Source organism: Herpailurus yagouaroundi, unplaced genomic scaffold (genome assembly GCF_014898765.1).
Source record: "Herpailurus yagouaroundi ecotype Mexico unplaced genomic scaffold, PumYag 195, whole genome shotgun sequence".
NCBI lineage: Eukaryota > Metazoa > Chordata > Mammalia > Carnivora > Felidae > Herpailurus > Herpailurus yagouaroundi.
Window position 1 is genome coordinate 19,074,391 of NW_024412426.1, and position 144,179 is coordinate 19,218,569.

Here is a 144,179-nt window from a genome sequence, read left to right on the forward strand (position 1 = left end):
TAATGAAGGTGCCACAATACACAAGAGAACGATTCTAAGAAAATACATTTGTATTCCTATATTCTAGAAATCCTTGGGACACCTGGGTGGCTCAGTCAGTTGAGCATCCAGCTTCGGCTCAGGTCATGATCTCACGGTTCGTGAGTTCGAGCCCCACATCGGGCATGCTGCTGTCAGCACGGAGCCTGCTTGGGATCTTCTGTCCCCTCTGTCTGCCCCTCCTCCACTTGCACTCTCTCACAAATAAACATTAAAAAAAGAAAGAAATTCTTATATTCTAAGAAAATGCCATGTAGGACAAGTCAATGCCTGGCTTCAAACTTCAAAGGACAGGCTGACTCTTGTTAGTGTTAATGCAGCTGGTGACTTTAACTTGAAGCCAATGCTCATTTAACATTCTGAAAATCCTACAGCCCTTAAGAATTGTGTGAAATCTACTTTGCCTGTGCTTTGGAAATGGAATAATAAAGACTGGATGCCCACACATCTGCTTACAGCATGGTTTACTGAATATTTTAAGCCCACTGTTGAGAACTACTGTTCAGTGAAACAGATTTCTTTCAAAATATTACTGCTCATTTGAAGACGCCATTGAGCTTTAATGAAGATTAATGTTTTCATGACTTCTAATACAATATCCACCCTGTAGCTCATGGATCAAAGAATAATTTCAACTTTCAAATTTTCTTACTTAAGAAATACATTTCACAAAGCTAGAGCTTCCATGGATAGTGATTCCTCTGATGAATCTGGGCAAAGTCAGTTGAAAATCTTCTGGAAAAGATTCACCATTCTAGAGGCCATTAAGAATATTTGTGATTTGGGACGCCTGGGTGGCTCAGTCAGTTGAGTGTCCGACTTCAGCTCAGGTCATGATCTCACAGTTTGTGGGTTTGAGCCCTGCATCAGGCTCTGTGCTGACTGCTTTCTCAGAGCCTGGAGAAGCAGAGCCTGCTTCGTATTCTGTGTCTCCTTCTCTCTCTGTCCCTCCCCCATTCACGCTTTGTCTCACTCTGTTTCTCAAAAATAAAAAAATGTAAAAAAAAAATTAAAAAAAGAATATTTGTGATTCAGGGGCATCTGTGTGGCTCGGTCAGTTAAGCATTTGACTCTTGATTTTGGCTCAGGTCATGATCTCATGGTTCATGGATTCAAGCCCCACATCAGGCTTTGCACTGGCAGTGTGGAGCCTGCTTGGGATTCTCTCTCTCTCTGCTCCTCCCCTGCTCACATGCTCTGTCTCTCTCTCTCTCTGTCTCTCTCTATCTCTCGCTCAAAATGAATAAATTTAAAAGAAAAAAAAGAACATTTGTGATTCATGGGAAGAGGTCAAAATATCAATGTCAATGGAAGTTTGGAAGTAGCTGATTATAATCCTCATGGATGACTTTGAAGGATTCAAGACTTCAGTGGAGGAAATAACTGCAGATGTGGTGAAAATGGCAAGAGAACTAGAATGAGAAGTGGAGTCTGAAGATGGGACTAAATTGCTGGAATCTCATGATAAAACTTGAACTGATGAGAATTTGCTTCTTACAGATGAACAAAGAAAGTGGTTTCTTGAGTTGGAATCTACTCCTGGTGAAGATGCCGTGAAGATTGTTGAAATGACAACAAAGGATTTAGAATGACATAAACTTAGTTGATAAAACGACAGGACCGAATGACCCAATTTTAAAAGAAATTTTATGCTATCAAACTGCATCACATGCTACAGAGAAATTTTTCATGAAAGGAAGAGTCAATCAATGCAGCAACCTTTATTGTTGTCTTATTTGAAGAAATCACCACTGCTGCCCCAGCCTTCAGCAGCCACCACCCTGATCAGTTAGCAGCCATCAGCATGAGGTGAGACCCACCACCAGTAAAAAGATTATGACTCTCTGAAAGCTCAGATGATGGTTAGCATTTTTAAGCAATAAAGTATTTTTAGGCTAAGATTTATTTATTTACTTAATATTAACTTTTTTTTTTTTTTTTGAGAGAATGAGAGAGAGTGTGTGTGAGCGGGGGAGTGGGGCAGAGGGGCGGCAGGAGAGAGAGAGAGAATCATAAGCATTTCCACACTCAGCATGAAGCTCAATCCCACAACTTTGGGATCAGGACTTGATCCAAAATCAAGAGTCAGATGCTCAACTGACTGAGTCACCCAGGCACCCCAATATTAACATTTTAAAAATTTTTCAGTGTTTATTTATTTACTTCTTGAGAGAGAGAGAGAGAGAGCACAAGCAGGGGAGGGACGGAGAGAGGGAGGGAGACACAGGATCTGAAGCAGGCTCCAGGCTGTAAGCTGTCAGTGTAGACCCTGATAGGGGACTTAAACTCCCAAACCATGAGATCATGACCTGAGCCAATGTCAGACATTTAACTGACTGAGCCACCCAGGCACCCCATCATTTTAAAAGGTTTCATTCATGTCATCAATATGGGAGACAATTGAGGACACTGTTAACACACTTAAAATCCAGAGACGGTCATGACAGGCAGGAAATCCCCCAACCCCGTTCCTGAGGTGGGATGAAGGATTGGTCCCAGGCCTCCAACCTTGGCCAGGCTCTGCCATTAAGCTGAGACAGCCTAGAGATAAGACAGCTTTGGTCTCATCCCCATCGGGAGGCACGCTTGCCTGCTCACAAGCAAGAAAGTGTTAAATTGTACTGGAGATTGCTTCTTGTAAGGTACTATTTTTTTTTAGTTAAGGTATTTACATTTTAAGAAAAAGACATAATGCCATTGCGCAATGCTAATGCATTGGGAAACCAAAAAAATTCATTCGACTCACTTTATTATGATATTTGCTTTATTGTGGTGATCTAGAACTGAACCTGCAATATCTCTGAGGTATGACTGTATAAAATGCTTGCCTGGGTACACAGCAACAATCATACCACAATATTAGCCGTTTAAGAAAGAGTACGAAACTTCTCTGAGAAAACAGCAAATGGCGGCTGACGGAGCTTCTGTGGGAGGGCCCTAGAATGGAAGGCCAGGCAGCTTTGTCAGAGGCCAGGAGCTCCAGGAAGTAAGGTCAAAGACAAGGAGTGGATCCCTGTCGGATGTCCACTCTTGCCACTGTTATTCAACATAGTATTGGAAGTCTTAGCCTCAGCCATCAGACAACATAAAGAAATAAAAGGCATCCAAATTGTCCAGGAGGAGGTCAAACTTTCACTCTTCACAGATGACATGATACCCTATATGGAAAACCCAAAAGATTCCACCAAAAACTGCTAGAACTGATCCATGAATTCAGCAAAGTCACAGGATATAAAGTCAATGCACAGAAATGAGTTGCATTCCTATACACCAATAATGAAGCAACAGAAAGAGAAATCAAGGAATCAATCCCATTTACAATTGTACCAAAACCTATAAAATACCTAGGAATAAGTCAAGGCAAAGAGGTGAAAAATCTATACACTGAAAACTCTAGAAAGCTTATGAAAGAAATTGAAGAAGACAAAAGGAAAAACATTCCATGGTCATAGATAGGAAGAACAAATATTGTTAAAATGTCAATACTACCCAAAGTAATATACATATTCAACGCAATACCTCTCAAAATAACACCAGCATTCTTCTCAGAGCTAGAACAAACAATCCTGAAATTTGTATGGAACCACAAAAGAACCTGAATAGCCAAAGCAATCCTAAAAAAGAAAACCCAAACTGGAGGCATCACAATTCTGGACTTCAGAATGTATTACAAAGCTGTAATCATCAAGACAGGATGATACTGGCACAAAAACAGACACTCATGGAATGAGTGGAATGGAATAGAATAGAGAATACAGAAATGGACCCACAAACATATGGCCGATTCATCTTTGATGAAGCAGGAAAGAATATCCAATGGAATAAAGACAGTCTCTTTAGCAAATGGTGTTGGGAAAACTGGACAGCAACATGCAGAAAAATGAAACTGGACCACTTTCTTACACCATACACACACAAAAAAAAACCAAAATGGATGAAAGACCTAAATGTAAGACAGGAAGCCATCAAAATCCTCGAGGAGAAAGCAGGCAAAAACCTCTTTGACCTTGGCTGCAGCAACTTCTTATTCAACACGTGTCCAGAGGCAAGGGAAACAAAAGCAAAAATGAACTACTGGGACCTCATCAAAATAAAAAGCTTCTGCACAGTGAGGGAAACAATCAGCAAAACTAAAAGGCAACCAACAGAATGGGAGAAGATATTTGCAAATGACATATCAGGTAAAGGGTTAGTATCCAAAAATCTATAAAGAACTTATCAAACTCAACACCCAAAAACAGATAATTGAGTGAAGAAATGTGCAAAAGACATGAATAGACACTTCTCCAAAGAAGACATCCAGATGGCCAAATGACACATGAAAAAATGCTCCACATCACTCATCATCAGGGAAATACAAATCAAAACCACAATGAGATACCACCTCACGTCTGTCAGAATGGCTAACATTAACAGCTCAGGCAACAACAGATGTTGGCAAGGATGCAGAGAAAGAGGACCTCTTTTGCACTACTGGTGGGAATGCAAACTGGTGCAGCCACTCTGGAAAACAGTATGGAGGTTCCTCAAAGAGATAAAAATAGAACTACCCTATGACCCAGCAATTGCACTACTAGGTATTTATCCAAGGGATACAGGTATGCTGTTTTGAAGGGACACATGCACCCCAAAGTTTATAGCAGCACTATCAACAATAGCCAAAGTATGGAAAGAGCCCAAATATCCATCGATGGATGAATGGATAAAGAAGATGTGGTATATATACAATGGAGTATTACTCAGCAATCAAAAATAATTAAATCTTGCCATTTGCAGCTACATGGATGGAACTAGAGGGTATTATGCTAAGCGAAGTTAGTCAGAGACTAAAACAAATATCACATGACTTCACTCATATGAGGACTTTCAGATACAAAACAGATGAACATAAGGGAAGGGAAGCATAATATAAAAACAAGGATGGGGACAAAACATAAGAGACTCTTAAATATGGAGAACAAACAGAGGGTTAATGGAGGGGTTGTGTGGGGGGGGGCTAAATGGGTAAGGGGCATTAAGGAATCTACTCCTGAAATCATTGTTGCACCATGTGCTAACTTGGATGCAAATTATAAAAAATAAATAAATTATAGAAAGGAAAAAAAGAAAGAAAGAAAAGTAGATCCCTGTCACCACGCTGGACTGCCTAGTCAAGTACAAGAAAATCAAGTCCCTGGAGTAGGTCTATCTCTTCTCCTTGCCCATCACGGAATCTGAGATCATTTTTTTCCCCTCATCATTGATGAAATTTTGAAGACTGTGCCTGTACAAAAGCAGACTCATCCTGGCCAGTGGACCAGGTTCCAGGCATTTGTTGCCATCAGAGATTACAATGGACAGGTCAGTCTGGGTGTTTAGTGCTCCAAGGAGTAGCCACTGCCATCCAGTGGGGCCATGATCCTGACCAAACTATCCATCATCTCTGTGCTCTGAAGCTACTAGAGGGGAAGCAATATCAGCCAGCCCCACACTGTCCCTCACAAGATGACTGGCTGCTATTCTCTCTGCACAGGTGCACCATATCGTTGCCCCAGAGACATCATCCCAGCCCCTGTGCCCAAGAAGCTACTGATGACTCTACACCTTGGCCAGGGGCTGCACTGCCACCTGTTGCAACTGTTGATGCCATTTCCAAGACCTTCAGCTGTCTCACCCCTCACCTTTGGAAAGAGACTGTGTTCAGCAAGTTTCCCTATCAGGAATTTACTGACATCTTAGAGACCCACACCAGGCTCTAACTGTGGCTACCACAGAGTTTTATATGAGAAAAATAAAGTGAATCAAAACCTGTATGAAGGAAAGAGAGAGAGAGAGAGAGAAAGGGGGAGTGTGGAGAGTAAGGAAGGAAAAATAAGGGACTGGTATCTTTGGAATTACAAATAAATATGAGCAGACCCAGCAAACATTCTTCACGGAATTATATGCCTGTGATTTTGAATTAGTGATTCATCTATAGCAATAGACAGGAAGTTAGTGGATGGTCTAACAGGAAGAGTTTTGGTGATTTAAACAAATTTTGGAAAAGCACTCACACTAATGTCTTTGTCATTATCTGGAGTTTCAAATTTAAAATACTATAAGGTTTTTTGTTTTTAATGTTTATTTATTTTTGAGAGAGGAAAGACAGAGCACAAGTAGGGGAGGGGCAGAGAGAAAGGGAGACACAGAATCTGAAGCAGGCTTCAAGCTGTCAGCACAGAGCCCACTCGGGGCTCAAACTCACGAATAGTGACATCACGACCTGACCTGAAGTCAGACACTTAACCGGCTGAGCTACCCTGGCGCCCTGTGTCTTGGGTTGTTTTTTTTTTTTTTTTGTTTGTTTTTTTTTTTTTTAAAGTAAACTCTATGCCCAGCATAGGGCTAGAACTCATGATCCCAAGATCAAGAGTCACATGCTCCACTGACTGAGCCAGCCAGGTAGCCCCTCTGCCTGAAACATTTTGCTCTCTCTCTCTTTGCCTACCTCATTTCTACTCCTCTTGTAGCTTTCAGCTTCAATGTCATTTTATTGAGGAAGCCTCTGTTCATCTTAGACTCAATTTTTCACTGTTAAACATGCCATGTACTTTGGCCTTCACACTTGTGGTTGCTTAATTATTTATAAGTATTCTATCTTCCCTCCCTGCTAAACTATAAGCTCTGAAGGAATAGATTCTGTCATGTTCACTGCTGTATTACCACAGCACAGTGACTGGGACATAACCAGTTATCAGGTATTTATTGTGATTGTGATAAAGTGGGTGCAAATTAATTTCATTCTGTGACTTTTATATCATTAGTAGAGAACATCTGGGGCTTGATTAGATGTTGCAGAAACAAGGTTATAAGTCTCTGCAGAAAAGAACCACAAATGAACACTTCAATTGTTCTCATTGAAATATTTTTGCAAAAATTAAAAAAAAAAGTATCCTTTTTCCATGTAATTTAGCAAAGAGGGCTTTGATTGCCCCAAATGAAATGCTTGATTAGGAAGATTCTTGTTAGCAAAAGAAATTCAAGAAAAAAATTAAAAGTAGTTTGCATTCATAAAAATCTTTAGCCACGAGAGACTTATATAGAGACTTTCCCCTCGAGAAACGTGCACAATATCAGTTTTTAATGCAGGCAGCAAACATTCTTGGCAGAATGAGTAAAAAAAAAAAAAACAAATCAAAATCTTGAGAGGAGTGCTTATTATTTGGGTATAATCAATGAACTGAGTAACAGAAAGGAACATTGAATTTAGCACACCTTCACTTAAGTTTAAGTGAAATGGGTACAGATGTACTCTTAAGTTTTGAAACTCTAATGACTAGAGTCATAAAAATAAGGGCAAAAAAAAAAAAAACCCAAAACAAAAACCCCAAACATGAATAACTTCAATTAAACTGAGTAAAGGACAACTATATGACAAATGGGAAAAGGGATTATTTCTTTCTTTTTTTTAATGTTTATTTATTTATTTGGAAAGAGAGAGAGAGAGCGTGTGTGTGAGCAGGGGAGGGATAGAGAGAGAGGGAGAAAGAGAATCCCAAGCAGGCTCCATGCTGTCAGCACAGAGCCCGATTTGGGGCTTGAACCCCCAAACCGTGAGATCATGACCTGAGCCAAAATCCAGAGTCACACACTTAACTGACTAACCCAGGCACCCTGAAAATAGATTATTTCTGCAATCCCTTGATTTCTGTAACTTTCCTTTATATGTTAAGCCATCTCAGAAAAAGGAATTTTCTGGAGGAACTTTGGATCACAGTTTTGATGGTAAGGAAGGAAGTTGAGGGAAGCTAGATAGCCAGAATCACAGTTAAAGTCAGTCCTGAAATGGCCTGGTTAGGGTATCCACTGCCATTGCCAGTGAATACTGAATACCACTCCAGAGATAGCTGCCACTGGGCCACCAGACTCTGGATATTACACATGCGAGTGGGGTGAATGCTGCTTATTCTTCATAACTCAGTCCAGATTCAAAGTCCCAAGTAACACCATCCAGTCTACCAGGCTTAGGTCACTTTCCCTCATCCTAGGATTACTGTAAGGGTGGAGCAGGTGGGGATGTGGAAGGGCAGAAGGCAAGTATCTGGAGAAGAGGTCCTGCCACCCACCAACATTCCCAAGTGGAAAAGTCCCAAATAGTGTAAGGAGGGGAGTGTAAGAACTGGGCAGCCATAAAATTATAAATAACTCATTATGTATGTCCATCTTTCAGAAATACAAGGAGATGTAGGGGAATCTTGCCCTCCCCAACTATGATTGCATCATTTCTACAAATGTAGGCAGAAGGTTACTAAATTACCCATCACTCGATTTAAACATACCCATATATACGTACACACACACACACACACACACACACACACACACACAAGTTGGTCCACTGGTTTTTCTTCTATTTTACCATTCCTATTGAGAAAGTGAAACTTTTTGTTGTTGTTGTTGTTCCAGGTTAAAGGAAATAATCACTTGTTTCATTAAACTGCAACTATAATGTAGCCCTTTACCTCAGAGGATAAGTCTGACAATAATGTGTTTGATGAAGAAATTACAATTGAGAAAAGGCAAATTTGGCTATGTAGAGAGCCATGAAGTTTCATTTAAAGGATCCTTCTTTTTTCTTTTTTCCCCAAATAATATCCCTGCCCAACGTGGGGTTCAAACTCAGGACCCCAAGATCAAGAGTCGTATGCTCTACCAACTGAGCCAGCCAGGTGCTCTAAAGATCTAAAAGATGCTCCCTTATTGCCTCCTGCTTATAGAGGCAGGATTGGGGTATTGTTCTCCTCTTTCCATTGGTTACTGAATGCTCCTTTTATTTTATCTGATATTTGTAAGTCAAGAGCATTGGGAAAATCTGCCCACCTCTGAACTCAGTTTCACATTTAGTCTCGTACAGTCATCTGTTTATATGACAATTAGTCATACGGGATACTTATAAACATCATGTCTGTGTTGTTGTTGTTTCAGAAACTAATTCCTTGGATGGCAGGAGCTCTGTCTGTTTAGTTAATTGTGTTTAACACCAAACATTCATCATTACATGTAAGGTTTTTAATGCTACTGTTAAACATAATAATGATAAAATACTTTCCCTGACTTTGGCAAATAAAATCTCTCTTCATATAAGACAGGGTTGGCAAACAACAATCTGGGGGCCAAATCCAGCCCACCATCTCTTTTTGTCTGTTTTTGTACATAAAGTTTTATTGGAAGATAGTCATGCTCATTTACATTTTTTCTGTGGCCGCTTTCCTTCTACAACAGCAGAGTTGAGAAATTGTGACAGAGACTGTATGGCCTGCAAAGCCTAACATACTTATTATCTGGCCACTTACCAAAAAAGCTTGTTGACCTTTGATCTATATCACTGGTTCTTACCTCAGACAATAGGATAGGATCACCTATAAAATTCAAAAAAATTGAAGATCTCTGGCCCCAAACTAATACCTCCAATCAGAATCTCTAGGGTCAGAGCTAAAGATATAATACAGTTTTTAAACGTTCACCACAAAACTGAAAATCACCAGCCTAACGCAACACATACTACCTATGATAATTTTAGTAACTCTCGCTCATTGAGTGGTAGATGTCAGGCATTGTATTAGAGGCTTTATATGTATTTCCTCTTTCTAATATCCATAAAAGCCATGTTAGATACATTTTACAATCCTTAATGTATATATGGGGAGGGAAATTGAAGCTTTCTAAGCCTAACTTGTATAAACTCACACAGCCAGTAAGTGGTACAGCAAGGGTTTGTACTAGTCTTCCTACCTGTCTGAGATTGACAACAGAAGACAAATATCCAGGTGGAGAAAAACTAACTATTATCCCCTGAGATTTGCTTTTCCTCTGGGGGAACTGTAGGTATTTCGCATTACCAATACTACATTGGCCTGCATGAGAATGACTGGCCTACAGATGACAAGAGAACTCTCCTATTGATAGAAAGTGGCACAGCTGAGAAAACACTAGAACATTCAAATAAGATTTTATTCAAACCTAGAGGATAACAAAAGGGGAACAAACTCATGGAGTACCATGTAGCTGAATATTCATCTTCAATGAAGAGTCTACCATTGGGACATCTAGGAAGATGATCTGTCTGATTCATGATCTGTCCCAAGTGGGAGAGCACTTTCTTACTTATTTTTTTTTTAATGCTTATTTGTTTTTTGAGAGAAAGATCGAGCACAAGCGGGGGAGGGGCAGAGAGAGACACAGAATCTGAAGCAGGTTCCAGGCTCTGAGCTATTAGCACAGAGCTGAACGTGGGGCTCAAACTCATGAAGTCAGACGTTTAACTGACTGAGCCACCCAGGTGCCCCACTTATTTTATTTTTAAGTAATCTCTATATTCAACCTGGGGCTTGAACTCACAACCCCGAGATCAACAGTCCCATGCTCCACTGACTGAGCCAGTCAGTCTCCCCAAGCTCATCTTTAATCCCTAAGCTCTTAGGACATCATGAAGAACTCTAAACATTCCCCCAAGGAAAGTAAAGCATGGAGTAAAAGAAAGTGTCCTCTCCATCTTGTTTAAAACATATCTCTCAGGGGCGACTGGGTGGCTCAGTTGGTTCAGTATCCAACTCCTGATTTCAGCTCGAGTCATGATCTCACTGTTTGTGGGTTTGAGCCCCTCGTTGGGTTCCACACTGACAGCTTGGAGCCTGCTTGGGACCCTCTCTCTCTCTCTGCCCTTCCCTGTTCACTCTTTCTCTCTCTCTCTTTCTCTCTCTCTCTCTTTCAAAATAAATAAATAAACTAAAAAAAAAAAAAACCATACCTTTCAAATTCTGGTTTCTAGAATGATTTACACACGAATGTCCAACTTTTACTTAACTAGTTGGTCATGATATGACAAACCTAATATTGCCCAAGATATAGTGAACATTGAACATACATTTGTGCTAGAGGATATCATATGATTAAAAAGTGCATTTGACCTCAATATATCTATAGTTGCTTGTTTAGACAGAGTTCTAAATGAGGATCGAATCATTAGCTATATAAATCCTTTCATATTAATCTTGAGTCTATTCAAGTTCTAGTATCTGTTTTCTGAAAAGTTCTATTGTGATGTGACTCAGATAATTTTGGTAATCAGTTTTTTTTTTTAATTTCAGTACCCTATTTGTTATTGCTAATTTATACCCAAAAAGCACTGATATTTTATGATGCAAAGATTAATTAGAAAAGCTAGGTTTGGGGCACCTGGGTGACTCAGTTGGTTGAACGTCTTACTCTTGATTTTGGCTCAGGTCATGGTCTCATGGTTCGTGAGATCAAGCCCTGAATCAGGCTTTGCCTTAAAAGTGTGGGTCCTGCTTGGGATTCTCTCTCTCTGTCTCTCTCTCTCTCTCTGCCCCTCCCCCACTTGCATCTCTCTGTCTCTCTCAAAATAAATAAACATAAAAATAAAAGCTTCAGGTTTAACTGAATAAATTTAAAATTGTACCTACACAAGAGTACCTTTTATTAATAAGTATGATATTCTTCTTTTTATTTTTATTTTTTTGAGAGAGACAGAGAGGTTGAGAGAGCAGGGTGAGGGCAAAGGGAGAGAGAATCTTAAGCAGGATCCACCCAGCACAGAGTCCGATGCAGGGCTCGATCTCACAGCCATAAGATCACAATCTGAGCTGAAATCAAGAGTGGGTTGCTCAACCAACTGAGCCACCCAGGTGCCCCAATAAATATGATATTCTTAAAGTGAGCATTTATTAGTGTTATGGGCTGAATTGTGTCCCTTACCCTCAAATTAATATGATACATTCTAAACCTTAGAACGTGACTATATTTGGGGATAGAGCCTATAAAAAGAGGTAATTAAAGAAAAATGAGAGCATTGAGGTAGGCCTTAATCAAATATGCCTGGTATCCTTATAAGAAAAGATTGTGATACACATAGACACAGAATGAACACAATGTGAAGACAGTGAGATAAGACGGCCCTTTGCAAGCCAAGGAGAGAATCCTTGGAGGAGATCAAAACTGCCAACACCTTGATCTTGGACTTCTAGCCTTCAGAATTATGAGAATATTTCTGTTGTTTAAGCCACCCAGTCTGTGGTATTTGTTACAGTAGCCTTAGGAAACTAGTATGATAATGAAATCCACCAAAATTTCAGTAATTTTTTCCAAGTGGAGCTGCTTTCTCTTGACACCGTTTAAAGCAGTGCCTAGAATGGGCCTCTTGGCTGAAAGATGTCTGATGTCTCTTTCATACAGGTGTTCTGTTTACTGTAACCTTGGACTAAGTCTCAAAAGGTCAGCTGAAGTTCAGAGATGCTCAGTGTTGGGCTGGAGGCCTTCATGAAAGGCAGGCAGGCCAGTTTGTTATTAAAAGATCTTTCATAGCTGCTAACTCTGGAAACAAATGGGTGAGCCCTGGTGCACTTCAGGGCCAACTGTTCCATCCCAGAGAATCCTGAGGGGGCTGGACAAATTGAAAGCACAGCTCCTGGCTAGCTTTGCCAACAATAGTGCTGAACAAACTTAGAGAAACTCATCACAAGAGAAGCCAGTAACTAAAGAGATGAGAGTTTGGAAAAAAGGAAGAAATTTATTTTGGATGTGGGCAGCCTGGAGACGTGGCAGGCTCAAATCTTGACAACCAACTTCTCCTCTAGCAAGATGGACATCTAGAGTTTGATAGAGAGAGGTTTGGGGTGGGGGGGGGGGTAACGCGCAAGAGAGCAGGCAGAGAGCATGTGGTCATGGGTGGAGATCGGTATGTGTTCAGCCCAGGATCATGGGCAGGGAAGGGATATGAGGGGCTATGTAGGGTGTGGTCTTCTGGGCATTCCACTGCTATCAGGGCTTTTCTGGTCAGGTGATTGGGATGTTCTGGGTCATTGCAAAATGCCTTCATTAATGCCTCAAGAAATGAGCATACTGGGTTTTAGAGCATGAGTTAAACTTCTTTATATCTGGTTTTAACTGTTTTGGTCTAACTATAGTTGAGCAAGAGGGCTTGCTAACAGGTTCAGAAGCAATTTCAGGAGGGACTCAGAAACATTGATTTATTTGGCTTTTGGGATCAAGTCTACAGGAAACTAGCTCCAGAAACCCCAGAAATGACTTGGGCTACATCTGCCATGATTACTTTGGATTGTTACCCTGAATCTAAGGCAATCCTTCAGGTCTAGTTTGCAGACGCTGACTTGGTTCAGTTTGGGACTGGACTCTAAAGGTGAAGGGTAGGTCAGACACGATTGGTTTCCTAATATTCCCTTAGTGTAATCGCTTGGACTATCTTCCTCTGTTTCTATTTATTTTCATTATAATCTTAATGAACAGTGGTAATAGGAGTGTCAACTGGGGGAGGGAGTAGGTTATGGAGAATCCACGTATGAGGGAGGGTTAGGGTGTGGAGGATGAAGAGGACTCAGTCGGACTCCCACTCTTTACCTAAAGCTGTTCAGAAAATCCAGGTGACTCAGCTCTAGTGCTTTCTATTTTGTGCATGGGTTTGTGTTTGAGGATGTCATTCCCTCTCCCTACATAAATGATTTACACTGGAGAGGTCTCAGGTCCTAGCTGTACTTTAACCAGGGTTTTTAGTTAATCTAAACTCTATCCATACACCCTACTGTTTCCCATTCCTTGTCCTCCTCATCCCTGTCCCACCTTGAGCTGAAAGCTGATTACACTTCTATGGCTCTGGGTACACATCTAATATCATACATAATATTTCTACCTGTCAAAAGGTAGTTTCTGTGACATTAGAACAAAAGTTCCTACTACTTCTTCCTTTTAACCTGCATATAACTTTATACTTTCTATGCAATAATGATCTGGTTTATTTTATACTCTAGCTGTTTACGTGCATATCATATTGTATTCCTCTTACTAGACTGTTCAATTTCCTTAAGGCAGGGACACATGACTTATTCGAATATCTTTGTATTTTCCCCTCATTCCTGCCCTTCTCACTCTCTAACCTCCTCATCAGTAATAGGATATTTGTCTGTAAATAAGGAGTTGGGTACGTATATGATGTATTCAACCTTTTCTAGTCTCTGTTTCATATAAGTTGGTTGGAATCTAAAAACCTTTTCTAGTTTTAATATAAACAAACAATGCCTTACGTTGGCAATTACACATCCCAGAGTATTATTTACCCATGTGCTAGCTTACTCACTCTGCATAACTTAAAACGTGGTTTAGTAAAAAAAAAAAAAAAAAAGACAAAATCAAAAGAAGAACAATGTAGTACAGGCATATCAGAAAATACAGTGAGGGGCGCCTGGGTGGCTCAGTCAGTTAAGCCTCCACTCAGGTCATGATCTCACAGTTCATGAGTTCGAGCCCCACATAGGGCTCTCTGCCGACAGTTCAGAGCCTGGAGCCTGCTTCAGATTCTGTGTCTCCCTCTATCTCTGCCCCTCTCCCACTTATTCTCTGTCTCTCTCTGTCTCTCAAAAAATGAATAAACTTTAAAAAAAAAAAAAAGAAAATACATTGAAAAAATTCCCAAGGCATTATTTTAACTGATTTTTGTGTGCTCCAAAAAATAGCATTAATTTTTGAGTTCATGCTAAGAGCAAGAATGTATTTGATGACTTGTCATCCTCATTTGACTGATGAAAAAACTAAAGGCTCTAATGACATATACATAAAATGGATTTTTAAAAAACATCTGAGTACTTACTATGTGCAATGAACTATTCTAAGTCCTTTACATGAAATGACTCATTTAATTTTCATAATATACCACTGGTGGAGGCCAGGGCAGAGTCTAAATTTCTAGGCATTCTATATCAGATTTAAATAATAAAATACAAAATAAAACTAAATTGTTTCAGTTGTATTAAAGTGACACAGTAGTGATTTCTAAGCACAAATGACTGTAAAACATATAAGCTGTTTGTCTTTAGTAATACATTCTTAAAGTGGTATCTTAGCTCATGGAACTGCTCAGACACTATTTCACTGGATTAATACCTCTCAACACCCCAAAAAATGTTACTACTCCATAACAATTGGCAAAAATTTTGAACAGCAAAATCAGAAAAAGAGCTTAGTGCAATAGCTAAAATTCTTACGGTGTATTAATTTGGGAATAAAATCCAGAATGTCTTTTTGTTGTTGTTGTTGTTGTTGTTGTTTTGCCAAATAACCATATAACCTTTCTTCTAAATAGATGCAGTCTCAGGGAACAAATTATTCTCTGTAATTTATACATCTACCCTAAGTGGGGAGTTCAAAGCATATAAATGTTTCTCACAGATTAGCTTTTATTGTAAACACTGAAGTAATTTTCAAAGCTTCTTTTCTCCTTTTTCTGCCAAATGTTTCTGTTTAATTATATTATTAAAATGAATTCTGGGAAGCCCCTTGGCTTTAAACTTACGCATCAACTGAAATATTGATGAAATAAAAAGAAATTTAACTTTAAAATCATATTTTATAAGAGAACCGTGAAAGGGATTTGCCGAGTGAGGCACAACTGTTAATAGTTTAAAGAAATTATATTATCTAGGCTGCTTGTAATGGAAGTTGGGTTATTTGCTTCACCTAAACAGGGAAGTTGGCATGTTTGCCTAGCAACAGCCGCTAAAACCTTCTGTTGTGGAAGGTTCCCTAGGAGTGAGAAGAAGGGAGGAGGAGGAAAAACAGGAGGAACAGATTAATCTGTTTTTCCTAGCAGGGGACTGAGGTCTGGCTCTTTGAGGAGGGAAAGGCTATCTAAGAGATAGCCTTTAGATTAGCATTCACTAACCTAATCCCTCCGTGATACCTAGAAGTTAGTTATTTGTAGGATTGGGGTTACTACTGAGGAGGCTGAAGGGAAGGTTACAGATTTAGCGCACTTCAAAGGCAGTCAATTTCATTCAATAGAAAGACATCAATAGGTCTCCTAAAAAGGAGCTGAAATCTCAGTACAGGAGGGTGTCAGCAACTGAAAAGACCTCCGCTCAGAGTTTAGGAAGGTGTGTGATAATGTGTTTTACAAATATTATGAAACACTGCGATTGACTTTATCGAGTTAAAGGCAGTAGCTTCTCTAAATATAGTACTGTTGTTGGTATTGGTGATGCCTGCAGTGAAGAAAGGACAGGAAAGCAAAATCTCTGCTCTCTTGGTCAAGACCTGAAACAAAAAAAGGCATAATGCAGAGGAGTTATTAACTGGGTGTGTGTATGAGGACCATCTCCACTGTGGACGATTTATCTTGAAATTGGGACTGTTATGATACCAAAAGAATTCCATTTCTCTCTTTTAAAAGCACGGGTTTGGTTAAGCGCAACTGGCTTGAAGGGGTCTCCCACTACCTCCAAATCAAAATGCCTTCTTTTCCATAAGGGAGAAGAAACTTTCAATTATCACAAGGTTATCTTTTAGATCCAGGGAACTTTTCCATGGGCCGAAATCTTTCCGTTCTGCCCCAGACACCTATCCTCGGTTCACATAGGCCTGGAAACACATTTTGGAGCAGTGAGCGTCCAGGCCTTTCGGCCGTTTTCGCCGCGTTGGGAAGGGGGACTCTCTGGGACTCGGTGAGAGCGGTGACCAGGGCAAAGCTAGTGCGATCGGGAACCCGGATAAAACAGGACAAGAACAAATTCTCTGGGTGGGGGAGGGGGATATGAAAAGGAACCAGAGTGGAGGACTAGAACGGAGAAAGCCTAGGGGTAGAGGGAGTGCAGAGTTCGATGGAAACGTCAGAAATTTCCCAATCCCCCCGCGCCGTCTGGCCTCTCGCCTCTGGGCGCAAAGACGCTGGTGGGGGAGGGCAGGCGGACTGCTGGACCAGTTTGGCGGCTCCCGGCGTGGGTGCGCCCCGCGGGGAGGCGGAGAGCGTCGCGGGCCTCCCTCCTGGGCGTTGGCGGCCGGTGACTCAGAGCTTTCCTCCCGCGTCCGCCCCGCCCCTCCCCTCCGCGCGCCCCGCCCCTCCCCTCCGCGCGCCCCGCCCCACGAAGGAGGAGCCTCGCCATCGTCCCCGCCCCAGTCTCCGGGGCGGGCCGGAGCCCGAGGAAGAGGAAGGGGACGAGGACAACGAGCGACGGGGAGGAGGCGGAGGAGGAGGAGGAGGAAGAGGAGGCCGACCAACAAGATGGCCCCTGCTGCAGGAGCAGCCTCAGCAGCAGCAGGTGGGAGGCCGGAGGCGGCGCTGGCGGTGGCAGCGGCGGCCGTGGCCCGGCGGCCTGGGACAGAGTCAGAGTCGACGGTGGCGGCGGCGGCGGCGTTGGCTGCCGCGGCGGTGGCGACGGCCGCGGGGACTCGGAGCTGAGAGGAGCTGCTGCTCGGACCAGCGCGGTGAGCGAGCGGTAGGCGGCGGCGGCGGCGTGGGGTGCGCGGCGGCCGCCGCCCGGCCCCCGTCGGGAACAATAGGCGGCCGCGGCGGGGAAGGGGCCGTCCTCGCCCGCCCTCCACCCCTCGGCGGTAGCGGCCACCCCTCCAACCCCCGGCCCTCGGCTTCAGCCCCGCCGCCGGCGGAGGGGCTTGTCAGCGGCCCGCGTCCTTAGGCCTTAGGCCTCCGAGCGCCGCCGGGAGGGCCTGCCTGGGTGGGTAGGCCGTGGGGAGGTGCGGACGCCGCCCCGGACGAGGGGAGGGCGCGGGAGACTTCGGCTGGAGGGAGGGGGCCCGAAGGCCGCCCAGCTCGGCGGTTACTCCGAGGGCCTCGGCGGGTGATGAGTGCGCGCAGGAAATGTTTTTTGGACCCCGGGTCGGTGGGGGGTGGGGAGATGAAGGAGTCTGTAAACTGGTACCGCCTCCGCCTCCTGGCACCCGGGGGCTGCTCCCCTCCCTAACCCCTGAAGCGTTCCCCTTGCTCGGCCAAGTGGGTTTTAACGGTGTCCATTTCCCTGAAAGCTCCAGGAGATCGAGCCAGATGGTCTTTCTTCCTGCTGGCGATCGGGAAATTGTGTATGCGGGTGTCTTTTTAAAAAAATTTAAGTGCAACAACAAAAAACAAACAAGGTAAAATGTGATTATCGATAAGGGATGGGGAGGGATGGAGGACTAAGGGATGTTCTTAAAACATCTCTTGGCATCAGTTCTCTCTAAACATCAATTATGCCCACGTCCCGGGTGAGAGTGAAACAAGGGCTCTTTTGAAGCAGTAATAATATAACTCTTGACATCCCAGAATAGTCCATGAAACTGGAAACAAAGCCACTTACTGGCAACGCGAAGACAAATTGTAATGTTTGAATAGAACTTTTCTTCGAACGAACCGTTTTGAATTATTAATGTGCCGCATAAGAAACAACATTAACATAGAATGGACCTAACGAAACATTTCTTCAGGAGGGAAGTGGTTCGTCTTCAGGCTAGAACTTCTTGTGTGCTGTCTCAGGCTCCAATTTTGCATTTCAGTAGTTTGTTCTAAGACTAACCTTTCCTGTAAGTTTGATTTCTGAAGCAGATTTTAATAAGGTTTCAAAACTTTTTTGGTAACTTTCAAAAACTAGAAACAACTGTTCTCTTTTGAATGTTGAGGTTTATGGAGAGGCAGCTCTTCATCGTATTTGCCCTGGGGTAGTGGCGCCTGTGATTTCAACTGTTAACTGCGACTACTAAATTTAATTTTTTGAGGCTTCCACCACGTCCATTTCCAAGTGGGGGCGGGGAGAATGATTCAAGTTATTTCTATTTCAGTTTCTACCTAGGTATGCAGAAATTTATATTAAAATAGTTTGGATGCATCCAGGAAGATTGCTTTCCACTATTTAACATAACATTCAGTTGTGTGGTCCAATCTAGTTTGTGTTCTTAAAAGGAAGATGGGCCTGTGCAGAGAAGATGCCAGTTAGTATCTTTCATCCATCTTTAGGGTAAATTCCTAATTAGAATTTGTGTCCTAATTCAAAGCATTTTTAGGTTATGTGAAATTTAATGTACGGTGCTAGTCCTTAATTCTTTGATGAGAATTGGCAGTAAATAGACAAATAAACACAAGATTGAACTGTCTTATTGTTTAGGATTGAAGTATAGTGGGTAAATGTGAATAACTTTTATGCCTAGCATAAATAATGTGGATATTTTGATTTTTAAGTGATGAGGAAAGAACAGCTTTCACATGCCTCCAGCTAATGTGAATGTTCTGGGAATAAGTTTTAGAAAGGACACTTTTTAAGTGCTTAAATTCATAATTTTTTCTTTTTTTATGCTGAATTTTGTTAGGTCAGTACAAAATGCAACTAAAGACAAGTTTGTAAATTGTAAGTGGTTAGTGTGCTTTGTTATGAAAAAAAATCTCATCATGTGACAGGGACTGATTTTCCTCATACTTAATATCCTTTGCCTGACAACATTTTTTAGTGTTAAGGGTTTGTGTTTGAAATTGGATGTTGATCCAACAATTTATTGAGTTTGGGTTGAGTCTGGGTCCCTATTTTTGTTTAATATTGAAAAATCTTTTAGAGAGTTCTGGTTTTAATAAGTGCCAAAACTCTTTTAAGATGTGATCCCTGCATTGTGATATTTTATTGGTGTTTATTCTGATAATTTAAGTTTCTCAAGTAGTATTTAAGAATTTCCTTGTATTTTCTTCATAATATTAGAAGTTAGTATATTTGATTCATTTGAAGATATTTGAAAAGGATTTTTGTAGCTAAAAGTTAAATTTTTAAGGCATCTTTGTTAAATGAGTAAAAACATTCTCATTTAATCCTATTTAGGCTGTAATATTTTGTGGTATTGTTCTCACTTTACATACGAAGATTCTGAGGCTAGGAGAAGCTATGTAACTAGCAAAAAAGGCCACATAATTAATAGGTAAAAGAGCTTACTCAAACCCAGGTCTTGTGGCACAAATTAGATGCTTTACTACTGCCACCATGTGTCTCAAGGTTTAACTTTGAAGCCTCTCCTATGTCGACAGATTCCTTGTTTTGGCCACAAGCTATGCTTTGTAATTCTGTACTTGTCTTTAGCCCTAATAGCTTTTCTATTAACATTATTTGTACCCTGCCAAATATTCGCTTACAAGTTTGAGAAAGTATGTATTCATGTGAATTACAAATGAAAGACTTATTTTTACTTTTAGCAGATTTGAACGTTGTTGATATAGAAACTCCTACCATTTATATAGGACAGATTTATAGTATCACTCTAATGGCTTCATGGCTTTAATTTGCTATGTAAACAGTTACGAAATTGTGCCTTTGAAATACTGCTTGGAAATTTAAAAGTGACTTTAGAAACGTTCAGGGATGTTAAAGTTGGGTCAGCTAACATTTGAAATTCTTCATTTATGCTTTTTTAAAGCCATAGCCCATTTAGAATTCTGCAGAACTTTTGTTTCTACATCTTGGGGTTTGAATTGGAATTTTATGAGGGTCTAATCAGCCTACTCTCCGATAGATCTTGTAAGTTGTTGACACCCAGCAAAGTGAAGAATGCGCTGGTAAATGATCCTTGTTTGGTGGATGCCTCAGAGCAAGATGTTCTTTGGCAGGGTATACTGACCTGGTTTAGCTTTGGCCCTGACGCGCAGGAGTTCAGGTATTCTTTGGGATTAGATTCAAATGGATTTAAATTCTCACATTGGCCTGCGTCAAAAACAGTCACAGATTTCAGTATCAGCCCGTTCTCTAGGACCCTCTTAAAGATCTCCTTCTCTTTTGTTTAATCCTGAAATCTATGCTAGATTTGGACCAGCCTTGGAGGTTGTTCGGGCATGAGATTAATTTGTCTGGCATTATACAAAGGAATATTTCTTATTCCATAGTTTCTTAAGGTAGATTCTACACATTTTCAAGTGTACAGTTTACTAATCCTAAATAATGATGTCCTACATCCCCGAAACAGTTAACTTTATAGCACATTTATTTATATCCATTACTGGTCAGACTTGTGCCTGTTCACTTCTTATGTAATATTCTTGTTTACTCTATGTAATATTAGACACTTGTTATTAATTCACAGTGTTTTCCTAATTGGTTGAGTTTTGGGAGAAAAATTCTAGTAAAAATTTGAGTTCACCTTTCATGCACAGTTGAGCTGACTGAAATAGTGACCTGTTGTTGTAGAGGAATAAATATTTTAAGGTTCATTTATATTTTTCCTTGAGATTATTTACAAATGAATGTCATATGTCAACAATATTTTGATGTTTGTCAAGCATTTTAACACCAATGTCAGTACTCATCTCACTGATTATTATCATGCATATATGGTAGTATTTAACTTAATATTATCGTGCATATATGGTAATGCATTTTATTTAAAAATCTCCAAGATCTAAATAGCATTTGAACATGGTAGCAGTGTTTTTGAAGAAAAGTTCTAAAGGGGTCATTATTATATATATATATAAATTTTTGTGGTGCTTATTTATTTATTTTTGAGAGAGAGAGAGAGAGAGAGTGTGGGGGAAGAGCAGAGAGGCAGAGGGAAAGGGGGAGAATCCCAAGCAGGTTTCACGCAGTCAGTGCAGAGTCCGATGCAGGGCTGGAAACCATTCAGATCGTGACCTGAGCCAAAACAGACTTGGACGTTTAATCAACTGAGCCTCCCAGGTGTCCCTTAACATAAAATCAAAAAAAAAATTTTTTTTTTAATGTTTATTTTTGAGAGACAGAGAAAGTGCAAGCAGAGGAGGGGCAGAGACAGAAGGAGACACGGAATCCGAAGCAGGCTCCAGGCTCTGCACTGTCAGCATAGAGCCCAATGCAGGGCTCAAACTTAGGAACCACGAAATCATGACCTGAGCTGAAGTCAGAAGCTTAACCAACTGAGCCACCCAGGCGCCCTGCATAAAAATTTTTTAAAATAAAGTTCAGGTCATTTAACATAAAACTAATGATTTTATTTATTTATTTATTTATTTTAAGTTTATTTATTTTTGACACAGAGAGAGAGAGTGCGAGCGTGAACTAGGGAGGGGCAGAGAGAGAGGGAGACAGAATCCAAAGCAGGCTCCAGGCTCCGAGCTGTCAGCACAGAGCCCAATGCAGGGCTCGAACCCACGAACCGTGAGATCATGACCTGAGCCGAAGCCAGACACTCAACCGACTGAGCCACCCAGGTGCCCCAACTAATGATTTTAAAGTGATCAGTTTAGTAGCAGCATATTCATGATGTTGTGCAGCCACCACTGTCTAATTCTAAAACCCTTTTATCACCCCCAAAGGAAACTGTACCCATTAGGCAGTTTCTTCCCATTTTCTCCTCCCCCTGGTCCCTAGCAACCACCATTCTACTTTCTGTCTCTGTGGATTTAACATAAAACGATAGAGTCAAGATTAAGGGATAGTAATTGTATAATTGAACATGCAGAAAAAACTTGGGATAGGATTGTTAGGGATCAGAAACCATCTCATTCTTTGCATGCTTCTCTTGAGTACAGTAGGCAGACTGCCAGAGACTCTTTATGTAAGAAAAGTTGAAAGTCACAGCGATTTGCAGTTTTAGTTTTTGATCATTCCAAAAGAGTTCTACTCAAATTCTCAGACTCATTTATATTTCCTTATTGGGTTATGAGAATTAACTAAATTATAATGTTCTATACAAATGTGAACAACTAATACTTATTTTGCTCTTTGCAATTTACCTTCTGTTTTCTCCCTCTCTGGTTTTTTTTTTTTTTTTAATTTTTCTTAATGTGTAGAAGAAACTTGGAATGTGTAGGACTTACCTGATATGATACCAGAAAATGATTGTTAGGTTGAAATTCTTTGATCTTTATGAATCTGTTTTATAATTTTATTCAGCTGATCTTTGAGGACATTTAGAGTTAAAATTTGCCTGACACTATGCTATTAATCCCATGTTGAATAAATCTTAAAAACCTAGGTTTTGGCTCTATATCTGACTCCTTCCAAAAATGTAGACACTGTTATAGAAGCAATTGATTTGTAGCTTGTTTTGATTGGCTTAGTTCATTGATTGAGAGAGAAAACTGTTGGACTTTTTTCATTCTGGAATAAAGTATAATAAAGTTGGACTTCTGTAAATTTATTTTTCTAAGTAATCTCTATACCCAACATGGGGCTCAAATTCACAACCTCAACATCAAGAATCACATGTTCCACCAACTGACTCAGCCAGGCACTCCTGATGTCTGTGAATTTAGAATTGCTCAATTTGAAGTTTCAATTTTGAGCTTTGGAAGTACTCTTTTATCCTTACCTTAAGTTCAAAATGGTACTCCCTTCCCTCCCCCCAATTAAATTGAAATCTTAAAACTTACAGTGTGAAGCACAGAACAGATTTCATATTAATAAGATTTTTTTAAGTTTGTTGGTTGGTTGGTTGGTTGGTTTTGAGAGAGAGAGAATCCAAGCAGGCTCCATGCTGTCAGGGCAGAGCCTGATGTGGGGCTTGATCTCGTGGAACTGTAAGATCATGACCTGAGCCAAAATCAAGAATTGGACGCTTAACCAACTGAGCCACCCATGTGCCTCATTAAAGATTTGTAGTAAGTTACAGGAAATCTATGTGGAGAAGAAAAATTTAAATTTTGATATTAATCCTCCCCTTTTTTTAAACATGATTTTAAATATTCTTATTCTCTTAATTGTTTCCAAATGTCAGAGTTCTTGATCAGACTTCAAAAACTTCAAAAGAAGTCCTTGGCAACCTCCAAAGTTACCTTACTAATCTCCTCTTTTTAGGGGAAAATTTATTTAGTTGTAAGAACAACTTAAAAAGTGATGAGAAAGAATTACTTAAGAATATTTACAACTCAATGCAGTAATATTCCTTCTTTTCTTTAATAGAGACTTTTTTCAGAAAAGTAAACTAAATATTTGTGTTTTTATATACACCTCATTAATTTTTGATAGTGACATTTACTGGAAAACTAGTATAGTAAATCGAGATTCAATCATTAAAATAACAACTTTAAGGGAGATGATGTTTAGAGATCTATGCTTAAAAATATGGTTTAGTGGGGAGCGCCTGGGTGGCTCATTCAGTTGAGCATCTGACTCTTGATTTACGCTCAAGTCATGATCTCATGGTTTGTGGGATTGAGCCCCACATCAGGCTCCATGCTGATGGTGCAGAGCCTGCTTGGGATTCTTCCCTCTTTCTCTGCCCCTTCCCTGCTTTCTTGCACACTCTTTCTCTCTCTCAAAATAAATGAACTTAAAAATATATATATGGTTTAGGGGCACCTGGATGGCTTAGTTGGTTAAGCATCCAACTCTTGGTTTTGGCTCAGGTCATGATCTCACAGTTCATGAGTTGGAGCCCAGCCTTGGGCTCTGTACTGACAGCATGGAGGCTGCTTGGGATTCTGTCTCTCTCCCTCTCTGCCCCTCCCCTGCTCACACTGTTTTTGTTTCTTTCAAAATAAATAAAGTTAAAATATATATATGGTTTAGTGTGCGATTTGTGAATGGAGGATTATTGTATTGTTGACTTTATTATAGAACAATATTTCATCTATCCATGTCCCAGTTTAGAATAAGAAGTATACAAAAAGTTTTAACTGTCACAAGATTAATGAGCCAGATCATCTGCACTAAGGCACTGGCTTAGGAGCTCTCTTGGTTTTTCAATAATTCTAATAAATTTGATTGTTTTCTGATCCCACAGCAGATTAAAAGGTGCAAATTTGCTGTGGGAATAGAGGCACTATAGGTAAAATGGAGAGCAAGGGGACAGGTGACAGGGGAAAAAACCACATTAGCTTGGGGCCTTGTAACATAGACTCTGAGTATGTCATTAGTTTTTGTGTTGTGCTCATAACCTATTCCTGATGATAAAGTCATTGTGGGAAAATTCAATTGTGTTTTAATTTTGGGAGTCATAAAAATGTACAGAGTACATTTGGACACAGGCTTTGGAGTCAGATATATCTAGGTTCTCATCTTCTTTTTTTTTTTTTTTTCAACGTTTATTTATTTTTGGGACAGAGAGACACAGAGCATGAACGGGGGAGGGGCAGAGAGAGAGGGAGACACAGAATCGGAAACAGGCTCCAGGCTCTGAGCCATCAGCCCAGAGCCCGACGCGGGGCTCGAACTCACGGACTGCGAGATCGTGACCTGGCTGAAGTCGGACGCCCAACCGACTGCGCCACCCAGTCGCCCCAGGTTCTCATCTTCTATCACTTAAGCTTTATGATTCTTTATCCCTAAAAATAGAAATGGTAATTCCTTCCATTAAAGATTTGTTTTGAAGTTTAAATGAGATAACATACATAGTATAGTACCTGATATCTAGTATTGATTCAATAAATGTTATTCTCCTCCTTAAATTCTGTTCAACAAAAATCATTTTAGAAAAATTTTCATCTAAAATATTTGAAAAAGTTTTGTTTTTCAAGGTACATATAAACTTTGTATAAGTTAGGATTAAATATATGTGTACTTTTTTTTTTTTTAAGATTTTACTTTTAAACAATCTCTACACCTGATGTGGGGCTCGAACATACAACCTGGAGATCAAGTCACATGCTCTACTGACTGAGCTAGCCAGGCACCCTGTATGTGTACTTTTGAAGGTAGTGGTCAGGAATGAGATACCATTCTCATTTTCTTCCCACATCAGTCTTTCATTAGTATGGATCTGTGCCTTTCAGTACCAACCACTAGCTACAAATGGCTACTTAAATTTAAAATTTTTTCCTAGACTTAATTTTTTTTACAGCAATTTTAGGTTTACAGAAAATTGTCCTGAAGATACAGAGTTTCCACATACGTCTTCCTTCTACAGTTACTTCTGTTAACATCTTGCATTATTGTGGGGCATTTGTTATAGTTGATGAGCCAGTTTTGGTAAATGGTTATTAACTAAATTCCATAGTTTATATGAGGGTTCACTTTTAGTGCTGTGTAGTTCTGTGGGTGAGAATGTCTTCTTTCACTTAGCAATGTAACATTTAAAGTTCTAGCTTGTTTCTTTTTACTGTTAAATAATATTCCATTTTATGGATAAATCTAAGTTTTAGTTAATTAAAATAAAGGAAATTTAAAATTTAGTTCCTCAGTTGCACTAGCCACATTTCAGTGGCTCAGTAGCCACATGTGCCCAGTGGTAATTACCATATTGGAAAACAAAGATCTAGAACATTTTCATCATCTCAGGAAGTTTCTTATTGAAGAGTGCTGATATAAACTATCCTCCCGGGGTGCCTTGGGTGGCTCAGTCAGTTAAGCATCCAACTCTTGATTTCATTTCGGCTCAGGTCATGATCTCGTGGTTCATGAGACTGAGCCCCACGTCAGGCTCTGCGCTAACAGCACGGAGCCTACTTGGGACTCTCACTCTGCCCCTTCCCTGCTGGTGCATGCTCGCTCTCAAAATAAATAAATAAACTTAAACAAAACAAAGCAAAACACCAATACTTCCAGCATCCAGTTCTCCATTTATATTCACTCTCACAGAAAGCTTACTTTACATGATCTCAGTTTGTCCTCAAGCCTACATTTCCAGTGCTTGTTGCTTGTGTTGCTGGCAGCCCTAAACTATACATAATAAACTTGATTCCCAGAAAAAACCAGCCTTTACAAATAAATATTGTCCATTAATGGTTTCCTAGGTTTCTTATCAGGGTATCATCTTTTGCTCCATTTTTCATTGTTCCTAAAATTTTATTTTTCTCTAAACCTTTTAAATATTTATCAAAGGTATACAGATCTCAGAGCTAAGAAATGGCAGCACTGAGATGAGAATCTAGACCTTCTTATTCTAGTTCTCTCATGGGCTCCCCACCAATTGGGGTTGCCTTTACAATCACTTTTGAGGAGGTAATTGGAGACCATTTGATTCTATGCTATAGAATTTTTAACAGTATATTTATAGGTCGAAACTATAAATTTAATAGTGATATACTCATTCTTAAACAATTAGAATCTTAAATGAAGACATCCCGTTAGCCGATTTCTTTCTATAATTCAGTTATGATGGAAAAATTTTTTGCTTTCATGTGTGAGTCATTTTTTAGGTAACCAAAATTAATTTCCAGGACTAATATGAATTGGCTGGTAAGGGTGAATAGAATTGAATTGAACATTATTGACATCCAGAATTCTCTGCTGGTACCTGGATATTACACTTGGATTCTATTCAAACTACACTTTAATTTGTAAAATCCAATCGGTTACCACATGAACTTTAACTTGTATCTTTTTTACCTCATCATGTTAAAGTTTTCAGAACTTGAAAAATGGAGAGCCTTGTGTTAGTCTCTTTTGCTTGCCTTTTTTTTTTTTTTTTTTAATGATAAGTTGTACCTCTAATTTTGCTGATACTGTAGCCATTTTGTGTTAGGTCTTGATTTGACCTTCCTTGTACACTGACTATGCTTGCTCAAAAGTCAGTTTTGTGGAGACATTATGTTAAAGAGTAGTAGTCTTTCATATTTTAGTACTGTACTTAAAAAAACTTAGATTTTTTACCTTCCTTTTGAAATGCTTTCCCTATAATTACTGCTTTTAAAACCCATGTTTTATGTGTCAAATTTTGTATTAGTTACCCCATTGAAAGCAGTTTTTGAACTGTTTTTGATTAAATACTCTTTGCTGGAGTCTGGCTTTTCTTTAAAATTTCTAGAAATTTTTTAAAAAGGGTGAGGTTTTTCATATATTTAGAAAAATTGAGTTACAGTTTCTGTGGATTGACTCATTATCTAAGTCAGTTTTTTTCAGAAATGTCAATTTATTATGTAGGTATGCAGTTGATGAAAACCTGTTCATAAGAGCATAGAAGCCCCTTCTAGTTTTTCCTTCTACTGCTATTAGAAAAAGATGGTTTTGTGAAATACGAAAGTCCTTATAATAATAGATAGATCTCTAAATGCTTTTAAGAACAACTTAGAGAAGCGCCTGGGTGGCTCAGTTGATTAAGCATCCCACTTTGGCTCAGGTCGTGATCTCACGGTTAGTGGGTTTGAGCCCCACGTCAGGCTCTGTACTGACAACTCAGAGCCGATAGTCTGCTTAGGATTCTGTCTCCCTCTGTCTCTGCCCCTTCCCCTCTCTGGCTGTGTCTCTTTCTGTCTCTCAAAAATAAATAAACATTTAAAAAGTTTTAAAGAAAAGAACAGCTTAGAATATCACAAAACCCACAATAAAGCATCATTGAATATTGAAGTAGTAGCACCTAATCTCCTAATGATTGACATGCATCAGTTAATTCATTGTACTCAGTGTCAAGATAAAACTCAACAGCTTTTTAGACGCATAATGACAAAATGGTGAGGGGATTGGAGGGGAAAGAATTAAGGAGTAAAATCCTGTCAATAGATTCTCCATATTTGGGAAATGTTTCACATTGTTGATTTTTTAAAATTCTTTTTTTTAAGATGTTTTAATTTTTCTTTTCAGTTTATTTATTTTGAGAGAAAAAGAGCACAAGCAGGGGAGGGGCAGGGAGAGAGGGAGAAAGAGAATCCCAAGCAGGCTCTGCATTGTCAGTGCAGAGTCTGACACGGGGCTCGAACTCACAAACTGTGAAATCAAGACCTGAGCTGAAGAGTCGGATACGTAACTGACTGAGCCACCCAGGTGACCCTAAATGAAGACTTTAAAAACAAAAAAAAAATTTTTTTTAATGTTTGTTTATTTTTGAGAGCGCGAGCAGGAGAGGCAGAGAGGGAGACACAGAATCCGAAGGAGTCTCCAGACTCTGAGCTTTTAGCACAGAGCCCGATGCAGGGCTCGAACGCACAGGCCGCAAGATCACGACCTGAGCCAAAGTCGGCTGCCCAACTGACTGAGCCACCCAGGCACCCCTACCCTAAAAGACTTTTTAAGAGCAGTTTTATATTCACAGCAAAATTGAGAAGGTACTGAGATTTCCCATATACTCCTTGTTCCCACATGCACAGCATCCACCACCAGAGTGGTAAATTTATTACCAAAAAAAAAAAAAAAGATTAAAATTCATAGTTTACATAGGGTTCATTCTTGGTGTGGTACATTCTGTGGGTTTGGACAAATGTGTAATCACATGTATTCACAATTGTAGTATCATACAGAGTATTTTTGTTGCCCAGAAAAATCCTGTGTTCTGCCTATTCATCCGTGTTCACCCCAGCTCCTTGCAGCCAGTGATCTTTTTGTCTCAGTAGTTTTGCCTTTTCCAGAATGTCCTGTAGTTGGAATTCTACAGTAGGGAGCCTTTTCAGATGGCTTCTTTTAGTATTACCTATGTTTTTTCATACCCTAATAGGCTCATTTCTTACTTAAAAAAATTTTTTTTAATGCTTATTTATTTTTGACAGAGAGAGAGAGAGACAGAACATGAGCAGGGGAGGGGCAGAGAGAGAGGGAGACACAGACTCCGAAGCAGGCTCCAGGCTCTGAACTGTCTGCACAGAGCCTGACGCGGGACTTGAACTCACAGACCGTGAGATCATGACCCGAGCCGAAGTCAGACGTTCAACCGACTGAGCCACCCAGGCGCCGCTAGGCTCATTTCTTCTTAACGCTGAATGATATTCCATCATCTGGATATACCACAGTGTATTTTTACATCTATTTACTGAAGAGTATCTTGGTTGGTTGTTTCCAGGTTTCGGCAGTTATGAATTAAGCTGCTCTAAATGTCCGTTTGCAGGTTTTTGTGTAGACTTAAGTGTTCAGCGCCTCTGGGTATATGGCGAGGAGAGTGACTGCTCGGTTGTATGGTAAGAGTATGTTTAGTTTATAAGAAATACCAGGGGTGCCTGGGTGGCGCAGTCGGTTAAGCGTCCGACTTCAGCCAGGTCACGATCTCGCGGTCCGTGAGTTCGAGCCCCATGTCGGGCTCTGGGCTGATGGCTCAGAGCCTGGAGCCTGTTTCCGATTCTGTGTCTCCCTCTCTCTCTGCCCCTCCCCCGTTCATGCTCTGTCTCTCTCTGTCCCAAAAATAAATAAACGTTGAAAAAAAAAAAATTTAAAGAAATACCAAACCGTCTTCCAAAGTTGCTTTCCCATTTCGCATTCCTACCAACAATGAATGAGAGGTCCTGTTGCTCCGATTTTTGCCTCCATTTGGTGTTGTCTGTGTTCCAGGTTTTGACCATTCTAATGGGGTGCGTAATGGTATCGCATTGTTTTAATTTGCATTTCCCTGATGACTTATGATGTGGAGTCTCTTCCTATGTTTATTTGGAATATAATATTGCATAGTTGGAATCATACAACATGTAGTCTTTTCAGATTAGCTTCTTTGTCCTTATCTCTTTTTTTTTTAAGGTTTTATTTATTTAAGTAATCTCCACATCCAGTGTAGGGCCAACCCCAAGATCAAGGGTCACATGCTCTTCTGACTGAGCCAGCCAGGAGTCCCTATCCTTATCTTTTTATCTGCCACTTTGCTTTTCGTTTTGCCTAGCTTATGGATATTTTTAAGGATATCTTTAATTTTGGAGGCATACTTTCTTCTAAATATTAAGTACCAGTATTAAAAAAAATTAACTCATTTTGTGGTGATACATCCTGCTGTGCTAAGTCCCCTTGTCATTTTACATTATCTTTTATGTGAATCGTCCCAGTACTATCTTTAGAGATATGAAATTTGTCACAGTCAGGCAGAATAGTGATTTTTTTCAGTCACATTCAACAATTATTGAGCAAATATTACATGCCCTGCAGCAATATGGACTTTCTCTTACAGAAAGAGCATAGGATATATTGGAAACATCAGAGCATCTAATACAGGCTTGGCTAAAAAAGATTCTTGAAAGAGCTTCCTGAACTGAGTGGGACTTACAGGATGAGTAGAGGTTTAACAGTCTAGATTTAGGAGACTACTTGAGCCCAACAAGACCTAGAGTGAAAAGAATATATTGTGTGCAGGGAAAACGTTAATACTTCTGTTGGTAGAGAGTAAAATATGAGGCAGATGGTGATGAAAAATAAGATTAGAATGGTAAGTGGGGGCCAGATCCTGAAGATCTTTATGGCATGTTCAAGTTGGTCCTCATTAGGTACCATCAAAGAAATTGTTGTTGATGTTACTTGTTTTTCAAATCGAGGTATAATATACATGCAGTAAAAAGTAAAAATCTTAGAGCTATATCTTAATGACTTTTTCAATATATACACTTGTGGTATAACAGATTACTACCTAGATGAAGATATATAGTGTTTCTAGCACCTAAGAATTCTTTTTGCTCTTTCCCAGACCATACTTTTCCCCACTGCCTCTCATCTTCCCCAACAGTTATGCTGACTTCTAACATCATAAACTACTTTGCCTCTTCTTAAATGAAGTCATATATCATGTATTCTTTTTCCTTCCTCTATAAATTAAAGCCTTCAGTAGGTGCTATTTGGTATCTGGCTTTGTTCATTATGATACTGTGAAATTCATCTATATTATATGTAACAGATCAGTCTTTTTATTATTGCTGTATAGTATTCCATTTTGTAAATTAATCACAGTTTATCCATTCTACTGCTGTTGGACATTTGGGTTGTTTCCAGTTTGTTTTCAGCTTTCTATGAATAAAGCCTCTAAGAACATTCTTGTACATGTCTTTTTTTTAAAAAATTATTTATTGTTTTAAGTTTCTTTATTCTGAGAGAGAGACAGAGAGAGTGAGTTGGGGAGGGGCAGAGAAAGAGAATCCCAAGCAGGCTCTGCACTGTCAGCACAGAGCCCGACGCGACGCGGGCTCTAACTTATGAACCGTGAGAACATGACCTGAGCCGAAACCAAGAGTGGGACTCTTAACTGACTGAACCACCTAGGCACCACTTTGTATGTGTCTTTTGATGGACACAGTCATCTCTCTTGTGTAAATACCTAGGAGTGGAATTTTGGGGGTCATTGGTAGACTTTTGTTTGGCCTAAGTAGGTACTGTCAGTTTTCCAAAGTGAAATGTGCCAACTTACACTGCCTGAGAATTTCACATGCTCATATCATCTTTGGTATTGTTAGTTTTGAAAAATTTTAGCCCTTCTGGTAGATATGGAGTGGTATCTCATGGTCATTTTAATTTAAATTCTCCTCCTGTGTAAACGATGTTCTATAACTTCAGTTGGCATATTGTATACCCATTGGCCATTTGGATATTGTTGGAAAGGTTTGTTCATGTCTGTTGTCTGTTTTGTTTGTTTGTTTGTTTGTTTGGAATTGAAGCTTCTTATTATGGGATATACATACCACTATTAGTGTTGGGTGTTCTCCGTTTTTTAATTGAGTTGTTTTGTCATGGAGGAAAACAGGTGAGTGACTAGCAGCTGTGTGGAGGGTAGAGGGAGGCAAGAACAAAGCTGGAGACTGAGGCCAGTTAAAGGGTAACTGTGTGGGGGCACCTGGATGGTTCAGTCGATGAAGCATCCGACTATTGATTTTGGCTCAGGTCATGATCTCAACAGTTCGTGAGTTCAGGACCTGGGTTGGACTCTGCGCTGAACAGTGCTGAGCCTGCTTAGGATTCTCTCTCTCCCACTCTCTCTACCCCTCCCCTGCTTGTGTGTGTTTTCTCTCTCTCAAAATAAATAAATTAAAAAAAAAAAAGTTACTGTGTGATCCAAGTGAGAGAGACTATATGCTCTATGAGAGCAGGGTCATTGTTTCTTTTAGGGCTGTATCTTCAGATCCAAGGACAGCGACTGGTATATAGTTGTAGGCGCTCAATAAGTATTTTTTGAGTGGATGAATATGGGTCCTCAGGGAAGTAGAGATGGAAAGGAAAATATAGATGTAAAAGATAAAATTTTTTAATAGGAGTAGAAAAAGATGGAATCTAGGATGATTACCAGATTATCAGATTTGTACATTTGTACATTGTCAGATTGAATAGTGGTGTCACCAAAGAAGCAAAGACTGCAGAAGGAATTGCCAGTTTAAAAATAGGGATGTTTAGTTACCATGTGACCTTGAGCTTATTACCTAACATCTGTGCTTCAGTTTCCTTAACTCTAAAATTAAGCTTTGTAATGATACTAATAGGGTCATTGTGAGGGCTAAGTGAGATAATGCATGCAGAACACTTAGAACAGTGCCTGGCACATAGATGTACTCAAAAAAGGTTAGAGATAGAAACAAACAAAAATCCCTATCCTTGTGGAGCCTACGTTTTAGTAATGGTGGGTATACACTATAACAGAGCAAGTAAAACATAGCATTATTGGATGCTGAGAAATATTATGGAGAAAAATTAATCAGGAATGAGATGGGAAGGAAGTGCATGTGTGTGGTGGTAGTGGGATTGGGGTTGAGAGATCAGTTTTATTTTTTATATATTATTTTTTTATATTTATTTTGTTTCTTTTAATTTTTTTGACGTTTATTTATTTTTGGAAGAGAGAGACAATGTGAACGGGGGAGGGGCAGAGAAAGCAGGAGACACAAACTCTGAAGCAGGCTCTAGGCTCTAAGATGTCAGCACAGAGCCCCACATGGGGCTCGAACTCACGGACCATGAGATCATGACCTGAGCTGAAGCCAGATACTTAACCGACTGAGCCACCCAGGCGCCCCTATTTATTATTATTTTGTTAAATGTTTGTTTATTTTTGAGAGAGAGAGAGAATGAGCAGGAAGGGACAGAGAGAGAGGGAGACACAGAATCCAAAGCAGGCTCTAGGCTCTGAGCTGTCAGCACAGAGTCCAACACGGGGCTTGAACGCATAAACTGTGAGATCATGACCTGAGCCAAAGCCAGACTCTTAACCAACTGAGCCACCTGGGCACACTGAGATTAGTTTTAAATGAGGTGATCAAGTAAGGCTCTTCATAAGAGAATTCACTTATGAATGCTTGCAGGGAAATGAGGAAAAGGTTCAGGACTGGGGGAACAGTGGGGCAAACTGATGATAATTCTTTAAGACAAGAAAGCAGAGCTCCCTGTTTTTACCAGAGAGTGTAACATTAGCAGATTAAGATCTGTTTAGATGTGCAACCCCCAGCAGTTAAACTTGCCTCAACCTTTTATCCCTTCCTCCCTGCAACACACAAACATACTACACAAACCTGAGCATGAATTTAATCCCCCAAAGGTCATCATTATGTATTTTGAAGGAAGTGTTTTGTGTTTAATTCTGCAGTAGTAACAACAAATCAGTATATTCTCTAACAGTAGTTACTATTTGGGAGTCAGCAAAATATCTTCATTTACAAGTTATATACCTTTTATTTTATAAATCAGATACATTGTAGCTGTAAGCTTCTGTGTTTGGCTTCCATGTAGTAATTTGTCCTTTTTTTTTAAAGTCCTGAAATGTAATTTTTTGCCTGGGATAACAGTCTAGAAATAATTCTCAGTTGGAAAATGAATCCATACCTCTTATTTTGTTTTGGATTATTTTTCAAGCATGTGCAATTGCAAATCACTGTGATTTTGTGGAGATAGCTTGAATTCTATCAGACACATTTCATAAAAATAAACAAAGTAATGAAAATGTCCTTAAGTCTTGGCTAGTAGGTGACGGGGACAATACATTTTATTAACACTATTATTAAGTATGTTAGATTATGTCTCTAATGCAAAAATTCCCTAAGTCCGATGATATATTCAAGGATCACCCACCTATACGCATCACAGGTGTGTTGCAGTTTACCTCTTCTGTGTACATCTCCCTGTTTTCTCTTTGTCGCCCAGTTCTAGAATCAGTCACACTCCTATGATCACCACCAAGGACACCTAAGGCACAGGCTCCCTGGGGAAAAGTAGAAGCAAGTAAAAGGAAAGAAGTGGGGGCTATTATTGTGATGGATATGTTGCTTTGTTTTCTTGAGTAAAGAGGGACTCTGTTCTCAAGTTTTGTTACTGACACCACTACTGTTTTTGTTACAGTTCACCACCAGAAATCTGCTGGTGTTCAAAATCCAAATGTCATCACTGCTTCAAAACTGACCTTATGAAGGGTATTTTTCTAACTGTGGTCAGTTTAACTGGAAGTGTTGTGTAATAGTTTAAAAAGTACGAATGTAGAATAAAAACCTAACAAATATAATGTTGAATTATTATAATATATAATATAATATTTTATTTTATTTTTTTTTTTAAATTTTTTTTTTCAACGTTTATTTTTTGGGACAGAGAGAGACAGAGCATGAATGGGGGAGGGGCAGAGAGAGAGGGAGACACAGAATCAGAAACAGGCTCCAGGCTCTGAGCCATCAGCCCAGAGCCTGACGCGGGGCTCGAACTCACGGACCGTGAGATCGTGACCTGGCTGAAGTCGGACGCTTAACCGACTGCGCCACCCAGGCGCCCCTATAATATAATATTTTATAATAATTATTATAATTATCTTCGGAAGCTGAAACACAAAAGAATATATATATGTATACACACATACATACTGATGGTTCCACTGTATAGAGTTTTTAATCTGTGGTATTAGAAGTTAGGATAGTAGTGACCTTTGAGGAGGAATAAAAGAATAATGATTGGGAGGGATGGTGTGGGGGGCCTTCTGAGGTGTGGTAATGTTGTATATCTTGGGTATACAGTTGACCCTTGGAGCAGTTTGGGGGTTAGTGATGCCAGCCCCCATGCAGTGAAAAATCTGCTTATAATCTTTGACTCCTCAACTTAACATCTAATAGCCTACTGTTGACTAGAAGTCTTACCAGTAGTATAAAGTTGATAAACGTGTGTTGTATGTTGTGTATATTATATACTGTATTAAAACTAGAGGGAAAAAATGTTGAGAAAATCATAAGGAAGGTGAAATACATTTACTTCCTTACGTACTATATTATTGAAAAAAAAAAATGCACCTATAGGCAGGCCAGGCCAGGCCAGAGGCAGTACCAGGGGCAGGCCTGGTCCTGGCATGGTGATATTCTGCACCCTGGTGACCTTGGCTCAGCAGGGGCAGCTCCTGGGCAGCTGGCTGGCTGTGGCGGAAGCCTGGAGGCACAATACAGAGGTCTCATCTGCCTGGCAGTGTAGCATTGACCTGTGCCACTGGCAGCTGTAGCCACATGTAAGTATAGCTGGCCTCCCAGAGACTCTGGGGCCTGGGCCCTGTTGGGGGGTGTTTGGTGGGGAGCCAGTGCCTGGAGGATTGGAGGTTGAGGCCACTGGATGTGTTCCTCTTTCAGCTCGGCCTCCTCTCTGCCAAGCCCCCCTGTGCCTGACTCACCCACCCCACATATACAACCCTTCACCCAGAGGGTGACCCGAAGCCCTGCCCCATCCCAGGGTGCCCTGGGACTGCTGACTGCCTCCACAGGTCTGGTCTCCCTGGATTCTCAGGGCAACAGGCACAATCTCTGTACCGGTCACCTTTGATTTGGTCTGTGGAGAGACTAGGATGGGCAGTTGTAAGTAAACGCCTTGTGCCTTTGCTGTCAACTCTTTTTAAAAAAAAAAAAATCTGCATGTAAATGGGCCCATGCAGTTCAAACCAGTATTGTTCAAGGGTCAGCTGTACAGGTATGCTTACTTTGTGATAATTCATTGAACCGAGCATTCTTGATCTCTATGTATGCCTTTCTGTAAGCTACACTTTAACACATTTTAAGTATCTTAAAATACATAGAAAATAAGATTCGTTTTCTGTTTTAGTCCTGTGATTATTCTCAGTGAAAAGTTCTAATAAAATGTTCCTTGTGATTCTCTTCAAAAGGAATGTATTAGTTGCAATAACCTAATTAAAAAATAAGCTAGTAGGCTTAAATAGTTCCAGGGGTCCTGTACTAAAGTTACTTAATTTGAAACTGATCATGCTCAGGTTAAACGTAAAACAGATCTTTGTTTTTGGCTAATAAAATAATTATTAATTCAATAAAAATTACAGGTGCTGAAAGTTGGAAGATACTGTATTACAGTAGAAAAAGTACAGGCTTTACAAAGAATTGGACAAACGTGGGTTCATATTATGACTAGACCACTAAATTAGCTGAGTAACTTTGTTTTCTTTCCTTCCTTCCTTCGTCAGTAGTGGTGATAGCTATCTCAGGAGGTTGTTGGGGGATTAAATGAGATGATCTCTAAGGGCTTGGCACTCATATCCCAAGTGGGATTTGGGGGTGAAGAGGGAATAGTTTTGGAGAGTGTATAAAGATAGTTGTAGGTAGGAAAAAAGAAGTATAACCTGCTGAAGATCACTAAGGTGATGATGTTAAGGAAAGTTAAGTCTTTAGATTATAACCAGTAAATACTAACAACATCTAGCTTGGGAGTATACGAATCTATCAATGTTAAGAGTTAATAATGCTTCTGTGGCACATCAGCATGAAGGACTGGTAGCATGGGTGACAAGTATTAAGTTGGAATATAATAAGTTTTAGACAGATTTACATTGAGTTTAAGTGGTTGGTACATATTTTTTCTAGAGGACGTGTCATCCATGCTGTGCTTTGAAAATGTTATCATTTTGGTATACTTGACTGCTTCTCCCCTTAGTATTAATTTATGCTGTAGGATTAAGAAACTAAATTTAGGCATGTTGTGTTTATGAAGGTACTTCAGTATATTAGTAATTTTTAGGGCCTTTATGAGGATAGATTCACACTTTTAAAAGGTTGTAATTCAATTGAGAACTTTTCGTGTTTCAGGGTCACTATTACATTCAGTATTATGTATTCTTAAAAGGCTATGATGAAATTTATACATGTTATGTTATGCTTTAATTATATAACAATTAGATATCTAAGTTGAGTGGCTGAAAACAACCTTTTATTTGGTTACACTTTTGAGTCAGCATTTGGGGCAGGATTTAGCCGTGTGGTTCTGCTGCTGGTCTCCATTTAAGTCACTCATGCAGCTTGAGTCATCTAGCAGCTCACATTGGGGCTGATTGTTCCAGGGGACTGAGCTTGGACAGTTTTTCTCTGTTTTGTTCTCTGTCTAGGCCCTGATTGTCTCAAGGGTGTAATAATATTTTATAAGGTTATTACAATTAAAAGATAATATACTTTAAGTTTTTAGAATATATTTTTTACGGTTTATTGTATTTTTGAGAGTATGAGCAAGGGAGGGCCAGAGAGATAGAGGATCTGAAGTGGGCTTGGTGCTGACAGCAGTGAGCCTGATGTGGGCCTTGAACTCATGAACTGTGAGATCATGACCTGAGCCAAAGACATTTGAGTCACTCATGAGCCACCCATGAGCCCCAAGTTTTTGGAATATTTTAACCCATAGTAAATTCTGTTACTATTTTAGAGCTTAGCATTCTTTCAAGTCTCCATTTGTTTATATTTAACCTATGATTATCTCCTTCAAAGATAGGAATGCCAGCATAGCTTGCTAATAAGTGGTATCCTAGAGGCCTTCTGAAAGATAAAGTTGAGGGTTTTTCTCTCTGTTTGCCAGCTTTGATATATTAAGACTCATTTGCCCATGTTAAAAGTTGCCTGCTTAAAATAATGAAATAAAAACCTGGATTTTATATTTGAGTTTATAAACCTTCAGGTACCTTCTTAAAATCTCCTTCTTCCAAAATGGAAATTGTGTGTGTGTTCACTGGAAAGCAAACTATTGGTTATTTTAATTGCATTTACTCCTGATAATCTAATTATTGTTAAACTGGGGTATAAGATACTTGGATTTTTAAGCTTTTAAAAAATTTTTAAAAAATATTTAGGCTTTTAATGTCTGGCTTACAAGTTTGTTTTGTAACTTTAGGGGAGTAATTGTCTAAAATTGGAGTCACTTGTTACCAATGTTAAATTTTGGCCACAGAGAGTTTGTCATTATGTTGCTGATGTTAAATACCATTTTTGTCCCCAGTGTCTTAAGGTGCAAAGTAAGGTTATTGATTTGAGATTTTTTCAAGTTTTTAATTTTTTTCTTGTTTATTAGTTTTTTGTCTTATTTATTTTTTTTTTAATTTTAATTCCGGTGTAATTAACGTACAGTGTCACATTAGTTTCAGGTGTACAATGTAGTGATTCAACAATTTTATACATTAGTCAGTACTCATCATGGTAAGTGTACTATTAATCCCCTTCACCTATTTCACCCGTCCCCCTACCCACCTCCCTCTTTTTTTTTTTTTTTTTTTAATGTTTATTTTAGAGAGAGAGAGGGAGACAGAGGATCTGAAGTGGGCTCTGCTGACAGCAGAAGAGCCCGATGAAGGGCTCGAACCCACAAATTATGAGATCAAGACCAGAGTGCTAAAGTCTGGCTCAGCTGCCTGAGCCACCCAGGCGCCCCTCTTTTTAAATGTAAACATCTAAAGCTGCACACTTCTCTCTAAGCCTTGCTTTAGTTGCATCTTATAAGTTTTTGTATTGTATATCTTCATTGTCATTCATCTCAAAATAGTTTCTGGTTGCCCTTTTCACTTCTTCTTTGACTTATTGGTTATTTAGGTTATTGTGGTTTAATTTCCCCATGTTTGTGAATTCCCCAAATTTCTTTCTGTTATTAGTTTGTAATTTCATTCCATTGTGGTCAGAGAACATAACTTTAGCGATTTCAGTCCTCTTAAATGTATTGAGACTTGTTTTATGGTCTAGCATATCTGCCTTGGAGATTGTTCTGTGTGTACCTGAAAAGAATTCTGTTGTTAGGTATTCTCTGGATGTCTTTAAGGTCTAGTTGGTTCATAATGTTATTCAACTCCTATAAATCCTTGTTGACCTGTGCATGCTAGTCTAGATGGTAAGGCCCTAGGTTTCTTCCCTAGCAGCAAGCTTTCCATTAGCTCAGTTGACTTTTTGTTGGAGAAAACAGAAATACTCCAGCTTGATACATTTGCTAATGTGTGTTGGCTTTTTTCTGTATTAAAACCATAGAGAAAATAATGAGAGGGGAAAAAAACCAAGATACTCTCTGATTTTAAGGAACTTAGAGTCTAGTTATGGCTTAGTTAATTGCTCTATTGAGGGTATTGTTAACAGGGATAACTATAGTTAAGAAATCTAGTAATCTAGATAAGAGATGTTGGTAACCTAAACTTAGATACTGGGAATGGATGGGAAGGTTTAAGGAAACATTAAAATGAAATGATAGGACTTGGTGACTGATTAGTTAAGGGGGAGGGGTTTGAGGAAAAGGGAAAAGTCAGTTGATGATGCCCCATGCTTCTGTCAATGGGTAAGTGACTCATCATTTGACATAGGGAACAAAGGTTTTTGGTAAGGTTGAGATGATTTGAGATGCTAGTTAGACATGGATGGCTAGTAACCAATTGATTATATGGCTCTGGTTGGCATTGAGAAAAGAGGTCTGGGGAGCCTGGGTGGCATAGTCAGTTAAACGTCCCACTTTGGCTCAGGTCAAGATCTCACAGTTCGTGGGTGCAAGCCCCACATCAGGCTCTGTGCTGGCAGCTCAGAGCCTGGAGCCTGCTTTAGATTCTGTGTGTGTCTCTCTCTCTGTTCCTCCCCTGCTCTCACTCTGTCTCTCCCTCAAAAATAAATAAACATTTAAAAAATTTAAAAAAAAATAAAAAGAAGAGAGGTCTGAACTTGAGATACTGATTTGGAAATCATCAGCATGTAGTCGGTATTTGAAAGCTGAAAAATAGATGGAATTACTCGGGGAAATTTTGTAGAGGAAAGAATTGAGGTAGGAATTCTGGATAATCATATATTCCAGAGATGGACAGAGAAGGAGAAACCCTCGACAAAGACACGCAAGGAGTGGCTTGCTGTTAGTGGATTATCTGGACAGTATGTCATAATGGAAACCAAAAGGGGACAGCATTTGTAGGAATAACTGGCCAACATTATTAAATGCTATATATAAAGAAATTAATGACTGAGACAGAACCATTGAATTTTTTTTTTTAATTTTTTTTTCAACGTTTATTTATTTTTGGGACAGAGAGAGACAGAGCATGAACGGGGGAGGGGCAGAGAGAGAGGGAGACACAGAGTCAGAAACAGGCTCCAGGCTCTGAGCCATCAGCCCAGAGCCCGACGCGGGACTCGAACTCACGGACCGCGAGATCGTGACCTGGCTGAAGTTGGACGCTTAACCGACTGCGCCACCCAGGCGCCCCAGAACCATTGAATTTTAAAAGAAGGTTTTGACATGTTTGTTAAGAGATGTTTCAACATAGTGGTTGGGATAGAGTGGGTAGTTTTAAAACTGAAAGGTGAGGGAGTAGAGAAAGAGCCTAAGAAGAGGACAAGGACAGGGATTGAATGACTTTTATTTATTTATTTTTTAAGTAACTCTATGCGCATTGAGGGACTCAAACTCACAACCCTGAGATTGAGAGTTGCACACTCCACTGAGCCAGCCAGGTGCCCCAACTTTTTTTTTTTTTTTAATTAAAGATTGGAGACATAAATGTTTTTTAAGCTCCTCTGAACAAGGATTTAACCATGCCTGTAGGGAAGGAAAGAACTAGTAAAGAGGGATAAATTGAAGAAATGGATTATTAGTGCTGCCCCGATAAACTATCTCAATTTCATTGAACTCCTCAGGAGTCTATAGGTTAGTAATTGATAGTCTGAAATATGAGTTTATGGGGCACAGGTTAGATTTATTTTTCCTCGTGAGCATTTACCCCTACATTCATGGTTACTGAATACTTGCCAATCAGATTTGTCATTGCGTCTCAAAATCACTTCTGGAGACCAAAGGAACAAACTTCCTGTTCTGAAAATGAGCCATTATTGCAGCAGGAGGAGAGATTTCAAAACGTGACCTGAAAAACTATTTAAAGTCTAGTTAAAATATTTGGCCTAGGCACCAAAAATTATTCATGGATCTTTTTTGTTGGGGCTGAGTTATCTTTAGGATTTAGAAAAGAGGCTTAATTAAGAAGACATCAATTTTCACAAAGAAAACAACCAATATCAGAAATTTGCATTTAATCTGAAAGCAATTAACAAAATAACAGATCAACTAAAATGCCAAGTGTATTCCAGAATATTCCTGATTTTGGTTATTATTAGTTCTTGTGTTGTTGATGTTTGAACACCACTAAATGGTGATAATATACTTAGTTAACCATATAGTATATGTAATATTCAGCGGAGGATTAATGCAGAAGCTGAAAAAGTGAAGTAACCTTGGCTGTTTTGCTATAATGCGAAGTTTTCTAAGTATTCCACAGATGCTTTAAAGATGACGCACTTTTTTCTTTTTTTTTTATGTTTGTTTATTTTTGAGAGAGAGCACGAGTAGGGGAGGGGCAGAGAGAGGGAGACACAGAATCTGAAGCAGGCTCCACGCTCTGAGCTGTCAGCACAGAGCCCATCGCGGGGCTCTAACCCACAAATCGTGAGATCATGACCTGAGCTGAAGTCGGACACTTAACCCACTGAGCCACCCAGGCGCCCTAGCCCCTCTCCTCCCCCTTTTCTTTTTAAGATGATGCTTTTCTGCCACCTCTTTAATAACTGGTGATGTCCTCTTCAGTGTAGCACATTTACACACAACGCGTAACTTAACGTAGAATAAAAACCTGGAGCTTTAAAACTGTGCACACAAAGTTAGAGGTTGTCATTCACTTTCTAGAGTACCACTTCAATTTCAGATTAGCAGCTTCTCCATGAATGAATGGTTTTATCTGTTTTTACTATTTCTTCTTCTAAATTTGGCATTATGCTGCAGGTAGAAATGTTTCTTTTTGTCCTTCTAAACATTGGATGGCTAAATAAGCCATCTAAATGATCCCTTTGCTGCTTTCTCAACCCTTTTTATCAAGCCCTATCTTTTAGGCTTTCCTCCCTCTAAAAAAAAATTTTTTTTTTTCAACGTTTACTTATTTTTGGGACAGAGAGAGACAGAGCATGAACGGGGGAGGGGCAGAGAGAGAGGGAGACACAGAATCGGAAACAGGCTCCAGGCTCTGAGCCATCAGCCCAGAGCCTGACGCGGGGCTCGAACTCACGGACCGCGAGATCGTGACCTGGCTGAAGTCAGACGCTTAACCGACTGCACCACCCAGGCGCCCCAGGCTTTCCTCCCTCTAAATCAGAAGCTATTCTCTCTATACCTGTCTGAAGTATTTGTCCGTTTGTACTGACATTAGCATTTACATTATTTTATTTACATCTACAATGTTGTGTTCACATATTTTGGGAAGATATTTTTACAATCAAAATTGAGTCTTGGGGTGCCTGGATGGCTCAGTTGGTTAAGCGTCCGACTTCGGCTCAGGTCATGATCTCACGGTCCTTGAGTTTGGGTCCCGTGTTGGGCTCTGTGCTCACAGCTCAGAGCTTGGAGCCTGCTTCAGATTCTGTGTCTCCCTTTCTCTCTCTCCCTCCCCTGCTCCGTACTCTGTGTCTCTCAAAAAGCAAATAAACATTGGGGCGCCTGGGTGGCGCAGTCGGTTAAGCGGCCGACTTCAGCCAGGTCACGATCTCGTGGTCCGTGAGTTCGAGCCCCGCGTCAGGCTCTGGGCTGATGGCTCAGAGCCTGGAGCCTGTTTCCGATTCTGTGTCTCCCTCTCTCTCTGCCCCTCCCCCGTTCATGCTCTGTCTCTCTCTGTCCCAAAAATAAATTAAAAAAAAAAAAAATTGAAGACTAAGACTCTTTATTAAAAAAGACTTTAATGATTTTTAATAGCTTTATTGACATATAATTTACATACTTATAAAATTCACATATTTTAAGTGCACAATTCATTGATTTTTCGTAAATTTGCAGAATTGTGCAGTCATCACAATTCAATTTTAGGACATTTCCATCACCCTTAAAAGTTCCCTGCCTTGGCCTTGGGGCATCTGGGTGGCTCAGTTGGTTAAGTGTGGGACTCTTCATTTCAGCTCAGGTCATGATCTCACAGTTCATGAGTTCGAGCCCCACATTGGGCTCTCTTAGTGGAGCCCCCTTCTTCGGATCCTCTGTCTGTCTCTCTTTCTCTCAAATGAATGTTAAAAAACAAAAGTTCTCCTTCCCTAAGGACTGTTGGTCATCTGTAAGATGGCACAAGTTACGGTATTTAACAGTACCAGCTTGGGAATTAGGCTGGCCAGGCTTAAATCATAGTCCTGCCACTTGCTAGCTTTGTGTCTTTGGGTACTTCTCTGTACTTTGGTTTCTTTACTTTATCACTAAAATGAAGGTAATACATGCATTACAGCATTGCTGTGAATAATTAATTAGATACTGTATATAGCGCACTGAAAGTGCTGGCACCTACTTGGTACTTAACAGATATTGGTTACTGGTGGTAGTTCATATTGTGTTTTAGATTTATGGTGCACACTTAAATGAGAAAAGCATCTGAAAACACCTAGCATAATACCTGACACATGGTTTATTTTCAGAAAACCAAACTCTTTTTCTGTACCATATCATAATCTTGTCTGTAGTACTTATGAGCACTATTCCTTGTTTAAAAATGTGAATATTCTTGAGGAAGTTATGATATTTTAAAATTTGGGCCTTCTTCAAGGTGAACTGATTGCTATTTATCATGTTGTTATGTAAAACCAATTAGTAACAGTAAAAATTACGACTTGCCATTTACGGAGGGGACTAGGCCTTGTTTTAACTGATAGGAAGGTTAACCATTGCTTTCATCATTGAGTAACAGTCACTTGTTTGGATTTTTGTTAGAAATAAAGAGAGTTCATCGTCCATGCTTTTCAGATTAGAAAGGTTTCAGTAGAACTACTCCTGTTGAGCTAGGTTTGGGCTGACTGACCTCTAATACACAATGAGTTGTCTGGAGGCCTTGAGCACATGTGCTTTGATGAATAGAATTATTTAGGACTTTTTTTTTTTTTTTCTGACAGAACCTTGCTCTGAAGAAGCTTAAAGAATCTGGATATTGATGTTTAGTATTTTAGTCATTTTCTTTTTCTTTCTTTCTTTCGAGAGACCCAGCGCGAGTGGGTTGGGGGGGGGCACAGAGAGGGGAGACACAGAATCCAAATCAGGCTCTAGGCTGTGAGCTGACAGCAGAGAGCCCGATGAGGGGCTCAAACTTGTGAACCACGAGATCATGACCTGAGCCGAAGTTGGACACTTAACCGACTGAGACACCCAGGTGCCCCTATTTCTTTTTGTTTTTTAACGTTTATTATTTATTTTTGAGAGAGAAACAATGTGAGCACGGGAAGGGTAAAGAGAGAAGACACAGAGCCCAATGCAGGGCTTGAACTCATGAACTGTGAGATCATGACTTGAGCTAAAGTTGGATGCTTAATCAACCGAGCCACCCAGGCACCCCTGTCAGTTTATTTCATAGGTTTACTCCATACTGAGAGAAGGTTTACTACATTCACTAAGCCATGTGTCCTGTATAATTTAGATATGTTTTGTGGTTGAAGATGTTGTAAACATCTGTTTATGGGAAAACTTGGGGAATGTTTAGAAAGATGACTTTGGAGAAAGATGTTTAAGGAATGAGGAAGTGGAAATTGTTCTTAGATCTAATAACTACAGTTAATAACATTTTGACGTTCAAAAAAAAAATCTTTGTTTTATGATTTTATAGTTCCTAAAATAGAATCATCAAAAATTGAGTTACTATTCATAATCATCAAATTTCCCAAGCAAAATCAAGCTTTTAAAATACTGTTTTCCCTCAGTCTTTCATACCTATCTTTCTGATCAAAAGAAAGTTGGTTTTTGTTTTTTTTTTTAAGTTTATTTATTTTAAGAGAGAGAGAGAGAGAGCACGTGCGTGCTGAAGGGACGGAGAGAGAGAGAACCACAATTAGGCTCTGCACCATCAGCATGGAGCCCAGTGTGGGGCTCAACCTCATGAACCATGAGATGACCTAGGCTGAAATCAAGAGTCAAACACTTAACCAACTGAGCTACCCAGGCGACCCTAGAATGCTTTTATTTTTAGTGAAGAACTGGGTGCTGATTCTATGTGTTTATTCTATCAAGTTTGTTATAGTTGTCTCTAAGAACTATTTTACTGGAAAACGCAAGAGTTTAGCAACTATATACCTGATTTTACTATGTTGAGATGGAATGATACATAAAATTAATAAAATGTGCTAGTTCTTTGAAACAGGTAAATTATAGAGAAGTTATAAAAAGAGTTTTTAATGCATTTTGAAAAAAACAAGTTTTGAGAATTTGGATGTTCAAATGTATAAAGCAGTCCGTTTAATAAAGAGAAATGTTTTAGTCTTACAATAATTTATCTTAGAAGTAGCCTAAATTGTGTTCTAAATGTACTCTAGCTTCTCTTGTTTTCATTGTTTCAAAATTATTTGCACTTATAAAATTCATGATTATATACATTTTATAAGCTGCCCAACTGTATAACTTGCTGTTAATTTTGTTTGACATCTTTCCAGACCTTTTTCTTCCATCTGTTCATATCCATTAATACCCTGGGATCATGACCTCATCCCAGTTTGTTTAGATTATCTGTTATATGTACTTCTGTCTCTGTCTTTTACCTTTACCTTGATAGCATTTACCATGCCTTGGAATCATGTATTTAGTTTGTGTCTCTGTTGTTTATATGGGTAATGAAAGAAACGATGTAAGCTCTGTGCAGACTTGCAAAGACTTGCTTGTTCACTATTTTTTATCCCTAGTGCTGGGCACATAGTAAAAACCAATAAAAGATTTTTATGCAAGTAACTGAATGTTTAATTTTTACTGGGAATGGAGAAAGGTTTTTAGGGTATAATTTCTAAGAAACACTGGTTTAGTACAGAAAGAGAGAAGAGTTGCAAATGACAGCATTTAAAATACTTGTTAGCCAGTTAATAATACATATTTGTATATTGACCTATATGGATAAAGAATCTGAAAAGAAAATAAACCAGGGGTTTGTCTGTGCAGGTGGATGGAAGTGAGGACTAGAGGGATGAGAAATAGGGGTGAGAAGGAGACATTTCGGTGTAATCATTTAAAAAAATGTTTGGTGCACGTGAACATCACTTTTAAAGAACTTACAAGAGTTTGTTGAGATTGTGGTGCAAATACAGAGGAAATATATGTTCACATAAATTACTATTTTTGTTTTTTATATTATGTTTTCACTAGTTACTCTATTTCAGTATGTCTGAATCAGTGATTTCTTTTTCTCTTTTCTCTTCTTTTCTTTTCTTTTCTTTTCTTTTCTTTTCTTTTCTTTTCTTTTCTTTATAGACAGAGAGACAGACACATCTTGAGCAGGGGGTGGGGTGGGGCGGAGAGAACCCCAAGCAGGCTCTGCCCTGTCAGCTGTGAGATCATGACAGGAGAACTGAAATGAAATCAAGAGTCGCTTAACCGACTGAGTCACCCAGGTACCCCATCTGAGTCAGTGATTCTTATTTTCCCCTTCCCTTCCTCCTCAAATAAAACCTTTGAGAACTGATAAAAATTTGAGAATTGATAAAAGCCCTGGATCCTATTCCTGAAGGAATGAGCATGTGTATATAAACAATTTTACATATTTCCAAGGTTAATGGATGCCTTGATACTAAGCCAAATATTGTTAACTGTAGTTTTAGTGTACAAGGATATTTTATTTTATTTTATTTCATGTTTTCAATTTATTTCTCTCCCTTTTTTAAAATGTATGCATGTATGTTTGTTTATTTTTTGAGAAAGTAAGAGTGTGCAAGCAGGGGAGAGACAGAGAGAGGGGGAGAGAGAGAACCCCAAGCAGGCTCCATGCGCAGCACAGTGCCCAACACAGGGCTTGATCCCATGACCCTGGGATCATCAGAATTAATAAGAGTCAGAGGCTTAACCCAACCGAGCCACCCAGGTGCCCCCACCCTTTTCTTTTTTTTTTTAAATCCCAAGTTAGTTAACATATAGCATAATAATGGTTTCAGGGGTAGAATTTAGTGATTCATCACTTACACATAACACCCATTGCTCATCCCAACTAGTGTCCTCCTTAATGCACCTTGCCCATTTAGCCCATCCCCCCATCCAGCACCCCTCCAGAAACCCTCAGTTTGTTCTCTGTATTTAAGAGTCTCTTATGGTTTGCTTCCCTCTCTGTTTTTATCTTATTTTTCTTTCCCTTCCCCTGTGTTCATCTGTTTGGTTTCTTAAATTATACATATGAATGAAATAATGATATTTGTCTTTCTCTGACTTATTTCACTTAACATAATGCATTCTAGTTCCATACACATTATTGCAAATGGCAGGATTTTATTCTTTTTAATCACTGAGTAATATTCCGTTGTGTATATACATACCACATCTTCTTTATCCATTTGTCAGTTGATGAACTTTTGGGTTCTTTCCATAATTTGGCTATTGTCAATAGGGCTGCTATAAATATTGGGATGCATGTGCCCCTTCGAATCAGCGTTTTTGTATCCTTTGGATAAATACCTAGTAGTGCAATTGCTAGGTCATAGGGTAGTTCTATTTTTAATTTTTGAGGAACCTCCAGAGTGGCTGTGCCACTTTGCATTCCCACCAGCAGTGCAAAAGTTCCCCTTTCTCTGCATCCTCGCCAACATCTGTTGTTGCCTGAGTTGTTAATGTTAGCCATTTTGACAGGTGTGAGGTGGTATCTCATTGTGGTTTTGATTTGTATTTCCCTGATGATGAGTGATGTTGAGCATCTTTTCATGTGTCTGTTAGCCATCAGGTCTTCTTTGGAAAAGTGTCTGTCCGCGCCTTTTGCCCATTTCTTCACTGGATTACTTGTTCTTTGGGTGTTGAGTTTGTTAAGTTCTTCATAGAGTTTGGATACTAACCCCTTATCTGATATATCATTTGCAAATATCTTCTCCCATTCCGTTGGTTGCCTTTTGGTGTTGCTGTTTCCTTCACTGTGCAGAAGTTTTTTTATCTTTTTTAAAAAATTTATTTATTTTGAGACCAAGAAAAAGCGCAATTAGAGGAGGGGCAGAGAGAGAGTCTTAAGCAGGCTCCTCACTGTCACTGCAGAGCTTCATGTGGGGCTTGAACTCATGAACTATGAGATCCATCACCTAAGCAGAAGGGCAGTGCTTATTAACCAATTATTATTATTATAGTGCTTATTATTAATCCAGGTGCCCCACAGAAGCTTTTTATCTTGATAAGGTCCCAATAGTTCATTTTTGCTTTTTTCCTTACCTCTGGAGACATGTTAGTATGCAAGGATATTTTAAAAATCAGGGGGTGGTGATAGGTTTATTTTCAAGGCAGTCTGATAGGGGTGCTGGGGACATTAAAACTAGAAACTTGGTTTCTAATCCTGGCTCTGCTGTTACCAAGCTGCATGACGTAACTCTTTTACTTGTCTTGTTTTTGGTCTTCTTCATGTTGAATTGGTACAGTGGCAAGTGCATAGGCTTCAGTGTCCAGTACTGATCCGAGGTGGTTGTGTCTTGATTTTGCTACCTATGTGACCTTGCACAGAGTTCTCTGAATGTTAATTTTATTTCTCTGCAAAAAGAAGGAAAGTGATTCCAAGTTCTTTGGGTTTTAGCGATTGAATGGAAGGAGATGTTTGAAAATGTTTAATAATACTTGCTACTGATTGGGACATAAGAATGTTACCTCATCTTGAAAAATTAGGCAAGAACCAGATGATCTCTAAAGTGTCTTTTACCAATAGAATTTTGTGATTGTATTTTAAACAATTATTGTGGGGCGCCTGGGTGTCTCAGTTGGTTGAGGGTCCGACTTTGACTCGGGGTCATGATTTCACAGTTCGTGGGTTTGAGCCCTGCATCAAGCTCTCTGCAGTCAGCACCAGAGCCTGCTTTGGATCCTCTGTCCCCTTCTCTCTCTGCCCCTTCCCCACTGTTTTTCTCTCTCAAAATTAAATAAACATTTTTTTAAAAATCTTGTTACAACAGGGGGCGCCTGGGTGGCGCAGTCGGTTGAGCGTCCGACTTCAGCCAGGTCACGATCTTGCGGTCCGTGAGTTCGAGCCCCGCGTCAGGCTCTGGGCTGATGGCTCAGAGCCTGGAGCCTGTTTCCGATTCTGTGTCTCCCTCTCTCTCTGCCCCTCCCCCGTTCATGCTCTGTCTCTCTCTGTCCCAAAAATAAATAAATGTTGAAAAAAAAAAATTAAAAAAAAAAAAAATCTTGTTACAACAGAATAATTTGGAAAACTTGTGGCAGCACAGTTCTGAGACCATGTAGGAGAGCAGTGAGTTTTCAAGTCTGTAAAACTGATGTTGACCATATTTTCTACCTGTTTTCCATATTGCACAGTGTCAGATGTCGTAAATCTCAAAAAGTTGCTTGCAATTTTAAGACTCATTAAAGAATAATATAGATTAGAATTTCGTAATTTGAGAGTTTTTAAGTCACTTATAATTTTATGAACAGATTTTCACACATCTTGTCAACTCTTGAAATTATAGGCAAAAACTTTACATAGTCTAAATTATAGTGGGGAGCTATTAGCTTTCATAGTGAACAAGACAGATTAGATCTCAGCTCTTGTGGAGTCTATATTCTAAGATAGATATTGAGTAAGCAAATAAAAATATAAGAAGAAAAATGTAACATAGATAATGTAAATGTTTTGTAGAGAATTTAAGTACAGCGATGGACTATAGAATGATTTAGAGTTTTAAGTGGCCAGGGAGGATGTGACATCTTTGGTGGCATCTAAGTGATGAAGAGTGCGATCCAACTCAAAGATTAGATAGAGAGAATACCTAGTACTAACATACTAAGGTGAGGATAAGTGTTAGAAAATGAAGTTGGAGAAATAATTACAGGTCATATCATTTAGGGTTTTGTAAACAAGAATAATAAATCCAGATTTTATTCTAAATATAATAGAAAGCTTTTTCAGGATTTTGGCTGGAGAATGATGTGAAAACTCAAAATAGAGACCTGATGATCCCAGCATTTAGGAGTTTAAGAGATCAAAAACAGCCAGCGAGTTAGAAAGGATGAGGGGAATGTGGTTCATTGATGGTTTCAAGAAGCAGGGAGTTAGTAGTTGTCTGTTTCATACCTCATTGAGAAGACAAATGAGATTAGAACAAGGACCTGACCATAGATTTGGCAGTAAGTTTAGCAGAATTACTGTGAAGTTAGTATTAGGGAATGCAGCTTTGTAGCATTGGTTTTTGAATGAAATCGCAAGTAGTTTCTTCCTACATTATATTTAACCTTTTATTTGTAATGGTGATCTGGTTAAGAGTTTGGGTTTTGTGCCAGAACATCTGGGTTAATATCTTAGCTCTATTTCTTTTTATCTTACTCAGCCTCTCTAAAGTTCCACTTCTCATATCTGTAAAATGGGATAACAGTAATCACCTACCTTTTATGTGTTCTGTGTAAGGCGTTTAGCATAGTATGTGGCAAATAGCTGTATTCATAGTAAAAGTTATGACATGGTATAAAAACATTTATTATACATTTATTTGAGAGAGAGAGAGAGAGAGAGAGAGAGAGAGAGAGAGAAAGAGAATCTTAAGCAATTTCCACACTCAGCACAGAGCCCTACCTGGAGTTTAATTTCATGACCCCCGGATCATGACCTCAGCTGAAATCAAGAGTCAGATGCTCAACTAACTGAGCCACCCAGATGCCCCAACATCTTACTATATTTTGTGCCCTTTGGGGGTTTGTGTAGTTTATAGCGTTTGAGAGAATTAAGTGCTTTGTTTTACCTATACTTTAAGATGAACAAGTTTTAAGTTGTCTAGAAAGCCATACTAGTAAAAAGGAAGGAACCATTAAACTCTCTTTGCAGAGATTAACAGGATCAGATTCTTTGCAGACATTGATATATGTTGCCATGCTAATCTATAGAAAAGTTTATGTGAGTGATGCTTTATCTACTTAATCAGGTTTAGCAAGCAATTTATGACTAATATTCAGTTCCTTTTCTGAACATTATGTCTTCTCTAAAAATTTACCCCGTTTTTTTGAGCATTCTGCAACCCAATGCACAAATCTAGCATTTGAGTCTACAAGTGAATAATTAGTGTATTTTCTTTTTTAACATTCCAGAGGAGTTTCAGTTTATTAAGTAGTAATAACTTATTATAATCATACTTGTAGTTACTCATAATGTATTTGATTAAATCTATTGTATTAGAAGTTTTTATCTTTAAACATTATAGAAATCAAAATGTGAGTAATTTCTTTATTTGCTCATTCTTGTTATTGCAAGGGTCATTTCAACACACATGCAGATAACTTGGGGTGCCTGGGTGGCTCAGTCTGTTGAGCATCTGACTCTTGGTTTCTGCTCAGGTCATGATCTTATGGTTTGTAAAATCCAGCCCCATGGTGCCTACTTGGGATTCCGTCTCTCCTCTCTCTGTCTGCCTCTCACCTGCTTGCATGCATGCACACAGCATGCTCTCTCAAAATAAATAAAATTTAAAAAAAATGAACTATTTCTTTGCCCATTCTTGTTATTGCAAGGGCTATTTTAACACACATGCAGATAACTCTAATTTTAGATCCTGAACATGAAATTAACTTGGTAAAATACATGTATCTTATAGCACCTTTGCAAAAACACAAACAAAGCTAAGATTACTCAGAAGGCAGATATTATGACTGTGCTGTTTTACTGTTTCCCTAGCAATTCAGTCTGGCACATAGTAGTGCTTAGTAAATATTTGTTGAATGAATGGATAAATTTTTAACATACCTAATGAAAACTGTTCTGTCATCAATAATGGACTTGCATTTAAGGTTGAGTTGTTTCAATAAAGCAAGAAGTAAATGTAATGCTCAAAGAATAAGGTATATAGATAATTTACTTTCCTAGTTAATTACAGCTTAATTATTTCATCTTTGTAAGCAGTTTCTCTTGAGCATAATCAAATCTTTAACAACTTGTGATACTGTTACTTTCTTCTGTACATCAATTCTCATTTTTAGAAACTACAGTTAGATAAATAGTACATATTATTTAAGATGTGCTGTAAGTTTTAGGTTGAATTTTATATATAAAAAAACTTTCTGTTAGACAGGTGATAAGTCAATTTGGCTTTTATCTTCTGCCAAAAAAGAGGGTAGGAAATGAAATTTGAACTATAATTGTTGTACCATTAATAAATCTGAGAGTTTAAAAAAATCTTTTGAAGTAAATAATTATAACTATGCAGTTGTTCTAACACAGCACACTATAGCAACAGGTGTAGGCCATAGCAGGGGCTTAAAGGTAACTAACTACTGGTAAATAAAATTCTTAACGGTGTCTAAAACCCTTAAAAAGACTTTTAAAAATTTCACAGACTCTTTGTTATCTGATACCCAATTTGATGATAAAATATTTTCAGGTAGTTTTAATTTTAAGCCAATTTTAAAAACTCTGTCTTGAGGTATAACATACACAGACGCTTGATAAATGCTCACAGCTGAACACATTCATGTAATTGGTATGCAGCTCAAGAAACAATATTATTAGCCAGTTTAAAAAGACTAATTCTTAAATATAAAACAACCGTAGACTTAGATAAATTTGCGAGATTTAGATCCTGGATCTAACCTTGTTACTAACTTCATTTGTTACCTTGGGCAAGTTATTTTATTTTTCTGGGGTCCACTCCACATCTCTACAGCAAGGAGATGAGACTAGCAGTTTTATTATGACTTTATTCTATGAAAGTGCAAAACAGTGGACCATAGTGATATAAATGTGGTATAAAAGAGTGTAGGTAATAGAGTGTGAATGCAGTTTAATTGAAAAGGAAAACACACTAATTTTTTTCTTTTTTTTTCTGTTTGTTTTCCAGGTTATATTTCACACTATGTGCTGACTGTATCTAAGGAAGATATTTAAAAAAAAAAAAAAACTTTTTTCAAAGATTTTGATTCCAGTGGAATCTTTGCTTTAGATTATTTGTGTGTGTGTGTGTGTGTGTGTGTGTGCGCGTGTGTGTGTGTGTGTTAGTGAATTGTAACTCCAGTAACAATGCCTGTACAAGCTCCACAGTGGACGGATTTCCTCTCCTGCCCAATTTGCACTCAGACTTTCGATGAAACAATTCGAAAGCCCATCAGTTTGGGTTGTGGCCATACTGTCTGCAAGATGTGCCTGAATAAACTCCACCGCAAGGCTTGCCCATTTGACCAGACCACTATCAATACAGACATTGAGCTCCTCCCCGTGAACTCAGCATTGCTGCAGCTAGTGGGTGCTCAGGTAAGATGGGTGACTTATTCTTTTTAATCTCTGAGTGTATGTGTTTTCCCCTTAAGAGAAACTTGTTGAATTCAAATTGGGCAACATTGCCTTCTATCTAAATAGATAAAGTTCTGTTCAGTACCATGCAGACCCTTTATTTTAGTGTGTTGGGAGATTTATTGTTGTAGTGCAGTGTTCCTCCGTCATAACAGTCATTTAATCTGGTGATCAGCCTTTCTCAACAATCTTAGCTATTGAGATCACTAGAGAAACCTAAGAGGCAAATCACAAGGACTATTTTTTGAGAGAGAGAGAGAGAGAGGGAGGATGTGTGGGGCAGAGGGGAAGGAGGGAGGGAGGGAGAGAGAACGAACAAATGAATGAATGAATGAATGAATCCCAGGCAGGCTCTAGGCTCAGTGCGGAGCTCAACATGGGGCTTGATCACACAGCTGTGAGATCATGACCTGAGCTGAAATAGAGTTGGACGCTCAGCCAACTGAGCCACCCAGATTCCCCTTCTTTTTTTGTGTTTTTTTTTTTTTTAAGGACCTCTTAATATTGGGGAAAATATTACTCATAAAAACCATTGCATTTTACTAAATAGGAGAAGTGAAGCTGCTTCAGATAATTTTACTTAGTAGACACTACTCAAATGAAAGATGAAGAAAGTGACAAAAACTGTAGAGTGCATAGCCTTTGGGAATCATTTTTCTAGAGTAGGAGGAAATATATCCCCAGCTACCTAAATAAAGGTGAAAGTAAGTCTGGCAGTTCTGATGGTAATATTCTGAAAATTTTCTCTCAGTATTCTCAAAGTAGAGATCAGTAGTATCCTCAGAAGATTTCACAAAGTCAAGGGAGGTGAGTTTTTGGAAGCTAGATAGTTACTTAAGTAATCCCTTGCTAAATTTGCATAGTTTGAGTCTGAAATGCCATATATTTATCATAAATCATTTTTCCGAATAGATATACTAGAACTTTGGATCTGGCCCCATTAATATTTTCTAGATCAGTCTTGATGTAAACTGCTAAAATGTAGGAAAGGTTGATATTACATATGTTGGAGATAAAGAGAATAGAGTAGTTTATTCAAAAAGAAAACTTCTTTTATTGATAAACCTCTTTTGTGATGTCACCAACAACACTATAAAATATTTGTCAAAAGGGAAAGTGCAGTTGATCCTTTTTCTTCTTGTACTTAATTTTTCATTTCATAATCATTTATCTTTTTATTTTGAAAATCCTGCTATCACATTTTGGAAACATTTTTAAAAAATAGACTTAATAGGGATAATAATTTTAGAAATACACTATTTTTTTTTAAATAGCAAATAACCAAGGGGGCACCTGGGTGGCTCAGTCGGTTAAACAACTGACTTCAGCTCAGGTCATGATCTCATGGTTCATGGGTTTGAGCCCCGCGTCGGAATCTGTGCTGACAGCTTAGAGCCTGGAGCCTGCTTCAGGTTCTGTGTCTCCCTCTGTCTCTGCCCCTCCTCTGCTCATTCTCTGTCTCTCTTTGTCTCTCAAAAATAAATAAATGTTAAATAGCAAATAACCAAGGCTTGCTTTTTTTTATGAAGTTGTCTAAAGATGAACTCCTTTCTGAAAAATGAGTAAGACTATGTCATACCTTAACTGAAACAACTAATGTTTATGAAATTTGAGGATAGGGCATTTTAATATATAGTAGCCACTATTTTAGCCCTAAAGAGTTCCATTAAAAAACTGTTAAGACTTAATACGTGAATTAAGCAAAGTTGCAGTATATAAAAGCAACATGCAAAAATTAGTTGCATTTTTATACGCTAACAATGAACAATACAAAAGGAAACTAAGAAAACAATTCCATTACGGCAGCATCAAAATAATAAAATACTTGGGAATAAAAGGTGAAAGGCTTATGCACTGAAAACTACAAAACGTTGAAAGAAATTAAAGAAGACATAAACAAACGGAAAGACATTGCATGTTCCTGGATTGGCAGACCCAAAGAAATCTACAAATTCAGTGTAAGCTCTGTCAAAGTCCCAGTGTGTGGTGGTGTTTTTTTTTTTTTTTTCCAAAAGAAACAAACAACAACAACAACAACAAAAAACCCTAAAATTTATGTGGTATCAGAAAGGACCACGAAGTAGTCAAAAAAATCTTGAAAAAGAACAAAGTTGGAGGAATCACACTCCAGATTTTGAAACTGCAAAGCTATAGTGATGAAGACAGTGTGATACTGGTATAAAGACAAACATTTAGATCAGTAAAATAGAGTCCAGAAATAAACTCACACATACGAAACGATTTTTGACAACATTGCAAAGACCATTCAGTGAAGAAAGGACAGTTTTTCCAACAAATGGTGCTGGGAAAACTTGGATATCCAAATGTGTACAAGAATCCATTTGGACCCCTACTTCACGCCATCTACAAAAATTAACCCAAAATGAACCAATGTAAAAGTTAAAACTACAGAACTCTTAAAAGAAAATATAGGCATAAGTCTTTGTGACCTTAGAATAGGCAGTGAGGTTTTTTTAGATAGGACACGAAAAGTACAAGAAATAAAGGATAAATTGAACTGAAGACTTAAAGCTTTGTCCTTCAAAGGACATCATCAGAGTGAAAGAACGACTCACAGAATGAGAGAAAATAATTGTAACTCATAGATCTAAAAGTTGTGTCTCAGATGTAATAAAGACTCCTACAACTCAATAATAAAAAGGACATAACTTTAAAATGGGCAGAGATCTGGACGCCTCACCAGAGAAGATACACGGATGGCAAATGAGCTGATGAAAAGTTGCTCGACGTCATTTGCCACTAAGGAATTACAAATTAAAACCACGAGATGCTGCTATACACCAGTTAGAATAGCTTCAAGGTCCAAAACACTGACAGCACCAAATGCTGGTGAGGATGTGGAGCAACAGAAACTCTTATTGCTGGTGAGAATGCAAAGTGGTGTAGTCACTTTGGAAGTTACTGCACGACTCTATGATTCTGTTTACATGAAACGTCCAAAATAGGCAAATCCACAAGAGACGGAAAGCCAATTAGTATTTTCTTATGGTTGGTGGGGAGTTGGGAGGAAATATGGGAGGGGTGACAGTTAAGAGTATGGTGTTCTTTGGAGGGGTGATGAAAATGTTCTAAAATTGTAATGGTTACACACCTGTGAATATACTAAAAACCATTGAATTATATATCTTAAATGGGTCGCCTACATGGTATACAAATTATGTTTCAGTAAAGCGATTATAAAACCAAAATAATGCATTAAATTTAGTGTGTTAGTATAGAAAAGGTCTTTTGAAAGGCTTCAGTAAATTTAGTGGGAGTTTTGATGTTACCACTTTAGAGTAGCAGTGCATAAAATATACTTAATAAGACATTTGTTTAATTAATTAGTGTGCACTCATACAGACCTTTTTTTTTACCTCAAGGTCCCTGAGCAGCAGCCCATTACTCTGTGTAGTGGGGTTGAAGATACAAAGCATTATGAGGAAGCCAAGAAATGTGTAGAAGAATTAGCATTGTACCTGAAACCACTCAGCAGTGCTAGAGGTGAATCAGATGCAACTATCCATGCCAAATAAATGTTTATGAAAGATGCTTTTCTTACCATAAAAATGGTGGGGTGTAAGTGAATGTTAATGAAATTCACTTATTTATTGTAAGTCAAACCCACTAGTAGTAAATAATATCATTACAAACCATTCCAAGAGATGAATTTAAAGTTTATGTGATGTTGGAAACATTTGAATGAGTTGCAAAAGTAAGTGTGAATATACTAGTGGCTTCAGGAGGGCTCCCTGCCATTTGACAACTCTGGATTATCTGCCTTCTTTTCAGTTTTATATGATGTGCCATAGAGAATGTAATAAACTTGGAAGTTGCTGTTACCGCCTTGCCATTATGGCTTATTGTTTCAATAGGAACATAAAATTAACTGTTATGAAATAATATGCCAGAATTGTTATGACCTCAAGATTTGGGTCTTAAATTAATTATTAATTTTGTCCCTCCATGGTTGTGATGAATAATAATATATTTAATGTTACAATGAATATTATTTTTACGTGATATAACAACTTTTGTATATTTTTAAAATGAAAATGAGGCTTTTATTTATATCATTTTATCTCTTGTTTATTTTAAATATCCTAGTAGAAACCAGAGCTGTTCACATATCCATGAAGTCAGTCAGCCCATCAGAGGAAATTTTTTTGGACTCTTAAAAGCTGCATTGTAAACCTAGAAATAACTTTTTACTCTCTTTTAAAGGAGTGGGTCTGAATAGCACTACTCAGAGTGTTCTGAGTCGCCCAATGCAGAGGAAGCTGGTGACTCTGGTCCACTGCCAACTTGTGGAAGAGGAAGGCAGGATTCGTGCTATGAGAGCAGCTCGATCTTTAGGTGAACGAACAGTTACAGAGCTCATTCTTCAACACCAAAATCCTCAGCAACTGTCCTCCAATCTCTGGGCAGCAGTCAGAGCTAGGGGCTGCCAGTTCCTTGGACCAGGTATGTGATTAAAGTTTGATATTTATTATGCCAGTAATTCTAAAAGTATGGTGTCAGAACTGTAAGTGCCATGTAGAAAGACTAGTTCTTTGCAATATCTGTTGTTACAAAATAATATCCCACTTGACGATCATGGCTTGGGCAATTCCATGTCAGTTTGTTAGAGCACTTAAAACCTTTAATGGCAAAAGTTTTCATTTTGATAGAAATATTTCTTGAATGTATTAATTTTTTATCTGTTTTCTTACGTAAAATATGTAGAGTGTAGTATAAAATTGCCCCAAAATAGTTAGAAAGTATAACTGTGAATACTTTTTGTGTTTTTGTGTTGTGTTGCCCATTAATTAAGTAGCACCTGCAGAAGTTTTTGAGTATTGCCCTTCTAATAAATAGATGTGTCTTATCTTTGCATATGATAAATTCTGGTTTTGCCCAACTTTTCCTAGCAATGCAGGAGGAAGCTCTAAAGCTGGTTCTCTTGGCCTTGGAAGATGGTTCTGCTTTGTCAAGAAAAGTATTGGTTCTTTTTGTGGTGCAAAGGTTGGAGCCACGGTTTCCTCAAGCCTCTAAAACTAGCATTGGGCATGTTGTCCAGCTCCTTTATAGAGCCTCCTGCTTCAAGGTATGAACCAGGGAACCAGCGTTACATTTGGGCTTGAAAGGAAACCTTGTCTTTTTCCCCAACTTAAATAGTAAATCTTTGAGTTTAATAAAGTTGCCCCCTCAGAAAATTTCAACATTTCAAGAATGTAGATGGTATCCTATTAAAGTTAAATCTTGTTACATTGAATTTTGTATATTAGATAGTGAACAACATAAACCGAGGCTTATATAGATGTTTATATTTGAAGAGACCATTAAACTGTGTCATTTCCCCGCCGAGACTATAAGCAGAATTGGTCTGAGCAGAGAGTCATTGAAGCAGGAAGAAATTTTATTGGGCTCTTTGCTCCTGCTATAATTCCATATACACAGTGGGGTTAAAACAGTACTGGAGCTCCATTTGCCACTTTCTTTTCAGTGTAGATAGTAATGCTGGACTTCTTTTGTATCCCAGATTGAATCAGCACTGCTTCCAACATTGGTGCTCACTATGTATCATTTATTTTTCATCCTGTTTTCCTGACTTCTTAACGTCAAGGCTTCTTCTAACTTTTTTAATGTTTATTTTTGAGAGAGAGGGAGAGGGAGCCTGTGTGCACAGCTGGGGGAGGGGCAGAGAAAGGGAAACAGGATCCGAAGCGGGCTCCCAGCGCTGACAGCAGAGAGCCAGCCCGACATGGGGCTTGAACTCACAAACCATGAGATCATGACCTGAGCTGAAGTCGGATGCTTCACCGACTGAGCCACTCAGGTGCCCCATCTAAGGCTTCTTACTTCTGACACAACACATAATTAGTACTTCATGAACCAGGCATGCCTCTGAAATTGTTTTAATTCATACAGCCTATAAGGAAATCCATTCCTTGGTCACCATGTCCCCTCATCTGACACTCAAACTAAAGAATCCTATGTCCTACTATAGTCTTGTCTATGTTCTCATTTTCTGAGAATGATGAAATGGTTCACAGAATCAACAGCAAAGCATACCAATTTAATTAAAAAAAAATTTTAAGCTCTAACTAAATGCCAATATTCTTAAGTTTCTTTCTAGAGACAGATTAAATATATATACTGAAAATGTGCTGTGGACTCCAGGTTTGTACCCAACCCTGTTCTTGCCGTAAGCACCTCTGGAACTGTGAGAAACTCTAGCCAAAATAACTCCCAACTGGTTCAGATTGTCCCCGAATAACAACATTTGTTGTAATGATTGTAATAACATGATTTTACAGTGTCGTCTGGAATACAGTTTAGAATGTCTGTCTGCTTCCAAAGTTCTTTGTTCTCTACTAACAGCACCAGACAGATACAGTATTGAAGCTTGAAAAAGAAAATGAAAGAAAAGGAAATGTAGCCTTCTCCTGTGAAGTAGTAAGCGATCCAAAAACCCTAGAATACCTACAGTGAACCTCTTTCAATCCTAATTAGAAGTATTAATATAATTAAAAAGAGATTGGAAGTTGCAAAAAATCCAGTTTTTCACTTGAGTCATGATTATGTTTCTTTTTTTTTTTTTTTTTAAACATTTATTTATTTTTGAGACAGAGAGAGACAGAGCATGAACGGGGGGAGGGCCAGAGAGAGAGGGAGACACAGAATCTGAAGCAGGCTCCAGGCTCTGAGCTGTCAGCACAGAGCCCGACGTATGTTTCTTTATTCTATTGTCTGCCTGTTTTCTTCTCTTGCCGGTAATAATGTACTATTAGTACATATTAACTAAATTAACTAAACATATTAACTATTAGTTATTAACATTTAATATAATATTAGTTATTAACAGTTAACATAATATTAACAATTAAACATTAACTAAATTAACTCATTTAATTCTCTAAGCTTTTCCCTCCTCCTCGCAGCTATATGTGTCCATATAGCTGTGTTCTAGTTATGTCCTTTTAGCATCTCTTTTATTTCCATTTGAAAAACCTTTTCAAACTGGAATAATTCTGGTCCTTCTGAGTACAGTTATAGTTCCAGGAGTTACTTTAGACATTGCATCTCTTGGAAATCTTTGATTGTTTTTAGTTAAAAGAGAGTTTTGAGAGCCAAGTCCAGGGAACCCTATTATATCATATAGAAAACATTCTACATTTTAATAATATTTAGCTTATATTGAGAGTATGTTTTTGTACATACTCATACACATGTGGTCTTTTGACTTGCCTTTAACAGGTCAAACAAGTCTTTAACAAGATTTTTCTTTTAATCAGTTGGTCTTTGTACGGACTTAGCTAACAAAATTTAAGTTAGACTTTCTTGGAATAAGAATGGAATACATTTTAAAATACAATGTCAGTGTGACCTAGAAATCTTGACTAACATATTCTGTAGTTTTTCTTTGATGGAAAAAAAATGAAAATTTTCTACTAGAGGAAATTGAGACCTTACGAGAATAAAGCAATGATTTTTAAAAAAGAAAAAAATACTCATGCAGTTATTGTGAAAAAAGCAATGTATGTTTCTTCTTCATAACTGTGGATTATTACTGTTGGGCTTGCTTGGCGTTGAGCTAGGTGGTACTCCTAACAGAGCACCATTCAGATGCTGGCGTGATTCTAAAAATGAATAATCTGTGCTTAGCTTAATTTTCCATGGAGTTTTGCAGTCCAGGCCACCATCAGAAAGTGCAAAATAATAATGATAATATCTTTTAGTGATTAAAATGATTAACACTTATTGAGCCCTTAGCATGTGCTAGTCAGTGTGTTAACTTATTAACCATCATATTGACATATTAACTCATTGAATTCTCTAAGCTTGTTGAGGTAGTTACTGCTGTTATTTTTGTTATATCGTTACATTTTGAGTCAAGTGGGGTTTAGGCCAAAGGCTCATCTCGTCCAGGATCACCTGTATCCTAATATACTGTAGAATATATTTTACCTTAACACACATACGTGCGTACACACACACATACACACACACACAGACATATGTATATATAAAAAAGTAGGCTCCACACCCAACATGGGGCTTGAACTCATGACTCAGACCAAGAGTCACATGCTCTCACTGACTGAGCCAGCCAGGCGCCCCACATATTTTCTTCTTTTCAGGAATGCATATGAAGGGATGTCTGCGTGTTTCAGTTGGTTGAGTGTCCTACTCCTGATTTTGGCTCAGGTCACGATCCCAGGGTCGTGAGATCGAGCCCCATGTCGGGCGCCATGCTGAGCCTGGGGCCTGCTTGGGATTCTCTCTCTCCTTCTCTCTTTGCCCCTCCCCCACTTGTGCTCATTCTCTCTCTCTCTCTCTCCTAAACAAATAAACGTTTAGGGGGAAAATGCATATACACATTCCTACAATTTAAATAAACTGTATTATGTGTTAAGGTCTATCCAGTCTTGGGACTTTGCCCCAGCACATAGTCATTCTTTCTGTAAGTCCTATTCAGAAGAGTTTGACATCTATAAAGGGGGAAATGTTTTACACGCAAAACAGTGTGTTCATTTTATCTTGCTATTGTTGCTAAAAGAAATTTGTTATATTAAAAATTGTTCTCTGTATGTGTTCATGTAAAATACAAACTCATTTTGTTTCTTACTTGACTCATGAGATTATGTGTGTCTTACTAGGTCACCAAACGTGATGAAGACTCTTCTTTGATGCAGCTGAAGGAAGAATTTAGAACCTATGAAGCTCTGCGGCGAGAACACGACTCTCAGATAGTGCAGATTGCCATGGAAGCAGGCTTACGGATTGCACCAGACCAATGGTCCTCATTGCTTTATGGAGACCAGTCTCACAAGTCTCATATGCAGTCAATCATTGACAAGGTAGACCCTTTTATGTTCCTTACTTGGACACATCTTGGAGTTTTGATAATTGATGATTTAGTAATTTATTTATTTAACAAATGTATGTTAGAGTGAATACCATATGTCAGGCTCTTCTTACAAGTTATGTTATCTGTAGCTGAGTATCATAACTAGTCACATCATTACCAGTTTGTTCATATAAATTAAATTGATGTACAAGTGACATCATTCATATAAGATTTCACTATAGGGAGCCTGGGTGGCCCAGTCGGTTAAGCGTTCGACTTCAGCTCAGGTCATGATCTCACAGTTCGTGAGTTTGAGCCCCGCATCAGGCTCTGTGCTGACAGCTCCGAGCCTGGACCCTGCCTTCAATTCTGCGTCTCCCTCTCTCTCTGCCGCTCTCCTGCTCATGCTGTATCTCTCTCCCCTTCAAAAATAAATAAAAACATTAAGAAAAAAATAAAAAGATTTCATTGTAGTGTTCTAACGCTTTGTCCTACACTCTTTTGTATTCTTCTTGAGTGTCTTCCATCTCTATTGTTGTTGCCTCTCTTTCTTCTTTCTTCTCTGAGTTTTAATCATTGTTAAATCATTAAGCCCATTTTCTAAAGGCCTTTATTGTCTTCCTATAACAGCCATTTAATGGTCTGGAAGATGTATAAGTTGAGATTTCTTAAGATTCTCAGTCACAATAATTTCACATAAGTTACTGAATCATTCTAGGTTTGATCAGATTTTCAATAAATGTATTTCTACTTTTTCTGTTCTTTGTTATGATATAAAGATCACTAAGAGTACTAGAGTAGCTCCATTATTGCTGACTCTAAGAACTGTATTTAATTTTGTTAAAGCTAGGGTAATACCGTAATTGTTTTTGTTGTAATTCAACATGAAATATATGAAAGTGCAAAAAAAAAAAAAGGTCTTAAAGCAGCATGTAAATATATTACGTTCAGTAATAGCATTAATTTTTACTATTTTACCTTAAATACTTGTTTTCATTAGAACCCACCTCACAATTTGCAGAAATTAAGATCAATATGTAAGAGTAGTCTAAATATAATACTATTTAACACTTACTGAGAGCCTACTAATGCCTCGTGGGATAATCATTTAATCCTTTTAATAGACCTGTATTATTAAAGGTCTTAAAGGTATTATTAAAGGAGACAGAGAGAGGTTAAATACATTTCTCCAGGGTAATATAGGTAATCAGTGATGGGGCTGGATTTGAACTCGGGTATAGTGATTCTAGAATCTATGTTCTTAGCCACAAAATCTCTTTCCGGACTATTCTGCCACTTTTTTTTTTTTTTTTGGCTGTTCCCAAAGATAGGATTCTTTGAATGAGTAGTGTATTGATGTCAAAGGACAGTTGCAAAATGTGTTTTATAACTGCCTGTTACATAATTTCCAATGTAATATATTTTTGTCCTATAAATCTTTTCTAGATACTTTTGCCCAAATTCTACCTCCAACTCCTAGGTCTGAAATTATGCAGCTGACTGATGAAAATGTTTTGAAACTTTAGTAATGGTCTCTTATAGGAGTAGCTGTCTACCTCTGAAGAGAAACTTGGCTTGCTTTTATAAAGATTCTCTAAGGAGGTTGACCTTTTTGTGTGAACTAGACCATATAATTTATCCTATAACAGTATCCTCACATCATGAGCAGTAGTTCGAATAATATCCAGAGACCTTCTTACAACAAACTGGTAAACAAACTTTGCACTGTATGTGGCATCTTTTCATGCAGAGCAGTAGAACTTTCTGTGGTAATGAAAATGTTTTATAAATGCAGTGTCTAATTGGTGATCGATCACTAACCACCCACAGCTGTTTAGCACCCAGAATGTGAGCGTGCAACTGAAGAACTACATTTTTATTTTATTTTATTAATTTAAACTTAAATAGCCACTTATTGCTAATAACTACTGTGTTGGACAGTGAAGATAATTTATTAAAAGTGATATGAAAAACAATAATCATAGTAAATTAGTGGACAAAGAAACATGAACTATCAGTTCACAAAGAGGAAATACATTTAATTGATAGGATAGAACTCAACTCCAGTAATAATTAAATACACCATTAAAATAGTGACATAACAAATATTGCCTATTATATTAGTCAAAGAGACATATATTGCCATACATTGCTGATGGTTTGTAAAATGTATTACAGATCTTTTGGGAAACAATTTGTCAGTAAATAAAAACAAAATATTCATGTCTTTTGATCAAATTTAATCTTGCCAGGAACTTATTTTAAGGAAATAATCCAAACTTTCAAAAATGTTATGAGCTCAAAGGCATTAAATTGCTACATTATTTATAAAGGAGAACATATGCAGATTGTTAAAGAAGTTGTCTATCTTTCTGCTCAGAACTCCGTTACATGGCGATTAAAATTAGTTATTTCAGGACTGATACTCTCTACAGCTGCTTTATAACATTCAATTTCTTTAAAAGTCAGTGAAATATTTTTATTAAGTCCTGGTGGTGGATACATGGGTGTCGTCATTATATTAGACACTTTGAAATATTTCATAATGAAAAGGGTAGCAATATAAAAATGCTTTTGTTATAATATTAATGGTAGCCAAAACCATAAGTTCATAAATGGCTGATTATATAAGTGTATAAAAAGCATGCTAAGATGAAAAAATTGAATAAAGGCGTGTGAGCATTCAAATGATAGTTCTGTTATTTTTCATGTTTTTTAAAATGTATGCTTTTTTTAAAAATTACCTTTTAAAGAGTGATCTTTTGTGGGGAAACAATTCTGATCTATATTAACAAACTACATAGAGAGCTAAATGTTTCCAAGTAAGACCCTTTAGTCACTATAACCTAATCAATTTCCCCTCTTAAAGTTCATATGTGTGTCCATCTTAGGAGAGTTAATGTGAGAAGTATGTCATAAAGCTTTAGAAAAATACACAATCTGATCACTTCCAAGAATCCCAAACCATTCTAAGATTTTTTTTTAAGCTGGAGTGGACTTTTGAAATTATTTAGTCTGTATAGCAATTGGACTTCAGATTGAGTCTGTAAAGGTTATATCCAGTGTCATGATCTTTGGTCAGTAGTAGAACTTGAACTCAAGCTAGTTTGATGGAATTCAGTTTCATTGTTCTTGGTATTGTATAGCTTTATCTCGAGACTCCAGGTTTCAGTTATTTGGAAGCACTCCAAGAGCCAAACTAATAGTGCTCTAAGAACGTAAGGTGGTAAGAGTCTACTTCCAAATTGAGGAATTGAGAAAGGTCTCACATTTGAGGAATGTGCATCAGAGGGAAGAGAGTTTACAGTATGTCAAGCTGTGAATGCAGGGAAGTGCAGGCTTTGTTGAGGCAGCAGGTAATCCAGTCTCTAGCCAAAGCATGGAATGTGTGGGAGGGTAAAATTAAAGGTAATAAATTGCAAAAATGATTGCAATATTTTAAGTAATTTTTATTTTAAAAGGATTATCTGGTTTTTGGAAAGTTAATATTTTTCTTTTTTAAGTTGCAGACCCCAGCGTCTTTTGCACAAAGTGTTCAGGAACTAACAATTGCTCTCCAGCGAACTGGAGATCCAGCAAACTTGAACCGACTAAGACCCCATTTGGAGCTACTGGCAAACATTGACCCTAGTCCAGGTAAATAAACCCAAGGAAAATAAGTGGACTGTCCTATGTGTGTCTCAGTGCTGCTCAGTGATTCTTTTAATTATCTTTTGTTGCATTCCTCAAGAATTTCCCAGAGTGGTTACTCCAGACCTTTTACACCATATTTAAATTTCTGACCACGATCTTGTCCATCTCTCTCTTTATTGCTTCAACTAACACTTAATACTTTTTGCCGTACTGCTCACTTGACCAGGAAAGTAATTCACTCTGGGATCCTTTTTGTTTTCTCTTTTTTGCATCACAAAATTATGCTGTATTTACCATTCTCATCTGCTTTGACAAAACTCAAGTTCTCTCATTTTGTCTCACTATGTATGTGTGAGCTTGAGTTCACCCATACGTCCATACATACACACATACATATAGAAATGCAATTCTATATATATTTCATATTTTTCATATGTCCTTAGTTGCATTTTCTTGGTCCCAGATTTTTCCTTCTCTGTGATAATGGTGTCTCATTCATCAAGTATCCTCTCTTGCATATTTTTACTTTATCAGCCCTTTTCCTACTCCTTCCCCTTGACCTGAAAATCACTCAACCTTCATTTTTCACATCTAAGGTATTTTAAAATCCTTATGTCCTATTGCTGTCCCTGTGTTTTATTCATGCTGCTTGGCTAAAACTCTTACCATTCACTAGCAATTTATCCCATTTCTTATTCCAAAGGCTTCTTCTCAGTCCTCAAATTACTTGGTTTCTCTTTAGCGTTTGATGATGTTGTTAACTAATTTCTTAATATAGAACTTTCCTGGAGCGCCTGGGTGGCTCAGTCGGTTAAGCATCCAACTCTTGATTTCAGCTCAGGTCATGATCTCTCGGTTCATGAGATCGAGCCCCATGTCAGGCTCTGCTCTGGACAGCATGGAGCCTGCTTGGGATTCTCTCTCTCCCTGTATACATGCTTTCTCTCCCTCAAAACACAACAAAAAAACTCCTGATCCCTTATTATAAAGATATGCTTACTTTGACCACTCTTTCCTTTCCTGCCCACTGAGGAGTAGGCCAGTTGTATTCTTAGAATTTTGTTTTCTCTGCATTCTATTGGTGATGGTCATTTGTTACTCTCTGCAGAGAACAGATTCCCAAATATCTCTAACGCTGTTATCTCTTCATCACTCCAGACTTACTTTACAAATGCTTTCTGAGATTCTCCATCATCTCCTCTTTGTTCTTCAACACAAATTCTTCTTCACTTGATACCAGCTCTTCCTGTGTTTTCTCTGTTAAATGACCTCACTGTCTGAGGTATTTACACTTAAAACCTGAGTCTTTTGTCCTAGTTCATATCTTTGCCTTTCACTTGCTCTACATACCATTTCAGACAATAGGATCTATCTTTTTTCACAACCTCCCTCTATCCCATGCCTGTTAATACTGCCTGGGTGAGGGCTGCATTATTTTCCCCAAGACCAAATGACTTCCATTTTCCTCTGTTCTTTTAATTCTTCCAATCCAGTCCACTTACTGCTGCAAAATAAATCACATCTCTGATCTTATTTCTTTGCTCATAAACTTTCAGTGGCACCCCATTGCTTTATTGAATAAGGTTTGGAACTCTTGACAGTGGCCTTCAGGGCCCTCCGGTTTTTATCAACGTACCTTAATAGGATTTACTACCAAAATTGCTTAATCAAACCAGGTCAGATATATTCCTAGAACTCAGTCATTTTTCTTTTTTCACTACTTTTCTTATTCTGAGCAATCAAAAGAGCACTTTCTCATGTTCACTGCCCCACCCACCACCAGCCTGTCTATCTGCATTCCTGACAGTGTTTTCTGCTCTTCTTGTGTGACAGTGGATAAATTGTGCCTCTAAGCTAAGGCCCCTCTCTCATCTCATGTTCTAATACCGTTTTGACAAGTATGTCACTCCAGTATCCTCTTTTTTATATCACCAAGTTTCCTTCTCTGCTAGAGTATTTCTGTCAACAAACACAGCCCCCCCCCCCCCCCCCCTTTTTGTTTTTTTTTTTTTTTTTGCCTGCTGTTGGACTCACTCCAATCAGGCATTTATCTCCACTATTCAACCAAAACTGCTTTGTCAAGGTCACAAGTGACTTCCATGTACTTAGTTGAAACATCACTTCTTGGTTCTCATTTTATTTGACCTGTTAGCATCTAATGTTGTTGTTCACTGTATGATCCTCTTTAACACTTTCTTCACTCGGCTTCTAAGCCACCACGGTTTCCTTCTCATTTTACTGGACCCTCCTGAGCCTCCTTTCTGAGCTGATTTCTCATCTTCATAGCCTCTAATTTTTGGATTGCTCCCATAGTTTAATCCATGTATCTCTTTTCTGTTTATACCCATTCCCTAGATAATCTCGAGTCTCATAGCTTTAAATAGTATTTATACAACTCACAAATTTACTATATTTCATCAGTTCTGAAGCCCACATTTTTTTCAGATCTTAGCATTTCTGAAATTGGGATGCATCTGTATAAATAATGACATGATAATCTAATTAACAATATATTTTTCTGTTTTGGTGACACATAAAATAATGGTGTATGTAGCACTTGATTTTGAATCTGTGAAACAGGAGCACCCAGGTGGCTCAGTAGGTTAAGCTTCCAACTCTTAATTTGGGCTCAGGTTGTGATCTCACGATTCGGGAGATTGGGTGCCACCACATCGGGTTCTGCGTTGACAGAGCAGAGCCTGCTTAGGATTTTCTCTTTCCCTCTGCCTCTCTCTCCCTCTTTCTCTCAAAATAAATAAATGAACAACGACAACAAAAAACGTATCTGAGAAACATGTATTATATCCAGTCCAAACCTCCTTCCTGAATTCTTTTGTATATCCACCTTCTCGCTCAATATCCAGAAGGTCTACTTGAATGTCTAGTATGAATTTCAGACTTAACCTGTTCAAAAGTGAGCTCTAAGCACTGCTCCTACCCCACTCCCAGTCCTTTTAGTGGCAGCTCCAACCTTCCATTTCATTTTCTCCGTGCAAACACCTTAGAGATCTCCATAACTTTTTTTTCTCTCATATGTACATGTGATCCAACAGCACATTCTGTAGGCCCTCCCTTCAAAATCCATCTGCTTATCACCTTCACTATTACCACTCATCTCTCTTCAGAGATTATGGAATAGCTTCCTGTTGTCTGTCTGTTTTTAGCATAGAAGCCAGAGTGATTCTCTTAACCCTCTGCTCAAAAGTTCTCTGATGGTTTCCATCATTCACTAAAAGTGAAACTCTTGCCCGTGACCTACCAGGCCCCACATGATCTGGGGTTCTTTACTTCTTTCTAACCTTGTCTCCTATTCTTTTCCACCTGATTCATTCCTTTCCAGTTTCACCTCTACAGAACATGCCAGGCATCCTACCACATCAAAGCCTTCTCACTTATTCTTACCTTTCCCTAGAACATTTTTCTCCTGATATATACACAAGACATACTCATGCCCTTCTTTCAGGTCTTTAATCAAATGTGACCTTCTTAAGGAGACCTTCTCAGGCCACCCAGTCTAAAGTTTTACACATACCCGTCCCACTCCCCCTCTTTGCTCCATTTATCCAAGTCATCGTTATGTAAATAGTTTGTATTTTGGTTATCTTATTGTCTGTCTCCTCTCTTTCAATATAATGGATTTTTGTTTTGATCACTACTGCTTCCCCAGAAACTAGAACAATACCTATGACTTATTAGTAGGTATTCTGAAAAATACCTTTTGTATGACTTTTCTCTTCACCTTCTCTACATCTTCATTTTGTTTCCAAGTGAAACTCCACGTGTCCTTCAAAGCCTCATTCACTTGCCATCACCTAGAAGTCTTTCAGAATGTCTCCAACAGGAAGTTATCTATTTGTCTTCTCCCTTCTTTTTATATTTTCTCTTAGAGAACATATTTGTGGTTAACTTTTCCTTTATAAAATCACAGTGCTGGCACTGGACAGATACTTACTAAATGAAGAAGATATGTGGTAGAGTTGCTTTATATAGTAACTCTTCTATTAAACTTCGTAAACATTCTGTTTACCAATACTTGATTTATGCAGAATTTCAAAATGGACATTACAGATTGGTTAGTCCACTATTAAGTTTTGTTGGGACCACACAGTATGGATCTGCATAATATTCTGAATTTTTTAGATTCTGATACCTACAAACTTGGTAATTTTACATGAAAATCTCAAATTTCAGTTTTGCTTAGGGAACAGTGTGTATCTGGCAGTGCTAGCTTTGCATCATCACATCATAGCAATCCACTAAAGTTGACAGTTAACCACAACCATAGATGTGGGACATACTCCAGTTCAGCACAGCCCCTGTCACTCTTCTGTTGTCATTTCCAACACTAAGGGTCTAATGGCAGTCGCCATTTATTGTCTGGTGTACTTAATTTCTTTATGTTAGCTTCCCTGTCCCTGTAGTTATTTTAGTTTACAGTCCATTCCTTAAAATGATGTTTAGGCAAATAAGTTATTACCTGAAAAGCTACATGAAGCCTAACTTGATTTCACTGAAGTTCAGATACTAACTCTTTTAATTAGTTCCATAGTGGGAACGTCAAATAGCATGCATCACTGAAAGATTTTTTTAATTTGTTATGTAGATGCTCCTCCTCCCACTTGGGAACAGCTAGAAAATGGGCTGGTGGCTGTGCGTACGGTGGTCCATGGTCTGGTAGACTATATCCAAAACCATAGCAAAAAGGGAACAGACCAACAGCAGGTAAGGGGAATGTTTGAAACTTAGAAGTAAGGCACTGTGGATGTTGTGACAGATACAAAGCCGACAAGATGACATGAATATTTTGAGACTATGACTGTAGAACTGTAAATTAGTATGGTGAGCAGCCAATTTAATGGATTAGTCTAGTAATCTTATGTGGCAACATTGAAATTAAATAATCCTATTGATCTAATGTTGTATTGGAGTCATGTTTCACATTGAATATATAGCAGCATTTGATTGTGTGTAAAGGTATGTATTTAAGTAAATGATTCTCTTTGGTTCCTATTCTATTTCAGTTAGACAATATATATCACTTTTTCATGCTGTATCTGTCCAGTACTGTTCACACATTTGTAAATACTTTTTCCATAGCAGTATTTTAACATTTTTTATACATATAATGTCTGTTGTGCCAGTGGGCCAAATTTTCTTCAAATACTTTTTTTTTTTTTCAACGTTTATTTATTTTTGGGACAGAGAGAGACAGAGCATGAACGGGGGAGGGGCAGAGAGAGAGGGAGACACAGAATCAGAAACAGGCTCCAGGCTCCGAGCCATCAGCCCAGAGTCTGACGCGGGGCTCGAACTCACGGACCGCGAGATCGTGACCTGGCTGAAGTCGGACGCTTAACCGACTGCGCCACCCAGGCGCCCGTCTTCAAATACTTTTAAATGAAATGTATGGCAGTAAAATGTAAGAGCTTATGTTATGGTTGGTTTTTAATTTTATTCCCAATAATTTTATCTTGCCCTCAGGATTCATGTTAGAGTTATTAGATCTTCTATTTTGCATTCGTAAGCTTGTGAAATTAAAATTTTATATTAATTTATATGGTTCAGGTAAATATTAACAATAGCTTCTCCGGGGTGCCTAGGTGCCTCAGTCAGATAAGCGTCTGACTCTTGATTTCGGTTCACATCATGATTAGGTTCGTGAATTCAAGCCCCACGTCAGGCTCTGAGCTGAACAACACGGAACCTGCTTGAGATTCTCTTCCTCTCTCTTTCTGTGTTCCCCGCCCCTGAAATAAATATTTAAATTAAAAAAAACACACACACAGTAGCTTCTTCAATATTTCTTTTTTCTTTGAGAGGCAAGAAATATTAAACATATCCTGCTGAGTTGCCGGGGGGTGGGGGGCGGGATGCCTGACAGGTTCAGTTGATAGAGCACTCTTGATCTTGGGGTTGTGAGTTCAAGCCCCTTGTTGGGTATAGAGATTGCTTAAAAGTCGTTTTTAAAAAGTATTCTGCTGAGTAGAATAATATGGGTACAATTCTTAAATAGTCTAAGCATAGACCAGACTTTATCTTATGATAAGAAATAAAGATTAAAAACTTATTTTTAAATCTCTGTTCCATTAGACATCATAAAGAATGTAACAAAAATAATAAGATTAATCTAAGTTCTGCAAAAAGTGATAAAATGCATCAAATTTCATTTAACTTAGTATTATGTTTGATACCTCATTAACTCCCCAAGTCCATCCTCCTTGTCTTGTATGGGAGTTGCAAATAATAAGTTTCATTTGTACTTTTAGAAATATTTTAAGTCCTTGATATGTTCTTCTGCATATCAAGAATTGTTTGCAGAGTATTTTTCAGTTATGGAGCCTACTATAGATTTGTGTTGTCTCATAGGAAAACATAATTGGAAGTATAGCTATACTAAATATTGTCCAAAACAAATATTAGGACATACAGTAGACATTTGCAGGTCCTAAACTCCAGTGGTTTGTCCATTATAGAACCTGGAAAGAAAGTCATAAAGCCCTTATGACATTTAATCCAGGATTTATGTGATGTTACATGTTTGAGACGTTATGCCAACATATGAAAAAATCAGGACTCCGTTCTTTTAATTAATTATTTTTGGACTCCTAGACTTTAGACAGAATGACTTTCTAAGTGACTTTTTGCTCTGCACAGTCTAGATAATTGTGTGAGTTAGTCTGAAGTCAGCGTCTAATGTTTTAATTTTGGTCTCAGCCTCCACAGCACAGCAAATATAAAACATACATGTGTCGAGATATGAAGCAGAGGGGAGGATGCCCGCGTGGGGCCAGCTGTACATTTGCACACTCACAGGAGGAACTGGAGAAGTAAGTGTAAAGGTTATCAAATTCAACTTTCTAATAACTTGTTACAAAATAAGGTAAAGTTACTAAGTAGAATAATTTGCCACTGTTGAGAAACAGAAAAAGAGTAGTTGCATTTTCTTTAATGAATGGGAAATATTTAGAAAGTAATACAGAATTGTAAAACTTAAGAAAACTGAAGCAGTTTCTTCAGCTTTCATTACATCGTGCCCACAAATAGGAAACTAAATATAGAAGTGAGTCATTTGCACTTTCTCCCCAAAATTAAAACTCTTAAGAATTTTCATCCATTCTAACTTACTGATTTTAAATAATTGAATAATGTATTTCCAGTGGAAAAACTTGCCCTTTGCTCAATTCAAGAAATTACTTTATTGCCAGGCTTAACTTCCCAGATTCTCTTAGATTTCAAAGATCAAATAATTCCACTGATGTTAAATTTCCCAGCACATAGTAGAAAGAAAAGAAAATGAATTGTACTCATATAAACTAAAATGGGAAACATAACCAGAATGGAAATTAAAGCTCCCGTTGGCATTACCACCACCACCACCACCACCAGCAACAAATACCAAATAAAAAATTAACAAGAAATATTGAGGACCTGTGTGAATTGAATTAGTAAGCTACCTAGGCAAATAAGAATTGAATAGGGGCACCTAGGTGGCTCACTTGGTTAAGCCTCCACCTCTTGATTTAAGCCGAGGTCATTGTCTCTCAGATTGTGAATTCAAGCCTTGCATCCGTCTCTGTGCTGACAGCATGGAGCCTCCTTGGGATTCTCTATCTGCCCTTCCCCTGCTTGTGTGTGCACATGTGCATGCACGCGCTCTCTCTCTCTCTTTCTCTCAAAAATAAACATGGGGTCGGGGGTCAGAGAGAGAGACAGAATCAGAAGCAGGCTTCAGGCTCTAAACTGTCAGCACAGAACCCAATGCGGGGCTCAAACCCACAAACCGTGAGATCATGACCTGAGCCAAAGTCAGATGCTTAACTGCTTGAGCCACCGAGGCGCCCCTAAAAAAAATCTTTCAAAAAATAAAATCAAATTAAAAAAGAGAAGAATTGAATAAATAAAGAAGGATACTGTGTTCTTGGATAAAAATTCCCATTATACAGGTTTTATTTTCTCAGTAAATTCAGTGAAATCTCAATCAAAACCTTAACATGATGATTGTTAGGATCTAACAAAATCATTCATTGGGAAAAGTAAATATGTGCAAACGGCCAGAGAAATTCTGAAAAAAAGAAGTTTTCAACAGACTGGACTAGACTATCAACTTTTAAAGTGTATTATGAGCTGAAGTGCATATAAAGACTGGTATTAGCATAGGAATAGCTAGATCAATGAAGTACAATGGAAAATCTAGAAAGAATGCCAGACACAATAGGAACTGAGCATTTGTGCTGAAGATGGAATTTCACATCAGTAACAAGGAAGATGACATTGAAACAACTGCTGTCCATTTGAAAAATCATTAGAACTCAATTCTTACCTTTATACCAAACCGAATTATAAACGTATCAGAGATCTAAATCTTTAAGAAGGAAATTATACACTACTTAGGGATCTTTGCTGTTTTTGTTAACCTAATCTTACAATAGGAAAGGATTTTTTTCAAGAGTGACAACCCAGCATCCATAAAGGAGAAGACTGATAAATTTGATTACAGAAAAGTTAAGATAAGGCCCAAACACCAGAATTCAAAAAAAAAGATTGCTGGGGAAATGACATACAGAGGACGTACCCCTAACACAAAATGAGTTGCTACAAATCTGTAAGAAAGAGAAGAACCAGTAAATATATGGCTCATGAACATATAAGCACTTCACAGAAGAAATAGTAATAAACATGTAAAAGTATGTTCAACTTCATTGATTGTTAAATACAAATTAAGACAAAATTATATTTTGAACTATCAAATTCATAGAGACTGTAATACTACCCAGTGTGTGATAAGATAATGAAAAAGGACATTTTTAAAAATATTATCAGTAGGAGTTATAATAGTTTTGGAACATTATAACAGTTTCTAATGTGCATAGAGTAAGTAGACTTAGCTGTTCTGCTTCTAGTTAGTTACACAAGGGTGCAAGTACATGTACAGAAGCACCTGTTACTGCATTTTTTTTTTTAGCAAAAAATAGGAATAGCCTAAAATGTACCAACGTAAGGGAATATCCAGAATGTGAAAGGAAGAAGTTACGACCCTATTTCTGTTAATAACAATCTTACATACATATTAAGGCAGTGTGTGGAGTGGAAAATCTGCAGGATTATGTACCAAACTGCTAACAGTGGTTATGTCTGAGGAGTAGTGTCTCCTCCCCACCCCTATAAAATTTGTCCAATATGGGAAACATTTGGAAAAATAGCATTATTCTTATGGGAGTTTGTCTTTGAGATTATTTTTTAAAGTGCTCTAGCAAGAGTAAATACATTTGCTTTCATTGTTGAGGAACAAGGGTAGTAGAGGCTGATGGCTTGGCTTAATATTTTTCCTCTGGTTAGATTTACAATCTACATGCCTTTTATACTGCAGTATCTGTTTATATTTAGGCATTATGTTTTCACTAATCCACTTCTAGAATAATTTCAATTTTGTGTAGGCATACATAGCATCAGCATCTCTGAATCGTATCTGATACAAATTACTATTCTTGATTATATACAAATTTTAATGGAGGAGAGCCTGTGTGGTTCAGTGTATTGAGCATCCGACTCTTGGTTTTGGCTCAGGTCATTATCCCCCCAGGGTTGTGGGATCGAGCCCTGCGTTGGACTCTGTGCTGAACGTGGAGCCTACTTGAGACTCTCTCTTTCTCACTCTTTCCCTCTGCCCCCATCATGCTCTCTCTCTAAAATTTAAAAAAAAAAAAAATTACTGGAATAAATGGCAAAATTTTCTCTGTACACAGGCTTTATGTTTTATTGTTATAGTATAGAGTCACTGTATCCCAAGGCATTCGTGGGGAAGCTAAAGCAAAATATTTCAGAAACTGTCTTCTAAAGATTTTCCTTACTCCCTCTAAATATGTTTGAGAAATAGAACTTACAATAAAGTAAGTTATAATACAAATATTAATATGATTAGTAATGTTACAAATACTTATAAGGAATTTTATACTTCGTGTGTTGCCTGACATTTTATAGGGTATACACACATACAAGTTTTCAGGTTGATAGCTACAGCCACTGTTTCAAGAGAATTTCCAGAAAGTAATGTTCTTGGCATCTTTTCCTTTTGTATCTGTTTCTTAAATACATTTTAGTGCTTGGTTTCGCTTTTATAATTTTGGGTTTTGGTGTATGCTTTTGCTTTTTATATAGGTTTCGTAAAATGAACAAACGCCTGGTTCCCAGAAGACCCCTGAGTGCCTCTTTGGGTCAACTTAATGAGGTGGGCCTGCCCTCAGCAGCTGTCCTTCCAGATGAAGGTGCAGTGGATCTGCCTAACAGAAAAACCCCCGCTCTGCCAAATGGAATTGTATCAGCAGGGAATACGGTAACACAGCTGATTCCACGAGGGACAGACCCCACCTACGATTCTAGTCTGAAACCAGGAAAGATAGATCATCTGAGCAGTAGTGCCCCTGGATCCCCTCCTGACTTGTACGTTATTTTTCCTAATTTTTATTTAAAATTTCTCCTTTATAAACAAAGTAGAGGGAAGAAAGATAATCAGTGTTTTGGTTTAAAAAAAAAAACAACTCATTTTTGGCTATATTTTGTTTATTTTCTATGCCAGTTCGTTTTAAGAAATAATTAGCATAAGTGACATAAGATCAAAGTTTACAAATTTTGTAAAAGAAATGACTATTAGGAAAAAACAGTTTTCCGGGGTGCCTGGGTGGCTCAGTTGGTTGGGCATCTGACTCTTGATTTTGGTTCAGGTCATGATCTCTCGGTTTGTGGGTTCAGGCACTCACAGCATGGAGCATGCTTGGGATTCTCTCTGTGCCCCTCCTGCTCACCCATGCATTTGTGTCCCCACCCCGCCCCCCACCCCCACTCAAAATAAATAAAAAAAAAAAAAGTTTCCCAAATTGTTTTCTTTTTTTTTTTTTTTTTTTACATTTACAATATGTGTATATTAGAAGTATTTTTGAGACCTTAAAGTTGACCTTTGGAATTTTATTCTTTTAGGCTGGAATCTGTCCCTAAGAGTATTTCTGCCTTACCTGTGAATCCACATCCTGTACCTCCAAGGGGGCCAACAGACTTGCCTCCTATGCCTGTCACCAAACCCCTTCAGATGGTCCCACGGGGTTCTCAGTTATATCCAGCGCAACAGGCAGATGTTTATTATCAGGATCCTCGAGGAGCTGCCCCACCATTTGAACCAGCACCTTATCAGCAGGGTAATGATCTTTTATTTATGTTGCTCACTTTTCTTAGGAGTTAGAACAATTCCAAGAAAGAGTGATCATATTTACAGAAGCCTCGAGGTAAATAAATGCACTTATTTAATACTGTAGAAAAAGTTGAGACTTTATGATCAACTAAATAGTATAAAATAAGTGAGTTAGCAAAGCTTTATAAATAAACTAACTGCCCAAATCACTGAAAGCTAGTTGTATATCAAATATGTGCATATATTTGTGGAAATAACAAGTCGCCCAAGTAGACCATGGAAAGAATATTATGGTGGGTACACACACTATGTTTTTCAGTTATCACATAATACTTTTGGGGGCCCTGTAACATTTATGAGAATAATGCAGCATACATGGTATAGAGAGTTGATAGTGTAGAATCAATATTAATAAACGATAGAGTGAGTGTACATATGTTGTATATATATGTGGGTATGTGTGTGTTTAAAATTCAGCGTTCCATTGTGGTAGTTAATGTGGGAGAGATGAACTGCAAGACTCAAGGGAGATCACTGAGAATTAAGGAATCAAAAAGACTTTATGGAAGAATGCTCTAACTAGAGGTATGGGAATAGAAAGATAAATTTACAAATGGATTGCAAAGATGACAGTCTAGAGTCAAGGAGTAGTAAGGAGACTGTTGTTAAACCAGGTTTTGAGTATTGAGACCTAGATTAGTGCGTTCAGAAAGAAGAAGGGATTTAAGGAAATAGGCAAATTTGAAAAATTAGCCAGTTTTAATGATAATACCAAGTATGGATAATAGAGGAGATGACCAAGAGGCTTCACATACACAATTGCTATGAAAAAACATGAACACTGCTTTTTAAACTAAAGTGTTGGATCACTGTCAGAGACAGTATAGTGCTATTATTTTTTAAACTGGGATAGATCAAAGATGTTCTCCTTTTTTCCCCAAGGCTATCTTAACTTTGAATCAGAAATGCCTTCTCTACTTTCAAAAGAATAGCTTTAAATTGGTATGACATTGTCAGTACACATAAAAATATGATGAAAGGTTTTTGTATCTTCCTTTGGGCCATCCATCACAGGAAAAACTCCAGTACTTTTGAGTACTTAAATACATTGTATCAGTCAGGGTCCACTGGCAGATAACAGAAATCATTCTTGCTGCATTAAGCAGAAAGAGGTTTAATGCATGGCATTAAAATCAGTGGAAAGTGTTGGAGAAGTAGGCTTAAGCTAGGCCTCCAGGAATGACTCTCAGAAGTAGCTACTAAAAAAGCCCAATTACAATGAGGAAGCAGTAGAAATAGAATTTTGGGGTCCTACCTGTGCGCCAGGATCACATCACTTGAGACAAAAGTCTGAAAATTAGGAAGCTACTGCCACAACTTTTGTCTCAAGAATTCTAGAGCTATGCAGTAGCTACTATGCCTGCACACAGTTTGTGTGCCATGTTGCTTTCTAGTTAACTCAGTTTCACATTCAGAATTCGTGTGAGTGATTTGTGGAACCCAAGTCTCAAGGGAAGGTAGTCTTTTGGTTTCCAATGTTTGCATCGCGTTAAGGCACACCAGAAAGATGGTCGATTGAGAGAGCCAGTCTGCTATTGTAGTTTATAAATAGATTAGGTTTTTTGATGACTTTTAAGGATTAAGGTTAATTTCTGCTTATTTTTCATAAAGTTAGTCTGATGACATAAGCAGAAGGGAAAACCTAAAGAAATGGATTTTGAATTCTTTAGTGTTGAGATATTTCAAAAGGGAAAATATGAAAAGATAGATTGGCTTATTGTTGCTTTTGGTTCCTCCTCTGCATTGTACAGGTATGTACTACACTCCACCACCACAGTGTATGTCCCGCTTTGTCAGACCGCCACCATCTGCTCCTGAACCTGGTCCTCCCTACTTGGATCACTATCCACCCTATCTCCAGGATCGTGTAGTAAACTCTCAGTATGGCACACAGCCACAACAGTACCCACCTATGTACCCGCCACACTATGATGGCCGCCGAGTGTACCCTGCTCAGTCGTACACAAGAGAGGAGATTTTCCGAGAAAGTCCTATTCCCATTGAGATTCCACCTGCAGCAGTGCCATCCTATGTGCCAGAATCCAGAGAAAGATACCAACAGATGGAGGGTTACTATCCAGTGGCTCCCCATCCAACTCAGATCAGACCTTCGTACATCAGAGTATGCTGGGCTTTTTTCTTCCTATATAGATTTAATTTGATTGTTGTTGCAGTGATATACCTTTTAGCCATGGTAATAACCCTTTGATCAATTCTTTTTTGTAAGAAGCTTCCCCCCCCCTTCCTTTTTTACATCTTTTCACAATTTGGGTAGGATTTTGGGGTTTGTTTGTTTTTTTTTTTAAACCATTAAAAGGGATAAAAAACCCCACCCCACTCCCACTAACTCTTCTTAGTCTCTGAAGTTTAGATAGTTTATTTAACATTTCTATATCTACATTTGACCCTTGAACCATGCAGGCGTTAAGGGGCAGAACCCTGCCTCATGCAATCAAAAACCCATGTAATAACTTTTGACTCCCTGAAGACTTAACTGCTAAGCCTACTATTGACCAGAAGCCTTTACCAATAACATAAATAGTTGGTTAACACATTTTGTGTGTTATATGTATTATATGCTGTATTCTTACAATAAGGTAAGCTAGAGAAAAAATGTTATCAAAATCGCAAGAGAAAATGTATTTACAGAACTGTATTTCTGGAAACAAATTTTTATGAGTGGACCTTTGCCATTCAAGCGTGTATTGTTCAAGGGCCAACTTTATTTAGAAATTATGGTCTCTGGCTAAGAAAAAGAAACTTAAATTTAGCTCTTTGGGAAATCCTCAAGAGTTTTTTTGGGTGGGTTACTTATTTTGTTTTGCTTTGTTGCAGTAAGTCTCAGGATTTTCACATATTGAGATGAATATACAAGTTGCTCTCTATTTAAAATATGTGCTAAATGAATTAATGTGTTCTGAAATTCTCAGTTTCTACTAAACTTTGCATTTTCAGGAGCCTCCTTATAGCCGGCTTCCTCCTCCTCCTCAGCCCCATCCTAGTCTAGATGAGCTACATCGCAGACGAAAGGAAATAATGGCCCAGCTAGAGGAAAGGAAGGTTATCTCTCCACCTCCTTTTGCACCTTCACCAACATTGCCTCCTGCCTTTCATCAAGAGGAGGTAAGCACATTATTTTTAGTCCCATTTATCAATTTTTCCTCCATCATTGGTTTGCTGTATGTCTTGTTTAAGTAATCTTGGCTGTTTCCAAGATGATGAAGATATTTTCCTGTGTTTTCTTCTAAAAGGTTTATTATTTTATTTTACAATTACATCTGTAATCCATCTAGAATTGATTCTTGTTACTGTGTTAGGGGTGAAGATCCATTTTTCCCCTGTAGGATATGTCCTTTACCTAGCACCATTTAATGAAAGGCCATCTTTTCCCTAGTGCTCTGCAGTCATCATTATCATAATCAGGTCACCTTTGTCATAGTCGGGTAACTGTAAAAGATTCTGGACTCTCTTCTGTTTCATTGATCTATTTCCTCTGTCTTTGTAGTCATACCACATTGTATTAGTATAGTTTTATAATATGTCTTAATATGTGGTGATGTATTTCCAGTTTTGTTATTCTTCAATATTACCTTTGCTGTTCTTAGTCCTTGCAATTTCCAGACACATCTTAGAATCAGCATGTTGATGTTCACAAAAGTATCTGCTGCAGTTTTTATTAGGATTACATCGAATCTCTGGATCTGTGCTGTCCAGTATGGTAAACACTAGCCACATGTTACTAATGAGTATTTAAATTATATAGCTACTCCAGATTCAATTGTACTGTAAACGTAAAATATACACTGGGCCCAAGACTTAGTATGCCCCAGGAGTAAAACATTTCATTAATATATTTCTTAATTCCATGTTAAAATGATAATACTTTGGATGTATTAGATTAAATAGAATATATTAGCAAAAGTAATTTCACCTGTTTCTTTTTTTTCGTGCGACTGCTAGAAAATTTTTACGTTAATGTATGGGGGTCTCATTTTATTTTCATTGGACATTGTTGTTTTAGATTGGTTTAGGGAGAAGTGACATCTTTCGAATATTGAGTCTGCAAGAACATTATATATCCACCACTTACTTGGATCTTTAATCTCTTTCAGAAATGTCATAAATCATAGTTTTCAGTGTCTTGCACATCTTTAATTAAACTTATTCCTAGATAACTGATGTATATATTTTTTTAATGCTTATTTTTTGAGAGAGAGAGACAGAATGTGAGCAGGGGAGGGGCAAAGAGAGAGGGAGACAACAGAATCCGAAGCAGGCTCCAGGCTCTGAGCTGTCCGCACAGTGCCCAACGCGGGGCTTGAACTCACAAGCTGTGAGATCATGACCTGAGCCGAAGTCAGACACTTAACCAACTGAGCCACCCAGGCACCCCGATAACTGAGATTTTTTTTAATTAATGGAATTCTTCTTGAAATTTCATTTTGTTACTCAGAGAAATTTAATAGATTTTTCTGTATTGACCCTTGTATTCAGCAGTGTTGCCGAGTTTCCATGTTGATTCTAGCATATATTAGTGGACTCTTGGATTTTCCATACACACAATCAAATCCTCTGTGAATAATGACCATTTGACTTTCTCCCTCTCAATTCTTAGGTCTCTTCTTTTTCTTAACCTGGTGCTAGCTAGATCTTCCACTATAATGTTGGTTGAATAAAAGGATTGACAACAAGTAGTCTTATTTCTAGTCGTTGAGTAAATAGAGCTTTTAATAATTTACCATTATTATGTTTACTGTAGGTTTTTTGGTAGATAATCTTTATCAAATTAATGAAATTCCTCTCTATTCTTGTTGTTAGACTTTTAATAAGTAAGATGCATCAAGGATTTATTTAACTCAGTAATGAGGAAAATAGGATGGTGAAATTGATCAAGAGAAAAAGAAAGACAGGTTAATACAGTAATGTGAAAGGCAGGAAAAAAACCCTGAAAGTTGCTGGAATAAACTGGTTAATGTACTACAGGGCTCCAAAGCATAATCTTGGGGATTATCTTTGTGTTTCTGTAGGACACTGGTGATTGTTAATCATGAATGAATGTTGTCTTATGATCTTTTTAATATCTACATGGTCTTTGGTGGTGTTCATTTTCCACTTACAATATCGGTGGTAATTTTTTTTCTTGGTCAGTCTTCCTAGGGATTTATCAAATTTTTTTTTCTTTTTTTTTTTTTTTTTTTTCCAAAAAGCCAGCTTTTGCTTTGTTGATCTCATTTATTTTGGTTTATTGATTGATTGTATGCACTGCCTCAACAGTGTGTGTAAGTGTTGTTTTGTTTTTTTTTTAAGTCAAATAGGTTTTCTCAGCAGGGTTGCAGTTGATATTATGTAAGGAAAATGTCTTACATCCTTTATGTATAGAATTATGATTCTAAACAGGTTTACTCGCTGACAGATTATGAATAATAACAATGAAAGTGAAGTGCATCACATTGCATATAGTAAGCAGTAATCTTTTGGGTCTGTGAACGTGGTCTACTAAATAACAGTTGTTTAGTTACCCAGCTTTTCTATCTAAACACTTTAGATGAATTTTCCATAATAAGTAGGTTAATTAGTAAAATCATAACATCTTCTATTAATAATGTAACTTCATTTGTAAGTATAAACATTACAGAGAGAGAGCATGAGTGGGGGAGAGGGGCAGAGGGAGAGAGAAAGAATCTTAACCAGGCTCCATGAGCCAAAATCAAGAGTCGGACATGGGGCGCCTGGGTGGCTCAGCGGGTCAGTGTCCAACTTCGGCTCAGGTCATGATGTTGCACAGTTGGTGGGTTCAAGCCACACGTCAGGCTCTGTTCTGACACCTGAGAACCTGGAACCTGCTTTGGATTTTGTGTCTCCCTCTCTGCCCCTTCCCCGCGCTCGCTCGCTCTCTCTCTCTCTCTCTCTCTCTCTCTCTCTCAAAAATAAGTAAACCAAAAAAAAAAAATTCGGACGGTCAACCACTGAGCCAGCCAGGTGCCCCAACATTACATTTTTTCAAACATTGTATTTTAGAGTCCTCCTAGAACCTAGTTAGGCCATACTATTTTATCAGCAATATGACACTGCAAAAAGTAAGCTAATTTTGGAATCAAAGATAATTTATCTTTGAAGTTAAGCTGTGTCACTCCATGAGATCTTTTGTAAATTACTTAGCCTCCCTAAACTCTGAAGCTCCGGTTTCTCCATTTATAAACCAAACATAATAAAGCCTACTTCATAGTGATGTGGGAAAGATTAAGTAAGACATAAGGCCTCTGGCACATATCCAGCATTCAATAAATAATAACTTTTTTTTATTTCTAATAAAAATTAGGATCCTCACTATTAAGGAACTTTATTTAGAATTATTTTAGTTACTGTTATGTGATTATATTCTTATATTATTTGTTTGATTATAAACTACATATAATCGTACTAAATTAGTACATTATAAAAATACATAACATAGAGAAATTTCTCCAAAGTCCCATATTTCTCCAAAGTCCCATAGTCTATATCACTGTAAATTTGTTATACATTTCAACTTTCTAAATATATTTCAGCTTTTATGTGCACGAACTAACGTATTGTTTTTTAATAGGATCATTTAGTACTATATTCTGAGGTTTTGTTTGCATCTTACTTTTTTTTTTTTTTTCCTTTTACTTAACCAATTATCCTGGATGTCTTTCTTTGTCAGGTATAAACTTAACTCATTCTTTTTAACAGCTGTATAATACATTAGGGTGGGGCGGGGGTAAGCTCTTCTTAGTAGGTCATATCAAGATATGAAAACAAGCTATTGTATTGGTGCCTCAGTGGGTTGAGCACCTAACTCTTGATTTCAGCTCAGGTCATGATCCCAGGGTTGTGGGATCAAGCTCCTCGTTGGGCTTTGTGCTGAATGTGGAGCCTGCTTAAGATTGTCTTCTCTCTCAGATGTGTGTGGTGTGTGTGTGTACGTGTGTACACACACACACACACACACACACACACACACACACACACAATGGAGTATTACTCGGCAATCAAAAAGAACGAAATTTTGCCATTTGCAACTACATGGGTGGAACTAGAGGGTATTATGCTAAGCAAAATTAGTCAGAGAAAGACAAACATCATATGACCTCACTCATATGAGGAATTTAAGACACAGAACAGATGAACACAAGGAAGGGAAGCAAAAATAATATAAAAACAGGGAGGGGGACAAAACATAAGAGACTCTTAAATATGGAGAACAGAGAGAGGGTAATTAGAGGGGGTTGTGGGAGGGGGATGGGCTAAATGGGTAAGGGGCATTAAGGAATCTACTCCTGAAATCATTGTTGCACTATATGCTAACTGACTTGGATGTAAATAAAAAAATAAAAGAAAATAAATAAATAAATTTTAAAAAAGATTCTCTTCTTTCTCCTTCTGCCCCTTTCCCCTGCTTGCATGCATGCACATGCTCTATCTCAAAAAAATAATAAAGCAAATTTTTTTTAAAAAACTATGTGAAGTTTGCATTTGGAGGAGAACTAAAGGAGACAGAGAAGCCAAAAATATTGTTTTAAATATAGGTAGGACAAAAAGTTTATAGACAATAGAAACAGGAGTTATCATTGAAAATGAATAATATTTATAAACAGCAAGACCCTCTGTAAGTACAGAAAACCAATAATGATGACTCAGAAAAGAGATCTTTATTTTAGATAGGGGGAGGCATAAAGCCACTTACATATACCAAGAGCCCCTGTATTCTCAGTATATCACTGTATATATATTTATGATAACACGAAAGCAGTATTAAAGTCCTAAAAAATTTTTTTAATGTTTATTTATTTTTGAGACAGAGAGAGACAGAGCATGAACAGGGGAGGGTCAGAGAGAGAGGAAGACACAGACTGTAAAGCAGGCTCCAGGCTCTGAGCTGTCAGCACAGAGCCCAACACGGGGCTTGAACTCACAAACTGTGAGATCATGACCTGAGCCGAAGTCAGAAGCTCAATCAACTGAGCCACCCAGGCGCCCCAACAGTATAGTTCTAGTCACCTATGTTCTCACGGACTTGAGGAATATTGGAGATAGTACATGTAAAGGCACTTTGTAAAACATAAATGTGAATGTTGTGATTTTAGTAAATCACATTAGACTTAGAATAGCTATTCTTTTATTGTATAATTTCAGAACTCATGTTGAGAAAATCTAGTATCTTATCCTTTTCACTTCGCAGAATCAGCCTAAGGACCAGAATTTATTATTTAAAATTTTTAAGTTTATTTATTTTGAGAGAGAGCAAGCACGAGCAGGGGAGATGGGGAGGAGGTTAGAGAACAAGTCCTGAGCAGGCTCCCCTCTGTCAGCACAGAGTCTGATGCGGGGCTTGAACCCACGAACTGCAAAATCATGATCAGAGCCAAGACCAAAAGTCAGACACATAACTGACTGAGCCACCCAGGTGCTCCCAGAATTTATTTAAAATGTGAATTAGGGGCACTTGGGTGGCTCAGTCAGTTAAGCGTCTGACTTCAGCTTAAGTCATGATCTCGTGGTTCTTGGGTTCGAGCCCTACGTAGGCTCTCTGCTGTCAGCTCAGAGCCGGCTTCAGATCCTCTGTCCCCCACTTTCTCTCCAAAGTAACTACACATTTTTGAAAATACATGAATTAGTGCTGTTAAAGAGATTTCTGTAAAAGTTACTGTATCATCATGCACTACACAGTGCCTTCTCAGTTATGTTTCAAGTAGTTTTTCATGTTCTTGATTATCTGGAATGTTACTGAAAGAAACATTGAGGAGTGTCTGGCAAAACTAGGGCCGGGTATGTATTAGCTTAAATGTTGATTTCCATCCGATGAAGAAGAGGATAAGCAAACCTCCTCCAGTCCTGGCTTGATTCCTTAAAGGATATTGAGATACTTGTTTTTGACCCTCTGCTAACAAAGAGTAAAAACTAAACATCTTTCTTCACCTATTTTATATTTTTCAGAGTCTATAAAAATCTTATGCTCTGACACAAATCAAATAACCCATCACTGTTTTGCTCTAGCATGGTGTTCTAGGAAATTCCTGCTTTCTCTGTGTTGTTACTTATAAAGACTTATTTCCTATGTGTGTATTTTTTTCCATCTGTAGTTTCTGGATGAAGACTTGAAAGTAGCTGGGAAATACAAAGGAAATGATTATAGCCAGTATTCTCCCTGGTCATGTGATACCATCGGCTCCTACATTGGCACCAAAGATGCAAAACCCAAAGATGTTGTGGCAGCAGGGAGTGTGGAAATGATGGTATGTGTAGTAACTAAGCCGTAGTTAATGCAAATCAGGATACACCAAATATGTCTGTGTAGTTAATAGTGTAGACACAAATAATTGAGCTTTACTTAAGAATTGCAAGGCCATATTCTATATTATGTGATTGAATTAGGTTTAAATTATAGGGGTTTTGTGTTTGTTTTTTCAGGTATAAAAATTAATCTATTGCACATCTGGATAGACAAAGGAGAGCATTTTAGTATATTTCTGTGCAGCCAACAATGAACCCAACAACTGTTCAGAAACAAAATTAAATTATCTTGCATAATTAATCAGGATCTTGGATTTCTTGTCTAAATAAAGTATAACTCTCTTAAAACTCTGAAGTTTAAACAACAAAGTTGAATCTAGTGAACAATAGTATTTGAGTCAGAATTGCAGCTAATAAGCTTCGAGTGGACTGTGGTATATTGAAATGTGTTATACTTCTATTTTAATTTTTAATAAAAAATAATGTAACAACAGTATGTCTAATGCCCAAGCTTAACATACATAACTATCTGAATTGCTTCTTTATTTTTTAAAGAAATAAAACTTTATAGAAATAGTGAGATCTTCCTGAATATACCTCCCTAATCTCCTTTTACTTCCTTCCTTCTTCCCTGGAGGTAACCTTTATCCTGATTTGAAAGTTACTCATTTCATGGATACTTTCATACTATTCCTAAACAGTTTTGTATGTTTACAGACCTTATATTAATATATATGTCAGCTTGCGTTTTCATTCAATTTTTGTTTTTGAGATGTATCCAAATTTATAGGTCAAGTTCATTCATTTTAACTTTATATCAGATACCATTGTCTGGTAACTGGTATCATACAGTAAATATATATGCAAATCATTATTTGTTCCTTTTCCTGTTGATGGACATTTAGGCTAATTTTGATCTTTTACCGTACTGTTAAGTGTTACAATGAACATTTTTGTGTATTTCCTTGTGTACATACATTAGTTATGCTTAGAAGTGGTATTGCTATGTTGAAAGGTATGTGTGGGCTAATACTCTTAAGCCATGTGCCCCTAATTAACCTAACAGAAGTTGCCTAGGATATTATACAGGTTTTCATAGACAAATACTTGTCCAACTGGTTAAGAGACCAATTCTTAGTAATAGAAAAGTAAGACTTGGATGTTAATATCATAAATGAATGAAATGATATACATAGCATAAATATGATTAGATGCCAGCCAAAAAAGAGAGAAAGAAAGGCATTGGGTGGGGGTGGGACAGAAATTTTGAATCTTTTTATTTTTCTGTGGTGGGATTAAGGAAACATTATTTAGAAAACATCCTCTCTAGGGGCGCCTGGGTGGCTCAGTCGCTTGAGCATCCGACTTTGGCTCAGGTCATGATCCCATGGCTGGTGGGTTCAAGCCCCGCGTCAGGCTCTCTGATGACAGCCTGGAAACCTGCTTCAGATTCTGTCTATCTCTGCTCCTCCCCTGCTCGCTCGCTCTCTCTCTCTCTCTCTCTCAAAAATAAATAAACATTAAAAAGATAAAAAAGAAAACATCCTAAGAACAAGAGTGAGATGAGGTGGAGATAGACGGGAACCCTTGCTTTGTACCTGGCTTTCAGAAATAGTTATTATATTAAAGTAATAAAATTAGCAAAATAAAACTCATTTCCTTAAATCACTAAAGAATAAAAATGTTTGTCAGCCTAACCTAGATGTGATTGAAAATCTCCTAAATGGTAAAAGACAGTGTTTTTCAAGTGTGTATAAATTACCTTGGAGTCTAATTAGAGCCGATTAAAGTGCAGGTCCTAAATCGCTAATGCTGGGGTGGGATCTGAGACTCTGCATTTCTAATGAGTTCCCATGTGTTGCTGCTGCTGCTGCTGCTGTTGGTCCTCGAACTGTAGTTTGAGTAGCAAAGATCTAGCAGTTGAATTTCCGTTTCAGTTTATCTTGGTAATTCCTTCTTTCTAACTGGAATCTCTTTGAAACATCTGTTGTTGACACTTAAATTTTTAAGTGGTGGTTTTCTAACTATTGAGTTTTGAAATTGGGTCGTCCTGGGCCTTTTTTTTTTTAAAGAAATGAGTTTGAATAACTATAAATGTGAGAGTACATTACATATAGTAAGAGGCAAATATTTGTCATAAAATTCTATCTATATATTAGAATGTGTATATGTACTAAGTCATGATGTAAAATATATTTCTTATTGTGGGGAGTGAGCAAAGGTTTAAAAAGCAGTGTTTACTATGACAAGCAAAGTACTTTAGTCCTACCAGTAAGAAAGTTATACTTTTTTTTTTTTTTTAACCTTATCACATATCTGGAAGAAGTAATGTTAGAGATCTAAGTGTGGGGTGGATTTCTCATTTTACTTTTTATCAGAACGTGGAGAGTAAAGGAATGAGAGACCAGCGACTGGATCTTCAAAGAAGAGCAGCAGAAACCAGTGATGATGACCTTATCCCTTTCGGAGACCGACCAACCGTTTCTCGGTTTGGTGCCATCTCTCGAACCTCCAAAACAATATATCAGGGTGCTGGTCCAATGCAGGCTATGGCACCTCAGGGAGCTCCCACAAAACCGATGAACATCTCAGGTAAGAATCATAGTTAAACTGATTTAGGGGCTTCATATTCATGACTTTTCAGCACCATCCCGACTCCCTACTTTCAGCACTGATCCCTACGATCAGTGCTGTCCGTAATCTTCCAAGACACTAGTCTTTTAAACTTTTCCATGGAATTATCCCTGCAGAAAGTAATTATAACTAGAGAATTCTAAGGGTACAGATGAGCAGGTCTGGTATGTGAAGATTGCCATTGTTGTTGTTGTTTATTAGCTTCATTGCTATTATTAAAATAATACATTTTCATTTTTAAACATTGAAAACAGTTACAAGCACTGATATCGTTCAGTGGGGGAAAAAAACATCAGTACCCTCTCGTCACATTGGTAGACATCTTTCCAGAGAGCCGTGTACACAAAATGCCTATGCCTTCTAGATTATGGCTACCTTAAAAGAATCAAACCTCTGAATTGCATCATACTGCACTACATTATTCTCTTGTAGATTATAGTCCATATGGAACCCACAGTGGCTGGGGAGGTTCTCCATATTCACCTCATCAAAACATACCTTCTCAGGGACACTTCAGTGAGAGGTATGAGTCATTCTTTTTGCTTCTACAAACATTTAAAATTATTCAGCTTTTCTTATTTGTTTTACTTGTCAGTAATTTTTATTTATTTACTTACTTACTCATTTATTTATTTTTAAATGCTCATTTTTGAGAGAGAGCATGACCAGGGGAGGAGCAGAGAGAGAGGATCCAAAGCATGCTCTGTGCTGACAGCACAGAGCCTGATGCGGGGCTCAAACCATGAGCTGCAAGATGATGACCTGAACCAAAATCGGACATTCAACCGACTGAGCCACCCAGGCGCCCTGTCAATAATTTTTATATTTTTCATAGTGAAGTAACAGATTTTTATGTCAGAACAGTAGTAGACCAAACCTAGGGGGCTTGTTTGTTTGTTTTCTCTTTTAATTTTTTTTCAATTGAAATATAGTTGACACAAAATGTTATGTTAGTTCAATAATGTATTTTTAATAAAATTTAAAATTTATTCCACCCTTTCTTTTCCCATACAAGGGACAGAATGTCCATGTCAGAAGTAGCCAGTCATGGAAAACCCCTTCCATCTGCTGAGCGGGAACAGCTACGACTAGAATTGCAGCAACTAAACCATCAAATTAGTCAGCAGACCCAGCTACGTGGCTTAGAGGTACCAGACCACAGATATTTTTTCATTCCAGTTTTTGAAGGGTTCTCAAAGAGGTTTTAAAAGAAAGAACTTTTGAGGTACTCTGAACATAAAAACTTAAGGTCTGTTTCTTAAAGAGTTAGTATAGGTGTCCATTCTTCAAAGAATTTAAATACTTAAGACTTCAGTGTGGGACGGTGGGAAATTTAGAATTTCTATTCCATGAGAATAGAAAACAGGCCATCTAAAACTTCCCAACAGGAACTTATGTTCCCTGATGTCACATTTAAGGTATACAGTTTTTATCAACAAATGCCTTTAGCTTTACATTTGTTTTTATTATTTTTTAATTTATTAAAAAAATTTTTTTAGATGTTCACTTAACTTTTGAGAGAGACACAGAGCGTGAGCAGGGGAGGGGAGAGCGAGAAGGAGACACAGATCGGAAGCAGGCTCCAGACTCCAAGCTGTCAGCACAGAGCCTGATTCACGGCTCGAACTCACGAACCACGAGATCATGACCTGAACCGACGTCGGACACTCAACCGACTGAGCCACCCAGGCGCCCCTAATTTATTTTTTTAAATGCTTATTTTGAGAGAGAGAGAGAGGGCACATGGGCACATGCATGTTCAACCAGGGAGGGGCAGGTAGAGAGAAAGGGAGAAAGAGAATCCCAAGCAGGCTCTGAGCTGTCAGCACAGACAGACCCCAATGCGGAGCTTGATCCTATGAACTGTGAGATCATGATCTGAGCTGAAATCAAGAGTCAGATGCTTAACCATCTGAGCCACCCAGGTGCCCCAACATTTGTTTTTAATTTCTCATATTTCTTAATTAAAAAAAAAAATTCTGATTTCCTTTAATCCTCAGCATTTATGTACAAATATTTAAAAAGTAGAAGCTTAGTGGGGCGCCTGGTTGGTCACAGTTATGTGTCCAGCTCTTGGTTTCAACTTAGGTCATGATCTCATGGTTCGTGTGTTCCAGCCCCATGTTGGGTTCTGTAGTGACGGTGTGAAGCCTGTTTGGGATTCTCTGTCTCTACCCATCCCCCACTTGCGCTCTCATTCTCTTTCTCTCTCTCAAAATAAATAAACTTAAAAAAAAAAAAAAGTAGAAGCTTAGAACTTGGACTTAAGCATAGCCTCTGTATAACAATTGTATCTTTCATTAATAGAGTTTTTTCAGTTTTAAGTTGACATATATCCTACTTGACCCTTACAGTATCTCTTGATAGGTCGGTTAGGGCAAGTGGTACAGTCCCCCCTCTTCTGGTTGAAAGATACGAGTTTCACAGAGGTTGAAATATGAACCCAAGTCTTCATATCCAGTATTCTTTCTACCATGCTGCTTGACACTTAGAGAAAAAAATTGCTGAAAACAAAGAATTTTAAAAATCCTTTTAAGTGCCATATAAAGAAGACTAGGTTTTGTTAATATTACCCTTTGCATGAGAGCATAATCTTTGAATTTAGTAAACTGAAGACTATATTCTGAAGACTGTATTCTGATAAATACATTTTCCCCATCTGGAGAGAAAAATAACTGTTAGAATATTAGTCTTTTGTTTCTACCAAGATCTTTAATAAGTAAGGCATCTCCTTAGAAATTAAAAAAAAAAAATTTAGGGGGAAATAAATTTTTAACTAATTCTATCTTAGACTCTCTTATTACCAAGACCAACAGGAGATTTTTTTTTTTTTTTTTTTGGAACACATGTCTGGCTTGTGCTCTTATATAAGCAATAAGGTTTAGAATTTTTTTTAACTGTGTAATACTCATTTTCTGTCTTCATTTGCCATTGTTTTCTTTACATTGGTCCAGAACTTCTTGCTAATTCCTGTTGTAAAAAAAGAGAATGCTGTGTTTATGTTTATCATCTTTAGTTGATTAACTTTTTTAAAGATTCAGACCATTAACTCTGTAAAGTGTTATTCCTTATCCTGATAATTTATGGCTTTTTGTCTTAATTGAAATTTGTAGACCAGTTTTCTGTTCCAAAAGAGTATTGGCAGCATTTGGAAGCTTGCCACATGTTTAACTCATTATGGTTAAAAATCCTTGCCATTACTGAGGTTTCACAGAAATAAATTGCAGGATTTACTTCAGAAAATTCCATTTAAAAAAGGGGGAAAGATGTACATTTGTACTTGACTTCTCTTCCAAATATTCTTTACTAAGTTTAAGTCCCCTATTTTTTCATTTTAAATTCAGATGGTACTCAAATCGATAGTGCCTTACCATTGCATCATTTTTATTGCAAATATCTTAGTGAAAGGTATTTGAGGCAATGTTCTGGATTGGGCCTGGTCATTCTGTGCATGGTGTGAAATGTGTTGAGTTGTGTATGTGCTTGGCTTTATGCACTAGGCTGTTAGTAACAGGCTGGTGTTGCAGAGGGAGGTGAACACCCTGGCAGGCCAGTCCCAGCCACCACCACCACCACCTCCAAAATGGCCTGGAATGATTTCAAGTGAGCAGTTGAGCTTGGAACTGCACCAGGTGGAAAGGGAAATCGGGAAGAGAACCCGGGAACTGAGTATGGTGAGTGTTACGGGGGGAAAGGGTGGGGCCGGCTGGAGGGGCGGGGGTGTGACCAGAGAGCGTCTGTGTAGTGCTGTCCCAGAACTCAAGCCTCTAGGCTCATCACCCCAGGGCACTCCAGTGAAGGATTAATACTCTGAATAAGTCTTATGAAGATGGGATGCCTCCTGGTTTTATTCATTCCTCTCATTCCCTTTTGGTTTGAGTATATTCTTTGTCTTAGGATTCTGCATTATGAAAAAACTTTCAGGGAAAAAGGTAGTTAATTGGAGGTTATTAAATTACTGTTAAACATACTGACTAGGGAAGCCGAGGGGTTGGTGTTTATGATTTTGCAATACCATTATGTTATAAAAATATGTATTCGCAAAAAAACATTCAGTTTTTATAGCCCTTTAGTTATTGCAGACCTGTGTTTTGTTATGAATGAAATACAGTCTACACATTCCTTCTTGAGGAGTTCTATCCATGGATGTGTTTGAGGTTTGCTTCCTAGCGCACCAATACTGATTTTAGTATATTGTCGAACCGTCCCCCCAGGTTGCATGGGTAATTATTGACTTTTGTTGCATAGTTTTCACATTCCTTCTAAGCAGATGAATAGGTGTTTTATTTTTCTGCTTTCAATAAGTATATTATAGGTAGTTCTTATATTTTGGCTTATCTTTTCTAAGGCATCAGGTTTTCTCATTTCAGGCATTTTCCCCCTTGTTTTCTAGCTTTTTTAGTGAGTAGATGTACTCTGTTGTTAGGTATGTCTCTCAGACTGCCTGTTCCTTTGGTCATTTTATAAAGACTGAATATGATTTATGGATCATCAGTTTATATTATCTATATTTGATCTTCTTTCATTGGCATTATAAAATATAAGGTAATTAAATTTACTTCCTTCTTCTTCCAAGGAGAACCAGTGTTCTCTGGACATGAAAGGCAAATTGAATACAAGTAAGCAAGCAGAAAATGGACAACCAGAACCACAAAGTAAGGTTCCAGCTGAGGACCTTACATTGACATTCAGGTAAAGAAAGGGACATTTTCCGTAGTCTTATATTATTCAGTCCTGACAGAAGTGCTCTCGTAAATATGATTTTAAAATGTCATTATTGGGGCGCCTGGGTGGCTCAGTCGGTTAAGCGTCCAACTTCAGCCAGGTCACGATCTCGCGGTCCGTGAGTTCGAGCCCCGCGTCGGGCTCTGGGCTGATGGCTCAGAGCCTGGAGCCTGTTTCCGATTCTGTGTCTCCCTCTCTCTCTGCCCCTCCCCCGTTCATGCTCTGTCTCTCTCTGTCCCAAAAATAAATAAACGTTGAAAAAAAAATTTTTTTAAATGTCATTATTCTGTATACATTGAGAAAAGAATATTTTTGTAGAAGTTTAGTTATGAAACTTATTCTTACTTATTTTTATGAGTTTTAAAACTTATTTTAGAACAGATCAAAAATTGAATTTTCTGTTAATACCTAACAAATGAAATTTTCTGTTCCCATTTCCTTCTTTCTCCTGTATTATAATTTACTTAAAACCAACGTTCACATTTTGGTGTATACCTTTCCGGTCCTTTTAAAGCATGTAGATATTTAGCTTCTTTCAAATCCACCTTCCACCCTGTCCCTCCCTCCCTTTTTAATGTTTATTTATTTTGAGAGAGAGAGAGAGAGAACCAGCATGGGGGAGAGGCAGAGAGAGAGAGAGAGAGAGAGAGAGAGAGAGAGAGAGAGAATCTCAAGCAGGCTCCATGCTGTCAGCACAGAGCCCAACGCGGGGCTTGAAACCACGAACTGTGAGATCATGACCTGAACCAAAACCAAGAGTGAGAAGGCTGAACCGACTGAGACCCCCAGGCGCCTCTCCTTCGGGTATTTTGGGGGCATTTGCTGCATAGTCCTGAGTTGTCTTCCTGGTGAGAATATAATAATCATTTCTAATCCCTGTTGCTTTCAAGCTTTGGTTTTAGCTATTTAAGTCCATGCATTGCCCTGGGTTCAAAATAATTTCTTATACTAGTAAGCCTGCTGAAGCAGGAGTCAGTACTTTTTCTTAAAGTCCAGATAGTAAATATTTAAAATTTTGAGTCTTATAGTATATGTGGAAACTCTCAGCTCTGCCATTGTAGTGTGAAAGCAGCCACAAACCATACGTGAACAAATGGGCGGGTTGGGTTTCAGTAAAACTGTACTTAGAGGAACAGGCAGGTGGTTAGCCTTAGTTTGTCAGCCTCTGTACTAAAGCATGATACGGAGCTGTAAAAGTTTAAAAGCTAGTTGCATATTTTTCCATACTATTAAAAGAAAGGCCCTATTGGGGCACCTGGGTGGTTCAGTCTTAGTTAAGCTTCTGACTTCAGCTCGGGTCATGATCTCGCAGTTCGTGTGTTTGAGCCCCGCGTCAGGCTCTGTGCTGACAGCTCAGAGCCTGGAGCCTGCTTCGGATTCTGTGTCTCCCTCTCTCTCTGCCCCTCCCCTGCTCGCACTCTGTCCCTCTCTCTCTCAAAAATAAATAAACATTAAAAAAATTTTAAAAAAAGGAAAGGCCCTGTTGATTTTATTCTACTAATCATTTTTGTCTCTCTCCTTAAAATTCTAACTTTTTTTTTTTTTTAATGTTAACAGTGATGTACCAAATGGATCAGCATTGACACAAGAGAATATCAGCCTCCTGTCAAACAAGACCAGCTCTCTGAACCTATCAGAGGACCCTGAGGGAGGAGGTGACAACAATGACTCCCAGAGATCGGGAGTTACTCCCAGTTCTGCTCCCTAAATGATGAAGAATCCTGCTTTTATCTTCTGCTCCTGATCAATTTGTGGGGTAGGGTAGGGAGAACAGATAACTTCTAAACATTTTCTCTGAGAGTGGTCAGAGAAATCCAGGAAAAGTACCGGAGGCAATGTGCACAAACACCACTACTAAAAACAAACCCTGCACATAGTTCACATTAATGCATTTTTTAATTTAAAAAAAAAAGAAAAAGAAAAAGAAAATTAGCAGTATCTGCAAGCAATTCAGATTAAATTTGTTTTTGTTCTGTGAATGAACTTTATTTTAATAACTTTGGACGCCTTGGATCCAGGGCTTAAAAAAAAAAGAAGATATTATATATACACTCTGTTTGATTAATTGTATGATCTTAATGAAGTAGGTTTTTCTTGTATTTTGGTATTATTACATACCCAGTGTATAATTCCTGACCCCCAATCCTTTCCAGCTTTGACAACCCCATAAATTAAAACACACAGAAAGCACCGGCCTGTCTGAGAATTCTGTGGTGCTTGAGAAACAAAGAGACAGTAGTAGACTACTTATTAGAAAATGTGCAGCAAACCAACTTTTCCAAGAGCCATTACTTGAAAGTCATAATTTTCTTTCCCTTTCTGGTTACTAGCTTGATGTGTGTTTTTTCATATGGCACTAAAACTTTCTGTTGTTCAGGAGGGTTTTGTTTCTATTTCAACTTTCCAGAGAGATAATTACCAATTAATTTTTGAAGTCCTTTTCCACATAATGGATCCTTGCATTCTCTTAATCAGAAAGCCAGGCCAGTGTTTTAGAATGATTAGATTTAAATGGAGATTGTTTTAAGAATGAACTGTAATTTATTAGTCCTGGGAGATACATGATTGGTATATTACCTGTATGGAGCTGCTGGTTAGAAATTCGGACCTGTGCTTTTTCAAATTTTAAACTTCTGCTAAAATCCTAGAGTGTTAAAAACAATAATAATAGGAAAATCAAGCATGTTTTAAAACCACAACACTTGAACTGAAAATGAACAGTCACATTATTTCAGTGGATGTTTTTGTTTTGTTTTACTGTCAAAACCCAAAAGTGTAAAATAAAAAAAAAGTCCCTGGCTTTCAAATAGATATGGCAAGGACAGACTGCCAGGATCTTAAGGATGGTTTATGAATTGACTAGCTGTTGCTGTTCAGTATCCTTAGCACCAGTAGGTAATAAGTACCTAAAAGTCAGTTTTCAGAGACTTGACTTTACAATAGTGATGAGATTCTTTATGAAATTATTTAGTTCTGCTGCACATATTCTGATGCCATGTGTCTATACTGAACTAAAACCCTATAAAACATGTTTTGTGGGGATTATTTGATACAGTCACCCTCCCCATCCCTCTGTTTGCCTGATTTTTAAAAAGTTCCCTTCTGGATTATACTACTAAAACAGAAAGCACTGGTTATGTAATAAGTTACTGCATTGCTTTGGTTGGGTAAAAGCAAGAGTTTGTATTTTTCTTGTTTCTTATTTTCTTAACCCTTTACTCCTGCTGAGGTCATAACAACCTCAGTGTAAGCTCTGTGTCCATCATACTGTTAACTGAAACAAATGGGGGAGGGGGGAGGGAAATACAGTCCTGCCATTGCCTACCAGTAGGAGAGTCCAAACAGAACACTCTTTTGAGTAGCAATTATTTAATTTGCCCAGTCAAGGCACCGTGTTTATATACTATTTCACATTGAATTTGATTATGCCCTACAGACCTGGCTGGTCAAGGATTTGATATACACATATTGGCTTGGGATTCGAGCTTTCTTTTTTATTTAAATAAAAATTTATATATATTATATATATATATACATATATACATAGCTATATCTGTATATATATTGGGTATGTTTTAAGGATTTTTTCGCATGAGCGCAGCTGTTGCGACAAAATGACTGATTGGGAGGTAGAAGCACTGAATGAAGATGAGGCATTTCTGCATTTGATATCCATAGTTTCCTTTAAAAAAAAATACACTTGCTTTTTTTGCTTTTTTGTTTGTTTTCTCTTTTGCTTAAAACCCTCTTACACATAAGTGCTTATTTTTTGGGAGAAGGAGAGAAACTGTGTGTGTCTGACAGAGTCCCAAGATTTTTCATTTCTTTGTATAACCATAAAAGGCAACATTCTTGGCCTCCAACCTTCTGTAGGCAGATTTGGGCAGGTTGTATTTCTCCTTTGGACATGTTAGATAATTCCTAAGTTTTAGAAGCAGGTGGTTTATTTGGAACTCAGTGAGTCTGGCACTGGAAGGGAATTTATGAGTATTGATTTTGTTGAGGTTCAGAATAAAAGTAAAAGTCCATTTTGGGTATCCATTGAAACATTTCATAACCCAACTTCTGTTCTTGTTTTTATATCCTTCAGATATACTCCTTGCTTTCACCATTTTGATTTTGTAAGCTAGGCAGGAATAGGCATTAACTTATATAGTATTCCTGCTCTGAATAAAACCTGAAAAGCCACTGTTTTCAGTTGACTCAAAATCGTCTCTTTCACTTTCTAAGGTAATTTCATTGGGGGGGTGGGGGGCTTTGGGGGCCAGGGCAGATCCCTTAAATTGTAGCCTTAATTCTAGCTGCACCTCAGGAAGGGCCCCGCACACTCTGGAGGAAATCTGGTTGGGTAGAAAGGCAGAAGAATGATCCCCTGCCCCATTGTGCCTATGACTTACTTGTTTTAAATTGGTCATTCTGCCTTATCTCATGGAAATTCTTAAAACTTTCCTGGTGTTCACAAACAGTTTTAGGAATTAAATAAAACCTCCAAAGTTTAGATTTTTTTTTCCTTTTCTCTGTGAAACACTTTGTGATAATGATGAGCCTGTAAGGGTATGTGGCCTATTTGGGCAAAACTGCTGGACTCTTTAACTGCTTTTTTGTCAAAACCTGCAAAAGGCACTGATTTTTTTTTTTTTTTTTTTTTTGTCTTATTTTAAAATGTCTGCCTTTAGAGAGAGTAAAGAGATTAAATGAGTCAGATAGGAAATACAGTTTTTATGCTTTCTACTTATTAAAATATTAATTTCTTCTGGAAATGACTTTTATTTGCTTTTCACTGAATTCAGAAGCAAGACTCTGACATCTCAGACGAACATGAGCAATTCTGAAAAGATTAAGGTAGGCGTATAATAAGCATTGTGTTCACTCTTTTTTAGATTACAAAACTAGGATCTTAATTTTTTTAAAACCAGGATATTATTATAGCTAGGAATATAAAAGTACTTTGACTTTTTTTTTTTCAAGGTATCTCTGGAAAAGCGTAGAACTAAGAATAAGGTATCTACATGCAGTTTCCTAACTTATATGTAGTTATTTTGCCTTACTTATAGATATTGTCACAAGATAAGTCCAATAGCCGCCCTGTCTTGGGTAATTTACAGAAGCTGAAGTGACCAAAGATCCATTCTTTGTTACTTTTGTAATCAAAAGAACAGTTAATTATAGCATAGGTTTCTAGTAATAGTATTCACATAAGACACTATTTCTAATGCCAGCTACAAATATTCACCTACTCAGAATGTATACAAAATTATTTGGTATGGCATTAATGTGGCTGATTCCCTTCTCTCATCTTATTTCCCTTCCCTTCTCCTGGTCTTTCTCTTGTATTTATTCTTTTGCCTGAAAGACATAGAATTGATATGATTCTCATTTGCTACCATGAATATGTAACTCCATCAGACTTTCCATAGGTCTTTAGGGTTGGAGCTCAAGGGTTTTTTTTTCCTGGCCCTTTTCTATCTTGCAAATTCCCCCTTGACTTACCCACTGCCCTCCCCAATCTGCAACAGTGACAGTTTGCTGCCTCAAAACAGAGCATTCAAATGAATTCGCTTAGCCAATAACTTCTGTGAAGTTGCCTTTTCTAATGGTGTTATTACTCAGTGATGCACAAATGTGGTATTTGCCCTACTGGTAGGCAAACAAAGGTCTGGTTAAGAATGGTAACCTGCTGTTTTCTTTAAAGGAGAGCCAAAGACTTGTGCTTTACTCTGTTTTGCTTGGGGGGATATAGCCATTTTGATTGTGAAACCTTTTAGTATTTGTGAGTTGATTGTACTGTTAAGTAGATTTATCTAAGTTAACTGTTAAAGGTAGCTGGCCTTATAAAATGTAAAAGTAATGAAAATTCATCAGTTTCTCTAAACCAGTGAATGTCATCTTTTACAATATTGTGTGTAAGCAGTCCCCCTGTTTTTTGATATTATCTTGTCATTGTAGCATCTTGTGTGTTTTGGCTTTTCACTTGTGTCTGAAGGACAATCTGTATCACTATGGTCACGCTGTGGGACTGGGTAAAAAAATTCATGAGCATGTGACTGGTGAGAAATAAACTATAGTCACTGCATGTGAGATTATATTCAGATTTGGAGAAACACAGATTCTTTTCACTAAAAAGTATTTGATTGCTATTAAATCCAAGTGGTGATAGGGATCTTACCATCTTTTTTCCACTTTCTTTCTGCTCATTTTAAAAAATTGAGTAAAGGTTTCATATGTAAAATCTACCTGTAAAAAAGCACCTGTAATGACCTATATTTTATTAAAAAGAAAGACCTGGTTCCGTTTTAAGAGAAATTAATAATCTGCCTGGAAATTAACTGCAGCCTTTACTTAGATTTATACCCTGAAAGAGCCTGATTGTGTTTATTTTTTAGTTGGTGATACATGGTTATAGCGTTGCAAGATGATCTGTTCCCGGAAAAATCAGCCTGTCCTTAAAAATTTTAGCAACTAAACTAAAGCAAATTTCCCTTCCGACATAAGGGAGTGGACACATAAGCAGTTTGCTGGTCTTATCGCTGTACTTGTATTGCTGTTCCTTCTTCATACCGTTCTACCTTGGACAACTATGGCTTTTTGTTTATTTGTTGCTTCAGCTCAGCTTTATGAAATTTTCCTGCTGAAATTACTTATGGGGAGTTATAGGTGAATTGCAGTTAATATATTTTTTAATTCTTAATTCAACTTTTCTGAGCCATTTGAAAAAGAAAGCTGTTTTTGGCAAGGTACTATTATAGTAAATGCCAACTTAAGATTTGGGTTTTAAAATGTTATTGCTTTGACTGCTAAAGATGTTTTCATATATAAAAGATTCTAATTTGATAAGTAATACTAGTTATAATGTTAATAAAGAATAGGACACTGCCACCACCAGGAAGAAGTTACACCTTTTAATAATAAATGTGTTCCCAATAGGTGGATTTTCAATACTGCACTGAACAAAGTAGGTAAAGAGTCCTTTGAAATCCTATTGTGGTAAAAGGACTTAACCTCACCACTGGAATCCTTGTTTTCAGAGCCTCCCAATTTTCAGGCAAACACTGAATTTCCTTTAAATTTGTTTCCTGAACAAAACATCCCTAGAGTAATAACCTTTATTTTCACAAGAAAATAAGACACAATAACCCAAGAGACAGAAGTTAAACCTCAATATAATACTGTGCCCAAAAATGTGTATGTAGAAAAGTAAAATCCTGTGGAGTTAGTCTATCTACTAGATAAGGTGACTTATTTTCTCGTATTGAGGTCTCTCTGTTTCTGGTTGTTTCTGTTTTGTTTTGTTGTCTTTAACGCTTAGGCAGACAGAGCTCACAAGTCTTTGGCATCCTCTTTAGCTTGTACGCTCAGAGTCATCTTATAACTGGAAACTGTCAGGCAGGCCCTGCTCCCACCCCAGCCACTGCATAAAAGGGCCAAGGAAAGGATGGGATGAACTATTGGATAATTGGTTGCCTGCTTGTGGCTGGTCTTTGGTTGGGGCGGGTTTTTGCCTGTTTTTTTTTAAATCACCATTTATTAGTGTAATCTCTCTTCAGTGATTGGCTGCCATTCTTACAATAATATCTAAACAACTCTGTAAAATATTCCTCTAATTTAAGGTATTTTAAGCTTTTCTTTGTCATTTTTACATCCTCTGTTCACCTAAGGCACTGCCCTGAGAGCTATATTTTCCAGGTGTGTGGTTGCCTGCATTTTCTTTATCACCCCCTCCAGAGACCTCCCACACACACTCCCACCTCCTCATCCTTTCTCCTCTTCTCACCTTCTGGAAATGAAAGGAACTTGGGTGGCGGGGGATTTTTTTTTTTTTTTTTTTTTTTTTTTTTTTTTCTTCATTTTATTCACTGATCCAGGGGCTTCGTTGCTTACTTTATGATGATGTGACTTTTTGGAACAAGAGCAATGGAAAAATGAATTAAGATGATGAACAAAATCTTTTACCCACTTAAGCATTTTCCAGTTGTGAGATTCCTCTTTTTGTGTGCTCTCTTTCCCTTGTAACCCCTGCTACCCTTTTCCCGTAACTATGGTCAATTTGGTCTTTAGGCTCATACCAGTCTCCCCGAGACATTCTGCAGTCATTATCACCTTTTTGGGTGGATTTTATTTTGTTTTATTTTGTTTGTTTGTTTGTTTTTAAATAACTTTGTAACATTGATGCATATTTGCTTGGGATAGAGCTTGTGTAATTTACCAATCGTATTGATTGTATGTGATTGTGCCCTGCAGAGGTATATTTAACAAGACAAGAATAATCTAGATTAATAAAGGAGCCCATGAGATTTGAGTCAGGTTATAAATGACTATGAAATCACTTAGTTTTGGATAGTGAGACTTTATATCTCCTGTTTGTATAAATCAGTGCTAGACAAAATACCATTTTTTAAAAGTTCTCTTGCATTCCTGTTTTTTTCCTTGCCTCAGCTCCCTGTTTTTTCTTGCCCGCCTCCACCTACCTGTTCAGAAATAAAAATATTGAGTCTTAAAGTGACAGCTGATTTTTAAATTGGTAATGTTTGTGAAATTTAACTTTTTCCAAATGTTTTCAACTTTTTTTTTAAGTGAAGATAAATGGGTTGGAATTTCACAAGCTATGAATAATCCTTTAGCGTCTAGCAAACTGTGAAATCTTATTTGAAGACTTTATCTCTTGAAAGTTCTTTTGGAATAGGAAAAAGAACCCTGTTTGAAATGGACCATTTTCTTCTCTTTTTAATGTGTTTATATTTCCAGTTTTTAAAGAGCCTTCAAAACAAGTGAGGTGGAAATCCAGAGTAGTCGGAAGATGTTTAGGGCAGCAGAAATCTGGGTCTGAACAAGTACATGTTCATTTGTTGGGTTTTTAAGAGGATTAGGGCCATCTTTTTCAATTTTGTATTATTTGTGTGCATGTTGTTTATATCAAAGATGCCACATTTTGTTAAAACGCTGTTTCCTTTCTTTATAACCTTGGAAACTGACTCAGCCTCATGTTGCTCCTGAGTAGTATTAAAAGCTCCCATGAGATGCAGATAAAAGGGTTATTTTAACAAGTAGAAGGAGGTGATTCACCTTTTGGTTTGTAAATATATGAAAATGTCTACAAGGTCTTTATCTGCTTTCTGTCAGCATTTATATTAAATGATAAATTAATGAGGAGAAACGTGTAGTCTTTTTTGTAAATGAGTCTGTGCCATTTTCTTCTAACCTTGGGATTATCACACCTTTTAAATATTTTTTTAACATGAAGAATAATTATGTAACACGCACAAGTAAACGCATACGTGCAGTAGCCAATTTTCTAGCGATACCACAGAAATTAGTCCAACCTTAATGATTATTTTTGAGAGAGAGCACAAGCAGCGGAGGGACGGGGGAAACAGAGGATTCAAAGCAGGCTCTTTAGTGACCACAGTGAGCTTGATGTGGGGCTCGAACTCACAAACTGTGAGATCATGACCTGAGCCAAAGTCAGGCACCCCAGTAAATGTCTTTTTTTTTTCTTTTAATATTAATTTTTTTATAAACGTCCATACTTTAAGAGAAGAATACTACTCATGACCAGTGAAGGTTATTTACTCCTCCTACTAACAATTAGCAATTAGGTGTCCTTTGTTTGGTACCATACTTGACCTCAAAGGAAGGAACCGTAGTAAAAAAAAAAAGTTCAGGGGTATGAAGGATGGTAACTACTGCAGCCATCCTTGAATGTTACAAAATCTAGAGAGAGAATTCCAGGACCAGCCCTGCCATCTTACCATTTACCTAGGCCTACCCTCCCCACAAGCAATTTTCTGACCCCTTACACTGAGACTCACGTAGATTAACAGGAGTTTGTTTTTTGTATGTATTAGCACGTCATTTACAGTATCCAGCTAATCTGTAATGATCAGTTAGTAAATCCTACTTTCCAACATGGTGGCCCATTGAGTACTTAATAATATGTCCAATACTGAGAAGATAATGCTGCCTTTATCCTCAAGGAGCTTAGACTCCCAATTATGGAAATTGACATGAATATAGTTTAAAAATTGGTAACAATCATCAACAAACCACTAAAATTACCAAAGTATTCAACCACAGTTGTCCTCGGGAGAGCAAGGAGCTGTGAGGATACACACAAAGAAGACTTAACCTTGCTTGGCTGGGTGGCAAAGGCTTTCCTGAGGAAGTTGCGTTGAAGGTAAGACTTTACGAATGGACAGAATGGCAGGTAATGCTGGAGACAAGAGAGTCCTAGTCAGAGAAAACAGGATGTGTGGATTTCTTCTTTCGAAAGAAGAATCTGTGCCCCTGAGACAAAGTGGTGGAGGCAAAAGTAGAGGGAATGAACGGCATGAGAGGAGGCACAGCTGGGTCACAGAGGCCTGCAGACAATGCTGAAGTATTTGGCTTTTATTCTGGAAGGAAATCCAAGGAAAGGTTGCACGCAGGGGAATGAAGGGATTTGATTTGTGCCTCTTTACTCACATTTATTGGATAGCTTCTGTGTTGGTGCTTCTCGGACTTCACGTGCACACGCATTACCTGGTGCTCGTGTTAAAGTGCAGTTACGATTTCAGCAGGTCTGGAGTGGGGCTTGGGGTTATCTAATGTGCTCCCAGGTGATGCCGGTCCTGTTTGGCCAAGGACCACAGTTGTGAGTAGCAAGGTTCTATGTCACAGGCAATTTTAGAAGCAGAAAGACCCAGTTTCTGCAGTCAGACTTGGGGAGTGAATGAGTTGTAAGACATAATTAGCATGACCCGGGGACTGTTTCAAGGAAAATGCCTAGAGCTGGAGAAGCAAGGTGCTTCAGGAAAGCTTTTACATCTGAAGAGTTGATTTGTAAAGGTAGGAAAGGGATTCTAAGGTGAGCAAAGTGGGGAGCAGACGCTGCATCCCGGGAGCGTGTACACACCCCCGTGCGTATGAATGTGGCCTTGCAATGGGAGACAGCTAGGAAAGTTAGTTTGAGGCCAGGCCTTGAAAAGCTTTGCATACAATTCTGAGCCATTTGGATTTTATCTTTTAGCAAGTAAAAATTAGTAAAGATTTTAAGCCAGACTGTGATGTGATCGTTGTGATTTCAAGTGGCAGAGAACCCAGTTGTGAATCGGTTGCCGTCAGTAGAGTTAACAAGAACTAGTACGGGCTGGCCAGCACCAGGATGGGGAATGAAGAGGAGGGAGGAACTTCGCAGAGAGTGTTTAATTGAGCCATAACTTGACAACACATGGTACAAGCATGACTGGCATTCTTAAATGCCCAAACAGGTGCCCTCAAAGTCAGTTGCTTCCCCTGCTTCCCCTGACCAAGCACTAGGTCTAGGTCTATTCCTATATCACCAGCTTAAAGGGGTGGGGGGGGGGAATACCTTTGCAATATCAAAGCTCTTCAAAATAGTTTCAAGGAAAACCTACAGTCATCTCAATTTATCATCCCCTTATCCTTGCAAAGCTAAAACATTCAGGCTATTATGATCTAAAAGGTGCCCTCTGATTTTCCTTCGGCCCGAAGCCTGCCCTCCTCGTCATCTAACTGATTGGGCTTTTCGTTACCCTGACAAGCTAGGGAAACTGCTGAACTCTGGGACAGACTTAGGCCGTGATGCAGGTGGCCTCTCCAGAGTGGGCCGGCCTGTTGGCTGTAACTGAACCGCTCGGGCTTTCCCTTCAGCACCATTCCCTGGTTAGCTGAACTTCGGTAGGGACACAAGATGCGATTCCGTTCCATGTGGGAACAGCCTGTGCCCAACCAGCATCTGTCGCTTTTTAGCACTAGCCATCAGGAAAGGGTCTGAAACCCACTGTGTGTGTCCTGATGGAATAAAAGCTACCAAGCCACATTCATCCCTAGACCCTCATTTCCACCTCACCCCTCAAATGGATTTGGATAGATTTGCTAAAGCAGCCCTTGGCAGAGGTGGGTAAGAGATGTCAGTCACATGATTGACCTGTACTTATCAAAACACACACCCTTGGCCTTAGCTTTACTGTCAGTTTCTTCCTGCTGCTTCTGGGTTTGTCCAACCCACCCCCTTTCTCCAGAGAACTTTCCCCCATACCTCTTCCTCTGCTCTCTTGCCTTTTCCTCTTCTCTATTTTTCTTTCCCCACCTACAACTTCCGGAACTGAAGTAAGACAATGAACTTTAACTCCATGTGACTCTCTCCCAAGAATACCCTCACCCAGTATTTCTGAGTTTACACAAGGTGTCAGTTCTGCTGGATAATTAAGCATTTTTAATAACCTTTACATTTAAAGTATTTTTCTGTCAATAAGTAGACAAAACTACTCTGAACCTGGGTTTCTTCAAACTCAAATATTTATTTGAGTAGCTGGTACATTGAAGACCCAGTGGCATGTGCACTGGGCATGTTCAATAAATATTTGTTGCTTTGATTTGGTGTCCCTGAAACTAAAGCTGAACTTTCTAACAGTTGTGAGAACTTGAGCAAATTCCAATGAGATGCTTTGAGAATCTTACCTAAAAACTGCCAAATGATAATGCAGGATTATTTTGATGAACTTTATTTCACCCTTTGTTAAAATAGCATACTAGAAACTAGAAACCCGGGGGAGTTGGAGATGGCTCTGTTTTTCCAAAAATGGAAAGATGTTTTGCCAAATTTCCATGGAAGAGTTAAGCTGTGAGTTACTCAGTAACCGACGGCAGGAGCTCAGCTCTACTGTTTGCTCTCCACCAAGGTCTTACTCTTGGAGCCAAAGGGAAGAGTAAAACAGGGCGGGGACATGAGAGAATGAACAGCGAGGATCAGCTAATTACCTGCTCAGGAGCTGTTTCTGAGCCTAAAGGCAAGGCTAGGGAAAGGGGAATTTGTTCATTTTGTTACTGAACTTGAAGGCAGCATTCACATTTTTTTAAGTGTGTTATTTGAGAGAGAGAATGCGCACAAGTGGGGCAGGAGCAGAGAGAGGGAGATAGGATCCAAAGCAGGCTCCACCCTGTCAGTGCAGAGCCTGGTGCGAGGCTCAAACTCCTGAACCATAAACCATGAGATCACAACCTGAGCCGAAGTCCAACACTTAACCGACTGAGCCATCCAGGTGCCCCTGAACTTTAAGGGAGTGTTTAAAAAAAGAGAGGGTGACTGAATGCTATATTCTTTCCTCTCTGTGGCCCCTAACACAGCAAAGCACAGAGAGGCCCTGGTTACCACTTGGAAAATGAAGTCTGCCTCCAATTGCAGAAATGGTTAGAAATTACCAGGAAAATTTTGATTTAAACATATTTGTATATATCTAAATATAAACAATTGTTAAAACATGACAGAATATTGACGATTCTGTGGGTGGGAGGGGGAAACCCAGATTTGTTTGCCCAACTTTTTTTCCCTTTCCTCATCAAACCAGTCTGAGATGAACTAAGAGGAAAGGGGTTTCGGGGTCATGAAAATCTAGACAGTAAAAAGGCAAGGGGTGCTGTATGAGACCCAGCGACTACGCTGATGTTAAAGACACCCAAGACCAATTGAAAATCTCGTTTGAGGGGGCGCCTGACTTCAGCTCAGGTCACGATCTCACGGCGTGTGGGTTCGAGCCCTGCATTTGGGCTCTGCTGACAGCTCAGAGCCTGGAGCCTGCTTCGGATTTTGTGTGTGTGTGTCTCTCTCTCTGCCTCTCCCCAGCTTGTGCTCACTTTCTCTTGATAATAAATTTTTAAAAATTGTGTTTTAATTATTAAAAAAAAGAAAATCTTGTTTGGAATGTGCATCAGAGACAAATGCTTTCTAATAAAATATGTGTAACCAAGAAAGAAGGTGGAAGTCCTTGGGTTCATTCCTGCTCCTGGATTTGGAGGGAATCATAGACAAACTTTATAGAGAATATCCACAGGAGGAGAACCAGGTGGTGACATATAACCCCTGCCCCAAGAACAACAATTGTACGCTGAGTTTTAATTTGGAGAGACAGACATTTTCTTCATATGTACCTTATAGGAGCACAAACCCATGACACAGGCACACAAAGGGTCTGAATCTCAACTTTGCTAGCTTTGTAATTTGGGTCAAGTTCTTAACCCTTGTGAATAGCAGTTTTCTTATCTGTTAACTAGGCATAATAATATCTTCCTGGTATAGCTGACAAATGAATTATATAAGCTAATGCCTGTAAAGCACTTAGCATAGATCCTGGTGTATAGTGTTTTAAAGTGGCACCCATTCTGATGGTCATATTCAAAGATTTAAAGGATTTTACCTAAGCTAATGCAAAGTAATGGTTACATTATAGACCATGGATTATTATACAGCCATTAGAAATTTTTTACCAGGCAGGGTGCACCTGAACACCTCTGTTCCACCTGTAGACACTGAACTGGGCGTCTCTCACTCTCCTTTTCTCCTTTGTTAGGAGCCCAGGGCTCATCCAGCTTCTAGATCTTCTCTGGTGCTGCCACCACCTTCATCGTGGCCTGGTTCTCCCCTCTCCCCAAGTCTCCATGGAATAAACACTGACACCCTTACTGCTCACAAAGTCCAGACTTGTATGAATAAGTGATACACGGGCATGTTAAAACGTAGAACGCTAGGGGCACCTGGGTGGCTCAGTCAGTTAAGCATTTGGCTGTTGATTTCGGCTCAGGTCATGATCTCATGGTTCATTGGTTCGAGCCCAGCGTTGGTCTCTGTGCTGACAGTGCAGAGCCTGCTTGGGATTCTCTCTCTCTCCCCCTCTCTCCCTCAAAATAAATAAATTTTAAAAAGAGAAAGTAGAATATGAGTAAGGAAGTCTTGCTTCTTCCCCTGACTATCCACCCCTCATCCATATCATCTGCACTTTGTGATACAAAAGTAGCATACTAAACACTGACCTGCAGCTTGTTTTCTTTCCCACGTAATTATCCTGGAGATCTTCCATATCGGTTCAGAAAAAGGATCTTTATTCTTTTTGACAGTGGCATAATCTTCCAGTGGGGATATACCTTGGTTTATTTAACTAGTCCCCTATAGGTGGAAGTTGTTTCTCATCTTTTGCTATTGTTACCCATCGGTTACAGTTAGTAATCTCACTGACACCCACGCAGATGTATCTGTAGGATACATGGTATTTTTGACATGTATTGTCAAATTTCCCTTCAAAGTTACAGGATTCTGAAAAAAAACACCCAAAGTTACAGCATTCTGCACTCACTCCCCTTAGCAATGGGTACAAGGACCTATGTCCTCACACCCCAGCAGAAGAATGTGCCAGCTTAGTCTCTTTTAATTCTAATCATTTTCAGTGATAATCCTTTTCAGGGAATCAGATGAGAAATAACTGGGAAAGTACAGTGTTTAAAAAGTCTTGCAAAAGAATCGTGAGGGATAGTAAAATTAGCAGGTGAAAGTTTGATGAAAAACAATATTTATACACTTTCAAGTTATCTGCCCACAAGATACTTATTTAACAGAAAAGGGAGGGAAGCCTGGGTGCCTCCATTGGTTAAAGCGTCCGACTTCAGCTCAGGTCACGATCTCACGGTTCGTGAGTTTGAGACCCACGTTGGTCTCTGTGCTGACACTCTGGAGCCTGGAGCTGCTAAGAATTCTGTGTCTCCCTCTCTCTCTCTGCCCCTCCCCTGCCCATGCTCTGTCTTTCTCAAAAATATACATTAAAAATAATAATAATAAAAATGTAAAATTGCAGTTTTATTGACAGAGAAAGAAAGTTGGCAGACACCATTGTAACCAAGTGATCAAAGTTAACATCACACCTGAAATGGAACAAATTCACATCATGTGTCTCCTGATATGATGCAGCGAGAAGGACACAATATCACTCTGTAGTATGCCTGCCCCCTAAAAGAGTATAACTCGAATCTAATCCTGAGGAAACCTCAGACAATACACAAATTGAGAGACATCGTTCAAAAATATTTGGCTTGTACTCTTAAAAAAATGACAAAAGAGAGCAACTTTTCCAAACTAGAAGACACTAGAAACATGACACATTTTCAGCTAGATCCACCATCTTACAGTAATTTGCCAAAATGACCAACACAAAGGGGAAGAGTAGAGTCACCCACTATATGTTCTGTAGGAAACGAACATGAGGTTCTGGGAAACATTGGGTTGTTCCTTTGGCCACATATAGGCAACTCTACAAGAAAGATGATATTGTAGACATCAAGGGGATAGGCACTGTGCTAAAAGGAATGCCTCATGAATGGTAACATGGCAAACCTGGAAAAGTCCACAATGTTACCCAGTGTGCTGTTGGCATTGTTGTAGACAAGTTAAGGGCAAGATTCTTGCCAAGAGAATTAATGTATGTATTGAACATATTAAGCATTCTAAGTGCCGAGATTGCTCCCTGAAGCGTGAAGGAAAATCATTAGAAAAAGAAAGAAGCCAGATAAGACAGAGAGAAAGGTACTTGGGTTTAACTGAAGCACCAGCCTGCTCCACCCAGAGCACACTGGGAGAACCAAAGGAGTCTGAGCTGATGGAACCAATCCTCTGTGAACTCATGGCAGGATAGATGTAGAAAAACAGAAGACCTCTGGGCTGTAAAAAAGACATGACAACTAAATGCAATGTGTGATCCTAGAAAAGGAGAACAAAATGGAGGTGGGAGGCACTAAATCAATGTCTCCCAAAGCGTGGGGACTTCCAGGGCTCCTTCATGTATATGTGAAGTCTAACTTTTAATATATAATTAAAAATTTTTTTAATGCTTTGTTTTATTTTTGGGAGAGAGAGCATAAGCAGGAGAGTGGCAGAGAGAGAGGGAAATAGAGGATCCGAAGCAGCTCCAGGCTCTGCTCTCACAGCAGCGAGCCCAATGTGGGGCTCAAACTCACAAACCACAAGATCATGGCCCAAGCCGAAGTCAGATGCTCAACCGACTGAGCCATCCAGGTGGCCCTTAACATATAATTTTTAATAATATTTAGGTGTTATTTAGCAAGATTACAAGGGGATCCTGAGGGCAAAAGTTGAGTAGGACAATTGGCAAGCTTAAAATATGGCTTATAGGTTTGAATATAATACTACATCATCATCAGCTTTTCTGCCTTTGATCACTGTACTGTGGTCTGGTAAGTAAATCCTTGTTTTTAGAAACTTCACACTATTTAGGGATAAAGGGACATTAGATCTGCAACTTACTCCCAACTAGCACAGAAAAATAATAATATGTATTACATATATAATATATGAATTCCTATGAGTATACCACCCTCAATCTTTAATCACACAAAAGGAGGCATACTTATCCTGTGAGTACTGTTGCAGCAATCCTTATGGTACTGTTTTTGGCCATTTAGGAAGAGGAAAATAAAAATACACCTGCTCTTTATCCCCCTTAGTTTGAATTCATTTAATCTCCCCAATAACTAAAATAAGTAAAAATAACAATATATACAAAGAAATAGGATTTGGTTTCTTTGCTTTTAAAGAAGTATTTCAAGGGTGCCTGGCTGGCTCGGTTGGTAGGACATGTGACTCTTGATCTCGGGGTATGAGTTCAAGCCCCACGCTGGATGTAGATTACTTTAAAATAAAATCTTTAAAAAATAAATATTTCAGCAGTAGCTTGTGTGTTTTTTTACCTGCCTCATACTTTGTCTCCTGATCCCCCAGTGGGATCAATTACTCCCTTGTGAGTCCTCGTCTGCGTCACGGACATGTTGGCTCTTAGAATCCTGAAGACAGTACTTGTTTCAGAACACGCTCCCCTCTGACTAGATATTATGGACTCTTTCTCCTAAAAGAGAGCTGTGAAAGAGAGCATATTACACTGAGCAGGTGGAAAGCTAGAAGTTTCTGGACATTCGATTTGACTAGTTATATTCACCTATTTTCTGTCTCCTCGTTTCGATAACCAGAGGGAAAAGAAATTCCTGAAAACAAACTTCTCCTCAGGCATTTTCTGACCAAGTTTGAATTTGTGAACATTCCTCCTTTTCCTTTTCTGCAAAGATAAAGAAGAGAGTGAAGGAGTATGGGTAAGAAAGGTGGGCCTTGCCTTCCCTCGACCTGACTGAACTTTAAAACTTCTCTACTAATTAAACAACACGGGCCGGTACACTTTGCTTAACCCTGGAAGCTGGTCATCAGCCTTTGACCTCAGTTTTCCCCTCACCAGTTCCCTCCCCCACCCGAGCTTCTGGAACCTCAGTCAGATTTAGAGGAAAGAACCAGTTTTCAGAGGGATTGCCTCAGAACACACTATCTCCACTCGCCCGGCCCCGTGGAAGATTAGCAACCATGTTTTCCAATGAGATAGGAACTGTAGCTGCTGGAAAAAGGTAAGAGAGGCGAGTTTTCTCTTTCGCATGCCCTCATTGGGTTTTCTGACTTTTGAAGGGTGGCCTCGACACCTTTGAGAAAACCCGGCCCTCTCCCTGGGTAGTTACAAAAAAAGATGTGTTTGGAAGACGTCATGCCAAGTGCCCTCCCTCCCACTCCCTCTTGGGGTAAGCCACACCTTGGGCTCTTAGCTCAAGAAACCAGGCATGTCTTCCCTGTGTCACAACTGTGGCAGCGCCAGCCCTCACAGCAACCGGGAGACGCTCGGGGGAAATTCCCAGGCCCCCAGACAGCTGAAAAGAGGGCAAATTCAACCTATTTAACCTGTGAGGACCTCCTAACTCCTTTTTTCCTTCTCCTCCAGCTTGGTTGCCTCCCCCCCCCCCCCACTCCAAGATCTCAGTGACCTTTGGCTGAAGGATAGCAGCTCTGTCCCCTTGCCTCACGGCGAGGTCCCCTCCTCCCTCGATATCACACACATTCCCCTACTGACCCGGGTTGTTCTGGGGGCTGGAAGTGAGGCCAGGGCACACCGTATTGGTGATTCTTTCCCCCACGAACAAAGCTCCCAGATCCCCCTCAGCCTCCACTTGTATTTCCAAACGTAGCTGAGGGACCAAACAGGAAACAAAAGGCGAGCAAGATAGGGAGATGCATGGCAGGGGTCTCTGTCTCTGCTTCTTCACCCCGCCTCCTAAATCACCCTGAGCGGCTCCCATCTTCTCTCTCACTCCGTGCCTCGATTCTTAAAGGGCCGCAGAGTTTGCCTCGTCTCACGCAAGAAGCCAAGTCCCCCTCGGCGGTCCCCAGCTTCCGCAGCCCAACACTTGCCAGCAGGCCACCTCAGGGAGTCCTCTCAGCACTGTGTGCGTGTCTTTTTCTGCCTGGGGAAGGCTCAATACCCACATGGACTCCCAAGTCAACCAGAGGAAGCCCCTGGTCTTTCTACAAAAATATTACAAGAGTTTATGCCTTGGTTTGCTTAACCGAGTGTTCCAATTTTCCTAGTTTGCCAGTCTCGTGATCTCACTTTTTTTGTTTTTAAGTTAAGATTAATTTCATTTGCTTTTAGTGAACCCCTGTTGGCAACTATGAAAATTTCCAGGCGGAGAAATGATGAGGGCCTGAACTGAGGGCCACTCCCTGGCAGTGAGAGAGCCAGGGAACAGAATTAATGGAATCCAGGGTCTGACTAAAGAGGGTTTTCGAGGGAGGAATCCAGAGAGCCCGCCAGCTTTCTGGGTTGGATGTCAGCATGCACGAGGGGCCCATTTGTTGCTTTGGAGGATGTAGAAGGAGAAGCAGGTGGGCGGGTGAAAGTTGCAAGTGCAGTTTGGTCGTTTTTCACTAAGGAATCTTCGGGCCGTCCGGGAGGAATTGTCCAGCAACCGATCGGTCTGGAGCTCCTTGGGAGGTTAGGGCTGGAGCTAGAGGCCTGGGGAGGCTCCAGCACACAGATGGTGCTTTGCCCTGTTCATTCCCTCTCACCCCGTTGTATGACTGAAATCTCTGCTGCATCAGTCAAGATCCTTCCAATCTCTCAACATCCAGGTGACATTCAAGCCATTTCTGAGGCCTTTCCTTAACAGCTTCTGCCAATGGCTCCTCCCGCCGCCCTAAGTCTTCACTGGACACTGAAGTCCCCTGCCTGTCACATGTGCATGCCCCATCTCACCAATGGAAGCTTTGCATTCTTTATTTCTCCCAGCCTTGGGCACACGGTACTTTATAACCATCAGTCGCTTCAATAGTTGATTTTAATTTCAGCATGACTGTGTCCAGGCGAGTAGAACTATCCTCTTGCAAGGAGTCCAGGACCGGGCTTGTCCTGGGCCTTTGTACTTTGCAAAGGTTTTGGCCCTTCTCCTGGCCAGGTGGGCTGGAATCCCGTGCTTCACTGGGGCAAGTCTGTGATGGGCAGTGGGGATAGTTCTCCCAGCCCAGCTTAACTCAGCTTTCTGTCTCCCTATAGGAGGATATGTCTTCTCTCCTTGCTCATTGGCCTCTGGGGCTGCGTGACCTGTCACTGGAGCCCCGTGGAGGACATCTGCACAGCCAAGCCTCGGGACATTCCTGTGAATCCCATGTGCATCTACCGTTCCCCAGAGAAGAAGGCAATTGAGGATGAGGGCTCAGAGCAGAAGATCCCCGAGGCCACCAACCGGCGGGTTTGGGAACTGTCCAAGGCCAATTCCCGCTTCGCCACTGCCTTCTATCAGCACCTGGCCGACTCCAAGAATGACAATGACAACATCTTCCTATCGCCCCTGAGTATCTCCACAGCTTTTGCTATGACCAAGCTGGGTGCCTGTGACAATACCCTCAAGCAGCTGATGGAGGTACAATCCGAAGTCTTTCTGCCTCATTACCGGACACGCAAGAAAACACGTATTGGTCCGGAGACCGTTAGAGACTCTCTTTGTGTCTTTACCCTTCCTCCTCCCTCCCCTTCCTTTGTTCTCCTTTTATTCACATACTCATTTAGAAAACAGGGGCCGTTCCAGGCGCTGTGGCTGTGCTCGAAGGAGCTCACAACTGAGGTGGCTGTAGATAGGGGACTAACCAGTGTTGTGTTCACCACCATGTTAGCCAGGCTTCTCCACCATTTTCTTTTGGTTTCTACAGGTTTTTAAGTTTGATACCATCTCCGAGAAAACATCTGATCAGGTGCACTTTTTCTTCGCCAAACTGAACTGCCGACTCTATCGAAAAGCCAACAAATCCTCTGAGCTAGTATCAGCCAACCGTCTCTTTGGAGACAAATCCCTTACCTTCAACGAGACCTATCAGGACATCAGTGAGGTGGTATATGGGGCCAAGCTCCAGCCCCTGGACTTCAAGGTGAGTTGCAGATGTCATCCCTGACCTCAGAGTTCTTTCTCTCCACTCAGCTTGAGAGGACAGGGAGGCAGGATCCAGGATCCAAACTAACACAGCTCTGCTAGTTGAAGGCAGGCTGGGGGTTGGGGAACGACCGAAAGTCAGAACCTCTGGAATATATCTTCTTGCTTGAAACCTGAGAAATCAGTGGTATCTATGGCTTAGATTGCAGTAGTTGCTCTGAGAAAGTGGTATAAATAATAAATTCTTCATTTTGTCCACCAGGACCAAAAAGTATTCTGCAGATGCCAGTCCTACAAGGCTCCTTATTTAATTTTTGAAAGTTACCATGGTCAAATAAAATTGGTGTATGGTGCGTGTTGTATTCTCCTCTTGGAGATTCATGAAGTGCCTATTAGGTCTTCTGAGAAGTCTAGCAACAAAGAAATCTATTGGTTCTATTCAATCAGCATCTCTCAATTTTTTTTTTTTTTTTGGACCACATGGGCATCCTCTTTGCCCCTCATCCCTGCATGACTCATTAGTTTCCCACAGAGCATATAGAGAAAATAACATTTTGTTTTCTTTTTCCCACACTATTTTCTTCTTTTCTGTTCCTTTATCCCTGTTTCTCTTTCTTTCTCTTTCTTCTGTTAATATTTACTAACCATGTGGAAGATTCCTGGCATTACACTAGACATGTGAGTCTCCCCAACCTGAGTTAGAGTGATCGCTTGGCCAAACGGTGGGAAAGGGCAGAGGGCTGATGAATAAAATAAACTGCTGTGTGGGGAAGTGGAGAAGCCCACTGAAACACGGGTGAGTAGGTTTGTTTCCTATCCTCCTCAGGAAAATCCAGAGCAGTCCAGAATGACCATCAACAAATGGGTATCCAATAAGACCGAAGGGCGTATCACTGATGTCGTTCCCCCAGAAGCCATCGACGAGCTCACTGCACTGGTGCTGGTCAACACCATTTACTTCAAGGTACTCAAAGTGCCCCTGAACAGACAGGCCCAAAGAACTTGCTCTTGTCCTCCAGCTCACTTTCTTTCACACCACGGGGCATTAGGTAGATCTTCTCTGAGAAATGGTCGACACGTGGCCTGGGAAGAAATACAGATTTACTGACAGTCTAGAACCACGTCTAAGGCCGTGGCCGCTGGTCTGAAGTCCAGGAGTGCCTGGTAGTGTCTCCGGACCCAAGGAAGCCATGCATACACTCACAAACTTAGCTGGTCCAGCTGCAAAGCGTGCATGGTGATGAACTCTCATATCCATGTGACCATTTTTTTGCTATCCATTTAACACCATTTTGAAATCTGGAACAACATGACAGACTCTATTGACAGTCCTCAGGGCTGAGATTTTCTCCATCATGTGGAGCACCTTCCAGAGTGACTCAAAGTTCCCCTTGCCTGAAGCTTCAGAACCTCTAGGCTCACCTCAAACTTTGCAGAGGCCCTGTGATTTGATCGTGCAGAGGCTTTTATCTTTCTCAGAGAACCAAGAGTTCTAAAGACTGTTTCGACTTCATATATTTAGAAAGGGGAATGAGGGAATAAACAGATCACTGGTACTTGGGAGTGTCACAAGTTTCAGACAGGTGGATTTGCGGCACATTTGCCCATCCTGGGCTGTGCTCCACGTGCATTCTTACCCCCGCACGGGGCCCAGGAGGTTAGTCGGTCACTGCTGTTGCCAACCACTTTGTCTCTTGGGGCCTCCCTCTCCCCAAGAGTGGAGTAGGTTGTATTTACACAATGTGTACTGCCCTCTAAAGTTTACAGAACACTTTGCTATTTATTAGCCCTCTTTATTCTCACAAGATCATAAATGAGACCTTGGGCCTCTCAGATTACTTAGTTTAAATCCTGGCTCTTCCATTTCTGCTGTGTGAACTCAGTTGAGTTACCTGAGACCATCCTATGCCTTGACTACTGCATCTATAAAATGGTAATAATGATACACCTACCTCACAGGGTTACTGAGGGGACTGAACAAGCAAATGCATGTAAAACACTGGCACACGGTAAGCACCCTGCAGATATGAGCAATCGCCAGCTCCTAACTTTACAAATGAGGACCCACCACTCAAAGAGTTAAATGACATGTCCCCAAATCAATGAGCCAGAAAATGACAAAGAATGATAATCACAGCTCAGAAATTTCAGAGGGGTGTCTTGAATCCCAGGGACCCTCCCTCTTTGAGTAGGAAGTTAGCCAGGACTCACCCTCTGCCTGGCAGGGTTCCTGAATGCTATCCCCCACCCCACCCCCAAACCCACCAGGTTATTATCTGCGTTTGGCCTTTATTTATCAGGGGTGGAGTCTAGCATTTTGGAGGATGGCCTTTGAGAAAGAGGCTGCTGGGAGGCAGAAAGCAAAAGGCAATAAGATTTAAACTCAAAAAGATGCTTGTGGAGAGGCCGGTAAGTTGTTCTTGGTTTTAGTTTTTATTTTTCTAGTTATAAAAGCAAAGGAAGAGCCACTGCAGAAAATCTGGGAAATACAGAAAAGTTTACAGAAAAAAACACTCATAATTCCATCATTCCGACATAGTCATTGTTATCCTTTTCATGCATATCCCTCTAATCTTTTCTCCTAATAATTCTGCTAACATATTTGCAGGAGAAAATAATGTGACAATTTCCCATGTCAATATTCTCCTACTGATGTCTTTGGTCTTCCTGCTTTGTGACTCTCTCCCGCCTGGTGTCTCCTCCCAGGGCCTGTGGAAGTCGAAGTTCAGCCCTGAGAACACAAGGAAGGAACTGTTCTACAAGGCTGATGGGGAGTCGTGTTCGGCGTCCATGATGTACCAGGAAGGCAAGTTCCACTACCGGCGAGTGGCAGAAGGCACCCAGGTGCTCGAGCTGCCCTTCAAGGGCGATGACATCACCATGGTGCTCATCCTGCCCAAGCCCGAGAAGAGCCTGGCCAAGGTGGAGCAGGAGCTCACCCCGGAGGTGCTGCAGGAATGGCTGGATGAGACAGCGGAGACCCTGCTGGTGGTCCACATGCCCCGCTTCCGCATCGAGGACAGCTTCAGCGTGAAGGAGCAGCTGCAAGACATGGGCCTCGTGGACCTGTTCAGCCCTGAGAAGTCCAAGCTCCCAGGTGAGCCTAGGAAGGACGTTCCTCTTCCCTCTGCTCCCCTCCCCCAAGGCAGTCTGGGCCAAGGTGAAAGAACTGGGGAAAGAGCAGAAAAGAGCAATGGGTGAGGACACCTGGACTCTCATCCCAGTTCCACTACTAACTCAGGGAGCCCCCTTCCTTCCCAAGGTCTGCTTCCTCTTCTGTAGACCGGGGAGTTTGCACTTGGCTCTCCATGGGCCCAGCTGACACAGGAATCCTTTGAGTCTGTGACTGATACGGGGGATTGGCCAGGTGGTAAAGAACTTGAAAAGACATCGGAATTCAAAGCAAAGATCTGATTCAGAGCTGGGGACATCTTGGGCCCAGCAAATAGGCATTAAGAGCCCTTCACCTGATATTCCAAAGGGCTCATGAGTTTTCCTTGAGATCACTTGGACAACAGATGTGGCCAGACTTCTCTAGCTGTGAGACTTCAGTAACAGTGTTCTGTTGTTTTGGTTCCTCCAATCCACCATTCTTTAAAAATATGGTTTAAAATATCTTTTTAGAAAAGAGGTTAACAATGTCAGGTAATTGGGTTTGCCTTTAAGGGGCTGTCTTTAAATGAGGTCTAACCAGGGGCACCTGGCTGGCTCAGTCTGAAAAGCATGTAACTCTTGATCTTGGGGTTGTGTGAGCCCATGGTGGGTACAGAAATTACTTAAATAAGTAAAACCTGGAAAAAATTTCAAACTAGATCTGACCAACTTGCCTCTTGAAAACATTGCCAGAGTGGAAAGAAAGACATTCCTACTAGGTGGAGTGAGTTTTTCTTTAAGAACAGAGTCCCCTGCTACCTTCCAAAAGCTGAAGCATAAGATTAAATTCGCAGAAGTCGGGCTGAACAAGCCCAAAGTACTTTTTATTATTAATATGTATTTGTTTAGGGAGTATCATTAGGTGACAGTTCAGGATTTCTATTAAAAAAAAAAAGCAAACCAAAGGACCTCTTATTCAAACTGAATTTCTGTGTGTTGAAACCAACCTTCCCCCTTTTCGTAGAACATTCTCTGGTCTTCCTTCTAGGTATTGTTGCAGAAGGCCGGAGTGACCTCTACGTCTCAGATGCATTCCATAAGGCCTTTCTTGAGGTGAGTATACCTCCCTTTGCTCTCTCTTCTTATGCTGTTTCTTTATTCCCATGCTGCTTTATTTTTTAGTACATTGATAAGTCGTGCGATTTGTAACTTTGGAGTTCTTACACCACTTGGCCTTCTGGTCTGACACGAACAGCAGAACACGACTGTAGAAAAAGGCATGTTTCCGGGGTCCTTCAAACCCCAAATCTGTAGCCCCCCCCCCCCCCCATCCATGAGGCCTCCACAATACAGCCCTCCCCTGAAGCCCTCGTGGTCCAATTGTTCCACACTCCCTCCTGCTACTTCTGAAGCAGGTCAAACAGGAACACACACATTTAGGGGAGGGTGACACAGGAAGAGAAGCCAACAGAGGCTACTGAGTTCAGAGAAGGAGAACCAGGAGAGTCTGGGCTCATGGAAACCCAGGGAGGAGCTTTAAGAAAACAGAAAGTTATCTGGTAACAAGATTGAAGAGTGATGACAGGTTACCATTCCCCGAGGAATTTAGACAGGACAGTGGGGCACATGCCTGATCGTAATCAGTGAAGAGCAAACGGAGGGTAATGAGGAGCTGATGAGTATGGGCCATATCCTAGAGTGTGTTCCAGAAAACTAGAGCTCTAGACTACCTGGCAAAACACGAAGTTAGGTGGTCAAATAAATGCATATCCTCTTCTTGGGAAATTAATGCACGCTGGCATTTTGGCATCTAAGGAGTTCCATGGTGAAAAAAATGGTTCAGTATTGCTTAACCTACCAGAAGGGAGGTGGGTGGGGGAATGAGTGAAACGGGTGATGGGGATTAAGGACGGCACTTGTCATGAGGAGCACCAGGTGATGTGTGGAATTGTTGAATCACTATATTGTATGCTTGAAACTAATATAACACTGTGTGTTAAATAGCTGGAATTGGAATAAAAACTTAAAAAAATATACTGCTGAACCTAGTGTTTCCCCAAGTCAGGTGCCCATGGAACTCTTTACTAGAGGAATAGCTATGTAAAGCCTTTAGAAATTCTGGTTCTCAAATACTGAACTATGGATCAGTAGCATTAGTTAAGTGGGGAGCTTGACTCTTGGAGAATCTAGGATAGGGCCCGAGAATCAGCATATTTACAAAGGTCCTCAAGAGATTTTAATCCACAACTAAGTTTGGGAATCACTGTCCTTTGTGGGAACCAGGCTAAGAGGCAAATGAGATGGCCAATTAGAGAAGGTCACAGGATTGAGGAAATCACAAAGAAAGAAGGGTATAGTCAAAGAGAAAGGTTTCAGAGCCTGATACTAGTAAATACAGTTGCAGAGTCCAAGCTCAGTGGGAAAGTGTAGTTAGACGGAAAGTGGAGAGATCAAAGAACAGAAGGAAGTCAGAGTAATTGTATTAAGAGGAAATGCAATAGCTTGAAAAACAGAAGGTTAAGTCTGAGAGGATAGTGTCATTATTGTGATTTCACAGGTAATTCTGAGAGACGGCAAGTTCAAGGTGTGGCCATGGGGCCGGTTTGCTTAACTAGAGTGAAGGCAATGCTCATTGAGGCTGAGGGATGAAAAGTGGGAAGTTAGGGTGTTGAACGGGCCTCCTACCAAGGGATTTTAACTGCGTCAAATGCTAGCAGGAGGGTGGACAGAAAGGCTATGAGCTACGTGCCAAAATCTGCAATGTGGGGACATAATCCATGGGACAATAGATGTCAGTGACCTACAGGACAATAGCAAGAGCCGAGGGCTATATCTTAAACGTATTGAGATCAGAAGTGGGGATTTTACGCGAGTACCGGACTCATGGTTTTGGAAGCACAAATGACAGTATGGACACCCTCTTCCATATGGATTATGAAGGGAAGAGCACTTAGGAAGACCGCAAGGGAAGCTATCCTCAGTATTTTAACTATGATTGCAAATCCTCTTCTAAGGACCCTAAAGAGAAGAGGTCGAGTCAGACACCCTTGAGGGCTCGGAGTTACCAGTAGGAAGAAGCAGAGGTCTGCGTTCATTTTATCCTCCATAGCCCACTAAACAACGGTACCAGGTTCCTCCGTAGCTCTTGGAACAAAGTTGCTTTCCTTGAAAACCTTGGGAAGCCAATATACAGGACCCCAACCGATTGGAGATCTCCTGGGAAGCCATTAAAAACCAGTCTGTGATTTGAGTAAGAAGATCCTGGTGTTGCAAAAGCTCCAGTCTGCTCATAAATCTAGTCCTAGAATGATCATGAAATAGCACAGGAAGATGGAAGGAAGTAGGGAAGAAGAGTGACAGGGAGAGACTATCTTCCACCAGCTCCACAAAGCTCAGGGATCTGACATGCTTTCATTAAGAGGCAGGGACAGAGTTTTAGTGAGATCCTGGGTCACCAAGCAGAATTTTCTGAAAGTATCTCTCTGGTAATTCTAATTAGCAAGTCAGAATACCAGTGTGTCAGACTGTTACTCCAAAAAACATCCCTCTCCTCAGCCAGAAATGGGCCAACCTTGCGGGCATCCACATTCCTGGTCCAGGAGTTCTCTGAGTGGAACCCTTGCCTGTAGCATACAGCTCAAGGCTTGGAGGAACACAAGTGCTTATTACATCAATGTTCATTGGATGAAAGAATGAGTAAAAGTAGGGTTCTGGTGGGAACGCAACCTGACCCGAGTGTACTTTTCACTGGAAAACAAATAGCATTTTGAGGAACTGATGTGTCTGTGGATGACTGACCTGCCTGTGATGAACTGTAGCTAATGGAGAGGTTTTGTTTCCTACGTGGCCTGCAGGTAAATGAGGAAGGCAGCGAAGCAGCGGCAAGTACTGTCATTGGGATCGCAGGCCGTTCGCTGAACCCCAACAGGGTGACCTTCAAGGCCAACAGGCCCTTCCTGGTTCTTATAAGGGAAGTTGCTCTGAACACCATTATCTTCATGGGCAGAGTAGCCAACCCTTGTGTTAACTAAAGTGATCTTACTTTTTGCACCTCTTCCTGTTTTGGTTTGTGATAGAAGCAAAAAATAAATACAACTCCTCCCGATTATGAATGGACTCTGCCACCTGAAATGAAGACAAGGAAAGGAGAAGTGGATATTCTTTTGGGCGAGTGGGAAAGTGAGTGCTTTCGATTGTTCTCTACCAGTGAGCACATCTGGGTCAAGAAAGTGAAGGAGGGAAATATGTCACTGCTGCGTCTTGAAAGATGGCAGGCGTCCTGAAAGGGCAGGGGGAGCCTGAAATGTCAGTATTCCCAACATGCTAAAAAAAGAAAAAACAAATCCATAAATTTTAAACGAACATATCTCTATATACAGAGAAACCAGATATTCAGATCTGAGTATTAAACCATTTAATTCTCAAACCACTCACATGCATAATGTTCTTTTACACAGTGTTAAAATAAAGAGGAAAATGTATTTTTATACAAACAGAATTTCAAGTATACATTAATAGACTTTTCAAATTACTAACCAAGTTGCTAAGATTTCATTCACATTGTTCTTAAAGCTGTTCAACGAGAAAGCTTTTGCTAAACTGCTTTAAATATGTTTATATAAACCCATATCTTCACTCTTTTTCTGAATCTCCCTCCCCCCAACCCCAGTCTCTGCCCACCCTCCAGCCCTCCCCCCTCCCCCGACACAACAGGGCTTCTGGGGCTCTAGGAGACATGCAACCCCACCCAGGACTATTGGCTTGTCATCAGGGGAAGGGCAGAATCCACAGGAGGAGAGACTGAGAACACCTGTCAAACTGAGAGAACATATCTAATACTTAGAAATGACACAAATCAGAATCACAGCTTACAGCCTCTGTGTTTTCACTTGACTTCTGGAAAAAAAAAAAAAAAAAAAAATCTCAGCCTCCCAGAAAACAACCTAGAAGTTTCTTACAATTTGGTAGCTGAGAAAATAACTTAATATTGGGTATTTTCTCCCAGGGAAACTTCTACAATCAGGGTAGGCATTTTAAACTTTTCCATTTTGGTGGTTTCTTTTTCCCTGTGGCAGGGGGTGGGAACAGTGAAAGAATGGGTGTGATTTGTGTTTACATGAAGGAATTTGGTTGTCTCACAGGGTCTGGTAGGAGTTCTCCCTCCTCAACTCTCCTCCTGAAGTAATCTGGCTTCAGGGCCGGGAACAGCCACTCTCCTTAGGAATTAAAGTGCATTTGTTCAGTGAGAGGGGGGTGAGGGGAGGTGTGGTTTACACTTAAGTGATAATGATTAAAAGAGGGTGGGGTGAGGGGAAAATCCTATTCCTATATATAGGTATTTATAATTAAGGTCATAATGAGAACAGATACTTTCTAAGGAAATAAGATGCACAGACCCAGTCCAGCGCTCTCAGAGGTGGAAGACAGCTAGCCTGGCCCACTGACTTTTCCGAGGCATCTTTATTAATGGAGTAATAGCTTCAGATGAAAAGACACAAACCTCAAATGTTTGTTTTCTCAAAGGGAAAAAACAGACTGGTAGGTTCTTACACTTTAAAACCCTACCTCACTCCCTTTCAGGGATAACAACATGTTAGAAATTGATTGTCGGTTTTAATATGAATCTTTGATTAGCAAGTTGTGAAAAAATGTTACATAAGTTTGCTGCTTACAAATACGGTAGCCTTTAAAAACTCCGGAAGAGGGGGCATGTGGATCCTTGCTATCAGTATCAGTCGAGGGGAAGTGAAAGTCTCCTATGGTCTCTTTAATAGCTACCACCAGAAATCTTATTTTCTGGCTATTTTCCTTTAAATACTTTACTATTTCTTGGGGGACAAACCCCAGAGTTTTCCAAAGAGAAGTAAATGCTACATTATTAGCTGTATGAAGAAGTGATGGGCTCAAGATGAGAAGAGGGAAATGGTCCTGGGTTCTGGCCTCTGAGTCCAGTGTGATCTGCTTTTCACAGTGACCAGTGGGAAGGCACAGTGCCAGGGACAGGTAGATGGGGGACAGCTGTCACCCACCATATAAGCACCATAGAGAACAGGTGGACAGATTTCTTTCAGACCATGTCCATCTGAAGGAAACCAAATTTCAGCCACCTTGACTTTCTAGCTTTGAACGCTCAGCTTCTCTTCCCCTCGCAGGGGCAGAGCATGAGTGGGCCCCACCCTGAATTACTAGGAGTCGGGAAATCTAAGTGCTCTCCCAAGTGTACTTCTCCCTTTACTCACTTATGCTGACATGCCCAAAATGGAGAGTTCTGGTTTTAAGATTTCTTAGAGGAGAGGCCATCGGCTCCTGACTGAATCGGCAGATGGACTTAAGTCCCGCCATTAGATCACAAAGTCCTGCAGTGGGCTAAAACTGCGAACAGAGACCGGGGCAGATACGAAGTTAACGGACTGAGAACACATTCCCATAGCTTGAGAATGTTTTTCTTTTGTTGAGAGTAGGGGGATGGGGCCGAGTGGTGAAACTGTAGTCAGACTAGCATTTGTGTAGCCGTTTCAGAAAGGACTCCTTAAAAGTTGAAGAGGAACCAGCAAGCCAATCCAGTAGGGCAGAGAACTTGACCGAACTTCATAGTCCATAGAGAATTCCTGATAGGGAATTTGTTTCATTCCTTGCTTAAAACATAAAACAAATTTCTATATATTTTTTACCATTACTTCCCCATCCTCCTCCTCTAACCCCCCCCCCCGCCCTCCCCCCACAGAAATCTTAAAATCCAGTGCGGTATGATTTGCATGAATTTCAACAATGTTTCACAGTACTCCACAATGCTCTTCACCATGAAACCCTAATGTGCTACTCTCTGGATGCATGCAAGTCCCAAAGGCTGCTGTTTGTCTGTTCCACCCCATATCAGGAAGCCTTCAGAAATTTTCTAAGGCATAGGAGGCATTTTCTCTGAAAGACACTGCAACATTTACATGCTAAGCAAATAGCTGAGCCTCAGTGTTATTTCAATGAAATGTCATAGCTTGATGCTAATTCAGTCCTCTGCACTTATCCAGTCTTTCCTTCTTGAACACACCACCTATTTGAAATTTAAAATATCAATTATTGTAGGCATTATATGAATGAAAATTTCTATGGTGCCCAGAATTCTCTCAGAAGAGAGACTACTATATCTGTGTGCTCTTAAACACAAATTTCTGTCACGAATGAGAAATCACTTGGTAGCTAGTCATTTTGAACGCGGTGGCAGGAGGACTGGGGTTGGGGGGGGGACGGTGGAGGGAGAGTGTCTCACTTTTAAGGTAATCAAACAGTTCTCCCCTTCCCATTACCAGGCGTGAAGTTGCCATGGGCAGGCATGTTTACTACCTGGGGTGGGAACAAAGAAAAGTATGGAACTTCATTTGGGAATTACTGGGTTAGGTCCTTGACATCCTGGAATAAAGAGGCTAAAATGACTCATTTCACATTTCATCTAAAATTCAGAAATATTTAAGCCTTAGCTAGTGCATTTCATTCACAAAAAAAACAAGGAAAAGTGAAAGTCACTTTACACTGAAATCCCACTTAGAAGACAGGCTAAGAGACAAATTATCAAATGTACCACCATCACCCCCAGGAAGGACCCTTCTCTTTTTCCATTAACTTTAATAATGCTACCTGTTTATTTTACAACTAGAAATCATCCTAGGCAGGTTGGGCTTGGCCCTTTCAATAAATTCAAGTGCTCTATTTTAGCTATCAGAGTTGAGAAATCTCCACTCAAATCACATATGCAAAGAAAAGAGGATTCTAGAGACCAGAGCTTGAAATCGTTTTGCTTACTTCTGCATACTTTGTTTTTGGTAAAGAGACAAAACTGGATGGATGCAAAATCTCTCCCCAGAATTACTCTGAGGACAAATGGATGATCCATTTTACCACCTGAGCGTTGGCCCACTTTAAACTCAGAGCCATGCGTGGGATATCAGTAAAGGTATCTTATGACAAAAAAGAACCAGACTGAGGTGATCCTGCCGGAGGCCACTCAAGATTACCTGGCCAATGATTCTCAACCTTGGCTGCCCATTAGAATCATCTGGGGAGCTTTTAAAGCCCATGTTGCACAGCAGACTGATTAAACTCAGTAATTTTTTAGATGCCCCAGGTAAGCCCAAAGTGCTGCCAAGGTGGGGAACTACTAGTTTGGGTCAGCTGGCTCTGTAATAAAAAGCATGCAGGCCGGTGATCACTCAAGCCAGAGGGAAGAAAGGTCAGACTCCGTGCCTCCTCTCAGATTCGCAGAATTAACACGCACCCCAAAGAAATTACCTAGGCATTGTTCACCTTTTTGTTTTGCTTTTAAATACATCACTTTGGCTGTAACAGGTCACACAGTCAACAGTAAATTATGGATTTAGGTAAGTCTGCACTTAATTATGTGTTACGGCAAAAGAGCTGGCTGGGGACAGGCCTAGGACAGACTTGGCACAAACAAAAGAGAAGCCAGGGGGAAGAATCTTCCTAAGCAGGAGTTAATTCCTGAGTCTAGGATATGAGCATGGCTTACAGGCTGACGATTATTCTACAGTTAGAATAACAGTAGCCGGGCAGAATCTCCTGCCCGCGGTCCTGTCCCTGTGCCTTAATAAAAACACATGCTGCGCACACACACAAAAGAAAGAAAAGCAACAGCTGTGGTGAGTAGATTCACGTGATTCTACTGTCTCCTCTCCCTTCAGTACTCCCGCTGTTTTCGGGCAGAGGTGACTGGGTCAATTGTCACCTAGGAGGAACGCCCGGCTCATTATCTGCAATTTCACACGGCATCCTCTCATCGCCTGCTCTACCCAGTCACCAGGAAAGCAAACACTTACCAGCAAGTACCTAAACACAGAGGCCAACCTCCAAAAATCTGAAAACAGATCACTCTCTCCTTCTCACTCTTAACCTGAAAATCCCTGTGTCGACATCACAACCAGCCAGTGTAGAGTGAAAAGGTGGCGAGCATTCCGGGATAGCTGTTAAAGGGCCGACGGTCCTTCCTAGGCTGTAACACATGTTCAAAATGTAGGCCAACCGCCACGGCTCAGTGTGCTCACGCCCCGGACAGTCAGGTGAATGTTACGACTGGATTTAAAGATCAGGCGGTGTGCCTAGTGACAATTTACTGCTGAAACTGAATTTCCTGACACCCACAGCATTCAAGGGAGGCCATCGTGATCGGTACCACAGTATAGGCATTAAAAACAGGAATATCTCTTTGGAGTGACTGAAAGCAAAACAAGCCATCCAAAACCCACCTCCTGCAAACCTCTCTGTCAAGATATTGGCAGAAGGCTCACCATCGGGAAAATAGGGTTAATTATCTAGGTTCCCAGTAATGGGCTGCAATGGCAATTAAACACACACACACACACACACACACACACACACACACCCTCAGGATTCAAACAAAAATGTTTACATCATCGAAAGGAGTTTGGTGCGTTTCTTAAAAAAACAGAAAGATTCCACGTGCACCGGCTGTTCTTGCAAAATAGAAGCCAGGAGAGAAAAGCACTAAATCAGAGTATTCAGACACTGTTTGGTTTGGGCAACAAAGCTGAACATGAACATCTGCCCATGACAAGGGGGACGGTGATACTGCAAACCCTAGATTTTGTGTCCGGCTTTCCTTTGCTTGCTACAAAAAGCACACTCTTTCTTCAGCCAAGTGCTCAGAGGTAGAGTTGCTGAAGCGAGTACAGAAGAGAATGAGGTGGACAGTGGCTGAGGAATCCAGCGTCCTGCCCAGAGGGCTCCAGGGCAATATTGGAATATGCTCAGTCTTTAATGGGAGGTAGACTACATCCTACATTGACTTCTCTGCCTTCACCAGACACCTTTTTCTCACATACACACGTAAAATCACACACACGTAGCTGGCAGCTCGCAATAAAATTACAACTTGCACACCCACCCCAACAGCTACTTGCAATCGAAATTCGATATTCAACCCCAGCTCTTCTTAGTAGATGCAAGCCAACTTTGTTCTTTCGAGGTCCCTCGTTTCGCCAGGCTTTTTAGACATACGTTTCACTTTAACACCTACATCTTTTTTTGTCTCTAAACAACAGCTACACTAAGTGGGTGCAATGTGTTATAACATCTTTATAAATAGAAAGTGCAAGAAATAACTTCCTTAGCCAAAATACAAAGCGACAAAGGGCTCTCATAGCCTACTGTGCCAAGAATGTGATTTTCAGAATCAATGATACAACTAACAAATGCTTCTAATGCTACCAGGGTCATAGTGGATGAGTAAATATATTTATAAACATACATTTATGAAAAAAGATATTACGAAAATAGCCAAACTTCCCACAAAAGTTATTTGCATGAACTATCTTTAGTATACCACTTTGTGTTCAATGCACATGCATATACAATTGCATTATATTAGTGTTATTTTTATTGGGCCAGTTTTCCAAAAAGAAAACAGGCTCAGTTTTTAAAACTTCAAGTTACATGATTTAAAATCATTTTTGTAAAAATATTAGAAATACCATATAAATTTTAAATCTCTCTGCTATCGGACGATAGCTATGCTAGACGTAGGTTTGTCACACTCTTAGTGACCTCTGCTTGCGCATCTTGGCTTCCAGAGGAAACACATTTTACGTTTTGTTCCCTGTGTCGTATTTCTGGGCTTTTGCAGTAGTTCTTGGAGAACCACTACAGTTAGGATTCTATTCCTTTGTAGGAAACTCAGTAGATCATCTTCCAGTACGTCACAAACGCCTGCTTTAAAGATATAGCAGAGAGCAGAAATCAGAACCCTAAGGAATTTCTACTCCCAATGGGTTGTTGTGACTGGCTCGAAATGGTTTGACCTGCAACGCAGACAACAAAGAATATGCTGGCAGTCTCCAGGTTCCCCTTCTTCTGACTTTGTTCTCTTCCGCAAATCCAGACCGCGGCGCTAAATTTTTGTGCCACCACCAGATGACTTAAGAGTGACAGAGAATCTGGAGGAGGGCCCAAAGAGCCATAAAATACAGAACGAGAAACTTCTCTGCAGATCATCATGAGATATTTCATTCCCTGGGAATATATTTTCAAAGACTTCTCTGACACCCAAAGCAGACTTTGACGTACATCAGAGTAGAAATGGGGATCAAAAAAGAAAACGTGAAGGCTCATTGACTTTTATTCACTGAAATATGCCCCAGTCCTTACATGATAAAATCTAGTCTTGATGCCTAAACGCCTCGAACGTTTTGTCCCTGGTTCTCCAACTACAAATGCCAACATTTTTTCTTTCTCTTCCAAGCATTTTGTAAAGCCCTAAATTAAGTCTTCAGCCCTGAGTACCTTTTCCTGTATTTGCAATTCCTGAGGCCTGACCTAGGAAGAGACCTTTTTATGATACTTCGGGATAACTAGCAAGAAGCCCTCGCAGCTAATCCTCCAGGAGTCCACTGCACTTGGAATGGATGGATAATCCCAAATCTTTCTTCTCTTAGAAAGCTTGGTTTGGGGATGATCATTTTCAGAGCAGGATTTATTCTCTGCCCATATTTCTTCTGTCACGGCAATAGTCTAATGAGTGTAAGCCAGCAAGAGTTTAAATATAAAGCACCCTAAATCTGACAAAAATCCTAACAGTTCAATGATCTGTTATCTTAGATGAGAGGTTGATGGCAACTCTTGATTTTAAAGGATCAACAACATAAAAAATTGGGCAGTGAATTTTCTCCTAAGAAAGGTAATAAAAATGGGATGCACTTACTTATTCATCTTCTAGCACAAAACTGTGCCCGAGGTGGTGTGGTGGCAGTAAAGAGAGGCCTAGGGTGGGTAGGCAGAACTTGAAATGATCTCAAGAATGTGACCATGTAGCCACTCCATAGAAACCCCTGGAGAAAGAGATTTAGTAGCCATACGAATTTTCCATACCATGGGAGTTTGTGCCTATTTATAAACGTAAATACAGCTGACATCTCTAACAAACAAGCTTCTTTCTCTAACAGTAAGCTTTTTACTCTTTCTGGAGTACTTCTGGCTCAGTATGTACAGTTACTGCAGCTTCACAGGAAAAAAACAACAAACTAACAAATGCTCACAACTTGGAACTTGGAACAAAAGAAAAACAACATGGACATTTTGCTGTAAGATCAATGAAACTTGGTGGGTGGGTAGCTAATGAAACCTGTGCTTAGGTATTTGTCTTATTCTCCCTCTAGCTCCTTTACTGACCCGTGGCAGACGAAATAAGTGGTTTCTACGGCATGGACAACTAGCCCAAATGAACGAACGCAGAAAATTCAAGACAAATCAAAAACCCAAGGCCACCTATGAAAGACTGAAGTGGCCCCAAATCCTTGACAGACACACATGCCATCAGGTGGTATGTGCTCTTCCCTTGAATCCAGGCTGACCAGTGACTTCGCTGACCAATGTATGGTGGTGACTCTGCGGGCAGCTCTGGGCCTGGCCTAGGGAGGAGTGGCACTTTCTGCCCAGGCTCTTACAGGCCTGAGCTGCCATTTAATAAGTGTGACCGCCCTGATGGAGAGACCACATGGAAAGTCCCTGAGACTCCAGGGAGGGAGAGGAGGCCCGTGAGCCCAGACTACTGCCCTCCCTGCCAAAGTGTCAGACATGCGAATGAGATCATCTTGGAAACTCCAGGCCAGTCCAACTACCTGCTGAACACCACCAGGTGACCCGAGTCATCGCCACAGGGAGAAAGAGAATTGCCTGGATGAGACTTTCCTGAATTTCTGATTCACAACATCACAAGATCTATAAAATTGTTGTTTTAAGTCACTATAGTTTAGTTTGTTACAAAGCTAGGCAGTGGAAATGCTACCTTCCAATTTCTCCCTTGGTAGTAACTTGAACTGATTCACAACCAGACCTATCAAATGGGTGATTCCTATCAAACGGGCAATATCTCCAAAAATATTCACCATCAGCATCTGTTCAGAGACCAACTGCATTATCTTTTGAAGCAATCTTCCAATCATGCTTTCTTGAAAATTTACTAAAAGTAGTACTGTTACTGGCTATTATTTATTCCAGTTCACCTCAACTCTTTGTAAGTAAACAGAGTCAATATGATGTGGTGGAGACAGTCTGGGCTTTGGAATCAAGCCTGGTAAATATCGGTTTTGCAATTTATCCACTGTGTAACCTTGTGTTCGTCAGCTTCTTCATCTATAAATTGTGGTATAATGACACCTCTTAAAGGCAACATAGTCTATTAGAGTGTTAACTCCAGTGTTAGACTGCCTGGGTCAACCTCTCTGTGCCTCAGTTTCTTCCTCTCTAAAGCGAGGGTAATAAGTGTCCATCCTATTGGGACCGCCACCAGGATTACATGAGTTAACAATATGAAGCACACGGACCTGCGCCTGGCACACAGTAAGCATTCAAAATCTCAGCTAGTTTTAGTTCTACTGTTACTACGTCAGAGGATTATTTTGAGGACTAACTGCCATTATGCCACTAAAGCACTTAGTACAGTTAATTCTGTCCCCCTCTTTTTGATCTCTGTGATGAAAAGTGCAGGCTTTTAAAAAGCATACATCCAGACTCTAACCAAGTGGATTTAGGACTCTCAAGTATAGGAAGCCACATCTAAACTATGTCTAAAATCAATTTTGTTGTATGAATTCCAAGCACACTGGTACCAATAAATACTTAATCTTTACTTTGTGGACCAGACTCTCCTGTATGCTACTTCTCACTTAAGGTATGTGATTTCACAGAATAGGAAACATTTTCCCATGAGATACTCTGACTTTTGGCATTATGGATTAATTCAGATTCTAAGATTCACAGTATACTAAATTGTATTGTTGTCCATAGAAGATGCTGTATGTGTATCTGTCTTAACTGGATGGGGAGTTCTAGCCTCCTCAGGAGGACTTACTGAGTAGACGTGAAAGAAGTAAGCATTAGAAAAGTTTTATTTTTCATGAACTGCTCTGCCTTTATAACTTAGCTTTGCTATTTAAAGCTTCCACTATTTGAGCTAGTAGGCCCTTAACTGTTAAGATGGGAAATATCTACTAAGTAGATAACAGGGAAGATGTGAGATAAGAAATTTATTCATGTATGTATTCTCTGTAAAGGCGATAGACATTTCAAGTAATAATTGCCTTCTAAGTCATTGCTGTTCCTTGCAGTTGAGGGAAAAGGTAGGCTGCCTGTACAACAAAACTGGATAGTCTGTACAAATGTTTTCCAGGTTTTGATATCACAGTTGTTATCAATAATTATACCCTTTGGAATGTAACTGAGTCAGGTGTCTTAAAGTACTCATAGTACCTATCCAACTTTGGCTTGTCCTGAGCAAGAAAACCTCCTTACTGCAAAATAAAAAGACTGGCTCTGGGAAAAGCACTACTTAAAAATGAGAGGATTGAAAACAGAAACAGACTCTAGAAAGCAAAGAAGGTAAAACAGAAGACTAATAATTATCAAAGATCTCGCTAGTGCTGGGCAAACTCAATTGTTCTGCAACGCATTCATACAGAAATGGCAGCTACTCCCCAGGCCTCACAGAAAGCTGCACGCAGAGGACGCATCGGGCTGTCTATGGCCAATGTTCTGTATGCCAGAAGGATCAGAATCGCAAATTAATCAGAAAAGCAACACTCCAAAATCTCTAAGACGAGGGCAGAGCTCAGCTAGGCAAACATCCTTACAGGTAAGGATTATCTACTACTCATAGAACATTTCATATAAAACTTATGAATATCAAACGGGGAAAAACAACTTGAAGAAGGACTAGGAAGGAGGTGCCCTACAGGAGCTTAGGTCACTCACCCAAACTCTGTATGTATGGGTGGGGTTGCCGACAAAGTACAAGTGAAACTCACTGCATTGTGTCAGCCCAGCCTAGAACATTTTGTTCAGATAAATTTAACTCAGAAGTCTATGCATGGTGTCCATATGGGGAACAATTATATTCTCCTCCTGCAAGGAATTCTGTTTATAATCATCCTAGCATTTTCCATTTTTGCACATCTGGCATAAATAAGCTTTTTGTGAACAGTAAGAATGAACATTCGGAAGCAAATAAATAATAGCCCAGTATATATTTAGAAACATCATAGACAGTAACAGACATCGGAAGATAGGGCTAAGAGGAATTTGAAATCTTCAAAGATTTCATTGTTTTAAAACATTCATTGGGGGAAAAAGAAAAGGAAGGGAAGAACATTGGGCTTTTTACTACTCCACATGGAACAGAGTGAGTTTATTTGAGGAAATCAAAATGAAGATTTGTAGACAGGGAAAGGGTAGGGGTTTCTAATCTAGAAGGACAGTATTTTGGGTAAGAATCAAACCACTTATTCATAACAGAAGTTAATTTTTAATATTAGTGGAAATAAATTCATTCTTGTCATCATTATGCAAACCAGTTCAAGTTAACTCAGAGGAATGGCAAAACTTACTTATAAAAACATTAATTTTTTTACAGTATTTTATGTAAACATGGTACTCATTTAACCCTACATTATTATGCATGGGAATTATATTTTTAAATTACTTTGTTACATCTGTAACTACCATCCTAAACTTTGATCTACCTGCACCTTTAAGGCAAGGACAGATCATAAGGCTATTCTAAATGCTTTTAAAGCAATGGGAATCATTAAGAAGGAACACAAACAGGGTTCTGAGAAAAAGGTCTAGGAAAAGATGGTAAGCTCTTTCAAGGAACTGATGCATATATGGCAACAAGAATTTAAAACCTCAACCAAACTATTACAAAGACAAAATGGCAGGAGTGACAAAATTCTGGAGTTAGCAAACTTTTCTGTCAAGTGACAAATAGTAAATTTTCAGGTTTTGCTGGCCATGTGGTCTCTGCCACAAGCACCCAACTTTGTCATTACAGTAGCAAGTGGCCATAAACAATACGTGAAGAACAGGTATTCCGTATCACTTTATACAGTCAGATGGCCTCAGGATTTGGCCCTGGAGGCTGCGGTTTACTGATCTAATTCACAAATGCTAGGAATATGCTAAGGGGCATCCTCTCAAACTCAGGGATTTACCTGACTTAATAGCTTGGTGTCCCTTTTCTAAATCTCAACAACTACAATACTTCAATATTTTGCACACTTTCCCAAATGGCATAAGAGCCCCGTTTTCAAAAATGAGTTCAATAAGAACTTCTCGATTATGCCTTAAACGAGTAAGTAAAGAGAATGGCATTTGAGAAAGAGAGAAAAGACAAACAAACAAACAAACAAACAAACGTGTCTGTTGTATCTGAAAAAAGAAAAACTTCCAGGAGTCCAACTCCTTTCTGATTAAATGCCTTCCACTATGATTAAGAAGACTGTTGCCTCTGTTCAGTTTAATTTCCTTTCCATTAACCGTTGTTTTAATTTTTTAAAATTAGATCTTCCAGTCAAACAAAATAGAATTTTTACCAGTTAAAAGAAACAAAATTAGTGTCAAGTAACAACTAAATTTTTTTAGAAGTTATTTCTTGACCAAAGACTATTCTGCTATTAAGGATGAAGTGCACTGTTCCACCAGACCACTTCCAGCCAAGGCCAGATTTCAGCTATGGAGCTGGGAAGATAATAGTTTATTTCTACTGTCGTAACATCTTTGGAAACCCTGTTTTACTGATGTAGAGGGAACTGGAAACATCTAAAAATACCAAAAAATAGAATAACCAGAAAACTTTCCTTAACTGCTATCTCCCTTCGCTTCCAACCTTATCATTTAGGAATGAATTTATTTTTACTTATTCAAGATTCGATTCAACCGTCTGGTACAATGATGGCTTGGGGGTAGTTGGCAAATTACATAAAATAAAACTCAACTCAGTTCAGAGGTAAATATGGTTCTGAGTAAAGAGAGAACAAGTCATTAGAAAGAGCCTTTCTGCCTAAGCACAGTGTTCCTGTTCATGCCAATGCTATATTTATCCTGGTATCCGAGTTCAGAGAGAATAAAAGGTACCTCTTAGAACAAAGGCAGATTAAGACACTGCCATCTCTCTTCTTCTGCTGAGAATATTGGGTAGCTCCTTTGCTATCAAGTGCCATTCAATGAATGGAAACAGTCCCAGTGTTTGCTATTTTCATGGCATTAAAGTACTTACTGATGATTTAGCTCTCAATGCTAATGCAGTTCCCTTCACAAGGTGACACGTGCAAGTTAAGATTTGGTAATGAGTTTTCAGCATTAGCTACAGTCCATCTAGTACATCCTTAAGAGAGGTATCCTCTGTGCACACACCGATACAGCTATTCATTAATGCAGATAGAACACTACTACTACTATGACCCTACAGTGATGTTAACTAAGAACTAGGACAATGTCACAGTGAACCTGGATAAGAATCTTGGACAGTTATGTAGAATGCTAATACCTTTTCTAGCTAACACAGAAATTGCTTTCAGAAACTTTACTTCGTTTAAAAGCTAGCCTGGCTTGAATGTTCATGAATTCCATGGCTCCGGGCTAGGCCAATGAGGTGAGGACCAGCCAACACGACTGTGCTGATGTGGTCCTAGAAGACCAGGTAGCACTCTATTCACAGTATCAATTCAGCAACATCTATTACAAGTGGATGAGAACGGAAGGGAACCCAACAAACACTCCCAGCATTTCCACATCTACTAGATAGTCTCTATTTCGTTTAAAATGCTTGTTGCTAATCCTGGATGGAGTACTGACAAACGCTGCCAACTTTCTCTTTACAAACATTACTGCAGTTCACCTTTACAATTTGGTCATAGTTTAAAAAGCTCCATTTTCTCACAGAAAACCTAAGAAACTAACAAAGCATAAAGAACTTTCCAACATACTACTTCTCAAAAGTAGGATGGACTTAACATTTTTTTGGTAGGCTTAAAAGCTCCATCTACAGCAGCATATTCTGTACTTCTCACCTTCCTGCCTATTTAGTAATGGCAAACTGTTCATGGACAGACGTGATTACCAGCTAAAATGTTTCACTAGAGATTTTAGTCTAATTTCAAATCCACTTTTATGCCCACAGGGCATAGCTGGTCCCTAAGGTGGCCCTATCATTCTGTTGCCCAACTAAAGAGGAGAATGCTCTAGTCTACATCTCCTAAGGACAAAGCTTCAACGTATCATTTAAGGGAAGGCTCTCATCAAATGGTAGCATCATAGCATTCCTATTAAAAGACACATTGCTACGTTTTTCCAGAAGAGAAAATAACCGCTCTCTAGCAATATGGTGCAGCTTTATGTGTATATACAATTATCAGATTGTTTGTGAGTTACTCTTTGCATTCTAACTTCCTATCATCAGAGAAACGCCATTCCGTTCCACCCACCTTTCCACATACCACAAAGCATTCTCAGAAAGGGAGCACACACTAACATTCTCACAGATGGCTCACCAGTGCAGGCATGACCAGCCCCTCCCCGAATCTCTTTTACAATCATTCTGTGCCTCTGCACCAAGATAATTTCTTAAACCACTGCATATTTCAATACTCTTAAAAATTTAATGATTAAGAGAAGCTATATATTTTTCTCTTTCCTATTTGCATCTACTTGCCTGCATCCCTTAATAATCCTCCTTCATTCTCTGAATGCAAGACAGGGCATCTAAAACTCTACATGTTTGCTAAAGTTTTTCTGACTCTCAATGCTGGATGAAGAATCTCAGAAATCCCCAGAATTACCAAAAAGGTCCCTTGAAGTTTTAAAAATCTTAGGAATGATTAAGTAACCAAACCTGATCAAATTGATCCCTTGATAAATTTATTGCAACATGATTGTGCCTGATGTTTTCTGGTAAATGCCCTGTAGTGTATTATTAAAAAGCAAAGCTCTTGGAGTCACCAGCAAATTTGCTGATGGTTGGTTTATGAATTACTAGGTTTGCAGACGCGAGACATGGATTTAGTGAGGTTCTTCTATTGGCCTGAAAATATAAACTATTACATACGTAGAAGGAAATGGAATTGTGGTTGCAATAAGAACCATAGTGCTGGATTTCCTCAACCACAATATTGCAGAAAAAATGTGTTTAAAACTTCATATAAAAGTTATCAAATATGGAGACCTGTAGATTTAAAAATACAGTCCAGGCTCATTTCACTAGAAAGTGACATTTCTGATGTAGAATATTGCTGTTCTGTGAAGGTAGGAGCCAGAGAGACTGGATGAAACTTTGGTAGTCAGCCTAACATATTAATTCATCTGGACTAGAGCCATTTCCTAACACCCAAAGATATTTAAGCACTATGGTTTACAAACACCAATCAGGAAGTTGCAGTACTCTGCGCCATTGGACATTTGCACAAAACCTCACTTCCTTCCCCGCTCCCCTCTTCCCCAACATGAAACTCAAGCCATCAAATGTAGCAGAACCTACTGCAAACACTTTGTTGCTCATTTCCCTTCCAGTTGCCTAGAGAGCTTCAGGTGATGCTGCCCACGAGAACACCGCTCCAAGATGGCTGCTTACATGAAACAATCAGGCAAAGTGTCAGATGCCTAATCAGGGCAAAGAGAAGGTCTAACTTTTCAAATCAGTAACAACCACCAGGATTCTTTTTTTTTTTTTTTTTTTTTTTCCTTGAAATGTGAAACTGCATGTTCTGGCAGGGAAGGAAGAGGAGAAATTCCTCCTTCTTGTCACCGTCGCGATTACTTCCTTCTCTCTCACTTCCTTCTCTCTCGTGGCTGGCTGGTTCAGATGACCAAGGCTCCTGCTGTGTTTTAGATCTGGGCAATTACAGCCACCAGGATGATATGGACCAAAGTACAGTGTTCAAACATGACTGGTAGATAAATGACCATTTATCACTGTTTTTTAAAAAAATTTTTTTTCTTATAAAGTTAACAAACCAAGGCTGTTGATCCCTGAATTAGAAAGTTGATTTACTTGATTATTTCCCAAAGTATGAGGTGGGAAGGAGGAGGGGAAGAGCCTCTCGTGCTTCTGCGTATGTTGCTGATCCTCTAGTTTGGCAACATCTTGGGAGTATCTTCCGATCTAGTGATGTGGCGTTTTGTGAATCTAAGTACCAGCCCGTGGCCCTCATGCTGGCTGCTTACGGCCCAAAGGGGAAGAGGGTCTGCCCCCTCCCCCTCCACGTTTCAATCTGGCCCAGTGGTGGACACAGAGCCCTGGGCAGTTTCCCCAGGAGCAACTGTCTCCTCTTGTGAAGGTGACTCTTCCTCAGCTTGTCCTCGAGATGTGACAGTTGTTTCAGGGGAGATGCTGTGAGGCCCCTCCAGGGGAATACAGCCAGGGTGGTTTTTGCGAAAGTGCTGATTCAAGATGGCCTGGAAGGGGAAGCTTTTGCCACATACGTGACAGTGGAAGGGCTTGTTGCCTGTGTGCTTGCGGATATGATACTCCAGCTGATCCTTCCGGGTGTACTTCTTGCCACACATGCGGCAGACAAATGGTGTGATTCCCATGTGCAGGCGCATGTGGCGGTCCAGGCTCCCCTTCTGATTGAAAGATTTGGCGCAGTAGATGCAGGTGAGACGGGGGTTGTAACGGAACCACCGCTCAGATACTTCTTGCTCTCGGAGATACTCCACATAGCCACTTACTCCCATCATTGCGGACTCTTCTACCTGTGTCCAGTGAGGAAAGCAAGAACACATACGTGTAAGGATACATATTGAAAGAAATCAAATCTATTTTTACCTCTCATACCAGGCAACATGCTTATTTTTAGGAGAGACCCAAACAGGAAATGAATTACTACAAAAAAGTACAGATGTTAATATAATAATTAAAAGAACAATCTGAGGACACTCTATTCCATTACTTTAAAAGAGCAAGATGGGGGGCGCCGGGTTTCTCAGTCAGTTAAGAGTCCTACTCTTTTTTTTTTTTTTGTTTATTTATTTTTGAGAGAGACAGACAGTGTGCAAGCAGGGGAGGGGCAGAGAGAGAGGGAGACACAGAATCCGAAGCAGGCTCCAGGCTGCAAGCTGTCAGCACAGAGCCCGATGTGGGGCTCGAACTCACGAACAATGAGATCATGACCTGAGCCGAAGTCAGATACTCAACCGACTGAGCCACCCAGGAGCCCCAAGAGTCCTACTCTTGATTTCAGCTCAGGTCATGATCTCCTGATTCATGGGACTGAGCCCCATGTCGGGCTCCCTGCTATCAGCACAGAGCCTGCTTGGGATTCTCCCTCTTTCTCTGCCCCTCCCCTCAAAAAAGGGGCTCTCTCTCAAAAAAGAAATAAATATTAAAAAAAACAAACATATAGGAGGCAATTACAGTTGTTTGGCAGAGGCTAAAGTACCAATGCAAAAGTTGACTCTGCATTAATTGGAAGAAGACTCCTCTAGCTAGCAATTGGTTTTGTGTCCTTTTCTTTAATTTCTCAAAATGTGTTTTGTCTCCTTTCACATATGTAAACAGACAGTGCCTTCAGCATTTCCAACAGAAGCAGTTCTCAGCAGGTTTGGGAAGCAGTACGTGAAGCCAAGCGTTGAATAGTAACACTGAGGTTTTAGATGATTTCTGATTTGTCTTCTATGATGTTTCCTTCTGCTTCATTTCCCTGGATAATCAAAACTGAACTCACATAAAGGACTAGGGATTATCCCACCAAAAGTTCCTGGGTGACCATGGACAAAGCACAGAGTAACTTCTCTAAGGCTTAGTTTTCTCATCCACAAAATTAAAAGGTGCCAGCTCTGCCGAATTCTCATGAGAATCAAACACAATAAAGGTACCTTGAAATATTTTGAATGCATGTTATTATCCTGTATAGCAATTAAGGATACTGAAACGTGGATTCAAATCTGCATCCTACTTATTGTATGACCATGAGCAAGTTATTTACTCTATGTGTCAGTTTCTTCATCTGTAAAATGAATATAATAGCATCTACCTAGTAGGTTGCAATGAGCATGAATGAGTTAATTCAACGAAGCGCTTACTATAGCCAAGTAAATGTTAACTATTATTAAACATTACAAACTCACAATATTATTCATAATCTTGAGGGAATAGGCTCTGAAAAAACCCGCCTAACTTTTAAGTAATGTCATACCAGTATTGTCCATATGCAAATGTCATACCAGTATTGTCCATATGCAAAGTCAATGTAGTTTAGTTACCTGTGAGATCTTTTTACATTATCTTTTAAAATGTATTTAATTTTTAAATCCTTTGAATTAAAACGTGGGGTTTGAACTCACGACCCTGAGATCAAGACCTGCGCTGATATCAAGACTCAGACACTTAACCAACTGAGCCACCTGGGCGCCCCTCCTTAAGGTTCTTTTTAAGTGAAGTATTCCATATAACGAATACATTTCATATAAATGAACGATTTCCATATTGTCTAAAATTCCATCTAGATACTTGACATGGTCTTCAAATATGTTCACCATCTTAACTGTGAATTACTAATCAGACTCAAAGAACTGAAAGGACTTTATTTTTTTTTTTAATTTTTTAACGTTTTTTTATTTATTTTTGAGACAGAGAGAGAGACAGAGCATGAATGGGGGAGGGTCAGAGAGAGGGAGACACAGAATCTGAAACAGGCTCCAGGCTCCGCGCTGTCAGCACAGAGCCCGACGCGGGGCTTGAACTCACGGACCGTGAGATCATGACCTGAGCCGAAGTCGGCCGCTCAACCGACTGAGCCACCCAGGCGCCCCTGAAAGGACTTTAAAAAGTCATCTATTTGGTTCATTTTTATTTGAATATCTGCAAAACTGGAAATTTCACAGGCAACCAAATAACCCCCTATTTAGGAGATGCCTCTTTACTTATCACCTACTAAGTAACCTTAGTTACTCAAAATTAGTGATAAAACATCTTCTATTTATTGGCCACCTAAAAAGGCCAATGAAGATTAGAAGATTAGAAAATGAGAACTCTGTCCTCAAGGAAATTTCAAAGTAGAAGGACACATAAAATTCATGCAACTAGAAAAAGAATAATTTTTATGAGTCAGTACGGAGTTGGGAAAAATTATACCATATCATCTGTAAATGCTACCGTGGTTTAAGGAGAGATCAAAGAGGCCTGGGCTAGTTAGGGCACATGGAACCAGGAGCTGGGTCTTGGGGGAGCCCAGACACCTGGGAAGAACAGAGTATCCCAGACTGAAGTACAGAGACAGGAGTAAGTTTGATGTGGTTCTGACATACAGAGAAGGTCTGATGAATGCTGATGAGTGGTGGAAGAAGCCAGGTTAAAAAGATTATAATTACTTGGAGAATTAAGCCAAGTATTTTCACCTTCATGTGGCAGACAAAGGAAAAAGCCACAGGATGTTTTTAAGTAAAGAAGTAACCATAGCAGTTTAATCATTCCTGTCATCAGGAAGCTCTTCCAAGTTTATCAGAATTTGTTCTTACTGTAATGTAACTGTAATGTAAGCCCCTGTCTTGTTTCGGTTCTCTATGGCAGGGAAAAATAACTGTGGTGGAGACTCACCATAATGAACTTCCACACATATTAAGGTGTATATTAACTCATCTCTTAATATCATCTCCAGACAATATTACTTATCTGCCGCGACTTTATAGCCTGTACCTTCTGCTTTGTTCAGGCAAACACCCTTGCAGAGTTCCCATATTTATCCCTATCCCATCTACATAAGAATAAGTTATCTCTACTTAATTAAGAAAAAATTTTTAATGTTCATTTATTTATTCTTAGAGAGAACGTGAGCAGGGGAGGGGCAGAGACAGAGGGAGAGAGAGAATCTCAAGCAGGCTCTGCACTGTCACTGCAGAGCCCGAGGTGGGGCTCGAACCCATGAACTGTGAGATCATGACCTGAACCAAAATAAAAAATCAGATGTTTAACCGACGGAGCCACCCAGGTGCCCCTCTAGCCGCTTATTTAAAAAGTGCATTTCATCTCTCTGAGTAACACTTTCCTGAGGAGACACTGATTCTAGCAGTTGCCTGTTAGCGCTTCTGTTCCCACAGCACTGCTCCAGAAGCCTCGGCTCTGTGACTTGTCCCTGCTTTGTGTTCTTGTTAGTCTGCCTTACCCACCCGGAAAGTGCGTGGTCTGTCTCACGCAGCACGTATTTGCACAATAGTGACTGCATCTTACCTGAGAGGTGAAGAGAAAAGGGGTCCTAATTATATGAGTAAAGTTACTTTTCCTCCAAGCTCCTAACATTTTTTTAAAAAAACTTTTTCAAATGTTTTCTATTTATTTTTGAAAGAGAGACAGAGAGACAGAGTACGAGTGGGGGAAGAGCAGAGGGAGAGGGGGACACAGAATCTGAAGCAGACTCCAGGCTCCGAGCTGTCAGCACAGAGCCGACACGGGGCTTGAACACACAAATTGCAAGATCATGACCTGAGCTGAAGTCAGAAGCTCAACTAACTGAGCCATCCAGGCACCTCACATTTTCTCTAACATCTTACTGAAACTAAAAAATTCTTGAAGCGCCTAGGTAGCTCAGGGGCTTGAGCGTCCGACTCTAGATTTCGGCCCAGGTCATCATCTCACGGTTTGTAAGCCTGAGCCCTGAGTCAGACTCTGTGCGAAGAACGAGTAGCCTGCTTGGAATTCTCTCTCTCCGCCCCTCCCCCCTACCTCTCTCTCCAAATGAATAAACATTAAAAAGAAATAAAAAACTAAAAAATTCTAATACTTACATTCCTTTTCTGGTACCCTCACATGGTAACATGCAAGTAAATATAGTTTCTAACAAGGCTTACTGTTACTATACTATGTACACAATACACATCCAATGGCTTAAGTAAAAATCAAACAAGATATTATCATACAACGCAAATGCTAAAAACGTTAGCTACCCAATCTTAATCCACCAGTGTTTCCTTTATTTATTTATTAATGTTTATTTCTGAGACAGAGAGAGACAGAGCATGAGCAGGGGAGGGGCAGAGAGAGAGGGAGACAGAGAATCTGAAGCAGGCTCCAAGCTCCGAGCTGTCAGCACAGAGCCCGATGCGGGGCTCGAACTCACAGACTGTGAGATCATGACCTGAGCCGAAGTCGGATGCTTAACCAACTGAGCCACCCAGGCGCCCCCACCAGTGTTTCCTTTTAAAGGGCAAAGGTATTTACAATTTATTGTGTTCCACTCTGTGAGTTCACAATCTTTTTAAAAATCAATCTTCAGTGATAGACACTTGTGAGAACAAACAAAAATATCAACCAACTACTTCAACTACTTGCTAAGGAGTTGCAAAGAAGATGGAAAACATTATTCCTATCCTTTCTAGAACATTTTAGTCTCACAGAAGATTCAGGAGGAAAAAAAATGAAAAGACACAACCATACAAAAAAAGCAATCACACACAAAAGTGCATAAGCAATTTATTTACAAATACGTAATACTATATAAATCAGTAATTACGTAGTGTTATGCCCACAGAGTATAAAATCAGACTCTCTCCATCCCAAGTCTTAAATTACCTGCATGTAGTTTCCAGGGGTTATTTTATATTACTCTCAGGAATACAGACTGGTTCCTGTAACCAGGGAAGAGTCCCACAATCTTTTCTACTTCTCAAACTCTGCTGACACCAAAAGTGTATTTCCTGCATGCCCACAAGTAAGAAAGAAACAAGTAATCGAATACAGTATTTATTTAACGAGGTCACTGTTACCTTTCCTGTACCTTTCCTTTCTTATTCGTTATATTCTGTTCACACACCGTGGCAGTTTCTTCAACCACTGAGCAATCCTAACCCCACTACATACCTGGGAGCTGGGCTGCTTAGGCTCATCCATTCTCCCAGGAGACTCACTTCTGGCTCTGTGTCTCTCCGTCAAGGGAACAACACTGCCGGAGGGGCTAAATCTGTTGGAAGAGGAGCAAAAAGGGGATAGTAGAAAAATAGCGTCAAGGAACTTAAAAAATGATGACATCTACCCCTTTTTATCCCATGGCTGAGGAAGGGGGAACAAACAGAACAACAGATTTCTAAGAAATACTTTCATATAGTAAATATCAGATCTTAAGGTTAAAAGAGGTCTGCCCTAGTAAATTT

At 39.4% G+C, this 144,179-nt stretch overlaps 3 protein-coding genes and 1 pseudogene across 8 annotated transcripts in view; 3 read left to right on the forward strand and 1 right to left on the reverse strand.

Moving 5' to 3' along the window:
- The window catches only part of LOC121011676 (40S ribosomal protein S2-like), a 5,881-nt pseudogene extending 104 nt beyond the window's left edge, over positions 1 to 5,777 (forward strand).
- Positions 5,778 to 17,051: 11,274 nt separating this feature from the next.
- RC3H1 (ring finger and CCCH-type domains 1) lies at positions 17,052 to 103,239 on the forward strand. Of its 3 annotated transcripts, none has more exons than XM_040446745.1 (20): positions 17,052 to 17,294; positions 53,321 to 53,730; positions 57,153 to 57,273; positions 57,994 to 58,233; positions 58,680 to 58,855; positions 62,412 to 62,612; positions 66,106 to 66,238; positions 70,839 to 70,957; positions 72,950 to 73,062; positions 76,391 to 76,672; positions 77,207 to 77,421; positions 79,226 to 79,596; positions 80,430 to 80,597; positions 86,579 to 86,731; positions 89,108 to 89,321; positions 89,796 to 89,886; positions 90,379 to 90,511; positions 92,864 to 93,037; positions 93,940 to 94,055; positions 95,646 to 103,239. In XM_040446745.1, exons 2-20 carry the CDS (start codon positions 53,500 to 53,502, stop codon positions 95,794 to 95,796), a joined length of 3,402 nt encoding a protein of 1,133 aa, XP_040302679.1. In that variant the 5' UTR covers positions 17,052 to 17,294; positions 53,321 to 53,499; the 3' UTR covers positions 95,797 to 103,239. The 3 variants fall into 3 exon arrangements, with proteins under 3 accessions (XP_040302679.1, XP_040302678.1, XP_040302680.1); XM_040446744.1 differs by having other exon boundaries at positions 17,052 to 17,283; XM_040446746.1 differs by having other exon boundaries at positions 17,052 to 17,283; positions 92,891 to 93,037.
- An 8,914-nt stretch (positions 103,240 to 112,153) lies between these two features.
- SERPINC1 (serpin family C member 1) lies at positions 112,154 to 122,586 on the forward strand. Its single transcript, XM_040446753.1, has 7 exons — positions 112,154 to 112,310; positions 114,284 to 114,650; positions 114,937 to 115,152; positions 115,981 to 116,118; positions 117,861 to 118,251; positions 119,296 to 119,360; positions 122,102 to 122,586. Exons 1-7 carry the CDS (start codon positions 112,270 to 112,272, stop codon positions 122,276 to 122,278), a joined length of 1,395 nt encoding a protein of 464 aa, XP_040302687.1. The 5' UTR covers positions 112,154 to 112,269; the 3' UTR covers positions 122,279 to 122,586.
- A 700-nt stretch (positions 122,587 to 123,286) lies between these two features.
- Positions 123,287 to 144,179, reverse strand: part of ZBTB37 (zinc finger and BTB domain containing 37) — a 25,085-nt gene continuing 4,192 nt past the window's right edge. For 2 of the 4 annotated variants that reach the window (XM_040446751.1, XM_040446750.1), the window contains exons 3-4: positions 143,890 to 143,989; positions 123,287 to 138,791 (exon numbers count right to left, since the gene is read on the reverse strand). In XM_040446751.1, the coding sequence (XP_040302685.1) occupies positions 138,303 to 138,791; positions 143,890 to 143,989 (589 nt within the window). In that variant the 3' untranslated portion in view covers positions 123,287 to 138,302. The remainder of the gene's footprint in view (positions 138,792 to 143,889; positions 143,990 to 144,179) is intronic. The other 2 variants (XM_040446748.1, XM_040446749.1) reach the window with 1 other exon arrangement.

Coding starts and splice junctions, on each gene's coding strand:
- RC3H1 (XM_040446745.1), top strand. CDS start 53,500: ATGCCTGTACAAGCTCCACAGTGGACGGATTTCCTCTCCTGCCCAATT. Junction 79,597..80,429: donor TCAGACCTTCGTACATCAGA/GTATGCTGGGCT, acceptor TTGCATTTTCAG/GAGCCTCCTTATAGCCGGCT. Junction 90,512..92,863: donor CCCAGCTACGTGGCTTAGAG/GTACCAGACCAC, acceptor TTTATGCACTAG/GCTGTTAGTAACAGGCTGGT.
- SERPINC1 (XM_040446753.1), top strand. CDS start 112,270: ATGTTTTCCAATGAGATAGGAACTGTAGCTGCTGGAAAAAG. Junction 115,153..115,980: donor TCCAGCCCCTGGACTTCAAG/GTGAGTTGCAGA, acceptor TATCCTCCTCAG/GAAAATCCAGAGCAGTCCAG. Junction 119,361..122,101: donor TCCATAAGGCCTTTCTTGAG/GTGAGTATACCT, acceptor CGTGGCCTGCAG/GTAAATGAGGAAGGCAGCGA.